The 141,880-nt window shown below is 43.5% G+C and overlaps 8 protein-coding genes, 2 long non-coding RNA genes and 1 pseudogene across 24 annotated transcripts; 5 read left to right on the plus strand and 6 right to left on the minus strand.

The window, feature by feature from the left end:
* Window positions 1-625: 625 nt before the first annotated feature.
* Window positions 626-3,813, minus strand: LOC121582769 (cyclin-dependent kinase 2-associated protein 1-like). 2 transcript variants are annotated; one of them, XM_041898865.2, is made up of 4 exons: window positions 3,373-3,813; window positions 1,943-2,046; window positions 1,647-1,773; window positions 626-1,487 (listed from the first exon to the last, which is right to left on the minus strand). In XM_041898865.2, exons 1-4 carry the CDS (start codon window positions 3,404-3,406, stop codon window positions 1,420-1,422), a joined length of 333 nt encoding a protein of 110 aa, XP_041754799.1. In that variant the 5' UTR covers window positions 3,407-3,813; the 3' UTR covers window positions 626-1,419. The 2 variants fall into 2 exon arrangements, with proteins under 2 accessions (XP_041754799.1, XP_041754798.2); XM_041898864.2 differs by lacking the exon at window positions 3,373-3,813 and adding an exon at window positions 2,655-2,797.
* An 87-nt stretch (window positions 3,814-3,900) lies between these two features.
* LOC121582767 (protein strawberry notch homolog 1) lies at window positions 3,901-29,934 on the minus strand. 4 transcript variants are annotated; one of them, XM_041898861.2, is made up of 33 exons: window positions 29,584-29,934; window positions 27,774-27,890; window positions 27,101-27,187; window positions 26,597-26,833; window positions 26,246-26,372; window positions 25,276-25,314; window positions 24,857-24,957; window positions 23,811-23,907; window positions 22,641-22,801; window positions 22,381-22,514; window positions 22,160-22,250; window positions 21,821-21,982; window positions 21,474-21,609; window positions 21,132-21,237; window positions 20,672-20,825; window positions 20,382-20,564; window positions 20,060-20,157; window positions 18,425-18,570; window positions 14,466-14,666; window positions 14,197-14,382; window positions 13,839-14,008; window positions 13,479-13,610; window positions 12,854-12,989; window positions 12,437-12,549; window positions 12,242-12,313; window positions 12,064-12,163; window positions 8,110-8,184; window positions 7,865-8,011; window positions 7,639-7,733; window positions 7,419-7,505; window positions 6,437-6,651; window positions 6,082-6,275; window positions 3,901-5,839 (listed from the first exon to the last, which is right to left on the minus strand). In XM_041898861.2, the coding sequence occupies exons 2-33, from the start codon at window positions 27,888-27,890 to the stop codon at window positions 5,697-5,699; spliced, it is 4,242 nt and encodes a 1,413-aa protein (XP_041754795.1). In that variant the 5' UTR covers window positions 29,584-29,934; the 3' UTR covers window positions 3,901-5,696. The 4 variants fall into 4 exon arrangements, with proteins under 4 accessions (XP_041754795.1, XP_041754794.1, XP_041754797.1 ...); XM_041898860.2 differs by having other exon boundaries at window positions 14,466-14,669; XM_041898863.2 differs by lacking the exon at window positions 25,276-25,314.
* On the plus strand, window positions 26,305-27,198 carry LOC121582770. The gene is made up of 3 exons (XR_006003400.1): window positions 26,305-26,391; window positions 26,573-26,654; window positions 27,118-27,198. It is a non-coding gene; the product is annotated as an uncharacterized LOC121582770 (long non-coding RNA).
* A 4,410-nt stretch (window positions 29,935-34,344) lies between the features above and the next one.
* LOC121582766 (N-lysine methyltransferase KMT5A-A) lies at window positions 34,345-51,641 on the plus strand. 3 transcript variants are annotated; one of them, XM_041898857.2, is made up of 7 exons: window positions 34,345-34,614; window positions 35,280-35,424; window positions 36,434-36,722; window positions 45,372-45,459; window positions 48,965-49,024; window positions 50,315-50,505; window positions 50,684-51,641. In XM_041898857.2, the coding sequence occupies exons 1-7, from the start codon at window positions 34,606-34,608 to the stop codon at window positions 50,892-50,894; spliced, it is 993 nt and encodes a 330-aa protein (XP_041754791.1). In that variant the 5' UTR covers window positions 34,345-34,605; the 3' UTR covers window positions 50,895-51,641. The 3 variants fall into 3 exon arrangements, with proteins under 3 accessions (XP_041754791.1, XP_041754792.1, XP_041754793.1); XM_041898858.2 differs by having other exon boundaries at window positions 36,437-36,722; XM_041898859.2 differs by lacking the exon at window positions 48,965-49,024.
* A 5,425-nt stretch (window positions 51,642-57,066) lies between these two features.
* Window positions 57,067-64,638, plus strand: LOC121583543 (annotated as a pseudogene).
* A 1,981-nt stretch (window positions 64,639-66,619) lies between these two features.
* LOC121582765 (RILP-like protein 1) lies at window positions 66,620-82,280 on the minus strand. Of its 4 annotated transcripts, XM_045225065.1 has the most exons (11): window positions 81,637-82,280; window positions 77,163-77,310; window positions 72,137-72,255; window positions 71,605-71,703; window positions 70,658-70,801; window positions 69,570-69,737; window positions 68,593-68,643; window positions 68,354-68,508; window positions 68,064-68,174; window positions 67,704-67,791; window positions 67,042-67,129 (listed from the first exon to the last, which is right to left on the minus strand). In XM_045225065.1, the coding sequence occupies exons 1-11, from the start codon at window positions 81,922-81,924 to the stop codon at window positions 67,124-67,126; spliced, it is 1,377 nt and encodes a 458-aa protein (XP_045081000.1). In that variant the 5' UTR covers window positions 81,925-82,280; the 3' UTR covers window positions 67,042-67,123. The 4 variants fall into 4 exon arrangements, with proteins under 4 accessions (XP_045080999.1, XP_045081001.1, XP_045081002.1 ...); XM_045225064.1 differs by lacking the exon at window positions 67,704-67,791 and having other exon boundaries at window positions 66,620-67,129; XM_045225066.1 differs by lacking the exons at window positions 67,704-67,791; window positions 68,593-68,643 and having other exon boundaries at window positions 66,620-67,129.
* Window positions 82,281-102,347: 20,067 nt separating this feature from the next.
* Window positions 102,348-103,287, minus strand: LOC121582764. Its single transcript, XR_006003398.1, has 2 exons — window positions 103,108-103,287; window positions 102,348-102,926 (listed from the first exon to the last, which is right to left on the minus strand). It is a non-coding gene; the product is annotated as an uncharacterized LOC121582764 (long non-coding RNA).
* Window positions 103,288-103,290: 3 nt separating this feature from the next.
* Window positions 103,291-115,223, minus strand: LOC121582761 (huntingtin-interacting protein 1-related protein; the record flags this gene model as incomplete). Its single annotated transcript, XM_041898853.2, has 31 exons — window positions 114,867-115,223; window positions 114,238-114,301; window positions 113,811-113,953; window positions 113,517-113,573; window positions 113,342-113,422; window positions 112,744-112,820; window positions 112,474-112,535; window positions 112,240-112,380; window positions 112,076-112,133; window positions 111,908-111,983; window positions 110,080-110,217; window positions 109,896-109,951; window positions 109,686-109,776; window positions 109,353-109,536; window positions 109,184-109,272; window positions 108,990-109,106; window positions 108,698-108,799; window positions 108,369-108,563; window positions 108,135-108,245; window positions 107,835-108,029; window positions 107,502-107,736; window positions 107,300-107,407; window positions 107,091-107,227; window positions 106,834-106,944; window positions 106,684-106,742; window positions 106,292-106,385; window positions 106,054-106,154; window positions 105,718-105,823; window positions 105,492-105,615; window positions 104,040-104,101; window positions 103,291-103,872 (listed from the first exon to the last, which is right to left on the minus strand). Coding segments are annotated over exons 1-31 (3,843 nt in total), but the record flags the coding sequence as incomplete, so codon positions are not given.
* Window positions 115,224-115,323: 100 nt separating this feature from the next.
* ccdc62 (coiled-coil domain containing 62) lies at window positions 115,324-126,999 on the minus strand. 3 transcript variants are annotated; one of them, XM_041898854.1, is made up of 14 exons: window positions 126,590-126,999; window positions 126,269-126,309; window positions 125,915-126,085; window positions 125,385-125,574; window positions 124,920-125,086; window positions 124,638-124,739; window positions 120,151-120,322; window positions 119,707-119,808; window positions 119,143-119,231; window positions 118,673-118,773; window positions 117,125-118,546; window positions 116,843-117,002; window positions 116,427-116,705; window positions 115,324-116,209 (listed from the first exon to the last, which is right to left on the minus strand). In XM_041898854.1, exons 1-14 carry the CDS (start codon window positions 126,663-126,665, stop codon window positions 116,138-116,140), a joined length of 3,144 nt encoding a protein of 1,047 aa, XP_041754788.1. In that variant the 5' UTR covers window positions 126,666-126,999; the 3' UTR covers window positions 115,324-116,137. The 3 variants fall into 3 exon arrangements, with proteins under 3 accessions (XP_041754788.1, XP_041754790.1, XP_041754789.1); XM_041898856.1 differs by lacking the exon at window positions 117,125-118,546; XM_041898855.2 differs by lacking the exons at window positions 125,915-126,085; window positions 126,269-126,309; window positions 126,590-126,999 and adding an exon at window positions 125,685-125,767.
* A 189-nt stretch (window positions 127,000-127,188) lies between these two features.
* Window positions 127,189-131,362, plus strand: LOC121582760 (density-regulated protein). Of its 4 annotated transcripts, none has more exons than XM_041898850.1 (7): window positions 127,189-127,262; window positions 129,699-129,817; window positions 129,970-130,074; window positions 130,189-130,278; window positions 130,540-130,656; window positions 130,768-130,907; window positions 131,050-131,362. In XM_041898850.1, exons 2-7 carry the CDS (start codon window positions 129,709-129,711, stop codon window positions 131,092-131,094), a joined length of 606 nt encoding a protein of 201 aa, XP_041754784.1. In that variant the 5' UTR covers window positions 127,189-127,262; window positions 129,699-129,708; the 3' UTR covers window positions 131,095-131,362. The 4 variants fall into 4 exon arrangements, with proteins under 4 accessions (XP_041754784.1, XP_041754785.1, XP_041754786.1 ...); XM_041898851.1 differs by having other exon boundaries at window positions 127,201-127,266; XM_041898852.2 differs by having other exon boundaries at window positions 127,219-127,367; window positions 130,198-130,278.
* Window positions 131,363-136,444: 5,082 nt separating this feature from the next.
* LOC121583542 (hydroxycarboxylic acid receptor 2-like) lies at window positions 136,445-137,455 on the plus strand. Its single transcript, XM_041899671.1, has one exon. It carries the CDS (start codon window positions 136,445-136,447, stop codon window positions 137,453-137,455), a length of 1,011 nt encoding a protein of 336 aa, XP_041755605.1.
* Window positions 137,456-141,880: the final 4,425 nt, after the last annotated feature.

Raw genomic sequence — 141,880 nt, forward strand, 5'->3', positions numbered from 1 at the left:
CGAAACAGATTAGTTCGTAAAAAATAAAATTACATGTAATCAGTTACTCCCCAACCCGGTCTGCGATTGTAACATTGATAGCTACTTCTACTGAATGTGCCTTACCTAGTTAAATCCCATATTTTTATGGTAAATATTAAATGTCTCTCTGACCCGGTTCATTCATTACCCTAGACTACATCATGTATTCTGTTCGTCACCAGTTCAAATAGTGCTTGTTGTTTTAGTCTTGCTGTAGGGGTTATGCAATGTTCAAGGAATTAATCACTATTTTCCCCTACATCATAAACCTTGTCAAACAGATCAAGAAGGCGGGCTGCAACGTCCTGCTCATCCAGAAGTCCATCCTCAGAGATGCTCTGAGCGATCTGGCCCTCCACTTCCTGAACAAGATGAAGATTAATGGTCAATGGTTCTGCTGTACTACTATTGCCCAGATATCTCCATCCTATTCCCTCTATTCAACCAAGACAAACTTTGACCTCACACTGACTGTCTAATATCTCAATATTGACCCTCTAATCTATTCAAGTCGGAACATATAACCTTGCTCCTCAGGAGGAAAATATTGATTATGAGACCACTTGGATTATTTTAACACATTTTCACATTCTTTTCCAAACAATGACATTTGTATTGAAAATACATTTTATTACACTGAGTAATAAATACATACAAAGATGCAAGTGTTACAGGGGTCAGTGTGCTGCTAACAGCTTAGCTTCCTCCACTGTCCGACTACCCCATACTGGGCTAGAACCAGTGATCCTCTGCTTCGCAAACGCACCTGACTGCCCTCCTTGTAAACGTGCAAACCTATTGAGCCATACAAAAGGTACCCCTTGGATGGCTCCATCGGCGACATTTCCAGCTAGCTGTGGAGTGAGTTTACGGTATGTTCTTAACTCCGTTACACAAGAGCATGTTCATCATTAATATCAAAAAAGAACCTCAACATGAATGAACCAATGTATTTGGCACTTTTCTGTCCTTCACTTGCTCACCCATGTGTGTTAAAAGGGTCTGGAATTCAGACCAACGTCTATCAAAAAGAGAATCTCCTAGTCTAACCCTGTACAAGCCATGCAATGTCTACAATTAACCAAAGGCCATGGTGGACCCGTACGTTTGCATGCTAAAATCACTATTTGTTATAAATATGAAGACCGGAAACTATGACCCCAAAATGGGGCATGAAGAAAAACCAAATCCTTCTAATTCTGAATTGTATTCTGGTGTCCCCTCTCCCTCCCTTTCTCAAATCTTAACCTGTCAGAAACATTTTCTTGACCTTTTTAACCATCCCTTGGTTTTTTTTATTCCTCTTTTTAGAGGATGTGCCATGCAACAGTCTTTTACATGGTGAGTGAGTGAGAGAGGGTGTTGGTTCTTCTGCAGGAGAGGGTAATGCTTCTGTAGCTAGGACCTAGCATTTCTCTCAGTCTCTGCCAAGCACTCCCGCACCAGTCCCCTGGCATGGATGATACCTTTGGGGAAGAGGACACACCAAAATGAACTGTCATTCACTGACTGATAACTCTCTAACCAAGTTAGGAAGAGGACTATTGTGTAGTCTAGTCTAGAATATGGAGTTCGTTTCAACACACAATAGAAGTATTGTATTACTACAGAGGTTTCCACATTACCTCGTTTTAGTCTTTCCATGGCGCTCTTGCTGCCGGCGTAGGTGGGCCGGATCTCCTTTCCGAGCTCCTCAATGATGGCCAGCAGCTCTGAATACTTACTCTGGGGCACCTGGCTGCCGCTGGATCCCTGCACACACAGGGACAGGAGAGAGACACTTTACCAAAGGAGATACATATGATTTAACAATGCATTTCTAATAACATGTCAATTTTTTTCCTGCATTGTAGAAGTAGCAGACGCAATGTGGGTGTCCGTCTGTCATTCTTTCTGTCTATCGTTTTGTGAATTCCTGTACCTGTGAGAAGCCCAAGGAGGGTGGTGCGTAAACGTCATTCACCAGCGGCCTGTAGGACTGCAAAGTGGCCAAGTTGGCTGCTGACGGAGACTGGATGTTTCCAACTGTTAGGAGACAAATACAAACATATCTAGGGTCAAATATGATATTACAGTTAAGCAGATAGTATAAAAGAGGATGAAAATAAGTTAGTACAAATTCTACATTCTAGATATTGCATGTTCACATTGCCAACAATGCCCACAGTTGTAGTGGGCATGTTTTTCCCAATGCAATAAGCGTCGTCAAACACTAGATGTCCTCGAAGGGTCATAAAATAATACCCTGGCAGATCAATCAACAGCTCCGCGAGAGAATATCATGGAGGAAGCGGAAAAGGGCTGACTTAAGAAGCCAAAGTGATACATTTTTTTGTCACAACGTAACGATACCCTCCAGGATGGAATAGGACACAGAACAACGGGGATTATTTTTCGGAACATATGGAATTCCGCACCTCTGCCCTTGTTTAGCCGATGCAGTTGAGGATGGAGCTTTTTTACATTAGTAATAATGGCGGATATGAATTAGCCTAGCTCTCAGGATCTGACCCTATATATGTAACTGGACAAAAACTACAGACAGTCTTTCTGCAGGTATTCTCCGAAACCCTGATTTTAACACTCGATTTAACGGATGGATGGTTGGATTTTAACCGATATTTTTCCCTTACCCTGGCTCCCGGAAGTTCCTGGAATGTGCTGGTGGACATTGGGTTTGTAAGACATTCCCAGAGACATTGTAAATTAAAGAAATAAATTTGACCCGAAATTCGGTGAAGCGTCTGTCTCTCACTTTTTGTTTACAGCAACGGCACCCGGCAAATATGGCCGTCACTTTATATTGACACCCACAATGCATATATTCTATCACCTCAATAGTCAATTTGGGATATTATGACCGAAAATGCTTCAAAACACAGATTTCAATACTTTAAAATATACTTAAGTTTTATAGTTAAATTACATTAAGTATTAATTCACGTTTGAACCCCCCCTCTTTTTATTGAAATACATGGTAAATCCTACGGCACCACAGAACACATGGGACACTTTGTTGCCATATCTCTGGACCACGTGGAACTTACATTTTGGTCGAATTTCAAGCGTAATGCAACTATTTAATTAACTTCTTGAACATTTATTAATTCGTCTCAATTCCATTACTCAGAAAAACCAAATAAAAGTTTAAAACATTGTAATTTGCCTATAAAAGCTCCATGTGATACTAGTGTGTGTAAAATCTAGCCTATAGACCCATCCAGTTACACTGTTACTCAGATGGTGACTCATGCAACAGTATTGCTTTTGCTCGGCAACACTTCTTTGTAGTAGACCACCATAACAGAACGGAAGAGGAAATTGAACAGAAAACAAAACATTTAAGATTACCCGTCTTTGTCTGGGGACTGGGAGACGCATCCATTGTTGCGCAATTGTTCACACTTTCCCCTCCCAGAATGTCCCTCTGCTCTAAATATTAACAGCAGAAATCTCCACTACAAGGCACGTGCACTGGAAGCCTGTCTTCTGAACGTTCTCCCGTCCTCTTGCCAAAGCTGTTATTGGGCCCATGCTGATACGATGTAACCCCTCTCCAATTCGAGAGGTCGCGGTCAGTCTCTTGACCATTGGTGGACCGGCAGCGGCCACGTTCTATGCCCCAATCATAGCTTTCAGCGTCATTACCCATAGGACATGGTGGGAGAGTACTGACCCCCAAGTGATGGCCTGAGATCTAAACACATAAAAAAGTAGCGGGGACATGATTGCCTCAGAGTGATGTTTTTACAAACATGTCTTCTTGGGCATTTATAAAGATGCTTCTGTCATTAATAGCACATAAAAGAAAAAGTATAACAATGCAAAGTATACATAAAATATAAATCAGGAATTACATTTTTAAACAGTGAAACTGGATTCAAACTTTCTCCTTGGGATTTATTGGTCATATGCAAGAGGTAGAAATCTTGCACTCAGTTAAATCATTTAATACAGATTATTTGTACAACAAATCAGTCCGTAGTGCAACTCGTGCAAGGATGAAACACTGTTCAAGTGTTTAACAAACAGGTATTAAGCAAAAAACTGGTTTCTTATTTCCAGATATGACAATATACACATTGGTATAGCAAAAGAGTATCCTAAACTCAACAGGCCGACCCGTCATAACTTCTTACAGCACTCTAAACCAAGAAAAGCTTTTAGAAAGTATTCAGCCCCTGTGCATCATGTCTCAAGGAAAAAACGAAATCAGATATAAAATTACCAGAGGCCAAGCCGTAATGTTGCTGACTGGTGGAAAATGGAGGTTAGGTTCCCGTTCAGAATCAGTGAGGGAACAAGTGCCCAATCCCAAAAACCCATGGCCCCTGACCCCTAGGTACTTCATGGATATCTAAAGGATCAGATAGATATGAGTGAATATGCTAATGAGATCCACCTCACCCGCCATTGTGCCATCTTTACCACATTGGATACACCTATCAAATCTACACCAGCACCTACAGGAGGTAGAAGCAAGGGGTCCGTTTGGAGTTCAGCAACAAACACTTTCTTGAATACTAACTTTTACTGTAGCGGTATATTAGACAGCTTGTATCAACAAACAAGATCTATGACCTTTCAAGTACAGTTGTATAATACCACTCCAGGAGTGTTATTTGCTGTAGTTTGCCGTAGAGTTTGATAGTACAAGATGTTGAATCTGATGCCACATATTAAACAACCCGTTCCAAAAATCTTTTGAATGCAGAGGAATTAATTTAGGAAAATAAAAACAGGTATTTTACACCACACACGGTCACAGTTCTTAATAGCCAAGCTGTAAACACAACTGTAGGTTTATGGGATACACCCATGTTTGATACACTTCTGTTAGTCAATGAAATTACACCCCATCAGTTATATTGTGCACAACGTAAAGGTAGTGGACTATCTAGGGAATAGGGTGCCATTTTCAATTTAGCAATGGTGAGAGTAGTTGTCATGCCTGAGACTTGAGTCATGAGTAAAAACAAAAGAGGAAAGAAAGCAGTTGGCGTGTGTGTAGTCATGCATCTCAGGTAGACATTTTATAAAATGTCAGTTTGTTTGAAAAAACGGGTCAATGTAAAGCTTAATGAACCCCTGAGCACTGTCCTGTCACCAGTAGAAAACAAAAACCTAGGTGACGCCCCCCCAGCTTTCAGTAGAGAAGGCAGTGGTAGGAACAAGTCACCAACAGAAAGCACAGGGCACGTTTACAGAGCTTAGAGGGGGAGGAAAGAAGGTAACAGAAAAACAGTCAGGCATTTTAATAATGCCCCTCTTCTCCACTCTGACATGCGTCCTCTCCTCTCCCCCCTTTATCACCACAGCCTCTTCTAAATCTTCAGCTCTGAATCTGAGGGATAGTAGTCGTCAAGCCAACTCCTCTTGGTAACAACAGCGAGACAGTCTCTTCTTTGGACATAAACCCTGAAATCTTAACACTGCCACCACAGTTTAGCTACAGGGAGAACCACAACTCAGAGCTCGCAGCACCTCAGGTTCCTCATGAGGAACAGAGAGGGAGCTAGGGAGGAGAAGGGGGTGGGGGGGGTGGTGGTGGTGGTGCAGAGGTGGAGATCCAAATAGAAATATGGTCGTATCCCATCAGGTTGGGTCAAGAACCCAGGGCGGAGGCGGAGATGGGGGTCGAAGCCCATCAGGTCAGACTGGGTGGTGAAGCCATGCTATGTGTTGTGTATGTGGCTGAGGCTCTGAGGGTGCAGCTGCTGCCACTTCTGCTGCTGCTGAACAGCAAGTTGCTGAGACTGGTCAGATGAGGACAGGATGTTGGTCAGAGGAGAGACGCAGTTGGCTGGAATGATCAGGCCTGGACACGAGACGGAAAGAGATAGGAAATAACCACGTTAGGAAAAAAAAGTACATTCGCTCCCGTCCACGTAGTCCAACCTAATTTCAATGACTGTTCATTTAAAATGTCACTTGTTGGGGAGGAGAGGGAGCAGCTTCTACTTTGGTAGAATACTCCTCCGGTAAAATACATTAAAAGGGAACATTTTCAAAAGCGTAGAAAAATGTATTCTGCCCAAAACTCTTCCAGCATCGACTTACCCACGATCCTCTGCCCGTCCTCTGTCCTGAGGCGGACGATCTGCATCTTGACATTGGTTCCGCTGACGGAGGCCAGGACCCCCTCCACCTTGGTCCACACGCTGAGCACAGAGCCACACAGCACATAGTACGTCCTGCAGCGCAGACCCACCTCACACTGCAGACCCACCGACATCTTCTTACAGTTACCACGCCTGAAGGGAGGGAGGAGACGGGGTTAATAAACACATGATTCACCTCTTACCTGACTAGTTCATACAACTATACTAGTAAAGAGTAAGACCTGGTAGTGAACTTGATGACTCCGCCAAAACCACCACTACAACTTTAAAGTCATAGGAGAAACAGCACCTACCAGTAAGCATGAGCGCAGATCTCAGCTGAAGACTTGTACTGGTCGATCCAATGCTGCTTGGCATCATCTGACAGCACCTTTTTACACTTCTTCTTGATGTCAGCGTAGGTCTCCAGTTTAAGCTGTTTGCCCGTGTTCGGTCTGTAGACCAGGAACAGCCTCTTCTTACTGTTCACCTCCTGCACCAAGATGGCCGTCTTCTTGTTGTTCCTTATCTGGGAATCAGCAAAATACAGCAGTGTTACAACTAGAGTTTGTAAAACTAAAAATGTTCTTAGAGAAATGTTATGGCAGTCAAAAATATCCAAACGTATGCAAGGTTTGAAATTATGTTTTAGTCAAATATTATATATGTTTGGGCTTCTTGGTCCAATTTGCAGTCCACAATTTTTATATTTTTATTTATTGTAATTTTCACCCCCTTTTCTCTCTCCAATATCGTGATTTCCATCTTGTCTCGTCGATGCAACTCCCCAACGGGCTCGGGAGAGGCAAAGGTCGAGTCATGCGTCCTCCGAAACATGACCCGCCAAGCTGCGCTTCTTAACACCCGCTCGCTTAACCCAGAAAGCCAGCTGCACCAATGTGTTGGAGGAAACACTGTTCAACTGATGACCGATGTCAGCCTGCAGGCGCCCGGCCCGCCACAAGGAGTCGCTAGAGCGCGATGAGCCAAGTAAAGCCCCCCCGGCCAAACCCTCCCCTAACCTGGATGATGCTGGGCCAATTGTGCACCGCCCTATGGGACTCCCGGTCACGGCCGATTGTGACACAGCCTGGGATCGAACCACAGGCTGTAGTGACGCCACAACACTGTGATGCAGTGCCTTAGACTGCTGCGCCACTCGGGAGGCTCTACAAATGTCTAATTACGTTCCAGCCCCCTGACCATCCGTGGCTGAATCTAGTTGATGATCCACAATGTAGAGTTTGCCAAACTCAGTAGAGAAGACATGAAAACATCTTGTTGGTCTTTTGGTACCTGTACATAGAAGCCATCATCTGGTCCACTCTGCTCGGCCCAGGCGTGGGTGGCATCCTCCCAGGACATGCCTCTCTCCACACTCACCTGACAGACAATACAGAGACAGTATTTACAACATGGAAAATGGCTACCAGTCCACTGGAGACGTAAGATAAGAATTCCTGGTTAAACCAGTTTCTGTTGTCGCCTATTGGGAAAAACAAATGGTTAGCCGTACCGTGTAGAGCTCCACATGTCCTGAGGTGGAGTAGCCTGGGGTCAGGAACTTCTTGGCTTCGATCTTCTTCACCTTCTCATCCCCAGAACCCAGGTCTACAAGACAAGATAAACACAGCTCCAATCAGTTAATACTGCAGGTGTCATGCACAGTATAGTCCCTCATTCACAGTAGCTGTCAATAATCTAATTTAACAACAACAAAAAAGGTTCCTCTCCAATCTTACCCAGGATGCCCATGTCGTAGCGTCCGTTCTTCTTGGCGTTCTGTATGACAGCTGCCAGCGTGTCAGAGAAGTACTGGAACAGAGCGTTCTGCTCCTGCACTGCCATCCCCAGGATACGGTTCAGGAACTTCCCTATGTTGTTGTAGTCTGGGAAGGAGAGGATAGTGTAATGTACCGAAAGAACCGTACAATCTTATACTTTTTAATTGTAATCTGACAAGGCTTAAAGTTACAGCCAGTCTCACCTTTGTCCAGAGACAGAATCCCTGATCGGTCCTCCACATTGATCAGACCCACTCCGATCAACCCATGACGGATCTCTGCCAGAGAATAGGATGAAGAAAGGATCACGTCAGATGAAAGTAAGACCACAGCCACGCACCAGATAGGTTAACTCCGTTTTTGGCCTGAGTCATTCAAGTGTGGATAAGAGACACTATGAAAGAATCCCCAGTATCAAGCAGGAGAATGACATTTCCACTGGCTCAAAATAGGGATGGGCACTTCCACAGTAACAGAATGATGCAGAGACTCAGCATCAAGGACTACTTAAAGTCAAGGACTACTTAACAATTTCCACTGAAAACTTTACAAAAATAAATGTACTTTAAGAAGTGTTGTCACGATACCAACATTTTACTAATGACATGATACCAGGCCAAGTATCACCATACTGAGTAGTATAGCGATCCCCCGGATGCTTGTTCCCGTTTTTTCAACATCCTGTCACTGATATTCACACTTCTACTCAACACAAAATATATAATTAACTTCACACTGTATAATAGAATACTGCATAGAATGGCTGATTTGCTCATATTTGCAAAGGCCGACCTGTGATTTGGCTAGAGGAATGGGAGGAAGGAATGAATATACATGCATAATGATCTGCATGTCATTGTGGCAGTAAGGGGAAAACACTGCATGAACCCTTCTTTACTCTTCAGTTAACACAGACACACTCGGTCTCCCTCCCTCTCAAAACACACACGGCTCTCACTCCCAAATGTAAAAAACAGGCACCAAACAGAATTTAAGGAGCACCAGAAAGGGATAGATATTTTATATACACTGAAGAAAATATAAAAACGCAACATGCAACAATTTCAACGATTTTACATTCAAATTGCCATCAATAAAATGCAATTGTGTTCATTGTCTGTAGTTTATGCCTCAACCCCACCATGGGGCACTCTGTTCACAACGTTGACATCAGCAAACCGCTCGCCCACACGACTGCAGTCAGGTCAAGATCCAGGTAAGGACGACGAGCACACAGATGAGCTTCCCTGAGACAGTTTCTGACAGTTTGTGCAGAAATTATTTTAGTTGTGCAAACCCACAGTTTCATCAGCTGTCCGGGTGGCTGGTCTCAGAAAATCCAGCAGGTGAAGAAGCCAGATGTGGAGGTCCTGGGCTGGCGTGGTTACACGTGGTATGCAGTTGTGAAGCCGGTTGGATGTACGACGTTGGAGGCGACTTATGGTAGAGAAATTAACATTCCTGCCGTCAGCATGCCAAATCCCTCAAAACTTGAGACATCCGTGGCATTGTGTTGTGTGACAAAACCAGCACAGGTGCGGCTGTGTAATGATCGTGCTGTTTAATCAGCTTCTTGACATGCCACACCTGCAGGTGGATGGATTATCTCAGCAAAGGAGAAATCCTCACTAACAGGATGTAAACAAATTTGTGCACAAAAGTTCAGAAATAAGCTTTTTGTGTACATGGAAAATTTCTGGGATCTTTTATTTCAGTTCATGAAATAACAATTTACATGTTGCGTTTATATTTTTGGTCAGTACAGTTTCGGCTTACATTAGGCCTATACTAATCCTACCTTTGAAGCACATCTCATGACTAGCAGACCCTTTTCCTTTATTCCTGTGCCAATCAAATTTACCTAGACATACTGTCAAGTTAGCAGGTTGTTTGCTAGCTAGCCAACATGACTGAATTGTTTATCAAACCAATAATTAGCAACCCGGGATTAGTTTAAAAACTGCCCACAACATACTTTCAGAAATAATATACAGTGGGGAGAACAAGTATTTGATACACTGCGGATTTTGCAGGTTTTCCTACTTACAAAGCATGTAGAGGTCTGTAATTTTTATCATAGGTACACTTCAACTGTGAGAGACGGAATCTAAAACAAAAATCCTGAAAATCACATTGTATGATTTTTAAGTAATTAATTTGCATTTTATTGCATGACATAAGTATTTGATACATCAGAAAAGCAGAACTTAATATTTGGTACAGAAACCTTTGTTTGCAATGATGTTTCCACAACCATGCTTCACGGTTGGGATGGTGTTCTTGGGGTTGTACTCATCCTTCTTCTTCCTCCAAACACGGCGAGTGGAGTTTAGACCAAAAACCTATATTTTTGTCTCATCAGACCACATGACCTTCTCCCATTCCTCCTCTGGATCATCCAGATGGTCATTGGCAAACTTCAGACGGGCCTGGACATGCGCTGGCTTGAGCAGGGGGACCTTGCATGCGCTGCAGGATTTTAATCCATGACGGCGTAGTGTGTTACTAATGGTTTTCTTTGAGACTGTGGTCCCAGTTCTCTTCAGGTCATTGACCAGGTCCTGCCGTGTAGTTCTGGGCTGATCCCTCACCTTCCTCATGATCATTGATGCCCCACGAGGTGAGATCTTGCATGGAGCCCCAGACCGAGGGTGATTGACCGTCATCTTGAACTTCTTCCATTTTCTAATAATTGTGCCAACAGTTGTTGCCTTCTCACCAAGCTGCTTGCCTATTGTCCTGTAGCCCATCCCAGCCTTGTGCAGGTCTACAATTTTATCCCTGATGTCCTTACACAGCTCTCTGGTCTTGGCCATTGTGGAGAGGTTGGAGTCTGTTTGATTGAGTGTGAGGACAGGTGTCTTTTATATAGGTAACGAGTTCAAACAGGTGCAGTTAATACAGGTAATGAGTGGAGAACAGGAGGGCTTCTCAAAGAAAAACTAACAGGTCTGTGAGAGCCGGAATTCTTACTGGTTGGTAGGTGATCAAATACTTATGTCATGCAATAAAATGCAAATTAATTACTTAAAAATCATACAATATGATTTTCTGGATTTTTGTTTTAGATTCCGTCTCTCACAGTTGAAGTGTACCTATGATAAAAATTACAGACCTCTACATGCTTTGTAAGTAGGAAAACCTGCAAAATCGGCAGTGTATCAAATACTTGTTCTCCCCACTGTACAATGCGGGCGAAATCGCACAGGAAGAACAAAAGGTAGGTTCGGTAATATGGGTCATATTTATTTTACAGTTCGGGCTATTTTAAAAACTGATGGAGGAATAGAGGCACAAGAAGTGCGGACGAAGAGAAACAAGCGAGTGACGGCTGGTAGGGGATGTGGCTGGCTCATTACACGTGAGATGTGCATGAACGTGAAGGACATTATTGGACTGGCGCATACAAGAGACTGGTTGCTGTTGCTTAAAATGTATAAACAAAACTGACTTTATAAACATTTTATAACCAGCGCAAGCCGGTTCTTTAGATCGGTAGGGCCGAAAAATGTGGTAGTATCATATGAAACGGTACTACGGTATTCTAAAATGTTGGTATCATTTTCGTTTTGGTATCGTGATATGTGGCATCTATGTACAAAAGTCTCTCTCAATGCAATATTCTCCAGACTAGGTACCTATTGACCAATAAACATTCACGTGGGTGTGGTCTGACAAATAAATGTATATGAAACAGTCAAGGATATTGGTATTGTAACAAAATTTGGTACACATGTTGCAAACACTGTCAAGACTCAACACATGCAGTAACATTCATATCGACCACACAGTGGCGCTATAACGGGCACGTGTTTATGTCGCGATCTGTTTGACTCAGAGTGATGAAATTTGGCACACATGCTCAGGGATGAGTCTCGCTAACCCACACGATCTTAGACAACACTGGCCCGATTTTGACTAAATTTGGGTGAATGATGCGTCTTGCCACAGAAATCCATCAATGACAAAATTATTCTGATTGGCCCAAGTCTGCGTTATTAGTTGGGGACAGCATTTTTACTGTTGCCTTGTTTAACTTTGCAATTATTGGTTTTGTTTGGCATACATTTTAAAGTTAAAATCTGAGTCTTAGCATCATTCTGTTATCAAGGAATTGCCCGGACGATGACTATATTACAAGATCAGTCCAGACTCACCTTTGTAGAAATCCCCTTCGAAGTCCGAGGGAGGATTCACTAACGGAGAGTCCAGGTTGACGATGGACTTCATCACGATCTCCAGTGCGTTTCTACCGTACTGTGGAGTGGCGCAGAAAGGAAGTTAGAAACTGAACCCTACACACACAGCGTATTCCTATGTGGCGTATCTACTTACTTTGTTGTCGAAGTTGAACCTGCTGAGATCTCTCGTCTCTGTTGCTCTTCTGTCTCCATGGGTGAGGGCACCCTGTGGAACACACAGATCACATGTAGCATCAGCAGCAAAACTTCAAGAACTCAAACATGGGGGATAATAACCACATTTTCCACTGGTCAGTTCAATTGAACCACTGACAGGACAGGTTCTTACCAGGCTCTCCAGTCTCTTGGCCACAATGGAGGCAAACCTCTGTTCCCCAGCCAGCTCAGAGATGAGGAACACGTACTCTGGAGCCGTCACCTGGTTAGACCTGTGGGTCCTCCCTGATAGAGAGGGAACGAGATGTCAGACAATGGTAGCATTGAGCAGAACACCCATAATTTCATTATTCTAAATACATCACATAACTAACTCATACCTACTATTCCCATTGTAACAGAGTGGAAAACCCCAGAGACATGCCAGGTAAATTAAGTACAATGAGCCACATTATCGAGAGACAAGTAAATCCCACAAGACTAGAGTGAAGACAGACCGATTGTATTTTTATAGCATTTTCACAAAAGTCTCAGTACTTGAGATTGTATGGGGGTAATGAAACCACAGCCAGAGAAAGAGTTTACTGACCAAACTGCTGTATGGCTCGGTCTGCGCTCCAGGGCAGCTCCAGGGTCATGTGGACCCTCCTCCTCTGGTTCTTCACCCGCCGGTCAGCCTGCAGGGAGATACCGGAGCTAGCCGCCTCCGAGATGATGGCTATGTTCTGGAGAGGGAGGAGAACAAGATTCGGAATAGTTCTGTGCTATGGTTTGTGACCAATATATTCAACTGATTCTATACATTCGTGATTCAAACAAGGAGACTGCCCCACAACATACATTTCTCAAGTTATTGTGCTTGTACCCATCGCCTAAGACAGAATCATGGTGTATTACTGTTCCCTTCTCCCATGTCCTTCTCTCAGGTAAACTAGCAGAGAAGCTGGCTCGGGCTCTGCCTCTCATAGTAATACGGTGTCCCTGGAGCAAATTAGGGTTAAGTGCCTTGCTCAAGGGCACAGACAGATTCTTCACCAGTAACCGAAAGGCCAAAGGTTAAAAAAAAATCTGTTGATGTGCCTTTGAGCAAGGCACTTAACCCTAATTTGCTACAGTGGTGCCAAACTACTAAACACCACATTTCACTGCACCTATCCGGTGTATGTGACAATAAAACATTTGTTTCTCCTCCTCATCTGCCTGTCCTCCCTTACCTTCTCTCCGTCCATGAACCTCTGTTTCTCTGTGAGGTTGAGGATCTCCACAGGAACGTCCAATTCAGAGCGAGACTCGTAGGAGATGCTGCCGTCGTCGTTACTGACTACCCGGCCTTTACGACCCGTCATCTGGAATACAGCAGAGACAATGTGGGATCAAAACAAAGGATTAACAAAAATATTTAAAAAGATAGTCAAAAGGTCCAAATGTTGTTGCTACATATCTAGCCTAAAAAAATTTGCAGTTAACAATGAGTGGAGTCTTAGTTTCTTTAAATTGTTATTTTATTTTGTCCAGCTCCTGTGCCACGTTTGAGCCATTGTTATTCTATCCATATATTTAATTTAACCCATTACCTCAGCCACGTTATCGGGTCCTCCCAGCTCGTCTATGAGTTCATCCAGAGTGTTGGGGGGTAGATCCTGAGCCAGCTTCTCCAGCTGGTCCAACAGATCCCTCTTCATCTGCTGAGCATCTTCCACAGCATCCTGACTGGTCATACAGCTGTCATCTGCTTCTACCTTGGCTGATGGAGGGATTAGAGGGAGAGAGAGCGAGAGAGTGTAAAATGTTGAATATCTTCATCTGCTCATCCTGACTGGTTATACAATCCTAACTCAGACTTTAGAAAATACATTGACGGCAAAAGGTGATTTGCACAGAAGTTCGACACGACACTCACCTATGGCAGGTGCGTTGTTGCTACTAACTCACCTATGGCAGGTGTGCTGGAGGTCTTGACTATGGGGGTGGTGAAAGCAGGCCTGGTGGAGCCCAGACCAGAGGCTAACAAGGCACTGTGGATAGAGTCTGGATCAATGCTCTTCTTCTTCGTCTTCTTTTTATTCTTCTTCTCCTTGCCTTTCTTCGCCTCTTTCCTCTTTCCAGACAGCCAGGGGTCTGAAAGAGGCGGAAAGTATAAGACAATGTTCGGTACTAATCATCAAACATCTTAAACATCATCATCAAACTCCCTCGCTCACCATCCTCCTCATCCTCGCTGGAATCATCCTTGAAGGGATTGAAGTCATCTTCGTCATCTTCTCCCGAGCTGACGGACTTGAAGCTGTTGTCACTCTCCGCATCATCCTTATCCGACTCCTCCGAATCGCTGTCGTCAGAACTGCTCCCCGACAGACCACCAGACTTTCTCTTCCGCTTCTCTGGTTTCTTTATCTCAGCACCTGCTGGGAGAGAGGAGGGAACATTACAATTGGTAAACAGCCAAAACACTATTAGTGTGGGAGACAAAGGCCTTTTTAAAGATTCACGTCTCATATGTGGAACAGTAAGCCAGAACATTATATAAAACATCTAGGATGAGTCACATGTTCACACAAAAAGAACACTGGATAGGCAAGTAGAGATTTTGTTGCTGAAGTAACCAGCTGAACAAAACCAAGATCAAACTCTTTACTGTCCCATCTGACCCATTGACTGTCATTTCCTACAGAGGTTGGCTCCCTGCTAGGGATGGGCATCTTTCCCTTTCAAGACGATTCAATACATATCTAGATACATGGGCTCAGATACAGTGGGGAAAAAAAGTATTTAGTCAGCCACCAATTGTGCAAGTTCTCCCACTTAAAAAGATGAGGCCTGTAATTTTCATCATAGGTACACGTCAACTATGACAGACAAATTGAGAAAAAAATATATCCAGAAAATCACATTGTAGGATTTTTAATGAATTTATTTGCAAATTATGGTGGAAAATAAGTATTTGGTCACCTACAAACAAGCAAGATTTCTGGCTCTCACAGACCTGTAACTTCTTCTTTAAGAGGCTCCTCTGTCCTCCACTCGTTACCTGTATTAATGGCACCTGTTTGAACTTGTTATCAGTATAAAAGACACCTGTCCACAACTGTCCACAACAGTCACACTCCAAACTCCACTTTGGCCAAGACCAAAGAGCTGTCAAAGGACACCAGAAACAAAATTGTAGACCTGCACCAGGCTGGGAAGACTGAATCTGCAATAGGTAAGCAGCTTGGTTTGAAGAAATCAACTGTGGGAGCAATTATTAGGAAATGGTAGACATACAAGACCACTGATAATCTCCCTCGATCTGGGGCTCCACGCAAGATCTCACCCCGTGAGCAAAAATCCCAGAACCACACGGGAGGACCTAGTGAATGACCTGCAGAGAGCTGGGACCAAAGTAACAAAGCCTACCATCAGTAACACACTACGCCGCCAGGGACTCAAATCCTGCAGTGCCAGACGTGTCCCCCTGCTTAAGCCAGTACATGTCCAGGCCCGTCTGAAGTTTGCTAGAGTGCATTTGGATGATCCAGAAGAGGTTTGGGAGAATGTCATATGGTCAGATGAAACCAAAATAGAACTTTTTGGTAAAAACGCAACTCGTCGTGTTTGGAGGACAAAGAATGCTGAGTTGCATCCAAAGAACACAATACCTACTGTGAAGCATGGGGTGGAAACATCATGCTTTGGGGCTGTTTTTCTGCAAAGGGACCAGGACGACTGATCCGTGTAAAGGGAAGAATGAATGGGGCCATGTATCGTGAGATTGAGTGAAAACCTCCTTCCATCAGCAAGGGCATTGAAGATGAAACGTGGCTGGGTCTTTCAGCATGACAATGATCCCAAACACACCGCCCGGGCAACGAAGGAGTGGCTTCGTAAGAAGCATTTCAAGGTCCTGGAGTGGCCTAGCCAGTCTCCAGATCTCAACCCCATAGAAAATCTTTGGAGGGAGTTGAAAGTCCGTGTTGCCCAGCGACAACCCCAAAACATCACTGCTCTAGAGGAGATCTGCATGGAGGAATGGGCCAAAATACCAGCAACAGTGTGTGAAAACCTTGTGAAGACTTACAGAAAACATTTGACCTGTGTCATTGCCAACAAAGGGTATATAACAAAGTATTGAGAAACTTTTGTTATTGACCAAATACTTATTTTCCACCATAATTTGCAAATAAATTCATTAAAAATCCTACAATGTGATTTTCTGGATTTTTTTTCCTCATTTTGTCTGTCACAGTTGACGTGTACCTATGATGAAAATTACAGGCCTCTCTCATCTTTTTAAGTGGGAGAACTTGCACAATTGGTGGCTGACTAAATACTTTTTTCCCCCCACTGTACGATACAGGAATGATAAATTTTTGTTTGAAACGATTCGGTGCGATTAGAGGAATGAATCGATGCAATTCGGTGCCACACACTAACATTTTTCCATTCTAAATTAAAATCTGTTGCTGATGGAGCTCATGAGCTGTGGCTCTCTGAGCAGGATCAGTCTGAGCTGACTTCTGTGTGTGTGTTTGTAAATTATGTATGAAGGCACCTGAGAAGAGCCATAAGGGAACGGGGCATCTACCACCCCACACATACTTTTGATCTGAAAACACTCCAAATGAGCTTCTCTTCTTCTCCCGCGTCAACCATGCAATGCTGGTAGCAAAAGTGATTGCTGTCCTCGTTATGAAATTATCAACTTTACCTTGTATATCTGATTCATTTGAATGCTGAAGGTGACACGCAGATGTGCCAGATCAGGAATAGGCCTACATCTTGTTGGTCAGCGCGAAACTGTACACAGTTTGACAAGGCTACTGACATTGCCAGGGGTTGTTCGGCATGCAAAATTACTGACTGTCAACATAATTACAGTGCCTTCAGAAAGTATTCACACACCTTGACTTTTTCCACATTTTGTTTTGTTACAGACGGAATTTAAAATTGATTTACATTTAGATTTTGTTGTCACTGGCCTACACAGAATACCCCATAATGTCAAAGTGGAATCATGTTTTTAGAAATGTACAGCTGAAATGTCTTGAGTCAATAAGTATTCAACCCCTTTGTTATGGCAAGCCTAAATAAGTTCAGGAGTAAAAACGTGCTTAACAAGTCACATAATAAGTTGCATGGACTCACTGTGTGCATTAATAGTGTTTAACAGGATTTACGAATGACCTTCTCTGTACCCCACACATACAGATAATTGTAATGTCCCTCAGTCGAGCAGTGAATTCAAACCGATTGAATCACAAAGACCAGGGAGGTTTTCGAAGGCCTCAGAGAGAAGGGTGCCTATTGCTAGATAAATATAAATATATATATATATAAAAACGGATATTGAATTTTCAAGCACAGTGGTGGTTACATCATGTTGTGGGTATGCTTGTAATCGTTAAGGACTGGGGAGTTTTTCAGGATAAAAAAAGAAACGGAATGGAGCTAAGCACAGGCAAAATCCTAGAGGAAAACCTGGTTCAGTCTGCTTTCCACCAGACTCGGTGCAATGAATTCACCCTTCAGCAGGAAAATAACCTAAAACAAATCTACACTGCAGTTGCTTACCAAGAAGACATGGAATGTTCCTGAGTGGCCGAGTTACAGTTTTGACTTAAAATCTACGACAAGACCTGAAAACGGTTGTCTAGCAGAGAGCTTGAAGAATTAAAAAAATAAAAAATAAAATAAAAAAGGGCAAATGCTGTACAATCCAGGTGTGGAAAGCTCTTAAAAAATACTTACCCAGAAAGACTCACAGCTGTAATCACTGCCAAAGGTGCTTCTACAAAGTACTGACTCAGGGGTGTGTATACTTATGTAAATTCAATGTGTCTGTATTTCATTTTCAATAAATTTGCTAACATTTCTAAAAACAGGTTTTCACTTTGTCATTATGGGGTATTGTGTGTAGATGGGTGAGAAGCCATTTTGAATTCAGGCTACAACAACAAAATGTGGAATAAGTAAAGGGGTATGAATACTTTCTGAAGGCAGTGTACAAAAAAAATTGTGAACCTGCGATTCGTAACGTTTGAATACATTTTCTGACCGATGCATGCTACATTCGAATCGATTTGGGATCCCACGGACCGATGCACTCATTCCTTAAATATTTGAAACAGGGACCAATGAGTATCGGTGAATCATTACATCCCTACTGCCTGCCCTACAGTACCTTTCCTCTTCTTGCCCTTTTGCTCTGCGGCGGCCTCGCTGGGAGATGGCGTCTTCTTGGCCGACAGGTCGATGCCCAGCAGGCTGAACAGCTTTTGTCTGTCTGGAGCAGGGAAGTGCTTCTCTATCAAGGACTGCAGAACGCCTCTGGGAGGGGAGAGGGCAAACACTTTGTTATAGATAGTACTACCATACACCTGGCATAGGCATGTAGCTAGCTAGCATTACAGCTGTACAATACTAGCCTAAATGTCACCAATAACAAAAGTATCACAATAACAATCCATGTTAAAAGTTAAATATAATTTCCTAATAGATTCCAAGTTGTTTCTCAATATGTTCTCTCCATACAGGGTATCTGCAGGTTCCATGAAGTTGAACGTAATACCTTTAATGGCACATGGACTGCAATTTAATACAAATTATGAAGTCTGCGTGCACCACACACCTGCTTATATTCCCCACCAGAAATTAGCTGAGGAACGCTCAACAAGTTCTCTTTTATATTAGGCAGAGTTGAGTATTGATAACTGCTCGCAACATTGAGTCACCATCAGTCGATACTTGTAAAAATGTCAATTCTAAAAACGCTTACCTGTACCTCTTTGTCCTGTACAACTGCGGTCCTTCCGTGGGGTGATGAAATGCATACTTTTAAGGAAAACCTTTATTGAATACAACCAACTTTTTCCTAATTTGTGTTGCTCAACTGGAGACATAGCGGCCTTGACGTACTACATAAACAGATTAAATTGACAAGCGCATTAGCGCTGAGTGAACATCACAAATGAGGAAAAGGTATGTGGTTGTATTCAATAAAAGTTTATTGAAAGTATGAATTTCAGCACCGCTGTTGTGCAAACATAGGTACAGGTAAGCATGTTCAGAATTGACATTTGTACAAGTATCGACTGATGGTGACTTAATGTTGTTGCTAGGAAATCGTGCGACCAGTTATCAATACCAGCTATAATGATACCACTGAAAAAATGCCTTAAAGTCAAATATACTGTATAAAACATGTAGTTAACTCTCCATCTGGAGGGCTAGGCCACTGGGTGTGCAGGCTTTTGATCCAGCACTGCTCAAACACACCTGAGTCAGCGTAACAAGGTCATGTTGAGTGGTTGATTTGTAGAATCTGGTGTGTTGGAGCGGATTTGGAACACAAGTCTACACACCCTGTAGCTCTCTTGGAGGTAAAGATTAGAACATTAGCCTACAATCAAAAAGTCTAATAAAATAATTCCCTCATTCATTGGATCAGGTATCAAATGGCTATATTTCGAAGGTAGCTAGCTAAGTTGGAGGGCTCTAGACTGACTTTTTCCCCAGTGCAAAGTAAGACATGAAAGAGGTTTGCCATTTCATCTAACATGTTCAGGTAATGCATAATGGAACACGCACATACAGAAGCGCACTAACATCTTCAAAGTGCGCCTCGTATTATGTAATGTTCAATTTCTCTTCTTTTTGTGCCGCGAAGGCAACAATTAAACAGCGGCACAATATAACGGAAACACTGTAGTCCTCTTCTTCACAATTTTTTTAAGACCTTTGAAAACATAAGACCTATAAAGGCCTTTAAATCAGATAAATGGGCCTCTAGTGTCCATAAGCCTGGGTGAAAACTTACTTTGCGGTGGAAACAAAGTCGTTGAGCTCTCCTCCTCCTTCCTCCAGGGCCTCTAGTGTTCTGGCCTCTCCTGTCGACTGAAGACCAATCACGACACACTACAGAGAGACAAACACAGTCTGGGTTCACAGAAAAACATGCGAGAACACCAGTCACCTCTCTTCAAACCAACCGAAGGAACCACAATACACTAAAACCAATATGCAAGAATATGCTATGAATGTGGCAGTATTCCTAATCTTCTGAAATCTGATGTCAGAAAAATCAAGATTCCTGCAATGACACAAGCTCATCTTTTTACATTCTGAAACATCCCACCCACCTTTCCGTTTTTGACCTCCTCCCTGGCGAGCTGCACCACCCTGCGGACCTTGGAGGCGATGCAGAGGTACTTGAAGAACCTCTGGTGGGCTGACCAGAACTGACCCCACATGGACTTCTTCATCCGCTGCTCTGCCTCCATCAAGTTAGCAGCCGCCTGGAACTTCTCCCGCGCAGCCACCCACTGAAACACGGAAAGAAAGGACAAGGTTAAAACACACACAGTTTCTGTTTCAAGCCTACTGAAAAGACCCCAGGGAAAATGGTTGTGTTAAGGTTTGGGATCCTTACCAGGCGTACAGACTTGTTGTACATCTTGATGTAGTGTGTTGTCAGGGGAACCTCCTCGATTTTGAACGTGACGCCTGTGAAGCTCAGCTGCCTGGCGATGTACATGCCCCTCAGCTTCATATCCATGGCAACTATCTCCATGGCACCAACACCTCTGAGGACAAGGCAATACAAGGGAGGAAAATATTTATTTGGAATAGATATCTCTTCAAGTAGAATGTAATTTGTGATATGCTAGACAGTATCAATAGGCATAGCCAAGGGGAGGTATAACAAGACTTCTGCAGGATAAGTTTTCCTACCAACACAGATTTTTTGTTTTGTAGCAGTTCGAGGACATTCTGCCTCAACAGATTCCATCTGTCAAGAGTCATAACTTCTAGATCACTTGCTGTCTCCATTCTGTGGCCGTCCACTCTGCACCACTATGACGAGTTACTAGTGTGTCTGTCTCTCTCACCTGCGCTCCACAGCCTGGATAAAGTTGCTGAACTCTCTGAAAGGTGTCCCCTCTCCCCAGATGCCCAGCCGGTTCATGTAGGCCATGTTACGGGGCTCAGACGCACCTGAAAAAAATAATACATCAAATAATAATAATAATAAAAGACCACACACACACAGATCGAGAACACTTCCGTTAATTTAGGGTATGATATCTTGTACTATATTTCCCACCATCTTTTCCATATAGTGCATATAGTAGGAGCTACACGACAGATGGTTTAGATAGAATATGGACTCTGCTCAACATTTGAAGTATGAAAATGTCAGCAGCCTCCTCTCTAGGTGGTTAGTATCTTACCAGTGGCGCTAGCGTACACCACCCGTGCCTTGGGCAGTTTGTTCTGCAGCTCCAGGACTGCCAGTCCAGTCTTGGTGGGTTTGGATGACCCGATGGGACAGACATTTTTGGCTTTGTGACACTCGTCATACACAATCTAAAAGGGCTTGGGTTAAGGAAAGGTGGAGTTATCGCCACTAAACTACTGCCACTTATCTACCTGTTACTAGAACTCCTACTTCTAAGGGCAGTTACACAGTCCCAGATTACGTACTCAGTATAAATTTGGACTAATTGTGTTACAAAGGCAATTATGCTTTCTATGATTTGTTTTTACAGTAGTCATCTGTTGGTCAGTGAAAGGATACGACTCCGTCGAAGTCCTCTCCACACCAGTGGAGTAGCTGTTTGAAGCGGGTCTTGTACTTCCCTCCAGACTGGCTCTCTCCTATCAGAGAGGAGTACGTAGCGAAGATCACCCCCTTCTTCACACTGCCGTTGTGTTTGGACGAGATCTTACCATACTTAAACTGGGACAGACAAAATAGTTTTTGAGTGAAGGCGAACACCTTTACATGCATGTGAACATGTCATTTTGGAAGGCAGATATGAAAAGCATATCCAGTGTGAAGGATCCTCTTCAATTTATTACCATGTAAGAAACACGCATGGAGAAGTACATCTGCACACAGCGGGCATCCTCTTACCTTGTTTAGTGAATGGACCAGAATGTTCTTTGCTCCTATGTCTTTCAGATCCCTCTCCGCATCATACTTCAGGTCATTAGAAACACTGAACCTGTGAAGGAGATGGAATAGCTTTTATGAAATGTGACAATGAGTGTGAGTATGTGTGTGTGAATATGTGTGTGTAATTTCAACTTGTTTCATTGATGGGATGTATCATGTAACCCTCGTTATAGTTTTACCAGAGTGATCTCTTTCTGCCGAGGAGGTAGTTCTCGTAGATGATCCCAGCAATGGTCCGGCCTTTCCCCACTCCGGCCCCGTCTCCTATCAGATAGGACGCTCGGTCGCCGTTAGGGAGGAATGTTTCATGTTGCTATGGAGACAAGAAACATTTCAGTATGTGAATGCTCATCTACACTAGTACATAAAGCAGTGCCAAGCTGTAGTAGGGTCTTTATCTGGCCAGGTGAGCAGTAGTGTAAAGGTGTAGGATCTTTACCTGGGCAGCATATGTGATGGCCTCCAGCTGCAGGGCAGACAGCCAGCCGCGGTCGACGGTCTCTTCTGGTATAGACATTCTGTACCAAACATTTGGAGGGTTCACACTGGACAGGGAGCTGGTCTCCACCACCGGGTCTGGGTGACGCAGCCCGATCCGCACTGGAACCATCAATCAACATGATCAATCAACCAACTGACCAATCAAATCTTTGTTTTCCATTAACTCTGCTGCTCCCTCAAAGCAAACACTCAGTGTGCACCTCTGCATGGGCTCCACCCATCTTTCATCGGTAAACATTATTTGACTATGATGAGTATTAAGCCTTGTTCACACTTCAGGATTTAAAGCTCAAAATCGGTTTTGTTTTTTAAAATCTGTTTTGGAATACTGACTGTCCAAACAGCAAGTTACAAGTGACCAAATCGGATGTGTGCGTGCTCAGACTGTAGTCATTTTCTGACCTGGCTATGCTAGTTGCCATGGTAATGGTGGATGGGTGCAGTGGCGTAGGCTGATTGGTGGTGTTCGTGCTCCCTCTCAATCCTACACAAGTTGTTGTGTAGCAAGCTAAGGTGACAACAATACATTTACATTTTAGTCATTTAGCAGATGCTCTTATCCAGAGCGACTTACAGTTAGTGAGTGCATACATTTTCAATACCCGCCATGGAGGTCTCCAAATTGCGTTGAATCTTTGGAAATCATAGTGTAAGAACACTTAAAGCCTCAAAGGATAAACGAGATTCTAAATTAGTCCTTTTTGGCTAGCCACAGCAGTCACCTAAGCTAGCTAGCTGTTTAGCTCGCTAACACATTCACTAATTTGTTTGTAAACAATTAACAAGTTAATTAGCTATCACGTATTCTTGTCAAACACTGAGTAGCTACCAAACAACAATATATGCCAAATAACAGTCTAAAAACCACTTGAGGGCAAATAAATCAAATTTGACCGTTCAGACAAGTTTCATGGCCAGGAATTTGTCTCCGATTCCATGTGATTTCTGGTTGTTCATGCTGCAGGAAAAATATCTGATTCGAAATCGGATATGCCCAAAGAATATGGTTTGAGTCACTTCAAACTGCCAGTGTGAACAAGACTTAACTGCTTCAGTAAACATAAAAGGTAACTAAATTGTTGGAGAGCACTCTGCGAGTAAAGCTTACGTTTCATGGGCATGTACTCAGCGTATGTCTCAGCATGACCCAACTCTTCATCCTCCTCTTCCTCAGCCTCCTCTTCCTCCTTCATCCCTGGGAGTTTCTACACAAAGACATAATCACTTGTTATTAAGCTGTCTGAAGCATTTCACAGAAACTCAACAGGCTGTTGAATTAAATTCTCAGAAGGCTTTGTTGAATCCTAAAGAAAATAGTAATTATTAGGGAATCATTGTGTTGTTGCCGTTTATCGATAAGGGGGCTTCAACACCAAATTGGTTTGGAGCTTCTTTTTTTTTTTTACTCCGGTGCTTCTTCCACCTTAGTTTGGACTGGTATGAACACTATCCGCACTCGGGAGCAAACTAAACAGCGCACAGTGGTTCGCTCAAAAAGGGTGGTCTCGGTCCGATTCCATTAGCACCATTGTGCAGATTGCTGCAGGTGAGAACGCAGTCCGGACCAAACACAGGAAAAGAACAAGGAGTATTATTGGTTGTTTGACTGCGAGCATTTGATTAAATGCAGTACCATATCTTGATATCTCTGAAACATTCTGTGAGTAGCAGCGCATTTATGAGCGCATCCGGGGGTCTATACCGGGGACATAGGCTACTGAAGGCTACTGAATATAGCCTATTCATGTCGCAGTTAGAGCAGGTATTGCGCTGTTTCCTCCCACATGTTGTTGGAAGACCAAAGCGAAAGTAATATTAAGTTTGGGACGCACAAGTTACACTTCTTGATAATCATAGATGGATTTAAATGTGAGCATTTTTCTCCAATAAACAAATGACTTGCATGAACGTGGTTTTGTTTAGGCATTTTAGTTTGTTTGACATTTGGCAATGTGAAACCAACTGGACCAAATGAAAAGAATACAATGTAACAAATAATGGAACTCTGATTCGAACTATAGCTCGGAACTGTGTGAAAACACCCTAAGAATACTAGAGTTTCTGTCATTGAACAGGGGAACGGGTAGATTTTAGTAGGACTACTACGACATCTGCCTTTTGGTTAAGAGTCAGTGATTGGATGATACCACTCACTAGTGTAGGTGAGAAGCTCCGCACTTTCATGTCGTCGTTCACCCAGATCCGAGCAACATCTTTACTTGACACCTCCTTCTTTATTCCGTTGTTCAGTTCCGCTGTGAGAAGAGGTACAGAAAGAATACAGAATGTATTACTGGAAGAACAGACACACCAACTGACCATTAGAAACAAAGACTTTTACACACGCAGGCATGATTCACTTGAACAGCCCTTGTGCAAGGTCACTTTAAAGACACCTCACTGCTTTCAGTTTCACATACACTATAGAAGTCTAAACCAACCACATAGAACTGAAATAAAGTGATTGAGGGTGCCTTGTAGGTGGGAAAACTGGACCCATTTATAACAACCCTTTCCTGTGTTACACGATAACACTGGAATCAGATGATATCGGATCTTGATCCTGTCCATACCTGGTTTATGAATCATCTTTGTCGAGACCAGTATCATTTCTGCGAGGATGAGAGCATTGAACACTGATTGAGCATGGACATGTTTGGTACACATTAACGATCCTGTGAGTGAAGTTAATCATTGTACAGGGAAGGGTTTTGAAATGTTATATCCTGATCAGCGCTTTCCAAACCAAACTTAAAGAGCAACAATTTGACAAACAAAAATAGATACAGATAGGAACGGCATGAATGGATTGCACCCTGGGGCTCAAAATAACATGGCCAGAAAACATCTTTGGCTACATGAGACATGTACAACAGTCTCTTCCAGACCTATCTATCTATATAAACACATCTATAGAATAGAGATAGAGAGTGAGCTAGGCCAATGCGGTTGAACGTTCCGAGAGTGCCACTTTTTCCTCCATAGCAGTTGCTAAGTAATAAAATGAACGCTTCTGAGTGGTGCTGTTTATATCTGATAGGTTTTCAAAACCTAGGAAAATGTCCAGTGAAAGCAGACGCTACAATACAGTAAAGACTTGGATACACATTATCCCGAATGCTAATCAGTAAAAACATCTTAAATTTGCTGCTCCGTTTTGCTTGTTTAAAGCGGGTCATTTCATAGGGAACTGTCGGAGGCCCTCTCGTATTGTTACATCACCAACATTTTAAGAATAAAGTTCTATATGGGCGCTAAAATGGCAGCTGTTCTAAAACCTGGTCTAACTCTCTCTATATATATGGCTCTGGTCTCTTCTAACCCAAGATCTGCACCTGTCCATATGAGCAGTTTCAGCCCAATCCTCAAATAGCTTCCTTCCCTCCACAGGGTCACCTCTGATCTTAGAGAATGGTATAGAATAGGTGAGAGCCAAATGGTAGTTACATCAAGTGTCAGACACCAAAAGAAGACTGGGAAAAGAAAATAAACCATTTGGAGTCATTGGAACCCAGCCAGGGTTCCATGAGTACTGTGACTCACTGGTGCCTGTGGCTGTTGCCGTGGCGACCGGCTGGGCGATGTCTGGTGGCGGCTTGAGCCTCATGAGTTCCACCAGACTACTGCTTTTCATGGTGCTGCCCGTCCTCAACAGGTCCTTCAGCTGGATCTGACACAGAAGGAAAGATGTATGTTATAACGAGGAAGGCTTTAACTTAAGTTTTCCCTCAATTTCTTCGCTATTTTGCAGATGGCAGCATAGGAACTGAAGGGCATCTTAGCCCTCATGACCCCTACTAAATCAGAGCACACACACACTTGTTTATTTCATATTTTCTGCTGCATTTTTGTTCCCAATGCCATTCCCAGGGTAAAAGTGTTTCCTCCACTGACCTGCTCTCTGTTGGAAGGAACCACTGTGGAGACTGAGGAGGGGAGAGCCGTGGAGGAGGTAAGTGTGGAAGTGGATCCCCGTAGGGCTGAGGGAGTGGTATGGACCACCTTGGTGACTGTGATGGTGTGTCTGGCCGTGCCTCCAGTTGAGGGCTTGGTCACAACAATTGTTCCCAGCGATGGCAACTGATTCAGTTGATTTAAGACAAATGTGGTGGTTGAGGGCTGCGGCTTGTGCTGGTGGACCAGTGAGGGGAGAGAAAAGAGACAGGGGGAAGAGGTTGAGATGTTACCACACAGAAATTATACTGCAGTACAATAATACAATTCCTTATACGACTAGGTCAAGGCATATGTTTTTTCCGAAATGTGTAGGCACAGCACAAATATTCGGGGTCTTTTTTAAGTGGAAACAAACAGGAGAAAACATTTTCAAACGGTTGACTGACTAAGTTTCTTGTAAGAGCACACTGTAACCCATATTTTGTTGAATAAAGTCCCTACCCTGATTGTGACTGTAGGTGTGGGTGGAGCTGTGGCTCCCATTGCCTCCATCCCCGAGCCAACACCGAGGGCACTGATGGAGATGGACTGGAGGAGAAAAACAAAACTCACATCAGCACCAGAGAACACTACACATCTGAAGCAGCGGCACCCAGGTTTAGAGCTCTATGCTGACCTTTTTTACAAGGAGCACGTGTGTGCCTAAGTTGAAAAATGTAGGAGCGCAAATAAATTTAGGAGCACAATGAAAAATATTTGAGATAACAAGCCATTTTCTTTGAGGTAATGGTGCAAGCATGACAGTCATGAACCTGCACTCAGTGTATTCTCCACAGCACTCAGGGGCTGCAGTACAGGGAAGTAACCATTGCAAAAATTATCATCTGGGTGATTCTTTTCTAGGTGGGCGCAGGTCACAGAGCAAATTATTTAGGCGCATATGCGAGTAAAATGGTTGCATTGTAGAGCCTTTCCCAGGCTGTCCTTTAGTTATGTATTCATGCAGATCAGAGGAGGGAAGGCCACTACTGAGATGCTGGGAGGTCACTAAACTATTGAGACAATAATAAATTAAATTAGTTAAGCGCTTTTCCATTCATTAAACTAAAATGATGCAGAAGAGCTAGAAGCCACTTTGGACTACTGGGAAGATGCCTCCCTGTGTTTCACCTACCTGTGGGGTGGGAGAGGGAAGAGCAGCATCCTGAGGGTCAAAGTCGAACAGGTCGTTAGGGCAGATGCCGCTCTCGCTCAGGGCTGCCAGGAGCAAATCCTGTCCAGGATTCATCATCTGCAAAACAAATTGGTAAGGGACTACAGCAGGGGCCAGATAGGGCAACAGACAATTGTTGGCAACACGTCGCAATCCACTGCTAGTGATCTAACCAAAATTGTGTCTGTAGTTAAGTGTATTTTTCTACACTACTTGGTTTGTTATGCTACACAGACAGTGAGCTCTGTTGAACAGCTTTTATTTAACAGTAACCTGTCTGTAACACACCCTGATACAGCACATCATTTCACACCAACACATAAAAGCACAATAACTCAAAGAGAATTCAAAACTACACTATAAAAATAGTTACGAGTTTTGAATCAACTGCTTTCATGTAAAATAAGTAGCAACAAATATTTTTCTAACATACATTAGGACCTTCTAAAGCACAGCACCATGTGGCAGACATGTGATCACTGACTGTGTTTACCTTGTTAAACTAACAGTTCAGCCAACCATCAGACCAGATATCTTTACTCAGCTACCCAGCTGTGCACCAATAAAGTATGGTGTTGGTTGCTGCTGAAGATGTTAGTCATTTAAAAAATACAACCGTTCCCACCCAGAGGAGATGATAGCAACAGAATCTTGACTGGCATGTGGCACCTGCCGGCAAGCGTCAAGGATGTTTGGAAATGTTCGACAGTGGGTCCCAACTCTTAAAACAAATCGGTCAAGGTAGACTGCAAGAATATTCCGCAGTTACACACTTAAATACAAGGTATACATCCAGGCGTATGATATAGAGAACTTGTATAGTTACAATGTGACCCGGACCCCGGCACGTGTTTGCATTTGACTTGCTCGCTACTCTGACCGTAGTCTTAATTTCCTGGTGTGACGTTGTTGTTCGGTAGACTAGCAAACAGTAGCTAGCTAATGTCAAATCTAACATGTTCTACAGTTGCTAGCTAGTTGGATCAGGCTAAAACATTTAAATGATTAATGTGGCTTGTACAAATACATAGCTAGGAACCCACACACCCTCTAAAGGTAATAGCACTGCAATGTATTAGCTAGCTAACGTTAGCTACTTCAAACTCACCTGACCATTAGCTAGCTAACGTTAACTTGGCTGAGCTGTTCACTGATTTGATAAGTCAAGTTACTAGCTAGCTATGGTATCAATGAACATCGATATTCAACTGTTATTTCTGTGAAAAACAACCTTAATATTCACTCGACAGCAGCGTAAACAAGTCCCATTCACCTTGGCATTTTGTTGTATGCAGCATAACGTTGGCTTGGCTTTTAGCTAGTTAGCTTGCTGGATAACTTCACTTGGTAACTATGCCATTAGGTACTACATTATAACGTTACAGTAACTTGCTAACCCCTGCTACCCGTTATGAACTTGACTCCACTAAGCAAAACAATGTGCTAAAAGACAGCCCAAATAACACATTATCTATCTAGCATTATTAGCCATAGCTAGGTAATTATATCTAAAATAATAGTTGACGTTACAAAAGTATTTAGCTAACGTTACTGTAGTTAGCTTAAGTTACCTGGCTAGCTGTTTTGGTGTTATGCTCTGTCACGCCGTTAGCTAACAGCTAACGTTGCCGCGTTAGTTGTAATGGGAAGAGGACAATAAAATACAATTTCACGAAAACAACATGTCACAGCCTCACTATAAACACTTCACCGTGATCCTGAGGAAATCACCAACCATTTACATATATTTGTGCCTGGCAACAACACTCACTTGGCAGTCAACGGGCGTTCCGTTTATCGCGGCGGTTACAGGGGCTGTTACCCTCTTCGCTCCGCTGTTTTCTAACCACCTTTCGCCATCTTTACCAAACGACCAGAGTCGCGTATTGGTCACGTGACGTTTAGCCCGAGAGCTGTAATTTTCAGGCGCGAATTCCTAGCGCTCCGTCGATAAAAAACGATTTCCAAGTGGTCGCGGGGCGTCCGTTGGCGATCAGCGATCGATAAAGAAAAGAATGTTGGCATTTCAAGCATAATTTTAAACCTTACAGATTCCAGAAACAGAGCGCTAAACCCGTGTCACGTGACCGCGTGAGGTTTTTGAAGGAAGTGACGAACAGTCAACGTTTCCTTATTATGCAAAATATGTCATTGGGAACCCCCATTTTGGTAAGGTCAGCGTAAAACATTAGCAATGTTATTAGAGGTCTGTGTGTCATGATTTCAAATCATGAAGGCATTAAGAAGGTCTAATCCTTTGTGCTGCATGTTTATATTGTGATGGACATTTTTATGTTTGACCTTTTCTAATAACCAATTTCTGTGTTCTATTCATCAAATCAAATCAAATTGACTTTAATGCAGGGAAACTTAAATCAGTTCTACCTAATTTCTACCAGCATGTTAAATGTGCAACCAGAGGGAAAAAAACTCTAGACCACCTTTACTCCACACACAGAGACACATACAAATCTCTCCCTCGCCCTCCATTTGGCAAATCTGACCATAACTCTATCCTCCTGATTCCTGCTTATAAGCAAAAACTAAAGCAGGAAGCACCAGTGACTCGGTTAATTAAAAAGTGGTCAGATGACGCAGATGCTAAGCTACAGGACTGTTTTGCTAGCACAGACTGGAACATGTTCCGGGATTCTTCAGATAGCATTGAGGAGTACACCACATTAGTCACTGGCTTCATCAATAAGTGCATCGATGACGTCGTCCCCACAGTGACCATACGTACATACCCCAACCAGAAGCCATGGATTACAGGCAACATCCGCACTGAGCTAGAGCTGCCGCTTTCAAGGAGCGGGACTCTAACCCGGACGCTTATAAGAAATCCTGCTATGCCCTCCGATGAACCATCAAACAGGCAAAGAGTCAGTACAGGACTAAGATTGAATCGTACTACACCGGCTCTGACGCTCGTCGGATGTGGCAGGGCTTGAAAACTATTACAGACTACAAAGGGAAGCACAGCCGCGAGCTGCCCAGTGACACAAGACTTCCAGACGAGCTAAACCACTTCTATGCTCGCTTCGAGGCAAGCAACACTGAAGCATGCATGAGAGCACCAGCTGTTCCGGATGACTATGTGATCATGCTCTCCGTAGCCAATGTGAGTAAGACTTTTAAGCAGGTCAACATTCACAAGGCTGCAGGGCCAGACAGATTACCAGGACGTGTACTCCGAGCATGTGCTGACCAACTGGCAAGTGTCTTCACTGACATTTTCAACATGTCCCTGACTGAGTCTGTAATACCAACATGTTTCAAGCAGACCACCATAGTCCCCGTGCCCAAGAACACTAAGATAAACTGCCTAAATGACTACCGACCCGTAGCACTGACATCTGTAGCCATGAAGTGCTTTGAAAGGCTGGTCATGGCTCACTGGGGCCAAGCTTCCTGCCATCCAGGACCTCTATACCAGGCGGTGTCAGAGGAAGGTCTAGGTCCAAAAGACTTCTCAACAGCTTCTACCCCCAAGCCATAAGACTCCTGAACAGCTAATCATGGCTACCCGAACTAGTTGCACTGCCCTCCCACCCCCACCCCATATTTTTACGCTGCTGCTACTCTGTTAATTATTTATGCATAGTCACTTTAACTCTACCCACATGTACATATTACCTCAACTACCTCAACTAGCCGGTGCCCCCGCACATTGACTCTGCACCGGTACCCCCCTGTATATATAGCCTCCCTACTGTTATTTTATTTTACTTCTGCTCTTTTTTTCTCAACACTTTTTTGTTGTTGTTTTATTAAAAAATAAATGCATTGTTGGTTAAGGGCTGTAAGTAAGCATTTCACTGTAATGTCTACACCTGTTGTATTCGGCGCATGTGGCCAATAACATTTGATTTAATTTGATTTGAAATTGTATTTGCCACATGAGCCGAATACAACAGATGTAGACCTTACAGTGAAATGCATACTTACAAGCCCTTAACCAACAATGCAGTTTTAAGAAAAAATAAGTGTTAAGTAAAAAACAGATAACTAAAAAAAATAATAAATTAAAGAGCAGCAGTAAAATTAAATAACAGTAGGGAGGCTATATACAGGGGCTATCGGTACAGAGTCAATGTGCGGGGGCACCGGTTAGTCGAGGTAATTGAGGTAAAATGTACATGTGGGTAGAGTTAAAGTGACTCTGCATAGATAATAAACAGAGTAGCAGCAGTGTAAAAGAGGGGATGGGGTGGGGTGGGGGGGACAATGCAAATAGTCCGGGTAGCCATGATTAGCTGTTCAGGAGTCTTATTGCTTGGGGGTTGAAGCTGTTAAGAAGCCTTTTGGACCTAGACTCCAGTACCGCTTGCCGTGTGGTAGCAGAGAGAACAGTCTATGACTATGGTGGCTGGAGTCTTTGAAACATTTTAGGGCCTTCCTCTGACACTGCCTGGTATAGAGGTCTTGGATGGCAGGAAGCTTGGCCCCAGTGATGTACTGGGCCGTACGCACTACCCTCTGTAGTGCCTTGTGGTCGGAGGCCGAGCAGTTGCCATACCAGGCAGTGATGCAATCAGTTAGGATGCTCTCGATGGTGCAGCTGTAGAACTTTTTGAGGATCTGAGGACCCATGCCAAATCTTTTCAGTCTCCTGAGGGGGAATAGGCTTTGTCGTGCCCTCTTCACGACTGTCTTGGTGTGTTTGGACAATGATAGTTTGTTGGTGATTTGGACACCAAGGAACTTGAAGCTCTCAACCTGTTCCACTACAGCCCCATCGATGAGAATGGGGGCGTGCTCAGTCCTCTTTTTTTCCCTGTAGTCCACAATCATCTCTTTTGTCTTGGTCACATTGAGGGAGAGGTTGTTATCCTGGCACCACACGGCCAGGTCTCTGACCTCCTCCCTATAGGCTGTCTCATCGTTGTCGGTGATCAGGCCTACCACTGTTGTGTCGTCTGCAAACTTAATGATGGTGTTGGAGTCGTGCCTGGCCATGCAGTCATGGGTGAACAGGGAGTACAGGAGGGAACTGAGCACGCACCCCTGAGGGGCCCCCGTGTTGAGGATCAGCGTGGCAGATGTGTTGTTATCTACCCTTACCACCTGGGAGCGGCCCGTCAGGAAGTCCAGCATCCAGTTGCAGAGGGAGGTGTTCAGTCCCAGGGTCCTTAGCTTAGTGATGAGCTTTGAGGGCACTATGGTGTTGAACACTGAGCTGTAGTCAATGAATAGCATTCTCACGTAGGTGTTCCTCTTTTCCAGGTGGGAAAGGGCAGTGTGGAGTGCAATAGAGATTGCATCATCTGTGGATATTTTGGGGCGGTATGCAAATTGGAGTGGGTCTAGGGTTTCTGGGATAATGGTGTTGATGTGAGCCATGACCAGCCTTTCAAAGCACTTCATGGCTACAGACGTGAGTGCTACGGGTCGGTAGTCATTTAGGCAGGTTATCTTAGTGTTATTAGTGCTTTTTTAATAACCAATTTCTGTGTTCATGCAAGTGACTGATTGAACGAATCCTCACTATCAGTATCTGCAATTTGGCAGTATGCCCAGAACCTTGTTTTGAGAAAGGGATATCTCAGTTTCAAGGTCTCAGTTTAGAGAGAAGAAGCCTCGTGATGTATTGGTCTGTCACATGCATGACATTGGTCGGTCACATGAAGGAAGCAAACGTTAATGATGAATCAATTATGAATGATGAATAAGCTAAATCATGCAAATATGACTTGTCTGTATATAAGAGAACTAACGGGACTGCCCCGGGTAGAGCTCCTGATCGATATATGTACTTGGTGCATTGAGTTGGTTGGAACCTCTCCAGCGCGCTGATAATAAACAATGATTCCTTTAAGATTGACTTTGAGTGTCCCTGTGTAAGAATTTCCACGACAATATATTGCAGAAATCAGTCAATCAATAGTAACCCAGTCTAGATCATAGAGACCCAAAGAGCAAGCAGCAACACAGAGGCAAGGAAAATCTCCCTGGAAAGTAGAAACCTTGAAAAGAACCACTCAGATGAGGACCCCTCCGGCTGCATTAAGCCATGCTCTTAATAGCAGCAATAATAAACAGATAAATAGATATGATTTATAATAAGTTATAATAAAATAACATTTTACACAACCATTCAATGTTATACCATGCAAGTCAAAAATATTGTAAAAAGAATACAGCGAAACAATGAGGAATACACAGCCATTTTTTGCAAAATCATGAGGTCTAGATACAGTAAAAAGGCAGTGTGAAAAGTTTGTTGACAAACAAAACATAAAAACAAAATATAAAACAGCCACAAACAAAGCATGACACACCAATACCAAAGTACAGAGAGAGAGTTTAGAAAGTTTTTCAATTTGTTGTTTACTCAGATTCTGTGAAATACTTTTCACAAGGTAATTCTTTAATGAGGATGATGATTGATGATAATGATTCATGTTGATTAATTAATCAAATCAAATGCTTTGTCACTGAAGCCAACTCCCCAAAACAATGTTAGACAGCGCCGCCTGCTGGCTTTCCTTTAGAACTACCGCCCCTTTAAATGTTGCATGGCTCCCTCCCTTGAATGAGTTACATTAAAACATGGCGGAGGGGAGGAACTGTGGAAACTGCCTGTGCTGAAAAATTTCAAAGGAAAACATACAAAAGTGACCTTTGTGGAGACGGAGGAGTGTGTACGAAGGCAGAGGAGAGGTGGGATGACTGTTGTATGACGCTGGGGACATACGGGGAGACACGGCTTCTGGATATTGTTTTACTGCAACAGAAGAGTGGACCCGAAGCTTTTTTCGCATAAAAATATAAAAAACAAAACAATCCAGAAATGAACGGGGTAAGTTGACTGTAACAATTCGTCAAATAGGTACTTTTGTTATTTTACAAAAAATAGGTTAGATTAATTTAGGACAATAGAGGGGAGTGGACTGTTATTTATATTGTAGTTAGCTATTTGTTTATTTGATGAATGTCTAACATTACATTATGTTAGCTAGCTAGCTAGAATGGTTAGCTAGCTAGCTATACGTTATTCTCCCTACTCCAGCTAGCTACTCCTATTGGTTGAATAAGCGAACGGTCGAAATAAAAAGTTCGTCGCTTTTAGTGGGCAAGAGGGATTTGTAACTCAAATATACACACACGTTTGCATGTTCTCGAAAACATGGTTGTCACAAATAATGTGATGAGTGAAGCGATTTAGCTAACAACTAGGAGGCCCGTATGTTGTGCGGGTGTGTTTAGTCATAGTTAGCCAAATTATGTTGCTGGATGGCGTCACTGCTAGTGTGTATTGACACAGGTCAACTCTTTTTCATAAGATCAGGTTGGGTGACTGCCAGACATTACCCAACAGTTGTTATGGTCGAATGTCCTCGACATTTCCTTGTGGAATATTAATTTCAACATTCTTATGTGACCTACATTGTTTACTTGATGACGTCTCAACACACAAAACACCAACAACAAATTATTGATGGTTTCCACCTCTTCCTTTGACAGGACATGGTACTAAACAGCCACTCCATCCGTCTCCTGGGCCACAGCAAGTCCAAATCACCTGAAGAGATGACCATCAAACTCATACAGGAAGGAAAGTACGCTGGACGCTGCTCTATACAGAACGAAACACAGAGGCAAGGGGATGGTATGTAGTGTATAGTAGCCTATTCATTGAACTACTGCAGTGCATGTCCTGTTCTTTCTATTCAGCTCTTCTGCTTGATTAATTAGCTTGTTGAATGTGCAACAGATCTTGATTATTATTTATCCACTAAAGTTGCAAGTGTTCGATTGTAGTGTAGCTCAGTTGGTAGAGCATGGCGTTTGCAACGCCAGGGTTGTGGGTTTGTTTCCCACGGGGACCAGTATGAAAAAAAAAAAATGTATGCACTCACTAACTGTAAGTCGCTCTGGATAAGAGCGTCTGCTAAATGACTAAAATGTAAATGTAAAATTAATTTATTGTATAGGCCTAGATCAGGGATGGCCAATGATGATGGGGGTGGGGGCCGCAAAAAAATCTGAACTCATCATGAGGAGCCGCAGTGGCTCGTGGATCTGCGTACACACATCATACCCATACATGCAGTTAGAGCTGACCCTAGCTTTTGGGGGTCCTAAGTTACATTTGGTTGCAGTTTTACAGCTAATTTCCTGCAATTCTACACATTTTGTCATCGGGTGGAGAGAAATGTTTGCAGTTTTTAATATGATATCTCAGTCAGAGTGACTAACAAAATCAATGGGGGCCCCCTAGTCGGTAATTTGACCATGATTAGGCATTGTAGGCCTAGATCAATGTGTACATTTGGTGTATAGACATTATATGGCTTAGTGAATACTGAGTCAAATGTGTGTTTTACATGAAACCTAAAACATAGCTGCATGATGAGGTTGGCTTCATCAGGCTCCATCACTTCACCCCTCCTTCAAAAATAAAATCTTCTCATCACAAGTAAGAAGGAGCTGGGGGTTTAGTCTAAGTGGCATCTCAATAGTCTAAAGTTACTTCCTCTTCTCGTTTCCTCTGTTTTTGACAGCCCATTTTACATGAAATGTACAAAAGCAATATGAACGAGATGAAGCCGCTGTAGACTATTGACATGCACGCTGTTATATCCTTATCTGACTTCCTATTTGCTTGCCCCACCCAGCAGCCAGGAGACTGAACTCTGAGGCGGCATGCGTCCTGAAGCTGGCAGACAGGGAAGAGAGCCACAGCCAGTGGCCCTGCAGGACAGAAGAGAACCAGCACCAGTCCTCTCAGCAGCTTCTCCACTTCTCCCCAGTCTCCTGCCTCCGTTCCCCAGCTGATGTCTCCTCCCCTCCTGCCCCCAGTAACAACATCACCCACACCCTCCTTGCCAACACCGCCGCTCACCTCGCCAACCAGAGGAGGGACATCCGACGCAAGGCCAAAGGGAAGAAGTCAACACTAAGAATGTAAGCTCTCACTGGATGTCACATAAAATCTAATTTTGTCAGGTGTTTTCATACCTAAAAAACACTTGTCACAATAGCTTGGGACTGTCATAAATGCATGCACTAAACTGGATCATGTGGATAATTAAGTAAAAAGGGTGTATTTGAATTGGGATTGGTGAACTGCAGAGTTTGTGCTTCTCCCATGTGCACCTATCAGGAGTGGACTGAACTGAACTTGAGGTAGTGGTGGCTTTTTGTGAGAATTGTTATTGAAATGAAAATACTACTCTTTACATAGCAAGCGGTAAAGCTTCATATGATGCCAATTTTCCCCTTTTGTAGCACATACAGATGAAACATGATGGAGACTTAAAGGAGGCCTGGGTAAGGCCAAAATGTCAAATGTTCCCACTTCTATTAATTATTTCTCAATTATGCTTTAAGATACAAATGTCAAATATATGTAAACAATCCTTCCTTCAAAGGACCCTTCTATGGATTACATTTTGTGAGAATCCCAAAAATCATGGCCCGGTTTTGTTCTAGTTTCGTGAGGAATCACCTCTTTCAACAACACTTACATTGTTGACTTGCCAAACAGAATCCACTTGTCAACTTGTTTGGCAACCAGTAATGGTGCGTGTGTTAAATCACTGGGGAAGCCCCAAATAAAAAATATTATGCCAATCGACCGTGATATATAGGCCTAAAGTCCGAGATAATAAGAAGACAGTGGCAGAATAAATTCAACCACACCTTTGTTTCATCACAAAACCGGAGAGCAACCTCTGTCCGGTGAAGTCCCCAAAACATATTGCATGTAGCAAACAGTTACATGACCTACAGCATGGTCAAGCAAGTTAATGTTTCCGACATTTTCGGACCACTAAACGACTATTGATTTAGAATCACGGAGAGTTACCGCAAGTCGCAAAGAAAACAGGAGCTGCCTCCACTATTCCAGCACCATTTCAACATCATCAAATCACCTATGCTTAGTCTAATACAGTGACAACTAAAAGACACCAAAAACAGTTTAGTCCAATCAACGTAAGTTTAATATGATGTGGCTGTCCATGGTTCTGATGTGTGCGTGCGTGCAAGTAGAAAAAACATGTTGACTCACCCTACCTGTAGAGAAACGCCAATGCCATCTTCCTCTCTTTCATGTTGACGAAATGGTCTATGACTCTTGTCATACATTACACGCTTTTATGTTTTGTTGTCGTAGGTTACCTGGCTAAAGTGCTTGCTCGCTAGCCTAACTTCCTTTCGTTGGTAAAGTTAGCTAGTTAACATTAGCCTTCTACATCTAGCTACATATTCAACTTCCTTCCTCTCAGGCCAGGGACACAATATATGAATTAATAGTTGGATCAGAATCGCCGTTATAATCATTGGCCAGTATGGAGAATTAAGTAAAACCACAAGTCCAAATCCCTATCTCCTTCCATGGCTAATTTAGGAAAGGGCCAATTTTTGCTAGCTAGCCACCGGAGGACAAAGTTGTTTCTGTCAGTGACGTATGCTCTCAATGTGATTTGATAGGAGTGACGCCAAATCCAAAGTGGCTTCCCTTGACATTTTTATTTTTTGGTGCGCCAGGACCATTCACAGTTGAGCTTGCTCAGTTTAGCTCAACGCTGATTGGCTATTATTTTATACTTTTTTTTTGGCCAAATGCTCGATGGCTTCCCTTGCATTCAATACTACAGGCGGTAACAATGTCATACTCTTTTGGACCATACAGCATCAGCTCGATGGCCTACAGAGACAGAGGGGCGCTGTTTCGCTCGCTCGGATGCTTTCTCCGGTGAGGTACATTCAGCCTCTTGTGAATTGAAGGAAAATATGAAACACAGAGACTAAATAATTGATTTCATATTTTTTGGGGGGAAGCCTGGCTTCGCTTCGCATCCATGAATACACGCCACTGTTGGCAACAGTTACAGATTTGCTGAAATAGAAACAGGCTAGCATTCAGATACCAATGGACGAGAGGCCTTACTGTCTTTAAACAGGGGTGTCAAACGCATTTTGCCCCGGGGGCCGCATTCGGCCTTCAACGAGGTCCGGAGGGCTGCTCAGAAAATGTGATATATTTCCACGCCGTCAAAGTTTGCAAAAAATTGTCCTCTATCCATCGTTTTTGAAATGTTCTATGCTCCCTGACTGTCTAGCTTTCATTTCTGTGATTATTAGCGAGCTGGACAGTCAAGAAAATGTATGAATGTAGATCCATTATCAGTTCTACACAGTTTCGATTTGGTTTTAGGAATTGTAAAGTATATAGTTTTTTTAAAAATATATATATATATATATATATATATATATATATATATATATATATATATATATATAATATACACACACACACACACAGTGCATTCGGAAAGTACGTTACAGCGTTATTCAAAAAAAGAATCCTCATCAATCCACACAATACCCCATAATGAGAAAGCAAAAACTAGTTTTTCAAAACTTTTCTTTAAAAAATAAAATAACTGAAGTCACATTTACATAAATATTCAGACCCTTTACTCAGTACTTTGTTGAAGCATTTTTGGCAGCGATTATAGCATCGAGTCTTCTTGGGTATGACGCTACAAGCTTGGCACACCTGTATTTGGGGAGTTTCTCCCATTCTTCTCTGTAGATCCTCTCAAGCTCTGTCAGGTTGGATGGGGAGCGTCGCTGCACAGCTATTTTCAAGGTCTCTCCAGAGATGTTCGATCGGGTTCAAGTCCGGGCTCTGGCTGGGCCACTCAAGGACATTCAAAGACTTGTCCTGAAGCCACTCCTGCATTGTCTTGGCTGTGTGCTTAGGGTCGTTGTCCTGTTGGAAGGTGAACCTTCGCCCCAGTCTGAGGTCCTGAGCGCTCTGGGGCACGGTTTCATGAAGGATCTCTTTGTACTTTGCTCTGTTCATCTTTCCTTCGATCCTGACTAGTCTCCTAGTCCCTGCCACTGAAAAACATCCCCACAGCATGATGATGCTGCCACCACCATGCTTCACCGTAGGGATGGTGCCAGGTTTCCTCCAGATGTGACGCTTGGCATTCAGGCCAAAGAGTTGAATCTTGGTTTCATCAGACCAGAGAATCTTGTTTCTCATGGTCTGAGTCTTTCGGTGCCTTTTGGCAAACTCCAAGCGGGCTGTCATGTGCCTTTTTACTGAGGAGTGGCTTCCGTCTGGCCACTCTACCATAAAGGCCTGATTGGTGGAGTGCTGCAGAGATGGTTGTCCTTCTATAAGGTTCTCCCATCTCCACAAAGGAACTCTGGAGCTCTGTCAGAGTGACCATCGGGTTCTTGGTCATCTCCCTGACCATGGCCCTTCTCCCCCGATTGCTCAGTTTGGCCAGGTGGTCAGCTCTGGGAAGAGTCTTGGTGGTTTCAAACTTCTTCCATTTAAGAATGATGGAGCCCACTGTGTTCTTGGGGACCTTCAATGCTGCAGAAATGTTTTGGTACCCTTCCCCAGATCTGTGCCTCGACACAATCCTGTCTCGGAGCGCTACAGACAATTTTCTGACATGCACTGTAAACTCTGGGACCTTATATAGACAGGTGTGTGGTTTTCTAAATCATGTCCAATCAATTGAATTTAGCACAGGTGGACTCCAATCAAGTTGTAGAAACATCTCAAGGATGATCAATGGAAACAGGATGCACCTGAGCTCAATTTCGAGTCTCATAGCAAATACTTATGTAAATAAGGTATTTCTGTTTTTCATTTATAATACATTTGCAAAAATGTCTAAACCTGTTTTGCTTTTTCATTATGGGGTGTTGTATGTAGACTGAGGAAAAACTATTTAATCCATTTTAGAATAAGGCTGTAATGTAACAAAGTGGAAAAAGTCAAAGGGTCTGAATACTTTCCAAATGCACCGTATGTATACACCTACGTATTCCAGGGTTTTTCTTTATTTTTACTATTTTCTACATTGTAGAATAATAGTGAAGACATTAAAACATATGGAATCATGTAGTAACCAAAAGAAGTGTTAAACAAATCAAAATATATTTGAGTTTCTTCAAATTGCCATCCTTTGCCTTGATGACAGTTTTGCACACTCTTGGCATTCTCTCAACCAGCTTCATGAGGAATGCTTTTCCAACAGTCTTGAAGGAGTTCCCACATATGCTGAGTACTTGTTGGCTGCTTTTCTTTCACTCTGCGTTCCAACTCATCCCAAACCATCTCAATTGGGTTGAGGTCGGGTGATTGTGGAGGCCAGGTCATCTGATGCAGCACTCCATCACTCTCCTTCATGGTCAAATAGACCTTACACAGCCTGCAGGTGTGTTTTGGGTCATTGTCCTGTTGAAAAACAAATTTATAGTCCCACTAAGCGCAAACCAGATGGAATGGCGTATCGCTACAGAATGCTGTGGTAGCCATGCTGGTTAAGTGTGCCTTGAATTCTAAATAAATCACAGACAGTGTCACCAGCAAAGCATCCCCACACCATCACACCTCCTCCTCCATGCTTCACGGTGGGAACTAGACATGCAGAGATCATCCGTTCACCTACTCTGCATCTTACAAAGACATGGCGGTTGGAACCAAAAATCTCAAATTTGGACTCCTCAGACCAAAGGACAGATTTCCACCGGTCTAATGTCCATTGCTCGTGTTTCTTTGCCCAAGCAAGTCTCTTCTTCTTATTGGTGTCCTTTAGTAGTGGTTTCTTTGCAGCAATTTGACCATGAAGGCATGATTCACGCATTCTCCTCTGAACAGTTGATGTTGAAATGTGTCTGTTACTTGAACGCTGTGAAGCATTTATTTGGGCTGAAATTTCTGAGGCTCTAATGAACTTATCCTCTGCAGCAGAGGTGACTCTGGGTCTTCCTTTCCTGTCGCGGTCCTCATGAGAGCCAGTTTCATCATAGCGCTTGATGGTTTTGGTTTTGCGTCTGCACTTTGAAGAAACTTGAAATGTCCTTGAAATGTTCCGTATTGACTGACCTTCATGTCTTTTTAAAGTAATGATGGACTGTCATTTCTCTTTGCTTATTTGAGCTGTTCTTGCCATAATATTGACTTGGTCTTTTACCAAATAGGGCTATCTTCTGTATACCACCCCCCTACCTTGTCACAACACAACTGATTGGCTCAAACACATTAAAAAGGAAAGAAATTCCACAAATTAACTTTTAAGAAGGCACACCTGTTAATTGAAATGCATTCCAGGTGACTACCTCATGAAGCTGGTTGAGAGAATGCCAAGAGTGTGCAAAGCTGTCATCAAGGCAAAGGGTGGCTATTTGAAGAATCTCAAATATAACATATATTTTGATTTGTTGCACCTATATTTGTATATATGTATGTTTGTATGTACACTACCATTCAAACGTTTGGGGTCACTTAGAAATGTCCATGTTTTCGAAAGAAAAGTAATTTTTTTTTGTCCATTAAAATAACATCAAATTGATCAGAAATACAGTGTAGACATTGTTAATGTTGTAAATAGCTATTGTAGCTGGAAACGGCTGATTTTTAACAGCTGAAAACTGTTGTGCTGATTAAAGAAGCAATAAAACTGGCCTTCTTGAGACTAGTTGAGTATCTGGAGCATCAGCAATTGTGGGTTCGATTACAGAATCAAAATGGCCAGAAACAAATGACTTTCTTCTGAAACTCGTCAGTCTATTCTTGTTCTGAGAAATGAAGGCTATTCCATGTGAGAAATTGCCAAGAAACTGAAGATCTCGTACAACGCTGTGTTCTACTCCCTTCACAGAACAGCGCAAACTGTCTCTAACCAGAAAAGAACGAGGAGTGGGAGGCCCCGGTGCACAACTGAGCAAGAGGTCAAATACATTAGTGTCTAGTTTGAGAAACAGACGCCTCACAGGTCCTCAACTGGCAGCTTCATTAAATAGTACCCGCAAAACACCAGTCTCAACATCAACAGTGAAGAGGCGACTCCGGGATGCTGAGTTGCAAAGAAAAAGCCATATCTCAGACTGGCCAATAAAAGATTAAGATGGGCAAAAGAACACAGACACTGGACAGAGGAATATTTGTAAAAAGTGTTATGGACAGACGAATCGAAGTTTGAGGTGTTCGGATCACAAAGAAGAACATTTGTGAGACGCAGACCAAATGAAAAGATGCTGGAGGAGTGCTTGATGCCATCTGTCAAGCATGGTGGAGGCAATGTGATTGTCTGGGGGTGCTTTGGTGGTGGTAAAGTGGGAGATTTGGACAGGGTAAAAGGGATCTTGAAGAAGGAAGGCTATCACTCCATTTTGCAACGCCATGGCATACCCTGTGGACGGCGCTTGATTGGAGCCAATTTACTCCTACAACAGGACAATGACCCAAAGCACAGCTCCAAACTATGCAATAACTATTTAAGGAAGAAGCAGTCAGCTGGTATTCTGTCTATAATGGAGTGGCCAGCACAGTAACCGGATCTCAACCCTGTTGAGCTGTTGTGGGAGCAGCTTGACCGTATGGTACAGAAGAAGTGCCTCTCAAGCCAATCCAACTTGTGGGAGGTGCTTCAGGAAGCATGGGGTGAAATCTCTTCAGATTACCTTAACAAATTGACAACTAGAATGCCAAAGGTCTGCAAGGCTGTAATTGCTGCAAATGGAGGATTCTTTGACGAAAGCAAAGTTTGAAGGACACAATTATTATTTCTATTAAAAATCATTATTTCTAACCTTGTCAATGACTACATTTCCTATGCATTTTGCTATATTTACTATTCAAACTCATTTCATGAATGTTTTCATGGAAAACAAGGAAATTTCTAAGTGACCCCAAACCTTTGAACGGTTGTGTGTGTGTGTGTGTGTGTGTGTGTGTGTATATATATATATACACAGTATCTCACAAAAGTGAGTACAACTCACATCTTTGTAAATATTTGAGTATATCTTTTCATGTGACAACACTGAAGAAATGACACTTTGCTACAATGTAAAGTAGTGAGTGTACAGCTTGTATAACAGTGTACATTTGCTGTCCCCTCAAAATAACACAACACACAGCCATTCATGTCTAAACCGCTGGCAACAAAAGTGAATACACCCCTAAGTGAAAATGTCCAAATTGGGCCCAAAGTGTCAATATTTTGTGTGGCCACCATCATTTTCCAGCACTGCCTTAACCCTCTTGGGCATGGAGTTCACCAGAGCTTACAGGTTGCCACTGGAGTCCTTGACGACATCACGGAGCTGGTGGATGTTAGAGACCTTGCACTCCTCCACCTTCCGTTTGAGGATGCCCCACAGATGTTCAATAGGGTTTAGGTCTGGAGACATGCTTGGCCAGTCCATCACCTTTACCCTCAGCTTCATTAGCAAGGCAGTGGTCGTCTTGGAGGTGTGTTTGGGGTCGTTATCATGTTGGAATACTGCCCTGCTGCCCAGTCTCCGAAGGGAGGGGATCATGCTCTGCTTCAGTATGTCACAGTACATGTTGGCATTCATGGTTCCCTCAATGAACTGTAGCTCCCCAGTGCTGGCAGCACTCATGCAGCCCCAGACCATGACACTCCCACCACCATGCTTGACTGTAGGCAAGACACACTTCTCTTTGTACTCCTCACCTGGTTGCCGTCACACACGCTTCACACCATCTGAACCAAATAAGTTTCTTGGTCTCATCAGACCACAGGACATGGTTCCAGTAATCCATGTCCTTAGTCTGCTTGTCTTCAGCAAACTGTTTGCGGCTTTCTTGTGCATCATCTTTAGAAGAGGCTTCCTTCTGGGACGACAGCCATGCAGACCAATTTGATGCAGTGTGCAGCGTATGGTCTGAGCACTGACAGGCTGATCCCCCACCCCTTCAACCTCTGCAGCAATGCTGGCAGCACTCATACGTCTATTTCCCAAAGACAACCTCTGGATATGACACTGAGCACGTGCACTCAACTTCTTTGGTCGACCATGGCGAGGCCTGTTCTGAGTGGAACCTGTCCTGTTAAACCGCTGTATGGTCTTGGCCACTGTGCTGCAGCTCAGTTTCAGGGTCTTGGCAATCTTCTTATAGCCCAGGCCATCTTTATGTAGAGCAACAATTCTTTTTTTCAGATCCTCAGAGTTCTTTCTCCATGAGGTGCCATGTTGAATTTCCAGTGACCAGTATGAGGGAGTGTGAGAGCGATGACACCAAATTTAACACACCAGCTCCCCATTCACACCTGAGACCTTGTAACACTAACGAGTCACATGACACCGGGGAGGGAAAATGGCTAATATTGACACTTTGGGCCCAATTTGGACATTTTCACTTAGGGGTGTACTCACTTTTGTTGCCAGCGGTTTAGACATGAATGGCTGTGTGTTGTGTTATTTTGAGGGGACAGCAAATTTACACTGTTATACAAGCTGTACACTCACTACTTTACATTGTAGCAAAGTGTCATTTCTTCAGTGTTGTCACATGAAAAGATATACTCAAATATTTACAAAAATGTGAGGGGTACTCACTTTTGTGAGATACTGTATATATCTGTGTGTGTGTGTGTGTGTGTGTATATATAATGATGTACCACAAAGGGCTGCAATGTCTGTTGTGTTTCTGTTGGACACCTTGTGCTTTTTTGTTCACTTTGACAAGAACATGGCTCATGTGTGCCCATATTAAAAAACAATTGGTATTGTTTGTTAATGTCAGTTCATACGTTTCCTTACCAGAGCAGAGAGCAGGAATTCCAAAAACCGCAAAGTAACAGACTACTATCCCATAAGGAGAAGCTCCAGGAAAAGCAAAGAAGAGTTGAAGGTGAGAGCAAAGTGCATTTATTACCTTGTAATACTAAAGCATTGACCACTTCCATGCTGTTATCTACCAAAGATTAAGCAGTGTAATGTACAGACTATTGAAAGATAAACAGACCTAGTGTGAAATGAGGACCATGGGTGCAACTCAATTACATTTACATTACATTTACGTCATTTAGCAGACGCTCTTATCCAGAGCGACTTACAAATTGGTGCATTCACCCTATAGCCAGTGGTATAACCACTTTACAATTTTTATTTTTATTTTTTTATTTTTTTTGGGGGGGGGGGTAGAAGGATTACTTTATATATCAATATTAGCAAGGTGTTCCTAATGTTTGGTATACTCAGTGTATATCCCCTGTCTGATTCCCAGTTCGTCCACTCGATCAGGGTTTCCCAAACTCGGTCCTGGGTTCCCCCCTGGGTGCACGTTTGGGTTTTTGCCCTATTACTACACAGCTGATTCAAATAACCAACTCATCAAGCTTTGATTATTTGATTTAGCTGTGTAGTGCTAGGGCAAAAGCCAAAACGTGCACCCAGGGGGGGCCCCCAGGACCGAGTTTGGGAAACCCTGCACTAGATGGCAGTAGATCACATGACGTCTCTTGGCCACTTGAAACCAGTTTGAGTCTGGTTTGGGTAGTGAGTCACTGTGCCAAAATGGCTGAACGGATGTTCAAGCCTGACATCTTAAGCAATCGTTTTGTTTGCAATAACGCTGGACCAAATCTGAACTAATCATAGAGGTCTGTTTCACAAGTTTGTCCAGCACAGTACAGTACAGTAGAGCAGGGGCTCCCAAACCTATTCTCTCTGGGGGGCCCCGCGCCCCCCATGCACACGCCATGTCTATTTTTATGGCACAAGCACTGTTCATGACACAAACTGTTCACACTCTTCTTGTTGGTGGAGAGAATTTTGCATATTTTTAAAGCTTATTTCCTACAATTCTCTAAATTTTTCCATGTCTAATGTGTATTAATGTGATATTTGAGTGACAGAATTACAACAATATCTATGGGCTAAAAAATAAAAAAATAAAAACCATTAGCTGACATGAGCTAGTTGATCTGGACATTTCTGACAGGTTTTATAAATAGCTCTCTAAGGTATGCAATGACTAACATGACAAGAGGAACTGATGATGCACTACCCAATTTTGAAATTGCAACTTTCAAGAATAAGCTTAACGCCGGACAGAGTTCCTTTAAAAAAGACCCCTCGTGCCCCCCACAGTTTGGGAACCACTGCAGTAGACTACAATATAGAGCTGGGATGATAAACCGGAAATTACAGACACTGACATTGCCTTCCTCTTACCGAAGCATTTCGCTTAGGTCAGTGATTTTGCTACACAACATTCCTGTAGATTGTTATAAAACCATTATTTTGTCAACAGTGATGGCCTATGCCTTATGTTGATTCCTGCTATGTAAGTATCTGCCTGTCCCTGTTTTGCTGCTGACTCAATCCCTCTTCTGACTACACACGGAGGAGGGAGAGCTGCATTCTGAGAAGAACAAGCATATGACCGTTGCTTAAAATGCTATTGTGTGCGAAAATACCGTTTTCAAAGCAACTACTGTTCTGGTTACAGAGAGGAGAATCACAGCTTTCTGTGAGTATAATGTATTTCTCACCTCTTAATATTGAGTTCATGGCACAACTCTACAATCGGAGTAGGCTGTGTAGTATGGTTTTGATGTGCCTAGCACTGGAAAGTTTTTGTAGGACATTAGTCTACATTTACTGGCTATCTAGCAACAATATCATATTTAGAGTTAGCAAACTAGCTTAGTGTTTTGAGTTTCCACTTCCTCAAGTTGTAGATAACAGCCTAAATGCCAATATGCACAAAGATGTCTGCCAATTCTCTTAAGAGCCCCAAATAAATCGGATCGTTCTTGATCGTATTTTGATAGTTTGCACATCAAAATATCAATCATGCATTTCCTGGATATGTTAGATGAATTAGCTTTATTTTTTAAATCATAGGCTACCAGCTGTTTTACTTGGCACTGGAAATAATTGTCTAGAGCCCTGCCGCTAATGTAAAGGAACTGTCCAAACAAATGTTATCGTTGTATTTGTTGTTAATGAGCAAAATGGTTACATTATCACAATATTACTTTTTATCCATATCCCCAAGCTCTAGCAACTCCCCGAAAAATCATTTATTGGATGTTATCGCTGATTTATCATCGTAAAAAAGTCTTTTTTTTTTTTTTTTGTCCATATGGCCCAGCTCTAGTACAGTAAAGTAGTGTAGTTCAGTGTACAGTACTGAGAGTTCAGTACAGTACACAAGAGCACACGAGTTGAGTACATTATACTGTACTGAACTATACTGAACTGTACTGTCCTCTACTGTGTTGTACTTTATATGTCCTAACTTGTGAAACATGGACGTCTATGATTGGTTCAGATTTGGTCTTGTTTGGCGGCGTAGCTCATTAATATATTAGTGTGTAGAATAATACCCAAATATGCGATATTGCATATTTCTATTGTTGTGTATCGCCATGAAGAGAATGACTTTCATATCCATAATTATACATTTCTGTGTAGTACAGATTAGGGACCCAAGATGAAATTCTGTTACCGCAATTCTGTTACCGGGTGTAAATTCACTTCACTTACTGCAGTCAAATAACCAAAATATATGTTTTTCAAAGTCAAGGTGTCATGTCATAGCTGACACCCCATTATTTCTGTAGACGTCTTTTGAATCTTAATCTGGAGCAGATATTTAATTATTTTTTTTAACTGAGGGAGATTTTACCTAAATTCTGTTACCAAACTTTGCATCTGCACAGTTCTTCCAGTAAATGTGTTTTTGTAAAATGTTCAGTGTAAATTGTTAAAAGTAGTCCTTGTGCATAGAGTTGTTTGATTTGTTAAACTTTTGAAATCAATGGTTTTAGTTTGGCATACATTTTAAGTGAAAAATCGGTGGAATTGCCCAATTACAGTATGGGGAGCACAGATAGAACACAGCATAGTGTTAGCTGGCTGTCTGGCTGGCTGGCTGCTATTGCCTGAGCAGAGAATAGATTAGATGATGACTTTAAGGAATGAAAAATAATGGTAATCAAATAAAAACTAAAACTAAGTAATATACACTATTGCAATATTGTATTATTTCATAGTAATTTCCTATTTTTCTATTGATGTCTACCCAATGTGGACCTGACAGAGAATGTTCACTATTTTTGGCTTTGGAATTTCCATGAAAAAGCGGAAATAATTTTGACATTATTTCATTCTTTTAATAACCGAAGAAACTGAAACAACCTCAAAGCACTAATCGCTCAGCACTAGTAACTTTGCAGTGTAACATTGTCCTTTCTAAATAAAAAGGTTAATTAAACGTGAGATTAACTATAATGCCATTAGCAACTGTGAATAAGGACTTGTGTTCCTTCAAATATGTGGAGCCAAATTTTCAATTTCTTATTACATGGTCATTACATGTCCTCTATGCTTGGATTCTCTTACAGTGTGAACAAAAGAAACACATCGATGATCTGATCATAAATGGGATCGAGGAAGGAATGGAGGTACACTCATTGATCACAGTGCTTAGCCAATCAGACTGGGAGGCCCTGTATTTGAAAACCTTGCTGCTATGTTCATACTGTTCATACTGACATATCATGAAATGAATCACACAGTTTTCAGAGGAAAATAGTGTGATACTAAGTTACTTTTATTGCAATACAGTGCATTCGAAAAGTATTCAGACCCCTTGACCTTTTCCACATTTTGTTAAGTTACAGCCTTATTCTAAAATGTATTAATTGTTTTGCATCAATCTACACACAATACCCCATAATGACGAAGTGAAAAGTTTTTTTTTGTGTGTGCAAATCAAATACAAACCTTTGCTCAGATCCTTTGCTATGATACTCGAAATTGAGCTCAGGTGCATCCTGTTTCCATTGATCATCCTTGAGATGTTTCTACAACTTGATTGGAGTCCACCTGTGGTAAATTCAATTGATTGGACATGATTTGGAAAGGCACACACCTGTCTACATAAGGTCCCACAGTTGACAGTGCATGTCAGAGCAAAAACCAAGCCATGAGGTCGAAGGATTTGTCCGTAGAGCTCTGAGACAGGATTGTGTCGAGGCACAGATCTTGGGAATGGTACCAAAAAATGTCTGCAGCATTGAAGGTCCCCAAGAACACAGTGACCTCCATCATTCTTAAATGGAAAAGGTTTGGAACCACCAAGACTTCCTAGAGCTGGCCGCCCGGCCAAACTGGCAGGGACTGGGAGACTAGTCGGGATCGAGGGAAAGATGAACGGAACAAAGTACAGCGAGATCCTTGATGAAAACCTGCTCCAGAGCACTCAGGACCTCAGACTGGGGCGAAGGTTCACCTTACCAACAGGACAATGACCCTAAGCACACAGCCAAGAAAACGCAGGAGTGGCTTCGGGACAAGTCTCTGAATGTCCTTGAGTGGCCCAGCCATAGCCCGGACTTGAACCCGATCTAATATCTCTGGAGAGACATGAAAATAGCTGTGCAGCGACACTCCCCATCCTGACAGAGCTTAAGAGGATCTGCAGAGAAGAATGGGAGAAACTCCCCAAATACTGGTGTGCCTGAGTAAAGGGTCTGAATACTTATGTAAATGTGATATTTCCGTTTTTCTTTTTATAACTTTGCCCACATTTCTAAAAACCTGTTTTTGCATAGTCATTATGGGTGTATTGTGTGTAGATTGAAAAAACGATTTAATCAATTTTAGAATACGGCTGTAACAAAATGTGGAAAAGGTCAAGGGGTCTGAATACTTTCTCAATGCACTGTATATTTCTTCCCCAAATGGTACAGGTGCAGCATATAGAGGGGAAGGGTCGAGGAGTGTTTGCCACCCAGTGTTTCCATAAGGGCCAGTATGTAGTGGAGTACCATGGAGACCTGCTGCAGATCACCGACGCCAAAACGAGGGAGGCCGAGTACGCTCTTAACCCTGCCACCGGCTGCTACATGTACTACTTTCAGTATCTCTGCAAAACATACTGGTAGGTCAAACCACTATCTCTTATTTGTGTGTGGAATCTCTGGTATAGCCGCAAAACAATTTAACTTTTCTCACTGTTTGCTGCTCACTAATGCAGTCTTTGTTTTAGTTTCATGATGTAATAACTTTGTTAGATTAACCTAATATCAGGGGCTTTTTTCAACTGCTTCTCCCTCTAGTGTGGACGCCACGAAAGAAACGGGTCGCATGGGCCGTCTGATCAACCACAGTAAGAACGGCAACTGTCAAACCAAACTCCATGACATCAATGGGATGCCTCACCTCATCCTGGTGGCATCGCGAGACGTCAATGAGGGCGAGGAGCTGCTCTACGACTATGGCGACCGCAGCAAAGCTTCCATCGCAGCCCACCCCTGGCTCAAACAGTGATGGAGACATGATCCAGCTCAAAGAAAAGGGAAAATGCTAACACCTTGGTTTCTTAATAGATCGTTTTTTAAATGTAGAAATTGCCTTAGCAACAGAATGTGTCACCACATATTTTTTTCAAAGGGGAGGGGATAGTTTGTGTGTGTACTTAGGGGGGAGGGAGTTTAAGGAGGGTGGGGTAGGTTACAGTGACTTAAACACATTTAGATTGAGGTACACCTTCTAAATGTCTGGCGACATCAATACTTTTAATATATTTATCAGTCTATATGAAACATGCTAGTTTTCTCCAGCACATTTCTTTTTGTATATTTTGTAATACCGGTAGACCAGTGCTTCCACGGCATGCAGGTTGTAGTTCAGTGTTCTGCATTTTTATACAAAATTTTTCTTAATTGGTTGTATGGTAGTTAGTTGCTAAGCAATAATGATATTTATGGTACCAGAAACCTTTCTGGTTGATGCAGAAAGCAGAACTATTAGATGCAAACTTACGAGCCGTCTTTAAAAGGTTCAGAAAACCGGAATAGGATTCCAACCATTGAAACTCACACTTTATTTGAAATGTTAACTTTATGCCATTTTATGTATAGTTGTAGAGTTGTTTTATGAACTTGAACAAATCTGTACCTCTCTAACATACAAAGCTGTCAATGTCCACAACCAAATGCTCCATGAGGAAGTATTTAAATAAATATGTATGCTGGGGTGGAGGCATCATTGAATAAACAGGTTTTATGCAAATTATACCCCAGCTTGCTTTTGTCATGACTTCAGACTCTTATCTTTGCATTTAAACACCTTGCTGACTACAAAGCTGAATTTGAGGATCATGGATTGATGATTTGTGTAACTACTGTCCTGAGAGTTCAGAGAGCATCAGATCCCCTCTGATATTTAATATGATGATTGCATGAGGTTGGCCCCTGCCCTGAAACACATTGATGTAAAAGGCTTTATAAATGCACGGTTTGATGAAAGTACAGATACAGCTGTTTCTGTTTAAAAGCAACGTGTACGGAAGGACCGGATTTAGTGAGACACATTTCCAAACGGAACATTCTGAATTAAACATTTCCCACACGGACTGTTTTTAGTGATGTGCACTTGTTTGTTTTGAATCCGATCCCGACTTGCAGCAGAAAGGAAGAAGCGAAGCGAGGCCCAACTGAGCCCAAAATCTGTCTTCTCCAGCAGGTGGCGTTGTTTTGTTTCTTTCGTTCACCAAGCGAGTGTTTGTATGAGTTCAATGAGTGTCGAATTTGGTCAAACAAAAAATTGAATGGCTTATTTGCTACGTGAAGTTAATTTGATTGAATAATACTTTGTGAAAAAACATAGGAGTTGTCTCGAGATTGCTATGCATATTCATGACATGAGGCTAGTAGCATAGTGTCTCTCCATTGAATACAGCCTTTTGACGTCAACAACCCTCATCGAATATTCAAAAATTATTAAAATAATGAGATGTATCCACCAATCCAAAGAGAGGAATATGGAGCTTAACAGCCTGCCATGCAGTGGCGACCCCTCATTCAGGGCAGGAGGGGCAGAGCCCCACCTGTTTTGAGCCCCACCATTTTAACTTTATTTTGGGGGGTTGCCTGTTTTGCATGTTATTTTGTCATTAATATGTGTCATATATCAGTTTGCAAACAATGTAAAAATAATAATTATGTTAATAAAGCTGCATACAAACTTGGTCTCTTTTCTGCTTTCTTGAGTAAGGCAGCTCCAAAATGCAGGTGTTTCAGCCTAGCTCAGTGCTTTCTGTGGTGGTGGAGCAGCCAGCGGAAAATACGGAGCGTAGGGGTTGGTAATGTTCTCTAGTTGCACCGTGATTGGCTCAGTGTTCTGTCACTCGTGGGGACACTATGTCACCACCAAATCTAAGGGTAGAGCTTAAATTCTAGCCCCTTGGGTGCTGCCATAGAGTTACATTAGAAGTGCTCATCCAAGCAGGCTCAAGGTCATTGGCCACAGATAAAATGATGTGGTTATATCTATAGTAGCTTTAATTGGACTGATCAGGTCAACATCATACTTTCAAAATCTTAGCTAGCAGTCATCATCATGAATCAAGTCAACAATCTACTGGCAAATCCTTTTTAATCCTTGTCATATGAAGAGAAATAATGAAGTGAAATTATAGATCAAACGTATCGGTGCTCATCGGCCATTGAACATAAACATTACACAACAAGTTGGAAATCGCAAATTCAACAATGATCGGTTTGGAAGAAATCAGTGGCTAACTGCAAGCATTGCAAAGCAATCTCTAGCCTGCTATTCAGTGGAGTGGATGTGTGGTCCAAACTCTGGGTTTAAGGGTCTCTTTTCCAAGTTGAAAAGGATAAACATTCAACATTGGCCATGCTGTCAATCCAGCATTACATTTACATTTACGTCATTTAGCAGACACTCTTATCCAGAGCGACTTACAAATAGGTGCATTCACCTTATAGCCAGTGGGATCACCACTTTACAATGTTTTTTTTTTGGGGGGGTTGGGGGTTTGGGTTGGGGTAAGGGGGGGTAGAAGGATTACTTTATCCTATCCCAGGTATTCCTTAAAGAGGTGGGGTTTCAAATGTCTCCGGAAGGTGGTGAGTGACTCCACTGTCCTGGCGTCGTGAGGGAGCTTGTTCCACCATTGGGGTGCCAGAGCAGCGAACAGTTTTGACTGGGCTGAGCGGGAACTATGCTTCCGCAGAGGTAGGGGAGCCAGCAGGCCAGAGGTGGATGAACGCAATGCCCTCGTTTGGGTGTAGGGACTGATCAGAGCCTGAAGGTACGGAGGTGCCGTTCCCCTCACAGCTCCATAGGCAAGCACCATGGTCTTGTAGCAGATGCGAGCTTCAACTGGAAGCCAGTGGAGTGTGCGGAGGAGCGGGGTGACATGAGAGAACTTGGGAAGGTTGAACACCAGACGGGCTGCGGCATTCTGGATGAGTTGTAGGGGTTTAATGGCACAGGCAGGGAGCCCAGCCAACAGCGAGTTGCAGTAATCCAGACGGGAGATGACAAGTGCCTGGATTAGGACCTGTGCCGCTTCCTGTGTAAGGCAGGGTCGTACTCTCCGAATGTTGTAGAGCATGAACCTACAGGATCGGGTCACCGCCTTGATGTTAGCGGAGAACGACAGGGTGTTGTCCAGGGTCACGCCAAGGCTCTTCGCACTCTGGGAGGAGGACACAACGGAGTTTAAGCATGACTTCTGTCACGCTCAAAACAACTGGAAACTCGGAACTGGGAAATCTGACTTCAGTGAGGTCAAGACAACTGGGAACTCGGGGAAAAAAACAAGCTCAGACTGGGAAAACAAGTTTTGAACAGTCATCCAACTCAGAATTGTAAATCGGGAACTCGGGCCTCTTTCTAGAGCTCCGATCTGAAGATCACTGACATCATGAATCGACCTTGTTTTTTTCAGAGTTCCCAGTTGTCTTTAAAGCACCATAAATCCAGAGAATACCAGACGTTGATGACAAAATTTGCCCACGAAGGACCGCCACACCACCTTCCTGTTCAAGTGAGCACAGTACAACAAGGTGAGTCCAAAAATGTGTTGTATGCTGCTGCATAAATTATGTAATATGCCAGGGAGATATGTACAGTGGGGAAAAAAAGTATTTAGTCAGCCACCAATTGTGCAAGTTCTCCCACTTAAAAAGATGAGAGAGGCCTGTAATTTTCATCATAGGTACACGTCAACTATGACAGACAAATTTAGAAAAAAAATCCAGAAAATCACATTGTAGGATTTTTAATGAATTTATTTGCAAATTATGGTGGAAAATAAGTATTTGGTCACCTACAAACAAGCAAGATTTCTGTCTCTCACAGACCTGTAACTTCTTATTTAAGAGGCTCCTCTGTCCTACACTCGCTACCTGTATTAATGGCACCTGTTTGAACTTGTTATCAGTATAAAAGACACCTGTCCACAACCTCAAACAGTCACACTCCAAACTCCACTATGGCCAAGACCAAATAGCTGTCAAAGGACACCAGAAACAAAGTTGTAGACCTGCACCAGGCTGGGAAGACTGAATCTGCAATAGGTAAGCAGCTTGGTTTGAAGAAATCAACTGTGGGAGCAATTATTAGGAAATGGAAGACATACAAGACCACTGATAATCTCCCTCGATCTGGGACTCCACGCAAGATCTCACCCCGTGGGGTCAAAATGATCACAAGAACGGTGAGCAAAAATCCCAGAACCACACGGGGGACCTAGTGAATGACCTGCAGAGAGCTGGGACCCAAGTAACAAAGCCGACCATCAGTAACACACTACGACGCCAGGGACTCAAATCCTGCAGTGCGAGACGTGTCCCCCTGCTTAAGCCAGTACATGTCCAGGCCTGTCTGAAGTTTGCTAGAGTGCATTTGGATGATCCAGAAGAGGATTGGGAGAATGTCATATGGTCCGATGAAACCAAAATAGAACTTTTTGGTAAAAACTCAACTCGTCGTGTTTGGAGGACAAAGAATGCTGAGTTGCATCCAATGAACACCATACCTACTGTGAAGCATGGGGGTGGAAACATCATGCTTTGGGCCTGTTTTTCTGCAAAGGGACCAGGACGACTGATCCGTGTAAAGGAAAGAATGAATGGGGCCATGTATCGTGAGATTTTGAGTGAAAACCTCCTTCCATCAGCAAGGGCATTGAAGATGAAACGTGGCTGGGTCTTTCAGCATGACAATGATCACAAACACACCGCCTGGGCAACGAAGGAGTGGCTTCGTAAGAAGCATTTCAAGGTCCTGGAGTGACCTAGCCAGTCTCCAGATCTCAACACCATAGAAAATCTTTGGAGGGAGTTGAAAGTCCGTGTTGCCCAGCGACAGCCCCAAAACATCACTGCTATAGAGGAGATCTGCATGGAGGAATGGGCCAAAATACCATCAACAGTGTGTTGAAAACCTTGTGAAGACTTACAGAAAACGTTTGACCAATCATTGCCAACAAAGGGTATATAACAAAGTATTGAGAAACTTTTGTTATTGACCAAATACTTATTTTCCACCATAATTTGCAAATTAATTCATTAAAAATCCTACAATGTGATTTTCTGGATTTTTTTTCCTCATTTTGTCTGTCATAGTTGACGTGTACCTATGATGAAAATTACAGGCCTCTCTCATCTTTTTAAGTGGGAGAACTTGCACAATTGGTGGCTGACTAAATACTTTTTTTCCCCACTGTATACTGTAGCTAAGAAAGTAACACTAAGTGTATGTTGTGTAGTAAGCTGTTAGTAGCCCATGTGCCTCACCCTAATAATTTGGTCCCTTTTCCCCTCTTAATTTCACCTACTGTTCTGACTTTGTGGTGCCTGTTTTAGAGGAATGTAATCATCGAATATTGTAAGAGCTTTCATTGTCTGTTTATATTCCCCCTTTATTATCCTACGGTTCTGACTTGGTGTACAGGGAGAATACTGTAAGAACGGCCCATGTTCTGAGTTCTGTCACTATACATTTCAAAAGTGCTGAACAAATAGTTATATTGACTACGTCCGTCCAAGCTCGCTACTAATGTCTTAATTGAAACTACAGATTGCCTCTTATCCGCTTGTCGTCCCCTTATGCCATAGTTTGTACATCTCAATTGTCAGTAGAAAACACATTTGTTTAAGCAAGTCAGCCATATCAGCTATGTCTTTTTAAAAGGCAGTAAATGAGGCTGAATGAACTGTTTCGCTGCCAGACAAGGCTCCGCTGATAGCCAGGTGTAGCAGTGGTAAGGTGTGAAACTGCTGTTGGGACAGCTTTATGTAGGCCCTAACAGTTTGTGGGCACCGTTTGTCACCATTATAGTGCAATTAATGTATTGTTTAGTGTTGTGGCTTTGCTTGCATGCATCAACCAAAGCATTTTTTTAGTTTGCTCCACCAAGATTTACATGCTAAAATCGCCACTGCCACCGAGACGCTTTGTGGATGACTTCCAATGTTAGGGCGGAGTATCTTGTTAGTATATCCATAATCTTTGCTTGCAGCAACGACTCGTGAGTAATGACCATGGCCCACCTAAAAATAATCTGTATATCTAACAAATATACATTCTCAGATACGTGATTACATTCTGTGAAGGTTATTAATTGTTAATTTTTTATAGCTATTTGTTTCTGTCGCCACATTGATTAGTGTCAGAGAGAGTAATGAATCACTGGAGTCCAGTGCCAAAAGTCTACGACCGTCACCTTCGCAAGGCAGGCAGCATCGATGGCACCGACGTGGAGCCGCATGACCAGGCCATCTGGAGGGTCATGGTCGCCCCCTACAAACCCAACAAAGACTTGGTGTGGGACCTGCTCTGTTCATGGCCTGCTTGAACCCTCAAACAACGGAGGAGAAGCTGAATTAAGTGTTCTCTAAATACGGGGACATGCACCTGGTGAGGGACAGAGTGACTAGGTTCTCAAAGGGCTATGCCTTCGATGAATACAAAGAGGAGCGGTCCGTGGTCAGGGCAAGTCGAGACGCCAACAAACTAGTGGTGGACCAAAGTGAATTGTTTGTGGACTTCGGGCAGGAGAAGACCCCGAAGGGATGGATAGCTCATCGGCTGGGCAGATGGGCAGGGGGGCAAGAAGGAGTCTGGTCAGATGCAGTTCGGTGGGAAGGACAGACCCTTCCGCAAACCCATCATACCTTCCTGCCACCATGAATTAGGAATGGGGTGGGAGAGAGAAGGAGGAGAGAGGGAGGAGCGCTATACAGAGATAGGGACAGAGATAGGTCCTCGAGCTGTGAGAGAGCGCCAGAACTGGACAAGAACCCAACATTCTCAGCTCACAGGGGGACAAACCTACCTGGAGGTAACGGCATTCCCTACCAAATATGCCCCCCTAGGCACAACTACGACAAAACAACTATCAAAAATAGGTCACAACTCTTGCAACTCTGTCGCACGCTGAGTCTGTACAGTCAATGGTAGGCTTCGAGGGGACAGCTCATCCCTTGGCAGTAATACTGTAGATTACATTATCATAGACCTCAACCCAGAGTCTCTCAGAGTATTCACAGTCACTTATAATCAGTGTTATAACACATAAGTGTATTATAAGGCATTATGAAGCTTATTATAATAATTATAATATGTACTTCATAGGAACTGTTACCCTTTATATATTCTAACAACTCATATTTGTTAGATTTATTCCAAATGAAGGGCCCTAACCTAGAAACTAAAATATTTGTCTCCCTCTCCATGTTGAACGCAGTTCTCTCTCTATTACATTTACATTTTTACATTTTAGTCATTTAGCAGACGCTCTTATCCAGAGCGACTTACAGTTAGTGAATACATTTTTTTTTTTTTATACTGGCCCCCCGTGGGAATCGAACCCACAACCCTGGCGTTGCAAACGCCATGCTCTATCAACTGAGCTACATCCCTGTGATCTGACACCCCTATCAGATCACAGCAAAATCACAGGGTACTTGAACAGAGCAATTATCAATCATGAGGCATCAAAGCCGAACAAACTGCATATTATTAAGAACAAAATGCATACTAATAAGAAATGCTATAGATGGAAGGAAACTAGTTTAGAAACATACCAACAACAAATCCAATCCCTTTTAGACAGTTGTTTGATTGGACAGGTGTGTGGACAGGTGTCTTTTATACAGGTAACGAGTTCAAACAGGTGCAGTTAATACAGGTAATGAGTGGAGAACAGGAGGGCTTCTTAAAGAAAAACTAACAGGTCTGTGAGAGACGGAATTCTTACTGGTTGGTAGGTGATCAAATACTTATGTCATGCAATAAAATGCAAATTAATTACATACAATGTGATTTTCTGGATTTTTGTTTTAGATTCCGTCTCTCACAGTTGAAGTGTACCTATGATAAAAATTACAGACCTCTACATGCTTTGTAAGTAGGAAAACCTGCAAAATCGGCAGTGTATCAAATACTTGTTCTCTCCACTGTACATGATCAACTACAAATCTTACAATCAGCTATTGAAGATTACCAGAACCCACTGGATTCTCCAGTTACATTGAATGAACTACAGGACAAAATACAAACCCTTCAACCCAAAAAGGCCTGTGGTGTTGATGGTATGCTAAATTAAATTATAAAACATACAGACCACAAATTCCAATTGGCTATATTTAAACTCTTTAACATCATCCTAAACTCTGGCATCTTCCCCAATATTTGGAACCAAGGACTGATCACCCCAATCCACAAAAGCGGAGACAAATTTGACCCCAATAATTACGGTGGAGTATCCTCTGCAGTATCATCAACAGCAGATTTCCTCATTGAAAACAATGTCCTGAGCAAATGTCAAATTGGCTTCTTACAAAAATACCATACGACAAACCACGTATACACCCTGCACAAACAAACAAAACAAAACAAAACAAAAGCAGTCTTCTCATGCTTCGTTGATTTCAAAAAAGCTTTTGACTCAATTTGCCATTAGGGTCTGCTATACAAATTGATAGAAAGCAGTGTTGGGGGAAAAACATATGACATAAAATCAATGTACACAAACAACAAATGTGCAGTTAAAATTGGCAATAAACACACAGATTTCTTTCCTCAGGGCTGTGGGATGAGAGAGGGATGCAGCTTGAGCCCCACCCTCTTCAACGTATATATCAATTAATTGGTGAGGGCACTAGAACAGTCTGCATCACCTGACTTCACCCTACTGGACTCGGAAATCAAATGTCTACTGTTTGCAGATTATCTGGTGTTTCTGTCCCCAACCAAGGAGGGCCAACAGCAGCACCTAGATCTTCTACACAGATTCTGTCAGACTTGGGCCCTGACAGTGAATCTCTGTAAGACAAAAAATAACGGTGTTCCAAAAAAGGTCACGTAGCCAGGACCACAAATACAAATTCCATCTCGACACCGTTGCCCTAGAGCACACAAAGAACTATACCTACCTCGGCTTAAACATCAACACCACAGGTAACTTCCACAAGACTGTGAACGATCTAAGAGACATGGCAAGAGACATGGCCTTCTATGTCATCAAAAGGAACATAAAACTCAACATCCCAATTAGGATCTGGCTAAAAGTACTTCAATTGGTTATAGAACCCATTGCCCTCTATGGTTTTGAGGTATGTGGTCCACTCACCAACCAACAATTCCCAAAATGGGACAAACACCCAATTGAGACTGCATGCAGAATTATGCAAAAATATACTTAGTGGACAACGCAAATCCCAAAACAATGCATGCAGAGCAGAATTAGGACTATACCCGCTAGTTATCAAAGTCCAGAAAATAGCTATTAAATTCTACAACCACCTAAAAGGAAGCGATGCCCACACATTCCACCACAAAGCCCTCACCTACATAGAGATGAACCTAGAGAAGAGTCCCCTCAGCCAGCTGGTTCTGGGGCTCTTTTCACAAACACAAACAGACCCCACAGAGCCCCAGGACAGCAACACAATTAGACCCAACAAAATTATGAGAAAGCAAAAGAGAACTATTTGACACACTGGAAAGAATCAACCAAAAAACAGAGCAAATTGGAATGCCGTCTAGCCCTAAACAGAGAGTACACAGTGGCAGAATAACTAACCACCGTGACTGACCCAAAATTAAGAAAATCTATGTACAGACTCAGTGAGCATAGCCTTGCTATAGAGAGAGGCCGCCATAGGCAGACCTGGCTCTCGAGAGAAGACAGGCTATATGCCCACTGCCCACAAAATGAGATGGAAACTGAGCTGCACTTCCTAACCTCCTGCTGAATGTATGACCACATTATTTCCCACAGATCACACAGACCCACAAAGAATTTGAAAATTGCTAAAACACTAGCTGATAATATAACATTTGACATGTATCTTTTTTAAACCTTTTTGAGTCCAATATTTACAGTTACATTTGACTATTATTTTGTTGATGTTGTTTCGTGTCCTCTCTATTGTGTTTATTGTTTATTCCACTTGCTTTGGCAATGTAAACGCATGTTTCCCATGCCAATAAATCCCCTCGGAATTGAATTGAGAGACTGAGTGGGGGAGTAGAGGAAGGAGATGACCGAGATGGAGAAAGGGAGTACCACCAAGAGAGGTGGAATAGGAGTTACGAGAGGGAGTGGGCGAGAGAGAGGGAGTCGGCGAGAGAGAGGGAGTCGGCGAGAGAGAGGAACCCCCCCTCCCCCACAAAAAAAAAGGGTGGTTGTCCCACTGGCTATCCTAAGTTGAATGCACCAATTTGTAAGTCGCTCTGGATAAGAGCATCTGCTAAATGACTTAAATGTCAAATGTAAAACATGGTTTAATGTGCCAGTAAATCAGCAATCTACTTTTTTGTTTTTTCAAATTGACGCCGATTTGGAGCTAGATTTGGGATTATTTATACTGCGCTAATGCCGATACAAATTGCCGCCCGGGCGCCAGTATAGGCGTGTTTTTCACCCGGTGAAAGTTGATTGCATTTGTTTTGGAACCGGGCTGCCCCATTCAAAGCCCAGGGCGAAGTCGGCTCAAAACTGTTGTCTTACTTCTACACATACTTTTTTTATAAAATACTGGATAGCATTGATGCAATTAATAAAGTTTATTTTTATGTTTTTGAAGTAACCTCCCGAGTGGCGCAGTGGTCTAAGGCACTGCATCGCAGTGCTAGCTGTGCCACTAGAGATCCTGGTTCGAATCCAGGCTCTGCTGTAGCCGGCCGCAACCGGGAGACCAACGGGGCGGCGCACAATTGGCCCAGCGTCGTCCAGGGTAGGGGAGGGGATGGCCGGCAGGGAGGTAGCTCAGTTGGTAGAGCATGGCGGTTGCAACGCCAGGGTTGTGGGTTCGATTCCCACGGGGGGCCAGTATGAAAATAAAAAAGAATGATGTATGCATTAACTGTAAGTCGCTCTGGATAAGAGCATCTGCTAAATAACGTAAATGTAAAGTACGGGGGGCCAGTATGAAACAAAAAAAATGTATGCACTCACTAAACTGTAAGTCGCTCTGGATAAGAGCGTCTGCTAAAAGACTAAATTGTAAATGTAAGAAAGTTGACATGAAACATTTGGCAATCACAATGTTTATTGACAGGTCATATTTGAATAAAAGGCAACAAGCTGTATGAAGACAATCTGAAATCCTTACAATAGAAATCTACCAGGTGTGAAGGGGGTCCATGAAGTTTGTGGCAAAAGAGGGATGTCTTGGTGACACATCTGCCCATGTTCAAATAAAAATACTGTACTATTTATTTCCCTTTATGTGTAGATGTTGCCACCAGCAGACAATATATAATTTCTCTCGACTATCAATCCCTTTTGTCACAATAAGCGTTGCCCTAGTTTTGCACCTTAATTTAGTCTCTTGCATCATAAAATAAATTATTCAACAGTTCTTCAGTCATAGTAATAGTATCAATGTTCTCATAGTGAGGCTGAAGCATCATGTCTGACTGCCGGAGTCAAAACTACTCCTCAGGATCCAAAACCTCCCTCGTCCACACTGACCATTTTGCTTCTCACAAACCATCTTGCAGCCATAGCACAGAGTTTGGCAAACTGTCCTCCATGTTTGAACCAAATATTCCACAACAACATTGTAATTTGAGTGTTGTTTGTCTTGTGACGTTTGGTTCCAACATGGCACCCATTCAAAAGTTATATATAAATTGTATATATCAAACACAGTTTGCCAAACTTGGATATCTTTGTCACTTTTGCTTCATATGTACACCACTTGGCTAGTCCTGAAAGCAGCATAAAATGCCTGAAAACAAAAAAGCAGCAGCAAGTAGCATTTAGTTAAATTCATTAAAAACTAAAATACTATTTCCATAAGACATTGTAAAACTATAACTTTCTGTGCTTCATTCACCATTTGAAAAATATAAAACCTCTAAATTGGGCATTTTGTTCTAAAAAGGCTTCCCAAACTTCTACCAACAGTATGTATTTGACAGAGCATGTTGTTGGTGAAGCAAAAGGGTTGTATTAAGAATAGGGTTTCAATAACAACCAACCATCTAGTTTGATCATGCAGTCAAGGAATAGGCAGGATGTTCCAGATGTGCAATAAAAAAATCCCACCTCAACACCCAGTAACACATATTTTTAATTTATGTGCAATGTCAATCTGTTAAAAAAAAGCCACCACAAACTGTATGTTCACACATCTTTTAGCCAATGCTGGTGAGGGGCCTAGCCACAGCACACCCTAGCTGCCTCTGAGGTCATGACTGGTCTAGCTCAAGGTCAAGGGGGTAGAAAGATGAATCGGTGTCTAACACATCTGGGTCCGTATTCGGTTTCTTTACTGGACTTAACTCTCCTCCTCCTTCTCTAAAACGTGTGACTCATGATTCTCTATCTGGAGTGTCTCATGTGGTTCCTCCATCTCACTCGCCTCTCACCTCTCAACCATACTTTCTATACTTTCCACAAACCTACCAAGCCTGACTCTGTCTCCCTCACACACCTACTGCCAGTTCTAACACAAAGGGAACCGCTCTGTGCATCTGTCAATTCTCGTGGGTTTCACTTTTGGATAAATAAAGGCTTTACGGAGGTTTTCCGTTTTTTTGTTTGTTTTTCAGAAGTCAAACTGAATCTGCTCCGCTTCACCCTCAACTCTGTCACTTAGAAGCAGCAATGTCATACAATCACACTATACTGCAGCAGGCAGTAATGTTACTGGAATAGTGGAGGCAGCTCCTGTTTTCTTTGCGACTTGCGGTAACTCTCCGTGGTTCTAAATCAATAGTTGTTTAGTAGGCCGAAAATGTCGGAAACATTAACTTGCTTGACCATGCTGTAGGTCATGTAACTGTTTGCTACATGCAATATGTTTTGTGGACTTCACCGGACAGAGGTTGCTCTCTGGTTTTGTGATGAAACAAAGGTGTGGTTGAATTTATTCTGCCACTGTGTCTTCTTATTGTCTCGGCCTTTAGGCCTATATATCACGGTCACAAGGCATATGAACTAACAGGTTATAGAGCAAACAACGCAATTATCACAACACATAGGTTGTAGTATGGGAAATAATTCTGTCTTGGCTTCTGCAGTGATTTTACCCACGCACCGTTACCGCACACTAACCACAGTCCCAAGGCAAGGAGTTTACTGACAAAGGTGGTTATGTTACACTACTCTAGATGCTGGGTGAATGACTGAATTACTCTGTCACTTAGAGCCGATGTGCTGTGCTCAGCTGTACTGTGAAATAAGCTGACCATTGCGATGCCTTTAGGGACAGTTCAAAATGTATTTGCACATCCTCCCCCCTCAGAAAATTAACTAAAAAAGAATGATTACCACCATAAATAACAATAACTGTAGCAACCCTGTGTTTATAAACATGGATATTGACTTGACCACTTCAGCATGGTTTTGTGGCACAGTCGATGCCACGCAGGGCTACAGGCCAGAAGGTTGAGGGTTCACAAGCTCACTCTCCCTGCCTGACTCGATCAGAGCCGGCTGCAGACAATGATCAGCTAGGGGGAATCAGATTTTCAATATTTTGATGCTATATTTATAATTATATATAATATATGCAACAAATTTGCATATGGTTTGCTTTTTCAACACCAAAATCAAATAGAGTATGTAAATCTCGACAAACTGAAAATACATCCCATCCTATTCAGTGTCGGTGGCTTGGCTTGACAATCTCCGAATGTCATGAAACTTTTTGGTGTTTTGTAACAGATCAAATGGCCGGTGCAGTTTGGACGCTGGAATTATATTAGAGTGGAGTGGATGAACATGCGCAGGTAGCCTACAGGAGACTTTTGAAGTAGCCTAATCAGATTAAAACATTGTGACTGGTTGTGTTTATGCCACACATAAAAGGTAATACATTTAAAAAGTTAAATTACAAATATTTAGCCTATATTGAAGCGTTCGAGGAATAGCTGCTCGGATCGGAAAGGAGGCAGAACGCACGTTAAACTTTCCTGAATAAGTGGGCCTGCTGGGAGAATGATGATCGGCAACAGACAGCGCATCAGTATCAGAAGTAATAATACAGTCAGACTGTCCTGTACGGTGCCTTTGTAGACCTTATGATCTGTCGAGAGTAGACCCACAACTGATCCAAATGGAATGAAACATTGAAATAACAGGGCTTTTGCGCCATTATTCAAATGACATTTTCACTGCAGTTTACAGCCTAGAGTAGAATTGTACTCAATTGTACTCACTTGAAAACAATAATGTAATATTCATTGCATTATGGTGTTGTAGGCTAGTCTAGGTAGGATAATAGTATTGTCCCCAAGGCCATACAAATGTAATTACCTGAATAATGGATGTATTAATTTTTTTACGTGACGCGTAAAAAATATAATAAAAGTTTTACCCCTTTAATTAATACAAAAAAAACTTTGTACAAGACCTAGCGGCCTCACCAAGAGATTTTAGCCTCTTGGTATTCCCAATTCTGACACTAATGTAGCAAACAGCAGGACAAGGAAGTGAAACCCGGTCACTAGCGTGAAAAGCAAACACCCTATGCATCAGGCCAATAGGGTTAACCCACTTGGTAGGAATTGTATCATGGCTCATATAGCGAGGATTGTGACAGTAAAATGGTTTTGGAATGACAGTCACAGGGACCAGGGTTTGAGTCCCACTCAGGGTACCCCCCCTAATCCACTATGTTGGTGTCAGGTGTTGGAGAGCATCATTTAAAGCATGTCCCAGCTGAGTTTTACTCACAGTATATTTGTGTTAGGCTAGCGGTGTTTCTGTCAGGTTTGTGTACTGTACATGTGATGGCAGAGCATGCAAAACAGATGTGCACCTGATTGATACAAATCTTCATGATATCATTCTGCCAGGAAGGCCTACTTTGCAGTCAACGTTTAACTGAGAAGTTTTTTGGGGAATAACGTTGAAAATGTCTGTTTCAGCATGCACCGCAGATTTTATAGAGCCGATAGGCTATATATCTTACCTTTAGAAGTGTTTATTGCAGGCTGACTACTAGTATCTATTGAGTTGCAACGTCCCATTAATTGAATGTCCAAATCAACTTAAAGTATCTACAAAATGAGTTTTGCATCGACACAATTCGAAAGGAAGGCTACAGCTAAATTGTTTCCTTTTACTATTTGCGATTCACAAATGATTATTTTGATTCCCATGATTCGATTCACCGCGATTTAACCCCAACTACTACAATGGCAAAGCACATCGTTCAGTTAGTCAAAAATAATCGATTAAAAATAATCGATTCATATGAATAAAATGAATCACTATTTCATTAAATGTTTTACTATTTTTAGAAATGTAAAGAGGGGAATCCGTTGTTTAATAAATAAAATGTGTATGGCCTAAACAAGATGAATAGGAGAGCTTTATGAGCTGTGTATATCATGTCTTGACTGTTCTTTCATGCGCAATGACGCACCTGGCCTCTCCACTACCCATCAGCTATTCCTTTATGTTCTTGTGGATTTATATTGAAAATTGATGCAGATTTGAATGATTTGATGTGTGGTATGATTGCTAGTTAACTTAATGCAGATCCACCTACCACTATTGTCACTATGTATAGAGGGCAGGATAGAGTTGACTGTATAGCAAGCGTGCAGAAAAGTGTAGTGCATAAGGGAAGTACCAAAACACCTTGAGAGAGGCGGTGCACGCAAGCAGATGAGGAAATGTGGCTATATGGAAGAAATTATATAGTAAAACCTGCTAAATGGGGAATGTAAACCAGGGAAAATATACACTACCCTCCCCTGTGCCCAATAAAACAATCACACAACCCTCCCCAAAGCAAAGAAATAAGTTTGACAACCCTCCCCTATTTTGGACCAACTCCCCACCCCAGTAAATTTAGAACTGTCCCTTAAGTGCTGCTGCAGCTCACATGGTGGGCATGGGCGGGGCGTTACAGTGAGATGGTTCTGAGTGACCTCATCATAAAGCGCTGTCCAATCACTACGGTCACTTTCTCCTGCTAAGACGTTGCATGCATCAACCAATGGTTGCGTACCACGTCATTGACTATTTAATCGCCTGACAGATTGCTATAACATATGATGTAGTTAGCTGATACCTAAAATACCTATCCAGGCCTTGTAAGATCTGGCAGGCGTCAACAACGCCTGGTCAGAGGAACGTGCCCTATATGTGCTGCAAAGCCTCCTGGGCCTGTTCTGTGTACACCTCATCCTTCCCCGCCCACGAGCTGAAGCTGTCATCAAACTGTGCATTCCGCTGGGAGATCCGCCTCTTGTCGCGAGAGAAGAAGCTAAACCTGAGAGAGAAGAGGAAGAGAGGATGGAAAAGTAGAGGACAGAGAAAAGAGAGACAAAAAAGTGGACTTCACTACCCAGCATCATTGTTGCCTTATGTCCTCCAGACATATTCCTTAGACTGATGACTTTAGAGTCCTGTGGTTATAACGGTTAAAATGTAGATGCATTTCTACATAGTGAGTTCTGAGATGACACAAAGTGCATCAGGGTTAGTGTTATATGCACAAAGCAACAGGAGCAGAGGAAAAGCAATAGTTATAAAAATCGGTTAGGGAATCGGAAACGGGTCAGGAAGTGAATACACATCCTATTCTGACTGGCTGATTCTAATGATCTACCACCTTTCCATTGGATAGTGATTTAGATAGCCCCACAGTCAGCCAATCAGAATAAAAACATATACAGGGGATGGGAGGGTCCATGCAGGTGCGATAACCAGGGCCCAGAGTTTTTACTGGTCAGATCACAAAGTCAGGAAAAGCTCCTGGCCCCACCAATACCACATACAGGGGGCAGAAGGTGTTAGCTAAGACAGTGAGTGACACAGAGGCCAACCAATGACGGGTGTCGTACAAGGGATATGAGATGTCTGATTGGCTGTAAAGTGGGGTCATCTGAAATCAACCCAGCTGCCACCATCGGCATTATGGCTGTGAAGATCCTGTCACACAGAGGTACACACACACACACAGGTATAGACACACATATACCCACACACACACACACATTCACAGAAAGGCACAGACAAGCAGAGATAGAGAAAAAGGGAGATGGAAGAGAGGGACCACATCAAACACAGCCCATTTGATTTATTTCCATCTGCTGTGAGATGTAGCTATGTTACTGGTGTGTTGCCAGCTGGTGGTTACTCTAAACCACACTTTGTTTAGTGTAGATCAGAATCGAGCATATCTGTGGGTGTGTGGTACGTACAGGCGTTTGATTCCTGACTCAGGCTGTGCATTGAGTCGGGGCTGTGCCCTCAGTTGTTCGGGAGAAGGGGAAGGAGTAAGGGGGCCGGTCTCATCCTCCGCCTCTTCTTCACTGGAGAGAGAGGAAGAAGAGTCATCACTCCACCATCATCATTGTCAAATATTGTTGACTTCAATATTGTTAATTTTTAACTTCTTAAATTTAACCTGACAACTTGTGTTAATCTCATTTTATTGATTATGTTTTTTTTAAACATGTTCTGTTTGTATGGTGAAAATAAAGATGGCTGCCTTTTGTAGTAGGCGATCTCCTCCTGCAGCATGAACACTTTGGCCTTAAGCTCGTTCCTCTCATGCAGAACGTCTCTCAGCTCCTGCAGTGTGAACCGGGGCCTGTTGGGATCCTTCTGGTCCAGGCCTCCCCCCTCCTCATCACATAGCGCCTCCTAGTGGGGTACAGCCACATTACACCATGGGACGAAGGAAGAAAGGAAAGGAAGGAATAGAGGATAGGCAGGAAGGAGGGATACCTTGGTAAAGTGTTGGAACAGAGCAGGTGTGTCCTCATCACACATCGCCTCCTAGTGGCACAGGAAGAGAACTGTAGGTCAGACACTGGGCCCTGTTCCAATACTTAAGAAATGCACCCTTCTCTCCTTCCTTCCTTCATTCCCTACAGCCAGAAGTGCACCTCAAATTGAGATACTTCAGACTAACTCACTGCATGCAACCAACAGAGGTCAGTCATGCAGCAAACAGTCTTAAGTCACTCTGTAGCAAATTACGTGTGAAAAAAGAGGCATTAAGAACAGTCATTCTATAATCGTAACAGGCTGAGCTTGTGTTCCGAGTTCTGTTGGTGCAAACTACATACTCTGCTAAGTGTGTTGCAGGGGAAAGGGAAGGTACTGGACTAGTCCATGTGCTGTTACAGGGGTGTCAGAGCAGTCTATGTTTAGAGGTGACAGCTGCAGTGGTAAGGTCTGACCCAGTGGGTGTAGGGACAGTTGATTCTCACACTCACGCACACACACACAGTCTGACATAGTTGGCACAGGGATACTTAACTCACACATGCTCTGTGCCGTCAAAATCAACAGTCAGGGTGTTCACACTGGGGTAGTAGAACTGCAGGCAGGAGCACACACACACACACTCCCACATACACACTGTGCATGTTTATAAACACACCCCGACACACACACACACTGTATGCATACACAAAACCTCACTCTTCCTCTTTCTCTCAAACACACAATCATGTGGTAAAGTTAGGGAAAAGGGTTCACTGACTCAAGGTTGGCTGAATCAAAAACACAGTCCTTGAAATGCAATCAAGCATCACAATCCCACACGCGTACAGGTGAATGAGGCAGCATCTCAACTCTGTGCTCTAGCGATACCAGCATCAATAGAACACTGTTTAGGGGGACAGTGGCGGAGCAAAGGTTAGAGGTCACGGCAAACACACCATTCTGGGGGCGGCTAGCTAGCACAACGGTGTTACCCATAGCAACACTGCCTCTTCCTCTACATCCTCATCATCGTCATCCAGGGACGGGAGGCGCGGGGCGGGATCGTACCCCCCCAACAGCAGCTCAGGGTGGTAGTGTCTGTCTGGTTCTGGCCAGCCCACACCCTGAGCCCCCACCTCTGAGGAGCAGGGGCTACCAGGCTGTAGGGGGGAGATCAGTTTTTTATTGTACCTTTATTTATCGAGGTTAGTCATTGTAAAAGAAAAGTGACAACATAAATGGTGCTGCAGAGTACTGTGGGTGATATGTGTTACACTTGCTGTATGAAGTCTATGAAAAATCAGTTTGGTGTACAAGTTACTACAAAGGTAATTGCCAGGTCACTTTTAGCTGTCCTGAATTGTCTGGCTACCTCTCTGTCTCTCTCTACATCTCTCTGGCTTGCATGGTGCTTGGCTGGCTAGCTGTGAATTGTCTGGCTACCTCTCTGTCTCTCTCTACATCTCTCTGGCTTGCATGGTGCTTGGCTGGCTAGCTGTGAATTGTCTGGCTACCTCTCTGTCTCTCTCTACATCTCTCTGGCTTGCATGGTGCTTGGCTGGCTAGCTGGCTGTGGAGAGGTAGAGAGGGGGGCTATTTCCGTCCTGCCCCTCCCCTCCCCTCCCCTCCCCTCCACTCCACTCCACTCCACTCCACCTCCCACCCCTCATATGATAGCCAGGTCATGTTTTCCGAGGAGGCTGTGAGTCAGACTGCTGTAAACTGACTTAGGCTGCAAAGATTCTCTCATAGAAAGAAAAGATAATACCAGCACACTGTGTGTGTGACTCTGCCAGCGGCCGCCAGGGTTATAATGGAGCACATAGGGCTGCTGGGGGCAAGTCTACCTGTAATAACTGTGTAGTTACCTGTGCAGGTGTGCCTGGCTGGTTCTGCCGACCTGAGAAGGTGTTGTTATTACCTGTGCAGGGGAGGGGAGCTTGGGAGGTGTTGTTATTACCTGTGCGGGGAAGGGGGGCCTTGGGAGGTGTTGTTATTACCTGTGCGGGGAAGGGGGGCCTTGGGAGGTGTTGTTATTACCTGTGCGGGGAAGGGGGGCCTTGGGAGGTGTTGTTATTACCTGTGCGGGGGAGGGGGGCTGGGGAGGAGGCTCCTCTAGACCCTGAGGCGTGTCTCCTTGCAGGCGCTCCCTTAAACGTGTCACTTCCTGCCGGAGTGCTCCCATTTCCTGTACACGTGCCTGAGCTCCCGCCTCCAGTTCCACCTTAAGATACAAATATAATAATATACTGAACAAAAATATAACGCAACATGTAAAGTGTTGGTCCCATATTGCATGAGCTGAAATAAAAGATCCCAGATATTTTCCATACGCACAAAAAGCTTATTTCTCTCAAATGTTGTGCACAAATATGTTTACATCCCTGTTAGTGAGCATTTCTCCTTTGCCAAGATAATCAATCCACCTGACAGGTGTGGCATATCAAGAAGCTGATTAAACAGCATGATCATTACACAGGTGCACCTTGTGCTGTGGACAATAAAAGGCCACTTTAAAATGTGCAGAGTGTGCAATTCGCATGCTGACTGCAGGAATGTCCACCAGAGCTGTTGCAAGAGAACTGAATGTTAATTTCTCTACCATAAGCCACCTGCAACGTCATTTTAGAGAATTTGGCAGTACGTCCAACCGGTCTCACAACCGCAGACCACGTGTAACCACACCAGCCCTCCACTTCTGGCTTCTTCACCTGCGGGATCATCTGAGACCAGCCACCCGGACAGCTGATGAAACTGAGGAGTATTTCTGTCTGTAATAAAGCTCTTTTGTGGGGAAAAACTCATTCTGATTGGCTGGGCCTGGCTCCCCAATGGGCAGCATGTAATGAATTTATTTCAGTTGACTGATTTCCTTATATGAACTGTAACTCAATGAAATCTTTGAAAATGTTGCATGTTGCGTTTATATTTTTGTTCAGTATACATTGTTGAAGTACTTCTGAACTACTTTGTTTTGCAAATACTGTGGGTAATAAAATATGTATTACACATCCTAAGGCTTCGAACCTTCTGCTCGATGAGGGCTTTCCCCTGAGCTTCCACCACGGAGATCTTATGGCGCAGGTCATGGTTTATCTTCATCAGACGAGACTGCTGCTGCTGGAGCTAGAGAGAGATGGAGGGGTGGAGGGGAAGGGAAATTCAGGGAGGGAAATGGATGGATGGGGTGGAGGTAAAGAGGGGGGTAGAAACAAGAAGAGACGGTGGTAGAGTGAGTCGGAAAGAGAGAAGAGAGAGAGGGACGAAGTACAGGGGGATGAAACAGAGAGGGAAACAGAGAAAGAGAGAGATTCAGGTCATTGATCCATCAAATCAATACACTTGAATAAATAAAACAGATTCCCCCATAGCCTACAAGCAGTCCCTGACCCCTGACCCCTGACCCCTAACCCAGTCTCCCCTTGAAACTGATCTAAGGTCAGCTTTGTGTTCTACCTCCTAATGGTTAAGGTTGGGATTAGGGAAGGGTTAGCTGATCTTAGGTCTGTGCAAAGGGACAAGTTCTACCCCAAGCAAGCACCCATCCTGCTGTCCTTACTGCCTCAACGTCCTCGTTCTTGAGCGTGAGCTCACGGTCTTTGGCTCGGATCTCGTCTCTCTGCTTGTCCACCACCTCCTTCAGCTTCTTCATCACCTGACGCTCCCGCTCCGACATACCTGGCAACGCAACAGAGAAAACATGGCAGAGCAGAGAGTGTTAACTAAGTACGGATGAACAATATAAATACCTGGCAGCCAAGACACAGGAGAAAGGAGCCAAGTTAGAACAACATGAATACTCTGTGTGAGTGTGTGCATTATTTGTACACCTTTTGTACTGCATTAGAGAATAAATCAAGTGATTATGAGCACAGCAACAGAGTTTCTGTCTGTGAGCCCGACTAGCTAGGTTTAAAATAGCAAATAGGCTCACAAGCACACACACATACTTGATATCTCTGACACAGAAACGGCGTACCCGTGGCTGACACACAGCCCTGAATATCAGCAATGGAGGAAGCCAGACTTTAAAACCTCAGTCACAAAATGTGGAAAAGGTCAAGAGGTGTGTTACAGCCTGAATTTAAAATGGATTCAATCAATATTTTTGGTCACTGGCCTACACACAATACCCAATAATGTCAGTGGAATTATGTTTTTCTATAAAAAATCAATTTTTTAATTAAAAATGAGAAGCTGAAATGTCTTGAGTCAATAAGTATTCAACCCCTTTGTTATGGCAAGCCTAACAAGTCACATAATAAATTGCATGGACTCACTCTGTGTCCATTTATAGTGTTTAACATTCTTTTTTTTAATGACTACCTCATCTCTGTACCCCACACATACAATTATCTGTAAGGTCCCTCAGTCGAGCAGTGAATTTCAAATACAGATTCAACCACAAAGACCAGGGAGATTTTCCAATGCCTTGCAAAGAAGGGCCTATTGGTAGATGGGAAGAAAAAAAAAGCAGACATTGAATATCCCTTTGAGCATGGTGAAGTTATTAATTACACTTTGGATGGTGTATCAATACACCCAGTCACTACAAAGATACAGGTGTCCTTCCTAATTCAGTTGCCAGAGAGGAAGGAAACCACTCAGGGATTTCACCATTTGGCCACTGGTGACTTTAAAACAGTTACAGAGTTTAATGGCTGTGATAGGAGAAAACTGAAGATGGACAACAACATTGTAGTTACTCCACAATATTAACCTAATTGACAGAGTGAAAAGAAGGAAGCCTGTACAGAATAAAATAATCCAAAACATGCATCCTGTTTGCAACAAGGCACTAAAATAATACTTCAAAAAATGTGGCAAAGCAATTCACTTTTTGTCCTGAATACAAAGTGTTGTGTTGTATTGGATTTGCCCCAGACATATTACTGAGTACCACTCTCCATATTTTCAAGCATAGTGGTGGCTGCATCATGTTAAGGACTGGGGAGTTTTTCAGGATAAAAAAATTAACGGAATGGAGCTAAGCAAAGGCAAAATCCTACAGGAAAGCCTGGTTCAGTCTGCTTTCCACCAGACACTGGGAGATTAATTCACCTTTCAGCAGGACAATAACCTAAAACACAAGGCCAAATCTACAATGGAGTTGCTTACCAAGAAGACAGTGAATGTTCCTGAGTGGCCAGGTTACAGTCTTGACTTAAATCTGCTTGAAAATCTATGGCAAGACCTGAAAATGGTTGTCTGGCAATGATCAACATCCAATTTGACAGAGCTTGAAGAATTTAGAAAAGAATAAAGGGCAAATGTTGCACAATCCAGGTGTGGAAAGCTCTTAGAGACTTACCCATAATGACTCACAGCTGTAATCACTGCCAAAGGTTATTCTAACATGTATTGATTGACTCAGGGGGTTGAATACTTATCTAATCAAGATAAAGTACTTGTGTTTTATTTGTCAAAAAATATTATAAAAAAAATACTTTGACAATACAGAGTATTTTGTGTAGATCGTTGACCAAAAAATAACAATTAAATCAATTTTAATCGAACTTTGTAACACAACAAAATATGGAAAAAGCCAAGGGGTGTGAATACTTTCTGAAGGCACTGTAACTGCTACATACACAAGCTACATTCCTTGCCAAATGACAACAGTTTTACCACAAATAAAAAATTGAGTTTTTAATTTAAGTAGAATAATTTTTGGAATAATCCCGTCTATTTTCCGCTTAGGCTACCTTGCGAACTGCTAGTGCCATTTAGAATTGGTTAGCCTAGGCCCTAGGCTATAACCCCCCTAAACATAGGCAGGTTCCACACTGAAAATATGATAAAGAAAAAAAGCGTATTTTCATCAAAATCATTAAGCCTATAGGCCTACTCACCAAACAGATGTCATGGCCTCAATTCATCAGCATGCAGTGTTCAATGTGGACTTGTTCATCCATTTAGAAAATTCCAGAGAACAGGCAGAATAAACTAAATCTCACATCTATATCGAAAAAAATATAGATTTTGGTTTGTATACCTGAAAAAAATGGTCTTTCAACACGCCAAATTGAGCCCCCTTTCAAATGATCCCTCTTTGAGAATAACTGTTCCAGATGCGAGATGCGCATCACTATGGCTGACTCTCTAAAACAACACATTTCACTGCACCTATCCGATGTATGTGACAATAAAAACATCATTATCATCATCACCTTGCACTGGCAACTTTTTAAAGATTTTGTTATATTTGATTCTGTTATATTACATCATGTTTTTTTAGTATAAAAGAAGTGTGTCTTGACTGTGATAAGGGCTTGAGAAATAAGTGTCTTGTCTGGTAAATTAACAAAACAAGGCTATGCCATTGCACAGCCATAGGCTTCTACAAGCAAGTGCCACTGCTGAGGTTACTACCTTTTTGAAGATTGTGTTCCACGATAAAGGCTAATATAACCAGTTGATATGGCGGTTTCAAAAATTAATCTTAAAATGGCACTTCTTTTTTTATTGACTGAGTGAAAGTATTCATACCCCTTGACTTATTCCACATTCTGTTGTGTTACAGCCTGAATTCAAAATGTATTAATTATATTTTTTCTCTCACCCATCTACACGCAATGCGCCATAATGACAAAGTGAAAACATGTTTTTAGAAATCTTTGCAAATGTATTGAAAATTAAATACCAAAATATCTGATTTAGATAAGTATTCACACCTGAGTCAATACTTTGTAGAAGCACCTTTGGCAGCGATTACAGCTGTAAGTTGTTCTGGGTAAGTCTCTAAGAGCTTTGCACACCTGGATTGTGCAACATTTGCCCCATTATTCTTCTCAAATTTCTTCAAGCTCTGTCAAATTGGTTGTTGATCATTGTTAGACAACTATTTTCAGGTCTTGCCATAGATTTTCAAGCAGATTTAAGTCAAAACTGTAATCCGGCCACTCAGGAACATTCACTGTCTTCTTGTTAAGCAACTCGAGTGTAGATTTAGCCTTGTGTTTAAGGTTATTGTCCTGTTGAAAGGTGAATTCATCTCCCTGGTTGAAAGCAGACTGAACCAGGTTTTCCTCTAGGAATTTGCCTGTGCATTTTTGCCTCCATTCCGTTTCTTTTTTATCCTGAAAAACGATTACAAGCATACCCATAACATGATGCAGTCACCACTATGCTTGAAAATATGGAGAGTGGTACTCAGTAATGTGTTGTGTTTGCCCCAAACATAACACTTTGTATGCAGGACAAAAGGTTAATTGCTGTGCCACATTTATTGCAGTATTACTTTAGTGCCTTGTTGCAAACAGGCTGCATGTTTTGGAATATGTTTATTCTGTACATGCTTCCTTCTTTTCACTCTGTCAATTAGGTATATATTGTGGAGTAACTACAATGTTGTTGATCCATCTTCAGTTTTCTCCTATCACAGCCATTAAACTCTGTAACTGTTGGCCTCATGGTGAAACCCCTGAGCGGTTTCCTTCCTCTCCGGCAACTGAGTTAGGAAGGACGCCTGTATCTTTGTAGTGACTGAGTGTATTGATACAGCATCCAAAGTGTAATTAATACACCATGCTCAAAGGGATATTCAATGTCTGCATTTTTTTTCTTCCCATCTACCAATAGGCCCTTCTTTGCGAGGCATTGGAAAACCTCCCTGGTCTTTGTGGTTGAATCTGTGTTTGAAATTCACTGCTCGACAGAGGGACCTTACAGATAATTGTATGTGCGGGGTACAGAGATGAGGTAGTTATTCAAAAATCATGTTAAACACTATTATTGCACACAGAGTGAGCCCATGCAACTTATTGTGACTTGTTAGGCACATTTTTACTCCTGAACTTATTTATGCTTGCCATAACAAAGGCGTTGAATACTTATTGACTCAAGACATTTCAGCTTTTCATTTTTTATTAATTTGTAAAAAACGTAATTCCAGTTTGACATTATGGGGTATTGTATGTAGGCCAGTGACACAAAATCCCAATTTAATCAATTTCAAATTCAGGCTGTAACACAACAAAATGTTGAAAAAGTCAAGGGGTGTGAATAGTTTCTGAATTTAGCAATTAGGATTGGTTATCGGTAATGGCTATGATAAATTAGGCATTGTTTCGCACTGATAGCATACAGATAAATGCGCACATATTTGTTTTCCAGTGCGGGCCTTTTGTTCTAAACATTTTATTTTTTTCTATTGGAGTACTCAATTAAAAAACATGCGAGTCCTGAACAGTCAAAAAATGTCAAATGTCCATCCCTAGTCTAGCAGGTGTATGAAACACTGAGGGTGGTCTGTCTCTGTGCTCATCCTCATGTGTGTGTGTGTGTCAGGGGGACTGTAGCCCCTCTGTGACATCACGACAGAGCCACTCATGCAGTGATGAGCCTGGCTCAGCCTCAAACACAAAGAAGGCCTCCTTTGTGTGTGTGTGTGTGTGTGTTGAGAGAGAGAGAGAGCGAGCGACAGCGAGAGAGAGAGAGCGCGAGAGAGTCAGAGTGTATACAGTGTATATGTATGTGTAACATTCTTTCAAAGAGGCAATTAAGTAATATTGTCATTGTGTGTGTGTGTATGGGTTTAGAGTGTATGGTGTAGAGTAAAGGGTTTAGGATTCGGGGTTTAGTACCTTCGTGCCTCTGTAGGTCCTCTTCACTCATGGGGTCTTTGATGGACATGTTAGTGAGGAGTGTCTTGTTCTCTTCCTGAAGCTGAGCGATTTGAGACAAAAGGTCCTGGGCCTCCCCTCTCCATACATCCTCTACCAGCTCCAACTCCTACACACCCAAACACACACACACACACACAGAGTTAAACACTCCATACATCCTGTCTGCACGCACACACTCCAAACACACACTCCTCTCCTCTCCATACATGTCTGCTCACAGCCCCGCCATCAAACACATCCTTAAAATGTGGGGTTTCCACCAGCTTGCTTTAACCAATTCAGCCCTCTCTGGACAATGGTTTTAAAGCACACAAGGAAAAGAAGCCATATGGGCTAATATTAGGACTTGGCCACAGACATACGACTGAGCCATGGTTTGTTTGAGTAAGTACACTCTTAGAAAAAAGGGTTCCAAAAGGCTTCTTCGGCTGTCCCCATAAGAGAACCCTTTTTGGTTCCAGGTATAACCCTTTGTGGTTCCAGGTAGAACCCTTTCCACATAACCAAAAAGGCTTCTTGAAAGGGTTATCCTATGGGGACAGCCGAATAACCCTTTTAGATAGCACCTTTTTTTCTACAACATGTGCATTGGTAGACTATATGAAAGGCATCAGTTTTGTTTTCAACCTGAACTTTTACGATTGCTTTCTCCTGTCTGTCAATGAATGTCTTCATCCTCGTGACGTTGAAAGATAGTTGGTCTTATAGACTATAGTCTGGCTTTACTGTTGTTTGCATAGCCTACACACTAAAAACAAATGGTTCTATATAGTTGAAAATAAGGGTTATTTGGCTTATAACCATAGCAGAACCCTTTTTGGTGCTACAGTTGAAGTCGGAAGTTTACATACACTTAGGTTGGAGTCATTAAAACTTGTTTTTCAACCACTCCACAAATTTCTTGTTAACAAACTATACTTTTGGCAAGTCGGTTAGGACATCTACTTTGTCCATGACACAAGTCATTTTTACAACAATTGTTTACAGACAGATTATTTAACTTATAATTCACTGTATCACAATTCCAGTGGGTCAGAAGTTTACATAAACTAAGTTGACTATGCCTTTAAACAGCTTGGAAAATTCCAGAAAATGATGTCATGGCTTTAGAAGCTTCTGATAATTGACATAATTTGAGTCAATTGGAGGTGTACCTGCGGATGCATTTCAAGGCCTACCTTCAAACTCAGTGCCTCTTTGCTTGACATCATGGGAAAATCAAAAGAAATCAGCCAAGACCTCAGAAAAAAAATTGTAGACCTCCACAAGTCTGGTTCATCCTTGGGAGCAATTTCCAAACGCCTGAAGGTACCACGTTCATCTGTACAAACAATAGTACGCAAGTATAAACACCATGGGACCACGCAGCCGTCATACCGCTCAGGAAGGAGACGCGTTATGTCTCCTAGAGATGAACGTACTTTGGTGCGAAAAGTGCAAATCAATCCCAGAACAACAGCAAAGGACCTTGTGAAGATGCTGGAGGAAACAGGTACAAAAGTATCTATATCCACAGTAAAACGAGTCCTATATCGACATATACTGAAAGGCCGCTCAGCAAGGAAGAAGCCACTGCTCCAAAACCGCCATAAAAAAGCCAGACTACGGTTTCCAACTGCACATGGGGACAAAGATCGTACTTTTTGGAGAAATGTACTCTGGTCTGATGAAACAAAAATAGAACTGTTTGGCCATAATGACCATCGTTATGTTTGGAGGAAAAAGGGGGTTGTTTGCAAGCCGAAGAACACCATCCCAACCGTGAAGCACGGGGGTGGCAGCATCATGCTGTGGGGGTGCTTTGCTGCAGGAGGGACTGGTGCGCTTCACAAAATAGATGGCATCATGAGGAAGGAAAATTATGTGGATATATTGAAGCAATATCTCAAGACATCAGTCAGGAAGTTAAAGCTTGGTCGCAAATGGGTCTTCCAAATCCTATAGAAAATGTGTGGGCAGAACTGAAAAAGTGTGTGCGAGCAAGGAGGCCTACAAACCTGACTCAGTTACACCATCTCTGTCAGGAGGAATGGGCCAAAATTCACCCAATTTATTGTGGGAAGCTTGTGAAAGGCTACCTGAAACGTTTGACCCAAGTTAAACAATTTAAAGGCAATGCTACCAAATACAAATTGAGTGTATGTAAACTTCTGACCCACTGGGAATGTGATGAAAGAAATAAAAGCTGAAATAAATCATTCACTCTACTATTATTCTGACATTTCACATTCTTAAAATAAAGTGGTGATCCTAACTGACCTAAGACAGGGAATTTTTACTAGGATTAAATGTCAGGAATTGTGAAAAACTGAGTTTAAATGTATTTGGCTAAGGTGTATGTAAACTTCCGACTTCAACTGTATATGGAGCCTTTGCTCATAAGGTTCTAAATGGAACCTGTATGGTGCTATAAAGAACCCTTTCCTAAGGTTCTATATAGCACCAAAAAAAGGGTTCTGCTATGTTTACAACCATTTTTGGGGCTATATAAAACCCTTATAAATGGTTCTTTATAGAACCTTTATTGAGAATGGTTCTATAAAGAATCTTTCTAAATCTCAAAGGTTCTTTGTAGAACCATCCAGGGTTTTTTATTCTAGTTTAATAGCCATATTATATTGAAAAATTCCATAGATTTTATTATTGTGTTAATTAACAAGCTGAATCAGGTGTGCTAGCTCTGGAACGGCTGGGGGTCCCTGAGGAAAGAATTGAGAACTACTTACTTATTTGTCAACCGTTCTTAATTGATACAAGGCCATACGAGTCTTTCACGAGACACTGTCACTGGCCATGGTAATATATACACTATATATACAAAAGTATGTGGACACCCCTTCAAATTAGTGGATTCGGCTATTTCAAACACACACGTTGCTGACAGGTGTATAAAATCGAACACACAGCAATGCAATCTCCATAGACAAACATTGGCAGTAGAATGGCCTTACTGAAGAGCTCAGTGACTTTCAACGTGGCACTGTCATAGGATCTCACCTTTCCTCCAACAAGTCAGTTCATCAAATTTCTGCCCTGCTAGAGCTGCCCCGGTCAACTGTAAGTGCTGTTATTGTGAAGTGGAAACGTCTAGGCGCAACAACGGCTCAGCCACAAAGTCGTAGGCCACGCAAACTCACAGAAGGGGAGCGCCGAGTGCTGAAGCTCTTAGTTAGTTTCACACATCCCCATGTGCTACAATAGCGTTAACACAACAGATTAGATAAACTGGAATGACACTCTCACTCTTGGATGCACATCAAGAGCTGTGAACAAACCACGCCCCAAAAAATTATAATGAGCCACCGCCACTACAATTTAATTATCAATAAATGAGGAAAGACCCCTTTTTTGAACTGCAAATAACCGTTGAAGGGCTCAAAGGGTTCTTACATTTTAGTCATTTAGCAGACGCTCTTATCCAGAGCCACTTACAGTTAGTGAGTGCATACATTTTCGTACTGGTCCCCCGTGGGAATCGAACCCACAACCCTGGCGTTGCAAGCGCCATGCTCTACCAACTGAGCTACACTGGACTTTTCTTTGGGTCAGTATGGTTCCACATAGAACTATCACCCTTCCCAAAGAATGCTTGAGGAACCCAATTTATTTTTTGTGTGTACTTTCTCTGGCTTACTTAAACTTTCTACTGAACATTTCCAAAGCATTTATTTGAACTTTAAGTTTAAACATATCATCCTAAGCATTTCCAGGGGCCATAATATAGATGGCTCTCTGGGCCTAAGTGTCATTTATGTCGTTGACACACTTTATTTGAGTCAGGAGACACATCTCAGTCAACCAATGACAGGCCAGTTTAACTCCCCCCATGTCACTGTCACCAGACCAGCAACGAAATTTTTCTTTTTAGTGCACCAACTCTGACTGTCGCGGAGGCACATGCCTTCATGTAAAGACGTTATAGCCCTACTATGCCTTTTTGTGCACTGTAATACACTAGTCAAGTGAACAGTTGTGTTGTGACACCATATATTCAATAAGAGCATTTTTCTATCTCCAAAGCATCTTTAAGTGATTTCTGCTACATTGCACGGGCATAGCAGCGGTACATGGAGGTAGGCCTAATTATAACAATGTAGCCTATCCTCAGTCAATCAAGTGTCATTCATGTCAGAGTCCTATTTTATTTGGGGATATCAGTTATATTTTCAAAATGCCTAGTACACTTTTCAAAGTAATTGTTATAATAATCTCATTGCATTCTTTTCATGATGGCATGGCAAATTAGTTGTCTTCTTATTCTCTTAAACTTTTCTATTTTTGTTACCATTATTGCCATATCTTCACCATACATTATTAGGCTATTAGGCCAATAATAGCCTATTAGGATGCCTATCATTTGGCCTACTGTTATCAATTATGTTTGGTTACAACTAGGCCTATTATTTATCTTATCATGTAAGCTAATTATGACCTTCTTGTGTTTCTTCTCTTTCTCCATCCGGTCCATCCGCTCCAGCCGTAGTTTGTCCAGCTCCAGCCTCAACTCCTCGGTCTCCGGGCTGACGCTGTTCCTACTGACCATCACCTCCAGGATCTCCAGCACCCGCACCACTTTTGGCATGAGCCTGGACAGAGCCTCACATCCATACTGATCAATGATCCGCTCAAACTCCTGACCCACCACCGCGGCTATGTCATACACGTCCATAACTGTTAAATCGGCCACATTCTTCTCCAACGCTGACCCAAACTCCTCCATGGCTGACTGGGTGGGTGGGTTTGTATTCTGACTGTCCCCTGTTCTGGCCGCTTTCCGCAGTCTCTCCCTGCCTTACCGGGCTATTATATTTCCTTCGACACAACAAACTTCCTCCCCTTGGAAAAAGTATTGACTTTTGGGAGTTCTGCAGGTTCTGTGTGTATCGGATCCACTTCAATAAGTCCAGATGCGTATCGATTGGGGGTTTCTACTCGCGTCGGACATCTTGTCAGCGATTTTTGATAGATTTGATAAAATCACCCTCGTCCCATTGCGGTCCTGCCTGCTCTGTAGTTCTCTCCCGATTTTGTGGTCAGATTGCAGTTTGTAATGCGCATGTCTGGAATATCAGACGGATGAGGTCGCTGATAGGGTGAACTTGAAAAATAAATAAAATTAGACATCTCAGTCTGAGTGGTGTGAAAATAAGATATTCAGTTGTGATATGAATTGTACTGACAGATTTGGTGCATGTTTTCTATGGTAATTGAAGAGCCTATAGTTAAACACTCTATTATCGGAATTAATGAGAGGAGAAGGAATAGACATCACATAGGCATCCTAATTAAGACCACAATATTAGAAGTGAGATCAGTGTAATGCCTGGATTGTGTTTATTATACAAAGGATAACATTGACTGTGTGAAGCCACACCGAACTGCAGTATACTGTCAAATAAATAGGCACAATATAATATCAACATTATGTTGAAACAAAAGCCATACAGATGTTGGATTTTAATTTGATCACCCTGTTGCAGGAAAACTTTCTTGCAATGCAGGACATTTAAAACATGTAGTATATTTGAGGTTTAAAAAGGCTTCTGAAGTTTGTAATTTCCACTTTAAAATGTCAGACTTGATTTTCCCTTACGAAAAATGTATCAACCCCTACAAAAATGTCTATTAATTAAAATCCACATAAAAATTCTAATTTCCTGTTGCTGCAAGATTATTTTCCTGCTGTAGCAAACTGGCTCAAATTAAGATCCTACATCGGTAATAATCAATCAAATACATACATTGGTCTAATATGTAAACATACAATTCAAATAGGCTATAAGGCCTAAGACATTCACAGATAAAACTATAAAATATAGACAAACATTCAGAAAATTAGGTTAACAACACTTGTTTTCTTTAATTGAGTGAGTTATGTGGGAGAAGGAGGAGAAAGAGAAGGAGGAGAGGAAAAGGAGGAAGTAGAGAGGAGGAGAATGAGAAAAAAGAGGAGGAGAGAAGGAAACAAAGACACCAAGGTGCAATGGGAGGGGTTATGACATGGCTGTACACTGGAACAAAGTGTTGCTTTCCTCATGACTCTCAAAGCAGCCAGCTTAGTTGCACCAAGTCTCTGATCTGGTTGAGTTTCCTGGCCTCGTGACTGAGTCCCTTCACCTAAAAACAACATACTCAGGTAAGTGGAAAGACAGAATGACCAATGGGCTTTTCCAGTTTTTATGTTACCATTGAGGGATAGTTTAGATGATCTGGTCATAAATCAGTTTGTGAGGATATAGCTCACCACTACATTTCATATTAGTGCATACTTGAATACTGCATGAGAACGTATGACTTGAGGCAATATAATTTGTTGAAGTACAGTAGTTAATGTACTTAGTGTGTAGATATTATTTGCTCTGTAAACTGGAATACCAAGTGTCCAGATTAGATAACATTTCTAGAACTCATCATAGTCTATAAGATATGCACATTGGCGCTGTTACTGTTGCGTTGGAGAAGTTGTTTGAGGCCCTAAAGTACTGTCTGGTGGCATGCACCTCTCTTCCTGCAGCTGTTCCTAACTCAACACATATGAAAAAATACTATAGTATACTATAAAAAGTATTGTAATACTATAGCAATTACTGTTTTTTTTTTTAGTGTTTTTGTTTAAATATATTTGACAATCTACTGGACAAATACTAAAAGAGCAAATTTTCCATAACCTGTAGGCAGGTAGGACTGGAGTGCGAATGGGTAGTTCAGTGCTTCTGCTCTTTTCTATAACCTGTGGGGAGCACAATACAGTGCCTTGCAAAAGTATTCATCCCCCTTGGCATTTTTCCTATTTTGTTGCATTACAACCTGTAATTTAAATGGATTTTTATTTGGATTTCATGTAATGAACATACACAAAATAGTCAAAATTGGTGAAGTGAAATGAAATGAAAAAAATAACTTGTTTCAAAAAATTATACAAAATAAAATAAATAACGGAAAAGTGGTGTGTGCATATGTATTCACCCCCTACGCTATGAAGCCCCTAAATAAGATCTGGTGCAACCAATTATCTTCAGAAGTCACATAATTGGTTAAATAAAGTCCACCTGTGTGCAATCTAAGTGTCACATGATCTGTCACATGATCTCAGTATATATACACCTGTTCTGAATGGCCCCAGAGTCTGCAACACCACTAAGCAAGGGGCACAACCAAGCAAGCGGCACCATGAAGACCAAGGAGCTCTCCAAACAGGTCAGGGACAAAGTTGTGGAGAAGTACAGATCAGGGTTGGGTTATAAAAAAATATCAGAAACCTTGAACATCCCCCGGAGCACCATTAAATCCATTATTAATAAATGGAAAGAATATGGCACCACAACAAACCTGCCAAGAGAGGGCCGCCCACCAAAACTCACGGACCAGGCAAGGAGGGCATTAATCAGAGAGGCAACAAAGAGACCAAAGATAACCCTGAAGGAGCTTCAAAGCTCCACAGTGGAGATTGGAGTATCTGTCCATAGGACCACTTTAAGCTGTACACTCCACAGAGCTGGGCTTTACGAAAGAGTGGCCAGAAAGAAAGCCATTGCTTAAAGAAAAAAATAAGCAAACACGTTTGGTGTTCGCCAAAAGGCATGTGGGGGACTCCCCAAACATATGGAAGAAGGTACTCTGGTCAGATGAGACTAAAATTTAGCTTTTTGGCCATCAAGGAAAACGCTATGTCTGGCGCAAACCCAACACCTCTCATCACCCCGAGAACACCTTGTTTTTCATTGGCAGGGACTGGGAAACTGGTCAGAATTGAAGGAATGATGGATGGCGCTAAATACAGGGAAATTCTTGAGGGAAACCTGTTTCAGTCTTCCAGAGATTTGAGACTGTGACAGAGGTTCACCTTCCAGCAGGACAATGACCCTAAGCATACTGCTAAAGCAACACTCGAGTGGTTTAAGGGGAAACATTTAAATGTCTTGGAATGCCCAGATCTCAATCCAATTGAGAATCTGTGGTATGACTTAAAGATTGCTGTACACCAGTGGAACCCATCCAACTTGAAGGAGCTGGAGCAGTTTTGCCTTGAAGAATGGGCAAAAATCCCAGTGGCTAGATGTGCCAAGCTTATAGAGATATACCCCAAGAGACTTGCAGCTGTAATTGCTGCAAAAGGTGGCTCTACAAAGTATTGACTTTGGGGGGTTGAATAGTTATGCACGCTCAAGAGTTCTGTTTTTTTCTCTTATTTCTTGTTTTGTTTCACGATAAAAAATATTTTGCATCTTCAAAGTGGTAGGCATGTTGTGTACAAACCCCCCCAAAATCAATTTTAATTTCAGGTTGTAAGGCAACAAAAAAGGAAAAATGCCAAGGGGGGTGTATATTTTCACAAGCCACTGTATATGGTCTATACTTGGTATGTAGGTTTCTCACTCATGGGTGGCTGTCACGATCGTCGTAGGAGTGAGTAGACCAAGGCGCAGCGTGTGAAACAAACATGACTTTAATTAGTTAAAGTTATCAAAACAAAACACGACTCGTGAAGTCCACGGTGACAAAGTACCGACACGGAACAAAAACCCACAACACCCAAGGGAAAACATACAGATTAAATATGGCTCCCAATCAGAGACAACCAGCCGACAGCTGACACTCGTTGCCTCTGATTGGGAGTCACACAGGCAAACATAGAAACAGACAACCTAGAACACCCAAACAAAGAAACAGAACACATAGAATGAACACACCCTGGCTCAACATATAGAGTCCCAGAGCCAGGGTGTGACAGTGGCACAAATTGAGACATGGGGGATGGGAATGGATGGAGTACATGCAAACTAAATACTGTAGTATTACTATAGTTTAAAAAACGAGTGTTTTTGCGTACATTACTGTAGTATTTACTACAGTTTTTATTTGCGGATAATACTGTAGTTTTTACTATAGTATTCTACAGTATACTACACAATTCTATAGTAAGTACTACACATGATCGAGGGATACTACAGTGTTTAGTATAGTATTCTACAGTATACTACAACATTCTAAAGTAAGCACTACATAATCGAAGGGTACTACCCTGTCATACCCAATTGATGCCCCTGCTCGTCTTGTGATGATAACGACACTGAGCCTTTTTCTAAAATGTTTTATGAGACTGAACACAGTGGGAGGGATCGTAGACCATTCCTCCATACAGAATCTTTCCAGATCCTTGTTATCCTTCATCTGCGCTTATGGACTGCCCTCTTCAATTCAAACCACAGGTTTTCAATGGGGTTCAAGTTCGGAGACTGAGATGGCCATTGCAAAATGTTGATTTTGTGCTCAATTAACAATTTCTTTGTGGATTTTGATGTGTGCTTGGGGTTATTAGAAAAGTTTGTGGTCATCCGCACATCCTTAAAAACGTACAGTACCAGTCAAAAGTCTGGACACGTACTCATTCAAGGGTCTTTATTTTTACTGTTTTCTACATTGTAGAATAATAGCGAAGACATCAAAACTATGAAATAACACATATGGAATTATGTAGTGACAAAACAAGTGTTAAACAAATCAAATATATATTTTAGATTCTTTAAATAGCCACCCTTTGCCTTGATGACAGCTTTGCACACTCTTGGCATTCTCTCAACCAGCTTCATGATGAATGCTTTTCTAACAGTCTTGAAGGAGTTCCCACATATGCTGAGCACTTGTTGGCTGCTTTTCCTTCACTCTGCGGTCCAACTCATCCCAAACCATCTCAATTGGGTTGAGGTTGGGTGATTGTGGAGGCCAGGTCATCTGATGCAGTACTCCATCACTCTCCTTGGTCAAATAGCCCTTACACAGCCTGGAGGTGTGTTTTGGGTCATTGTCCTGTTGAAAAACAAATGATAGTCCCACTAAGCGCAAACCAGATGGGATGGCGTATCGCTGCAGAATGCTATGGTAGCCATGCTGGTTAAGTGTGCCTTGAATTCCAGGTGAAGCTGGTTGAGAGAATGCCAAGAGTGTGCAAAGCTGTCATCAATGCAAAGGGTGGCTATTTGAAGAATCTCAAATATAAATATATTTTGATTTGTTTAACACTTTTTTGTTTACTACATGATTCCATATGTGTTATTTCATAGTTTTAATGTCTTCACTATTATTCTACAATGAAAAAAATAGTAAAGATAAAGAAAAACCCTTGAATGAGTAGGTGTGTCCAACTTTTTGAATGGTAGTATATAGTATATATATATATATATATATATATATATACACACACACACACACACACACACACACACACATATAAAAAAAATATATATATATATATATACAGCTCTGGAAAAAATTAAGAGACCACTGGAAATGTTTCTTAAATCAGCATCTCTAAATGTATGACAGCCATTCCATTCCAGTGTCTGTTGAATTCCAACACAGGCACACCTCATTCTACTGAATTAGGTACTGATTAGGTGACCTGAAACAAATCTTATTTAACGAGGAAAAGTATAAAAACCACTGCTGTGGTCATCACTACTCTTCTGCAATAGGACCAGTTGGATGGCAAAAACAGTGCTAATAGTACCTCAAAAGTAATATTAATCGAAAAATAACTATTGACCATGCCAAAAGAGTTGAAAAGGAAAGTTTTGAGTGAGGAAAAGAAGGGTTCAATTCTGGCTTTACTGGCAGAGGGATACAGTGAGCGTCAGGTTGCTTCCATCCTTAAAATTTAAATGACGGCGGTTCATAAGAACAAGTTCAAGCAGCAGACATTGGGGACAACAAAGCTTATGACCGGCAGAGGGTGAAAACAACTCTCTACTGACCGGGATGACCGCCAACTCATTCGAATGTCACTCAACAACCGTAGGATGCCATCAAGTGACCTACAAAAAGAATGGCAAACAGCAGCTGGGGTGAAGTGCACAGCGAGGACGGTTCGAAACAGGCTCCTAGGGGCAGGGCTGAAGTCGTGCAAAGCTAGAAAAAAGCCCTTCATCAATGAGAAGCAAAGAAGAGCCAGGCTTGAGGTTTGCAAAATTTGCAGTGGTCTCTTAATTTTTTCCAGAGCTGTATATACACTACCGTTCAAAAGTTTGGGGTCACTTAGAAATGTCCTTGTTTTCCATGAAAACATACTGTGATGTCACGAGAGGCTGTGTCCTGGAGGGACGTTACATCCCCCTGAGATGGCTGCAAACCCAGACAGCTATGGCTCCATCTGCTGGTAGGGTCGGGAACTCCAACCCTCTATGGCCAATCTTCCCACGCAGCTGAAACCAATCCGGAGCTGATGAGCTGAAGGTTTGTTGAAGGGAAGAGACACGGTCTCCAAGCTGGGCTCTCTGGAGGACAAGAGTGCTGCACGTCCACTTCCATGAGGAATATAAGGATTTGGAGATACTTACCTTTGGGAAATACTCACCTTTGGATATATGCACCTGTGGAAATACGTGTGGGACATTTGGAAGGACGTTTTGCTGGGTTGGCCACTAGCTGCAACGTGGAATACAGTAAGACTGGGGAAAAGTTATTTGAGCGAGGGAGAGTTATGATTTTGGATGTGGAAGAGACATCCCTGAACTGTTAACCCTTAAAGAGCCACCAGAGAACAGAATTGTATTATACTTTCGTTAGTTTCCCAAGACCTTTAATAAAATCCTTGTTTTGGTTGAACCTGGTCTCCTTGCACTACTTGAGCAATCCCGCTGAAAGCTGTGTAGCCTCTCGTGACATCACAGATGGTGGAGAATACAGGCACGCTCAAGCGTTAATAGTGCATGTCAGAGGGGGATACCGAAGGTTTGATCACCCAGTTTTCCAAGTTGGCCGTAGGCTCCCCGCCGACTGAAATGGAGGACATATTGAAAGCCCTTGTTGCTGGCCAGCAAGCCCAGATGCAAGCAAACGTGGCTCTCTTGGAGGAGCAAAAGAAAGCCAACCTTCTGAAGGCAGAGGAATTGCAGTTGCAGAGACAGAGGGTGGTCCAAAATACCCGCCCAATAAAGGCAAGTGACTGTATATCTAAGATGGGAGCTACCGATGACATTGAGGCATACCTGCATGCATTTGAGGCCACGGCCACTAGGGAAGCCTGGCCCAAGCAACAGTGGGTTGGTCTGTTAGCCCCCTTTCTAACCGGGGAAGCGCTGAATGCTGTCCGGGACCTGGGCCCTGACCAGGTTACTGACTATGATGCCCTGAAGTCTGAGATCCTCAGCAGATATGGACTCACAAAGTTTGGTATGGCCCAGCGCTTTCACAGTTGGACCTTCCAACCAGACCAACCTCCTCGGGCGCAGATGCATGAACTTGTCCGAATCGCAAGGAAATGGCTGGATCCGCAGAGGAATACAGCAGCGGCGGTGGTGGAGGCCGTTGTGGTGGATCGTTACCTACGCGCCCTGCCTTATGAGGCAAAACGGTTCATCAGTCAACAGGCCTTGACCACGGCTGATCTGACCGTGGAAGCTGTGGAAAAGTACCAGGCCACAGCGGAGATGCTGAATGCTTCCCGAAAAGACCCCAGGAGTGCGGCCCCACCACAAATGGGGAAAACCCGTCCAAAGGACCCCAAGGTCTCGAACCCCGCCGCGTCAGGACTTATCCCGGCTCCAGGGGGAGCCAGAAACCAGGCGGGTCCAAGAAGAGTACACCAGGATGGGGGAACCTCGACAGTGTTACCGGTGTGGGGAGATGGGACATATCTCCTGGCAGTGTGGGAAACCAGCCGATGAACCTATGCCCACTGCGGAGTCCTCCAGCTCAGCACCCACACATCGTTTTGCCTCGCTCTTGGGAGTCGTAGATGGCGGCCCAGATCGACCCCCCACCTGCCCGGTAACTGTGAATCACCATGATGTGGAGGCCTTACTGGATTCTGGTAGCCGGGCCACCCTGGTGCGTAAGGATTTGGTGGGCCCAACGTGTCTGACCCCGGGGAAAGTCCTCCCAGTTTCCTGTGTCCATGGGGACACCAGAGAATACCCCATTACTGAACTTACAATGACCAGCACACGGGGAACCATACACACGACGGCGGGGGTGGTTGAGTCCCTCCCCGTCCCTGTCCTAATTGGACGAGACTGCCCAGCCTTTTACCCACTCTGGAGAGAGTCTCAGGAGAGGATAACCCGAGTACCTCGGAAACGGAGAGGCAAGACTCATCCTGGGAAGGCTCCGGTGCAATCCTCCGAGTTACTCACTCCCGCCCGGGCTCTGATAGGGATGGCAGGTGCCCAGACCGACACCGAGACTGGTCCGGATACAGGAGAAGAGAACGCAGCCCAGGAAAGTGCTCCGTTCTCCAGTGAAGAAGACGTCCCAGGCACCCAAGAGCTTCCCCTCTCACAGGCCAGTATGGTACGGCTCAATTACAAGATCCTACTCTTGCAAATGCCTTAAGAAATGTGCAGGTATTAGAAGGTGTAGTGTTAGGTGATAAGACAACCCTACTTACCCCCATTTCGCAGTAAACCGGGGGTTAGTATATCAGATAGTCAAGAAAAATGAGGAAGTGCATGAACAGCTCCTCGTGCCACAGCCCTATCGGGCCACAGTACTCAACCTAGCCCACACACACCCGCTAGGGGCCCACTTGGGGGTAGAGAAGACTAAGGAAAGAATCATGCAACGTTTCTTTTGGCCAGGAGTACACAAAGAGATAGAGAACTACTGCCGTAGTTGCCCTGAGTGTCAGCAGGTGGCGCCAAAGCCCACATATAGAAACCCGCTCATTCCCTTGCCCATTATCGAAACTCCTTTTGAGAGGATTGGATTAGACATAGTCGGGCCCTTACCGAAAAGTGCCAGGGGACATCAATACATTCTGGTCATTCTGGACTATGCGTCCCGGTACCCGGAGGCCATTCCGCTGAGGAAGGCTACATCCAGACAAATCGCCAAGGAGCTGTTCCGTCTCTCAACTAGTCTGGGAATCCCAAAAGAGATATTGACGGACCAAGGGACTCCATTCATGTCCAGGGTGATGAAAGAACTCTGTGCTTTACTGAAAATCAAACAGCTGAGAACCTCGGTCTACCACCCCCAGACAGATGGCCTAGTCGAACGTTTTAACAAAACACTAAAATCCATGCTGCGGAAAGCGGTAGGGGAAGATGGGCGCAACTGGGATCAGCTGTTACCATACATATTATTTGCGGTGAGAGAGGTACCTCAGTCTTCTACTGGTTTTTCACCCTTTGAGCTCTTGCTTTCCTACAGACCCAGAGGACTGCTCGACATCGCCAAGGAGGCCTGGGAGGAGCAGCCATGCCAACAGCGGACACTGATCGACCATGTAGGGGCTATGAGGGAGAGAATGAAGGCCATCTATCCCATGATGCGGGAACACCTGGAGGCCAGTCAGCGGCAACAGCAAGCCTCCTACAACAGATCTGCTCAACCCAGGGAGTTTAAGCCGGGGGACAGAGTGCTGGTCCTGGTGCCAACCGTTGAGTGCAAATTCCTGGCAACCTGGCAAGGACCATATGAGGTCATTGAACGCATGGGAGAAGTAAACTACAAGGTGAGGCAACCAGATAAAAGGAAAACTGAGCAGATTTATCATGTTAACCTTTTAAAGAAGTGGCACGCCAGAGAGGCGCTGTTCAGCTCTCTACCCCCACAGAGACCCAGGAACCGGCGCGAGAAGAGGTTCAGCTGGGTCCAAATCTGTCCCCACATCAACGACAGATGGCCCTGGAACTCGTGGAGCAGAACCAGGATGTCTTCTCCTCCATTCCCGGTCACACAGAGGTGGTCCAACATGAGATCCGCACCATGCCTGGCCGAACGGTAAACCAGCGCCCGTACCGCGTGCCAGAGGCTCGTAAAGTGGTTATACAGAAGGAGGTAAGGAAGATGCGGGAGTTGGGAGTAATCGAAGAGTCCCACAGTGCCTGGGCAAGTCCCATCGTACTAGTTCCCAAGCCAGACGGTTCAGTACGATTTTGTAATGACTATCGAAAGTTGAATGAAGTGTCTGAATTTGATGCATACCCAATGCCTCGTGTCGATGATTTAATAGACTCCTTGGGGCATGCTCGTTTCCTAACCACTCTTGATCTCACAAAAGGCTACTGGCAGGTGCCCTTGACCCCGGCGTCTAAGGAGAAGACAGCCTTTGCCACCCCCGGAGGGGCTCTACCAGTATACCCGACTTCCGTTTGGTCTCCACGGGGCACCTGCCACGTTCCAACGCCTGATGGATCGAGTCCTTGCGCCCCACAAGAGTGCACGCAGCGGCTTATTTGGATGATGTTGTTATACAAAGTCAGGATTGGGCCAGCCACCTACCCCGGGTACAAGCGGTGCTGGATTCGCTCAGGGAAGCAGGGCTCACGGCAAACCCGAAGAAGTGCAAGGTGGCCTTCAGTGAGACAAACTACCTGGGGTACACCATTGGGCGGGGGTTGGTCAAACCACAGGAAGCCAAACTGCGGGCCATACAGGACTGGCCGCAGCCCATCAACAAGAAGCAAGTAAGGTCATTTTTGGGCCTCGCTGGCTACTATAGACGCTTTATTGCAGATTTTGCTACCATAGCTGCACCGTTGACGGAGCTGACGACCAAACGCCACTCACGAATGGTGAAGTGGAACCCTGCGGCGGAGGCGGCTTTCCTCAACCTGAAGCGAGCACTCTGCTCCAGTCCGATCCTGGTGGCACCAGACTTCAAGAAGGAATTCATTGTCCAAGCGGATGCTTCGGAGGTGGGTCTGGGTGCTGTCCTCACCCAGGCACATGACGGTGAAGAACATCCCATTCTCTACCTAAGCAGAAAGTTACTTCCAAGAGAGAAGAACTATTCAACGGTGGAGAAAGAATGTCTGGCTGTAGTCTGGGCCCTGGAGTCCCTTCGGTTCTATCTCCTGGGCCGACGTTTCATGGTGGTATCTGATCACGCCCCTCTGCAGTGGATGGCCAAGAACAAGGAATCAAACAGTAGAGTAACCAGATGGTTTTTGAGCTTGCAACCGTTTAACTTTTCTGTTGTCCACAGGGCTGGCAAGCACCACGGCAATGCGGACGCCCTCTCCCGGCGTGATGCCTTCTTCGCTGCCTTTACCCCGACGAGGACGTCGGTCCCGAGGAGGGGGATGTGTGATGTCACGAGAGGCTGTGTCCTGGAGGGACGTTACATCCCCCTGAGATGGCTGCAAACCCAGACAGCTATGGCTCCATCTGCTGGTAGGGTCGGGAACTCCAACCCTCTATGGCCAATCTTCCCACGCAGCTGAAACCAATCCGGAGCTGATGAGCTGAAGGTTTGTTGAAGGGAAGAGACACGGTCTCCAAGCTGGGCTCTCTGGAGGACAAGAGTGCTGCACGTCCACTTCCATGAGGAATATAAGGATTTGGAGATACTTACCTTTGGGAAATACTCACCTTTGGATATATGCACCTGTGGAAATACGTGTGGGACATTTGGAAGGACGTTTTGCTGGGTTGGCCACTAGCTGCAACGTGGAATACAGTAAGACTGGGGAAAAGTTATTTGAGCGAGGGAGAGTTATGATTTTGGATGTGGAAGAGACATCCCTGAACTGTTAACCCTTAAAGAGCCACCAGAGAACAGAATTGTGTTATACTTTCGTTAGTTTCCCAAGACCTTTAATAAAATCCTTGTTTTGGTTGAACCTGGTCTCCTTGCACTACTTGAGCAATCCCGCTGAAAGCTGTGTAGCCTCTCGTGACATCACAATACATGAAATTAGTTTGAATAGGAAATATAGCAAAATCATAGGAAATGTAGTCATTGACAAGGTTAGAAATAATGATTTTTAATACAAATAATAATTGTGTCCTTCAAACTTCGCTTTCGTCAAAGAATCCTCCGTTTGCAGCAATTACAGCCTTGCAGACCTTTGGCATTCTAGTTGTCAATTTGTTGAGGTAATCTGAAGAGATTTCACCCAATGCTTCCTGAAGCACCTCCCACAAGTTGGATTGGCTTGAGAGGCACTTCTTCTGTACCATACGGTCAAGCTGCTCCACAACAGCTCAATAGGGTTGAGATCCGGTGACTGTGCTGGCCACTCCATTATAGACAGAATACCAGCTGACTGCTTCTTCCCTAAATAGTTATTGCATAGTTTGGAGCTGTGCTTTGGGTCATTGTCCTGTTGTAGGAGGAAATTGGCTCCAATCAAGCGCCGTCCACAGGGTATGCCATGGCGTTGCAAAATGGAGTGATAGCCTTCCTTCTTCAAGATCCCTTTTGCCCTGTACAAATCTCCCACTTTACCACCACCAAAGCACCCCCAGACCATCACATTGCCTCCACCATGCTTGACAGATGGCATCAAGCACTCCTCCAGCATCTTTCATTTGGTCTGCGTCTCACAAATACAGTGGGGGAAAAAAGTATTTAGTCAGCCACCAATTGTGCAAGTTCTCCCACTTAAAAAGATGAGAGAGGCCTGTAATTTTCATCATAGGTACATGTCAACTATGACAGACAAAATGAGAAAAATAATTCCAGAAAATCACATTGTAGGATTTTTTATGAATTTATTTGCAAATTATAGTGGAAAATAAGTATTTGGTCAATAACAAAAGTTTCTCAATACTTTGTTATATACCCTTTGTTGGCAATGACACAGGTCAAACGTTTTCTGTAAGTCTTCACAAGGTTTTCACACACTGTTGCTGGTATTTTGGCCCATTCCTCCATGCAGATCTCCTCTAGAGCAGTGATGTTTTGGGGCTGTCGCTGGGCAACACGGACTTTCAACTCCCTCCAAAGATTTTCTATGGGGTTGAGATCTGGAGACTGGCTAGGCCACTCCAGGACCTAGAAATGCTTCTTACAAAGCCACTCCTTCGTTGCCCGGGTGGTGTGTTTGGGATCATTGTCATGCTGAAAGACCCAGCCACGTTTCATCTTCAATGCCCTTGCTGATGGAAGGAGGTTTTCACTCAAAATCTCACGATACATGGCCCCATTCATTCTTTCCTTTACACGGATCAGTCGTCCTGGTCCCTTTGCAGAAAAACAGCCCCAAAGCATGATGTTTCCACCCCCATGCTTCACAGTAGGTATGGTGTTCTTTGGATGCAACTCAGCATTCTTTGTCCTCCAAACACGACGAGTTGAGTTTTTACCGAAAAGTTATATTTTGGTTTCATCTGACCATATGACATTCTCCCAATCCTCTTCTGGATCATCCAAATACACTCTAGCAAACTTCAGACGGGCCTGGACATGTACTGGCTTAAGCAGGGGGACACGTCTGGCACTGCAGGATTTGAGTCCCTGGCGGCGTAGTGTGTTACTGATGGTAGGCTTTGTTACTTTGGTCCCAGCTCTCTGCAGGTCATTCACTAGGTCCCCCCGTGTGGTTCTGGGATTTTTGCTCACTGTTCTTGTGATCATTTTGACCCCACGGGGTGAGATCTTGCGTGGAGCCCCAGATCGAGGGAGATTATCAGTGGTTTTGTATATCTTCCATTTCCTAATAATTGCTCCCACAGTTGATTTCTTCAAACCAAGCTGCTTACCTATTGCAGATTCTGTCTTCCCAGCCTGGTGCAGATCTACAATTTTGTTTCTGGTGTCCTTTGACAGCTCTTTGGTCTTGGCCATAGTGGAGTGTGGAGTGTGACTGTTTGAGGTTGTGGACAGGTGTCTTTTATACTGATAACAAGTTCAAACAGGTGCCATTAATACAGGTAACGAGTGGAGGACAGAGGAGCCTCTTAAAGAAGAAGTTACAGGTCTGTGAGAGCCAGAAATCTTGCTTGTTTGTAGGTGACCAAATACTTATTTTCCACCATAATTTGCAAATTAATTAATTAAAAATCCTACAAAGTGATTTTCTGGATAATTTTTTCTCAATTTGTCTGTCATAGTTGACGTGTACCTATGATGAAAATTACAGGCCTCTCTCATCTTTTTAAGTGGGAGAACTTGCACAATTGGTGGCTGACTAAATACTTTTTTTCCCCACTGTATTCTTCTTTGTGATCCGAACACCTCAAACTTTGATTTGTCTGTCCATAACACTTTTTTCCAATCTTCCTCTGTCCAGTGTCTGTGTTCTTTTGCCCATCTTAATCTTTTCTTTTTATTGGCGAGTCTGAGATATGGCTTTTTCTTTGCAACTCTGCCTAGAAGGTCAGCATCCCGGAGTCGCCTCTTCACTGTTGACGTTGAGACGGGTGTTTTGCGGGTACTATTTAATGAAGCTGCCAGTTGAGGACCTGTGAGGTGTCTGTTTCTCAAACTAGACACTTTAATGTATTTGTCCTCTTGCTCAGTAGTGCACCGGGGCCTCCCACTCCTCTTTCTATTCTAGTTAGAGCCAGTTTGCGCTGTTCTGTGAAGGGAGTAGTACACAGCGTTGTACGAGATCTTCAGTTTCTTGGCAATTTCTTGCATGGAATACCCTTCATTCTCAGAACAAGAATAGACTGACGAGTTTCAGTTGCTGATAATGGGCCTCTGTACGCCTATGTAGATATTCCATAAAAAATCAGCCGTTTCCAGCTACAATAGCCATTTACAACATTAGCAATGTCTACACTGTATTTCTGATGAATTTGATGTTCTTTTAATGGACAAAATAATTGCTTTTCTTTCGAAAACAAGGACATTTCTAAGTGACCCCAAACTTTTGAACGGTAGTGTGTGTATATATATACACACTATATATATATATATATATATATATATATATATATAAACATATATATTGTATATATACAGTTGAAGTCAGAAGTTTACATACACTTAGGTTGGAGTCATTAAAACTCGTTTTTCAACCACTCCACAAATGTATGTTTAACAAGCTATAGTTTTGGCAAGTCGGTTAGGACATCTACTTTGTGCATGACACAATTAATTTTTCCAACAATTGTTTACAGACAGACTATTTCACTTATAATTCACTGTATCACAATTCCAGTGGGTCAGAAGTTTACATACACTAAAGTTGACTGTGCCTTTAAACAGCTTGGAAAATTCCAGAAAATGATGTCATGGCTTTAGAAGCTTCTGATTGGCTAATTGACATCATTTGAGTCAATTGGAGGTGTACCTGTGGATGTATTTCAAGGCCTACCTTCAAACTCAGTGCCTCTTTGCTTGACATCATGGGAAAATCAAAAGTAATCAGCCAAGTCTGGTTCATCCTTGGGAGCAATTTCCAAACGCCTGAAGGTACCACGTTCATCTGTACAAACAATAGTACGCAAGTATAAACACCATGGGACCACGCAGTCGTCATACCGCTCAGGAAGGAGACGCGTTCTGTCTCCTAGAGATGAACGTACTTTGGTGCGAAAAGTGCAAATCAATCCCAGAACAACAGCAAAGGACCTTGTGAAGATGCTGGAGGAAACGGGTACAAAAGTATCTGTATCCACAGTAAAACAAGTCCTATATCGACATAACCTGAAAGGCCACTCAGCAAGGAAGAAGCCACTGCTCCAAAACCGCCATAAAAAAGCCTGACTACGGTTTGCAACTACACATGGGGACAAAGATTGTACTTTTTGGAGAAATGTCCTCTAGTCGGATGAAACAAAAATAGAACTGTTTGGCCATAATGACCATTGTTATGTTTGGAGGAAAAAGGGTGTTGCTTGCAAGCCGAAGAACACCATCCCAACCGTGAAGCACGGGGTGGCAGCATCATGCTGTGGGGGTGCTTTGCTGCAGGAGGGACTGGTGCACTTCACAAAATAGATGGCATCATGAGGAAGGAAAATGATGTGGATATATTGAAGCAACATCTCAAGACATCAGTCAAGAAGTTAAAGCTTGGTCGCAAATGGGTCTTCCAAAACGGACAATGACCCCAAGCATACTTCCAAGTTGTGACAAAATGGCTTAAGGACAACAAAGTCAAGGTATTGGAGTGGCCATCACAAAGCCCTGACCTCAATCCTATAGAAAAAGCGTGTGCGAGCAAGGAGGCCTACAAAACCTAACTCAGTTACACCAGCTCTGTCAGGAGGAATGGGCCAAAATTCACCGAACTTATTGTGGGAAGCTTATGGAAGGCTACCTGAAACGTTTGACCCAAGTTAAACAATTTAAAGGCAATGCTACCAAATACAAATTGAGTGTATGTAAACTTCTGACCCACTGGGAATGTGATGAAAGAAATACAAGCTGAAATAAATCATTCTGTCACACCCTGGCTCTGGGGACTCTATATTTTGAGCCAGGGTGTGTAGTTTCTATGTGTTTGTGTTTCTATGTCGTGTTCTAGTATTGTATTTCTATGTTGGCCAGTGTGGTTCTCAATCAGAGGCAACGAGTGTCAGCTGTGGCTGGTTGTCTCTGATTGGGAACCATATTTAAACAGTCTGTTTTCCCATAGTGTTTGTGGGATCTTGTTCCGTTTGGGTTGTGTTTACCGTAGGACGTCACGTTTTCGTTTTGTTGTTTTGTTGTTCTTATTATCACTGAAGATAATAAAGTTAAATATGTTCGTTCATCACGCTGCGCCTTGGTCTACTCCGTATAACGATCGTGACAGAAGCTCCCACCATACCAGGACCAAGCAGCGTGTCCAGGAGCAGGCAGCCTGGACGTGGGAGCAAATATTGGACGGGCAGGGGTCCTGGACCTTGGAGGAAATCCAGGCCGGGATGGATCGCCGTCCATGGAGTGAGACGGTAGAGGCGCGACGGAGAGAGGAGCAACGGCGTCAACAGTGTCGTCGTCGGACGGACGAGAGGCAACCTCAAAAAAAATTTAGGGGGGGGCATACGGGATGGGCGACGGGGCAGCAGGAGGCAGCTACAGGGCGTAGTAGGAGGTTAGGTGAGGAGGCCACCAGGTTAAGGGGGCTATTGGCGCAGAGGGAGCAGGAGTTAGTGGTGCAGAGGGTAGAGTTACTGGAGGCGATAAGGGAGAAGGTGAGAATAGAGGCACGGCGAGAGGAACTAGGTAGGCAGCTGAGGGAGCGGAGGGTTATGACGAAACCCAGTCCCGCTCCTCACACCAAGCAAGTGGTGTGCGTCACCAGTCCGGTCCGGCCCGTTCCTGCTCCCCGCACTAAGTTAATGGTGCGCGTCGCCAGTCCGGCCCGACCTGTTCCTGCCCCTCGCACCAAGCCTAGGGTGCGCGTCGCCAGCCCGGCCCGGCCTGTTCCTGCCACTCGCACCAAAGCTACGGTGCGCGTCGCCAGCCCGGCCCGGCCTGTTCCTGCCACTCGCACCAAAGCTACGGTGCAAGTCGCCAGCCCGGCCCGGCCTGTTCCTGCTCCCCGCACCAAGCCTACGGTGTGCGTCGCCAGCCCGGCCCGGCCTGTTCCTGCCCCTCGCACCAAGCCTACGGTGCGCGTCGCCAGTCCAGCCCGGCCTGTTCCTGCTCCCCGCACCAAGCCTACGGTGTGCGTCGCCAGCCCGGCCCGGCCTGTTCCTGCTCCCCGCACCAAGCCTACGGTGTGCGTCGCCAGCCCGGCCCGGCCTGTTCCTGCCCCTCGCACCAAGTCTACGGTGCGTGTCGCCAGCCCGGCCCGGCCTGTTCCTGCTCCCCGCACCAAGCCTACGGTGTGCGTCACCAGCCCGGCACGGCCTGTTCCTGCCACTCGCACCAAGCCTACGGTGCGCGTCGCCAGCCCGGCCCGGCCTGTTCCTGCCACTCGCACCAAACCTAGGGTGCGCGTCGCCAGCCCGGCCCGGCCTGTTCCTGCCACTCGCACCAAGCCTACGGTGCGCGTCGCCAGCCCGGCCCGGCCTGTTCCTGCCACTCGCACCAAACCTACGGTGCGCGTCGCCAGCCCGGCCCGGCCTGTTCCTGCCACTCGCACCAAGCCTACGGTGCGCGTCGCCAGCCCGGCCCGGCCTGTTCCTGCCACTCGCACCAAACCTACGGTGCGCGCCGCCAGCCCGGCCCGGCCTGTTCCTGCCACTCGCACCAAACCTACGGTGCGCGTCGCCAGCCCGGCCCGGCCTGTTCCTGCCCCTCGCACCAAGCCTACGGTGCGCGTCGCCAGCCCGGCCCGGCCTGTTCCTGCTACTCGCACCAAGCCAGGGGTGCGAGTCGTCAGCCTGGTAAGGCCCGTTCCTGCTCCACGCACCAAGCCAGGGGTGCGTATAGTCAGCCCGGTCCGGCCCATTGCTGCTCCACGCACCAAGCCAGGGGTGCGCATCGTCAGCCCGGTCCGGTCCGTTCCTGCTCCACGCACCAAGCCAGGGGTGCGCGTCGTCAGTCTGGCACAACCCGTGCCTGGGTCACCGGTGCCTGATCAGGTACCGGTCAGCTGCTCCACAACGGAGCTTAAGCAATCCGCTCCTTCGATGTCCAGTCCAGCTCCAGCCAGCGGGGCCAGACCGGACCAGGGGCGTTACGGGGGGATTATTGGAGGGTGGTGGGCAAGCCCGGAGCCGGAACCGCCTCCGAGGAGGAATGCCCACCCAGCCCTCCCCTGTTTGGGTTTTGTTGAGGCGCGGTCGCAGTCCGCGCCTTTGGGGGTACTGTCACACCCTGGCTCTGGGAACTCTATATTTTGAGCCAGGGTGTGTAGTTTCTATGTGTTTGTGTTTCTATGTCGTGTTCTAGTATTGTATTTCTATGTTGGCCAGTGTGGTTCTCAATCAGAGGCAACGAGTGTCAGCTGTGGCTGGTTGTCTCTGATTGGGAACCATATTTAAACAGTCTGTTTTCCCATAGTGTTTGTGGGATCTTGTTCCGTTTGGGTTGTGTTTACCGTAGGACGTCACGTTTTCATTTTGTTGTTCTTATTATCACTGAAGATAATAAAGTTAAATATGTTCGTTCATCACGCTGCGCCTTGGTCTACTCCGTATAACGATCGTGACACATTCTCTCTACTATTATTCTGACATTTCTCATTTTTAAAATAAAGTGGTGATCCTAACTGACCTAAGACAGGGAATTTTTACTAGGATTAAATGTCAGGAATTGTGAAAAACTGAGTTTAAATGTATTTGGCTAAGGTGTATGTAAACTTCCGACTTCAACTGTATATATTGCTTCCAGCAAGACAATAACCCCAAGCCCACATAAAAATCCACAAATACATGGTTAATTGAGCACAAAATCAAGTCTCCGGACTTGAACCCCATTGAAAACCTGTGGTTTGAATTGAAGATGGCAGTCCATATGCGCAGATGAAGGATATCAAGGATCTGGAAAGATTCTGGATGGAGGAATGGTCTACGATCCCTCCCAATGTGTTCAATCTCATAAAACATTTTAGGAAAAAGGCTCAGTGTCGTTATCCTTGCAATGGAAGGGTGCCAGAGTAGCAGAGTAAGTTTGACCCCTATCTTTATTAGATAAAAAATATATATACTTAGCAACTGTATTAGTATAACATAAAATAATATTCTATTTCTTTGAGCATACAATATACAGTACAGCAGCTCAGTATTTGTATTATTTCTTTTATACAGTCTGTTTTGCTCATCTTTATCAAGGGTGCCAATAATTAAATCATTCCGGATCCCACTGTATGTTGTTGTATTTTTCAAAGTGCAGGTACATTCCCACCATGCATACTGTACCTATCCATACTGTACCTAACATACTGTAATGAATAACCAGTACATTACATTCATCACCTCACTGTACGTAACACTACGTACACACTGTATTCAGTACAGTATATACACATTGCTCAGAGGGTAACTCTTTCTTTCTTTATTCTCCACAGTGGATGTGACTCTGGATCCTGATAAAGCTCATCCCTCTCTCCTTCTGTCTGCGGACAGGAAACAAGTGACACGGAGAGACCCGAGAAGAGCAAAGAAATAATATTCCAGACTACTCAGGAAGATTTGTCCTGTCCATCAGTGTCCTGGAAAAGGAGGGCTTCTCCTCAGGGAGGTGTTACTACGAGGTGACGGTGAGGGGAAGACTGACTGGACGTTAGGAGTGGCCACAGAGTCCATCAACAGGAAAGGCAGCGTGCTACTAAACCCTGAGAATGGATACTGGGTGATATGGCTGAGAGATGGGAGCAAATACGAAGTGACTTTCCTGTTCCTCTCTCCTTGACCCACAGACCCTCGAAGGTCGGGGTATACACAGACTACGAACAAGGCCGGGTGTCGTTTTATGACCTGGTAGCTCGATGCCATATCTACTTCTACATGGGCTACAACTTTGCTGACACGCTCTATCCATACTTCAGCCCAGGCGTCAATCACAGTCGCAATAAAGCCCCATTGGTCATCTCTTCTGTCAATCACAAAGACTAAATCTACACTTCAGGACAAATGGAAATGTATATATTAATTTAAAACGTCTGTTTATCTCAATACATGTTACAAATATCCAAATCTATGTAAAGTAAGTAGACTCACATACAAGGAACAATGTAAAGACTAATAGGCGGCTGTATGTTGATTGGTTGTTTACCATGTTGCATATTCAAGCAGTTTTAAGGCATTTGGACAAAGCATTGGTACGTTGGTTTAGACACCATTCTTCATACAAGCACGGCAGTGGTCAGTAAGAGATGACTGCTTTTTCAAATAGAAAGATAATACACATTCTTAAAGAAAGTAAAAGGACATAAGTTAGCACATTTAGGGAATTATGTTAATAATAATAATATTATTAATCGTTATTTACCCAGATGTTTTTTTTGCAATCAAATAGTTTATCAAGACATTAAGAAAAAATCGAATAAAACAATTTTTAATATTACAATAAAGTTGCTATCTTCAAAAAGGGTTGTTCTTCAATCACTGCACCTGAGGAAACTGAGTAAACTGCATATACAGTAGTTCACATGATAAGGTATGCAGACAGGTAGAATCTTCTCATTCTGGATTTAGGATTCCTGTTCCAGCCTCACCTCTTCGGAACTGCAACAGAGAAAAAAACGGATCACCAATGACATCACAATTCAAGCCTTATGGGAAGTTGAACTGGCTCCAATACAACCACTCTCTTCTATCCTTAGGCCCTTGCCCTGTTCGTATACCTATAACCTTAATGCCTGTGACGAGGCTGATTAATACGACAGCAGGTAATAATGATTTGTACCTTACTAAACAGGTTTCCTGTTTTCTGGAAGATGGAAGGTTTCTTTGAAGTGGGTGTTGGCTTGGTAAGTTCTACTGAGTTATTCGGAAGGGGAAAGAACTCGGGCTGGGACAGAGGCAGGGAGAGAGGCTGGGACAGGGGCTGGGACAGAGGCAGGGAGAGAGGCTGGGACAGGGGCTGGGACAGAGGCAGGGAGAGAGGCTGGGACAGGGGCTGGGACAGAGGCAGGGAGAGAGGCTGGGACAGGGGCGGGGGTTGGGAGAAGGGATTGGTGTTTATGTACGGATGGCTTTGAGAGTATGTTTGGGGCTGTGAGTAGGATTGGGTTTGAGAATAAGATTGAGGTGGTAAGTAAGATTGGGTTTGGGACGATGAGTAGGATTGGGGTGGTGAGTAGGAGTGAGTTGTAGGCTGTGAGTAGGATTCAGGTTCAGAGTAAGGTTTTGTTTGTGAATAGGGTTGAGTTTGTGAGTAGGACTTGGGTGGTGAGTAGGACTGAGCTGAAGGTTGTGAGTTGGTTTGTGTCTGTGAGAAGGGCTGTGTGTTTAGGTAGGGCTGTGTCTGGGAGTAGGACTGGGGCAGCAGGGTGGAGGGTGGTAAGAGGGTGGGTGGGGGAGGGGGTGGGAAGCTGTCGTCCCAGTCTCCCCCCTCTACCTCCCCCTCGTGGGGTGTACCAGTCCCAGACAGCTGGTAGTGTTTCTTCCTCAGCTCTCCCAGACGAACTCTCTCCTGTTCCAGCTGATTCTCCAGCTCCAACACCTTCACCTACAGCACCGGGAATAGAGAAGAGGACGTTCACATACACACACACAACCAGTTGGTCACATGGAATAATATGTCCCTGGCCCCACACACACACACACACACACAAAATACACAAACAGCTATAAGTGGCTGTAGGCAGAGCAGTCAGAGCCGCTGCAATGACATACCTGAGACTCAATCTCTTGAGTCTTCACTTTGATCAGGGAGATGCCTGAGAAGTCCATGGGGTCTGGAGAGAAGCGAGGACAAGGGGAATAAACCCACACCTTTATACAACATTTATTTTATACAATACTCCTTCCCATAGCTGTGGGAAGTAGTTCGGGGGTGTAGGTGCTGCAGAGAAAGAAATGCCTGCACTAAAGACGTCTATATCGGTCCGCTAATACAGGACTAGTAGACGCTCTTATCCAGAGCAACTTACAGTAGTGAGTGCATACATTTTCATACTTTTTCGTACTGGTCCTCCGTGGGAATCAAACCCACAACCCTAGCATTGCAAACGCCATGCTCTACCAACTGAACCATATCATCATCACAAACCACTTGATGTCTCAATGTACTCAATTACTGTATTGTGCATTGTTTTTCTTAATGGTGATGGTACAAACCTAGATGACCAGCCTATGTACAATACAGTAATGTACATTTCCATTAAGTGGTTTGTAAGGATGGTAAATTAATACTGCACAAAAAGTGGTTGTTTTCCGTGTTATTTGATCAAGAAAAATATTTAATTTGATGTGGATGTTTTGTGTCTTTGCACCTTTGGATGGAAATGTTTGAGGACAGGGTTTTGTTCTTTCTGGATTCCATTAAAATGACAATTGCAGAGAAAGGATCAGGGCAACAACTCTTACAATTCTAACTATTGAATCCTGCAAGATACTGTTCTTAATTATACAACTACCTTTCTTGCCAAAGCGGAGATGCTGAAAAAATGTTTTGCCAGAGCTACAGACGTCTATATTGGTCCGCTAATAATAGTACTGTGATATTATTATTATTATTATTTTTTTATTATTATTATTAATATAGTCTCAAAAAACGATCCTAGGCAACATTGACTAGGGTCTGCTTTCAATGACAGACTATTTTGGCAACTTCGATTAGAGAAAATAATTGTTCCGGGGTGGGTCCTCTTCAGACAGACAACAGAATGTCGCAATTCGAAATCAAAGTCTGCAGGGAAAACCTTTGCAGTGGCTTTAGGGAAGGTAGTTGATACAAACTAGACATTTGCAAAATGCCCTCATTAAAAATAACCGCTGTGATCTCCATCTTGCTAGCTACTATTTTGTATTTTATTCAAGTGGATAAGGTATTGACGTAGACAGTGACGTAGTTCCTCTATGCCAAAAGAGTCCGACATTGAAACCCGACCCTAGTCACGGTTGCCTAGGGTCAGGTTTTTGAGACAACCTTCCTCCCTTCCCTCTTTTCACTTCTCTCAGTGATCTGCTGACTATTGTCCATGTTTGGTTGTGTTTACCACTATGGTAGCCATGTCACCTCTCGCTTTCAATTCAATTCAAAAGGGCTTTATCTTTCTCTCTCTGCCTCCCACTTTCTCTCACTGTCCTTCCCTCTTCCTCCCTTCTCCTCCTCCTGTCTCTCACCTCTCTCAGTGATCTGCCTCTGTCCGTGATTGGTGGAGGTCACCACTATGGCAGCCATGTCGTTGACGTGTCTCGAGGCCTGCTGCAGCGTCGACAGCTTCTTGTTGTTGCGGTCCGCCTTCACCTGTAGCCATGGCAACACAGGGGGGACGAGGGGTCAAATGTCAAGTTAGAGAACATGAAGACGGAATCAGCTGTGTGTTAAGTGTGTGTGTATGTGTTTTACCTTGGAGGCAGCGACCAGCTGGGCAGTACTAGCAGCGATCTCATGTGAACAGACGATGAGCTCCTCGTATTTACCCCCGCTAGTTACCACCTTATCAGCCGAGTCTCTGCCAGGAGAGAGAGGAAACAAGATATTGCTTTTGACTTTATCCCCCTGCAAGACTGTGCTCAGATATGCATGTTATTTTTCCATTTGTGTGGGCAAAATGTGGGTTTTACACACAAATATCTCAATTTAGGATTCAGCCCTATGACAACATGACTAGTATCACTGCTGTAACAACAATTCGCTGTATATAATACACGTGTGTAATGTGTATATCCAGTCAGTACTTACAGCATCTGAGTGGCACCCCAGCCCACTGACTTGGAGGCAGAGATGAGTCCTTCAGTCCAACAAGAGTTCTTAGCATAGAACTCCTTCACTGATGCTGCCCCCTGTGGAGAAAACATGTCATTGCAGCCCAGTGCCTAATACAGATGTGCTCAACCTTTTGGAGGTCCACTATTTGACTTTGTTGATAAGTATGGAAGTACAGCCTATTCTAAACACAAATGTAATATTTAGAACTCACTCTGCTGCTTTCCGCAATGTCTTTCTGTAGGTCAGTGGCAGCTGTCACCAGCATGTGGATGGCCTTCATTAGGTCTGAACAGGAGCCAAGGATGCTGAGAGGGAGACAGAGAAAAAGCATATTGACACTGTAAACTACAGTGATAGCTCCTCCAGCACATAACGTTAGTTAGTAACTCCAGAGTTATTGGTGAGTTAATCGACTGTGTTCTACTGTGTTCTTTGTTCTACTGTGTTATGTGATCTACTGTGTACTATTGTGTACTACTGTGTTCTACTGTGTACTATTGTGTTCTGGGTTCTACTGTGTACTATTGTGTTCTGTGTTCTACTGTGTACTTCTGGGTTGTACTTTGTACTATTGTGTTCTGTGTTCTACTGTGTTTCACTGACCTCTGGTTGACCTCCAGTTTGACCCCAGACGTGTCTCTCCTGGCCTGGTTCAGGATCTCCTGTTCATAGCATGGGTAGAAAATACATAAGGAATGTCCTCAACAATGATATGCTCTGTGTGTGTGTGTATGCGTCCATTTATGTTCTTACGTCCATGCGGAGTACAGCCTCCTCTATTGCAGTAGAGGTAGCAGTCATCTCTTTCTCCACCATGTCTCCCAGCTCCTCTTTTAGAACATCCTGCCCTTTAAGACGCAGATCCTACACAGGAAATACACTTACATTACATCCTGTCCTATCCTGCACTGACACAAAATGGCTGCCAGTGCACTGACCAACAGAATGTTGCTTTCAATAGGAATGTTTATTCCCCTAGTTGTAGTTCTCTGTGTGTGATGACCCCGTACCTGTCCCATAGTGAGTATACGTTGCATTACGTAGCGTATACTAGTAGGGTCGGCTCTAAGTAGCGTGGCGCTGGATTTCAGCTCGTTTAGGAACTGCAGACAGTGGGTGGAAGCTTCTCTACAACTGTCAGTCAGACCTAGAGGGAGAGATTAAGGGATGAGTATGTGTGTCTGTGAGCATGCTTGCGTGCGTGCAGTGTGTGTCTTACGGTCGGCCTGGTCAGTAGGAGCAGTGTGTGCTGTAGCTCCTCCGTTGACGATGGTGTCCGAAGCCAGATGGGAGAACTGTGTCACAGCCCTCAGAAGACCACTGGCATCTGATACAGACAGGACAGAGACAGGAGATTATATACACACACGCACACACAAACACGCACGCATGCCATACGCGCACACAAGGTGGATACACACCGTCCATATTTCCCAGGTAGACCATGTGACTCTGTTGCATCTTGTCTAAAGAACCCAGGGTGATCTCAGCTCGGTTCACCAGGTACTCTGGAGAGCAGGTGCAGCGTACGTGTATGGGGTCGTCCAGTTTGGACACAGCGTCCAGTATGATGCCTTCAGCCTCCACCACGGCACACTGGAGCAGACAGAACTGTTCCTCCTGCAGCTTCCTGGTCAGCTCACCCTCACGAGACGCCTGGAGTAACACACACACCAGAAAGATTACAGGTTAAAACACACCTATACACACACGCTCGTATGCATGCACAACCGCCTCACACACACAGCCCATACCTGTTGCTGTAGTTGTTGCCTCAGACTGGCCATCTCTCTGGCTGTCCTGTCGTTGACCTGCTCCAGAGAGCTGTGTTGGAGCTGAGCCTGCTGCTTTAAAGAGGACAGCTCAGCATCTTTCTCCCTCACAGAGCGCAGCAACCCCTCTCTCTCTGTCTGGAGACCCATCAGGGCACTGTTCATCTGAGAACCAGTCTGAAGGGGAGACAGATACATAAACATGTCTCTCAACCTTATTTGTACCAAGGACTGACAAGTATTGGTCCTCCATTTGCCAGGGACCAGCAGAAAGGTTCCTACCGTCTCCTTGTTCTGCAGGGCATTGTTAGCGCGTGACACCTCCGCTCGACTCTGCTCCAGCTCTCGCTTCAGTCTGTCAATCTCCACTCTCTGCTCCGCGTTTATAGCCAGCTGTAATCTCACACACACACACACACACACACACACGTCAATTAATCAGAATTTCCTCCAATGTCTTACTATGCAGCACAAGTTCGACTTCAAGTTCAAGTCTAGTGTGTCGACAGCCCGTACCTGTTGATGTAGCTGTTGCTTCAGGCTGGCTATCTCTCTGGCTGATCTGTCCCTGTCCTGCTCTATGGAGCTGTGATGGAGCTGAGCCTGCTGTTGTAGGGAGGACACTTCACCCTCTTTCTCCCTCAAACAGCGCAGCAGTTCCTCCCTCTCTCGCTGGAGGCCCTGCAGAGCACTAGTCATTTGGGAACCAGCCTGTGGAAGCAGAAGGGTTCTGATTGGTTCAAGAAGGACACAAAATAATAAAAGGGTAGAGTCTAGATTGAGAGACGGAAAAACACAGTTTCATGCTTCTACCTTCAAAAGCCTACCATGTCGTTGTTGCCTACCATCTCTTTGTTGTCCAGGGCACTGTGGACTTCACCTAACGCTGCTCTCTGGTCCAACTGCTCTCTGTTCAGCCGATCTATCTCCTGCTTCTGCTGCTCCAGCTACAAGACAGGACAGAGAAAACACACAGAGAGAAGTCAGGAAACACATGGGAAAAGTATAAATAATCCTTTAACATTACAAGAGTAAGGATCATCCTGGAGAAATAAACCCTGAACCTGCTCCATATTTGCTACATACTCTAGGGGTTAGAGATCAGGGTTAGAGGTCAGGGGTTAACAGTTATAGTACCTTGAGTCTATTCTCCTGTCGAAGGTGGTCCACCTCGCTGGCCAGCTGCTGTTTGGCCGTGGCCAGTTCCTCCTGGTTCTGCTGGGTGCTGGACAAGAACCTGACTGTCTCTGCATTCTGAACACACAATATTGTGTCAGCTCACAAGAAGAATATTTAAAGACATAGAAATTCCCAGTGTGCAGTGTCCGTACCTTCTTCAGTAGCTCAGCATGGCTGGTGACCAGTTCAGCGTGTCTCTCTTTGAGCTGAGAGAAACGCAGCTCAGCTGCCAGGGCTCGACCTGTAGGGGGAGGACGGGGTTAACAGGTGTGTGTGTGTGTGTGTCCGTCCGTTTGCGTCTGCGTCTGTGTGTATACTCACCATCAGCCTCCTGGTATCCAGCCTGTACCCCTGGTATGGCTGCGGTGGCCTGTCGTAAGGCCCCTACCTCCATGCGCAGGTGTTCATTGTCCACCAGAGCCATCTGCTTATGGGTCCTCTGGTCCTCCAGCTCTGCTTCCAGCCTGTTCACCTGAGACTTCAGCTGGGTCACACACCTCTGGGCCTAGGGAGAGAGAGGGGAGGAGGGGGAGGGGTCAAACACACACATACATTCTTAGTTACACATACACCTGCTCACAGACAGACAGATAGACAGACAGAGAAACAGACAGACAGACTGAGACACGCATGCAAGCAAACACACACACACACCTCTGTTTTGAGGAGCTGCAGCTCTGGTTTGATGACCTCCAGCTCCTTCCTCAGAGTCTCTGCCTCCGTCAGACCTGGAGATGGAGATCTTCTGAGGGATATCAGAGGCAAACCAGAAACTGGTATTATTTCACATAATCATTTCTCCTTCAAACTTTTGTTAGACAAGTGTTTTGTTAGCTCAGTGAAAAGAGAAGATCTTTCATTTACCTTTGATCAAATCCAGCATCAGGAGCTCCCAGCTGACTGAACATGTAGTACGGTTGCTGTCAAACAAATGGATGCAGACAGTTATGAGGCAATTGATAATTATCATGTAAATAACAATCCTAGGTTCAATAGCATAGTGTAAAATAAAGTAATGGGAGAGTAACAGGAGAGTGTGCAGTCGTACCTGTGGCATCTTGGGTGCTTGGCTATGGTCTGGCTGTGGCTCCGCCTCTTCTTCTTCATAAGACTCCTCATTGGGCATCACCACCACCGGCCGCACGTACTCCGCCAGCGCAGAGGCACGCAGGAAGTTCGGAGGAGACTACAGGTGTCGCGCACACACAACGCACACAAGTGAACATACGGAACACAGAGATAGAAAAGTAAAACAGGTATTGGTGGGAATGGCCAATTCCCCACAGACACACACTACAGTCGTGGTCAAAAGTTTTGAGAATGACACAAGTATTGGTTTCCACAAAGTTTGCTGCCTCAGTGTTGATTATGGAAATTTGCATATACTCCAGAATGTCATGAAGAGTGATCAGATGAATTGCAATTAATTGCAAAGTCCCTCTTGCCATGAAAATTAACTTAATCCCCCAAAAAAACATTTCCACTGCATTTCAGCTCTGCCACAAAAGGACCAGCTGCCATCATGTCAGTGATTGTCTCGTTAACACAGGTGAGAGTGTTGACGAGGACAAGGCTGGAGATCACTCGGTCATGCTGATTGAGTCAGAATAACAGACTGGAAGCTTTGAAAGGAGGGTGGTGCTTGAAATCATTGTTCTTCCTCTGTCAACCATGGTTACCTGCAAGGAAACACGTGCTGTCATCATTGCTTTGCACAAAAAGGGCTTCACAGGCAAGGATATTGCTGCTAGTAAGATTGCACCTAAATCAACCATTTATCGGATCATCAAGAATTTAAAGGAGAGAGGTTCAATTGTTGTGAAGAAGGCGTCAGGGCGCCCAAGAAAGTCCAGCAAGCGCCAGGACTGTCTCCTAAAGTTGATTCAGCTGCGGGATCAGGGCACCACCAGTGCAGAGCTTGCTCAGGAATGGCAGCAGGCAGGTGTGAGTGCATCTGCACGCACAGTGAGGCGAATACTTTTGGAGGATGGCCTGGTGTCAAGAAGGGCAGCAAAGAAGCCACTTCTCTCCAGGAAAAACATCAGGGACAGACTGATATTCTGCAAAAGGTACATGGATTGGACTGCTGAGGACTGGGGTAGAGTCATTTAATCTGATGAATCCCCTTTCCGATTGTTTGGGCCATCCGGAAAACACCTTGTCCGGAGAAGACAAGGTGAGCGCTACCATCAGTCCTGTGTTATGCCAACAGTAAAGCATCCTGAGACCATTCATGTGTGGGGTTGCTTCTCAGCCAAGGGTGTGAGCTCACTCACAATTGTGCCTAAGAACACAGCCATGAATAAAGAATGGTACCAACACATCCTCTGAGAGCAACTTCTCCCAACCATCCAAGAACTGTTTGGTGACGACCAATGCCTTTTCCAGCATGATGGAGCACCTTGCCATAAGGCAAAAGTGATAACTAAGTGGCTCTGGGAACAAAACATCGATATTTTGGGTCCATGGCCAGGAAACTCCCCAGAACTTAATCCCATTGAGAACTTGTGGTCAATCCTCAAGAGGCGGGTGGACAAACAAAAACCCACAAATTCTGACAAACTCCAAGCATTGATTATGCAAGAATGGGCTGCCATCAGTCAGGATGTGGCCTAGAAGTTAATTGACAGCATGCCAGGGCGGATTGCAGAGGTCTTGAAAAAGAAGGGTCAACACTGCAAATATTGACTCTTTGCATAAACTGAATGTCATTGTCAATGAAAGCCTTTGACACTTATGGAATACTTGTAATTATACTTCAGTGTACCATAGTAACTACTGACATAAAGATCTAAGAACACTGAAGCAGCAAACTTTGTGGAGACCAATACTTGTGTCATTCTCAAAACTTTTGACCACGACTGTACATCGCTTACATCTGGCAGGTCAGGGATCTGGATGACCTTTTTGAAGAACTCAGTCTCTCTGGCTCGATCAAAGAACTTAGTGAGGCTGGAAGACAACAGGGCAGAGATCATTCAAACCATACACCATGCATACCGGTACACACACACACACAACAGTTGATAGTTGTGTAGGCCGACCTGTTGAACAGATCACGGAATCTCTCCCGGTGTCCTAGAAGAGAGTCAGCTGATACACCTGGAACACAGAGCAGGACCACACATGTTTATAGACGAGTACAGGTCAGATTTAGAAATCCAGAGGGCTACAGAACTGGGGTTTTGTGTATGTGTGTGTGACTGACGGCTGTGCAGTTTGAACAGTAGTTTGACGGAGAAGTGGTAGAGCCAGCTGCAGTCCAGTATAACAGGAATAAGAGGTCCCAGACGACACTGTCCGGCCGGAGTGGTGGACTTGCCCGCGTTGGCATCCAGCTGCCGCCAAACTGTTAGGAAGACACAGGCACAGATGGTTATGGCTTCATTCAACTGAGAATCAATGTATAAAGGAGAATGAAAGCCTTAGCTAAAAGACCCACCTGTCTCTGACATTTTCAGAGCAGCATCCAGGTAATCTAACAGCTCCTGAGTCATATCAAATCTGTAGAGAAGAGAACCCCTTACAGTGTTACAGAGAACACCTTAACAGAGATCACTGTTACCACCTGCAAATGTAGCTCACCTCAGAAACAGCTCAACAAACCCTGATTTGGTGTTGAGAAAGTCATTTGTACCCATAGTATCATAGGAGTTTTGGGGTACAGTATGGTGCTATTGACTGTGTTTTGGCGGAGGGGACAGAAACTCACATTTTGTTGACGTCAGTTCCTGCCTCTCTCTCCACCGTCTCATCTGTGGCCTCCAGGTTACCTGGAATAACCTTGTGCTGGGGAAGAAAGAATCCATGTACATACCAGAAAGGTTTGTCTACAGGAGAAAGTGTTGACCCCATGACAACTTTTGATGTTACATCTACTATTAATTAACATAATAGCACCTCCCCCGGTACAGAGAATGCAATGGTATCACAAGGATACCCGCAATCCTCCCGAGTGGCGCAGTGGTCTAAGGCACTGCATCGCAGTGCTAGCTGTGTCACTAGAGATCCTGGTTCGAATCCAGGCTCTGTCGTAGCCGGCCGCGACCGGGAGACCCATGGGGTGGCGCACAATTGGCCCAGCGTTGTCCAGGGTAGGGGAGGGAATGGCCGGCAGGGATGTAGCTCAGTTGGTAGAGCATGGCGTTTGCAACGCCAGGGTTGTGGGTTCGATTCCCACGGGGGGTATAAAAAATAATGTATGCACTAACTGTAAGTCGCTCTGGATAAGAGCGTCTGCTAAATGACTTAAATGTAAATGGATACAGTAGATTCTAGGTGGTGTATATATGCAATGCATGGGGTCTCACCTTCACATGGAACTCAATTTTGAGGGACAGGAACTTGGCCGAAAGGGCCACAATATGGCCGTACCGATCATGCAGGTTCCCCTGGAAATACATATGGTCAAAATCCACTGTCATAATACGTCCTAAGTTTCAATGTCATCAACTCATAAAAAGGTAGCATCAACCTAGTACTCACCCAGAGTACGCCCATGTCTTTGACCATCCTGCAGTATCTATGAGAGTCTTTCACAGCCTGAGGAACACACAGGAGAGAGGAGTCACTCACAGGACATTACAGCAAGGAGAGACTTTAAAGATGACACTAGACGTACAGGGAAGTTTGGCAAGAAGAAGAGATAGAAGAGGAGAAGAAGGGAGGAGAGATCTCATGAAGGAAGATAGAAGGGGAAAATAAAGAGAAAGAGGACGTTTATAAAGGAAGAGGAGGAAGAAGAAATGCTATATGAGGGACAGGAATGGGATGACTAACGTTATGGTGTCCATCCCGGAGAACTTTGTGCAGCATGTAGCAGAACTTCCAGCTGATGATGGCGTTGGAGGAGAGCGGCAGGTTGCAGATGTACGACCAGAATGTTGTGGCTCCACCCTCTTTATGGGTCCCCATGATGATGTCAGCACCGTCGTCAAGGAAACGGACAGACCCACTGAACCAATTATGTATATAAACACACCAACAGACAGACACCCTGCAAGACCAAGAAACTAACAAATATTTATACGGTTTACATCTCAAATCATGGGTGTGAATATGAATAGCCCTGGGAGTAATGGTAAATGATGCATATTATCAATACATGGTGGATATACTTAGAGGTAGCCTAACACACACATTTCTCCAGATGGTCTGCTTGGAGTGTGTTTAAAGTGAGTGTCTAAGACATGTTTGGAAAGGATACTGCGTGCATATTTCTCCTTCAGCGGTGTCTCACTGGAGGTGATGCTTTTACTGATGCTGTGGAGCTGAGACGAAGAAAGTAGAGGGGAGGAAAGGGGGGAGGACAGTGGGAGAGGGAGAGAATCAGTCACCACCTGGCTACATCTCCGAGAACAATGAAAGACACAGCACATGACATTGATAGGCGGAATTCGAAGAACAGTTGTTTTCAAAGTGAGGTATGGCATGAGGAAATTATGTCACCATTGAATCTTTTTTATAATTGAACATACATCTAGTCAAAATTAAGTGCACTGCATTGTTATAACTCCAACGTTTTTCCCCAGTTCTTTCTAGAACGAGTCGATGTTAAAAAATATCTGTTGTTGAAATTATATTTATGATACAGATGTTTCTAGAGTATATTTCCTTGTCCGACTAAACTTTACTCATTATAACACTAATACTGAAAGAAAACAGAGATATTATGTATGTTGTCACAGAAATACATTATCTAAAGGCATGTTCACACCCTTACCACCATACAACATTGACACAAACACCATTCAAAATAATCCTTGATTTAAAATAAATCTGTAAATGAGGGAGAGTATTTTAATTTTTTTACAAAAAAGCTTGGTTTAAATGTACCTGTAGTTTTTCAAATTGTTCTTTCTCAGCAGCCAATTGCTTCTCTGTTTTATTCTCGCTTTTGTTTTTCGGTTTACTGGAGTTCATTTTGCCGCTGTAATCCACTGGGATGAAATTACCCGACTAGTTGCTGTCCCAGCCACTCCACACCAACCGTTTGCCAATACCTGTCTGCTCTGGGTAGTCAATCCACAATGGCGAAGGCACGTCAAAAGCACGCGACGCTCAAGGCGGTGTATCAATTCCTTCACGGATTAGTGACAGAGTGAATGATAGTAGGAGCAAATTACAGGTGGAAATACTGTATTAATGAATGGAAATTATGAATTCTCTAAATGATATGCTGAGGTCGCTTATTTTTGGGCACGCACTGTGCATTCTTGTGCGTAATCTTCATTCCATTACGCTTATCTCTCCAACATTTTACGTGACAAAAAAAGAATAATCAAGAAGCAAATATTAATCGTATTTTTCCTTCATCATGTTATCAAAATCACATAATATCTGGAATTTGATGTGGTTATCAAACATTTTACTGCAGTGGTAAATTTTTCTTAGTATTTGCATAGTCTGACTGAATATAAATTATTTTATAAAAAGTAATGATTACAAAAACATTAACTACAAAATGTTGACATAAAAATACAAAATGTTGACATAAAAAATACAAAATGCAATGTGAGAGGTTCAAGTTTCTTTTCAATGGAGCAGTCTCTCAGTCCTCATAAGTAATCAGTCATCTTATTGGAGCCATCCAGCAGGTTTGCAGGCAGTGAAACCGGAATGACAATAACCCAAAGCACCATTCAACAGGCCTGAATGACTGGTTTCACATCTCACCTGCATATTACTAAATGGTTCCTAAATAGCTTATGACCAGGTCTGAGAGGGGCAGGACATTGGACATATAACACTAAACATGTTTTAAAAGTTGTTAAAACAATAATTTTAAAAGTTTAATGTATCGTATAACGTAACATAAGTTTTCACATAAAGAAATGTAAGTCCTTCTTTGGTTTCCTAAAAAAGCCGTTTAATTCATTCATTGGCTGGCTATCGCTGTGTCCCTGGTTCTGATTGGAGGAGATTTCACCTTTGACCCCAAGTGTCACTTCCTGCTACTTGTGACTAGGCTGATATCGGTTTGGGACTGGGGTTAAAGCCATACCAATGTGACTCCAGACTCAATGTCTACAGTAGAAAACAGAGTAGTCTTCAGCCTCCACCATCACCCCTCCTAGACATTCCAGGCCAGGTGTGTAAAGGTGTGTTTAGGTAGACGCCCCTGGTTCCTTGTTCCTCTGGAAGGGCTGAGTGTTCCTGGGTGGAGTATCACCATCCAGCTGGGTGAAAACAGGAGAGATGGGAGGAGCACTGTAAATCACTACCAGTTCACACCCTTGACTACGCCACACTCCAAGGTTTCACCCCACACTTCCATAGTATTATGGGATGTCTTAATGGTCATAGGCCCAACAATATGAAATTATCTGTGGTATTTTCGTATTTTGTTCTGAATAATGATTGTATCTATAGTATAAAACACAAAAAAGCACGTACCCGGCTTGTTTGACTGGGTCTTGTGGTGTGGGTGGAGCTCTGGTTGGGGTGATGATCGGGATCGCTGTGATTACGTCTGTCACAGCTATGACTGTGGTTTCCATGGCTACTGTTGCCACTGTTTTGGCCGATGCTGAGACTGATGATAGCGTCACAGTTAGAGGCCGGGCTGTGGGAGGGGCATAACGGTTGTAGGGTTGTGCGTTCCAGGCTAGCCACCATCTGACGAGACTCAGCTAGCAGCCTCTGTAGATGATTGGTTGAGGAACGCTGGTCCTCCTGGGGGAATGGACAAAATATAAAGAAGTTTAAACTTTAAGACTGAATCCTGGCCAATTACTTTTCTTTATCTCCACAGTAGGAATTTATTATGAAAATCAGGAGTTTTTTCCTGTCAGGTAACATGGTTCACTCACATCTTCTAAAGCTGTAAAAAGGCCTCCCAGGTTGCCATTGACAACACCTCGTTCATTGGTGGTTGTTGGAGAGGTGGAGTCATTTGCAGGACCAAGGCTCCTCCTACTCCGGGAGGAAGGGGAGGGGCTATCCAGGTACACACAGGTGAGATCACCTTGGCTGGGAAAGCAGTCAGTCAGTCAATCAATCAATCCAATCAATCAAACCTTACTATCTGTGAGACAAATTTGGGGTCAATATAAAAGAGTGTACCATTCTTTCTCTGTATATTCTGTCCCTACCAGGTGTTACAAGGGCTGATGTCCACCAGCAGTATGGAGGAGTCCTCGGTCTCTGGTCCTCCATTAAACACAGCTAGGAGCTCCATCCCTGCACCTGGCCCTGCCTCTGTCCCTGTCTCAGAGCTGCCTGCTTCAGACGGGCTAGGTTCACTCTGTTCCTGGCCTTCAGATGTATATCTACACCTACAGCTGGGCCCTGTCTGTCCGTCAACCATACTACCAAAGCCACAGCTCTGCCCTGCCTGTACTTCAGTCATACTACCACAACTAGCTGTCTTATAGGAGCTAGGTCCTGTCTGTCCCTCAACCATACTGCTACACCCACATTCAGGGGACTCAGTCCTCTCCACCAGGGAACCGGCATTCGTACCGATTCCATCCTCACACAATGACTCCCTGCATTCTTTTCCTGATGTTCCCTGGTGGCTGTAGTTCGAGACTCCGTCGCTAACTTTACCAGAAGTGTGACCCACATTCCCGCTGTTATTCTTGCTGAAATTCCCGCTTACTCCACTCTGACTCCGTGTCCCTCTGCCTTCTTTTCCTGAAGCTCCCTGGCGGCTGTAGTTCGAGACTCTGTCGCTAATGCTAACTTGATCGGGAGTGCGGTTTAACGAACCCTCATTCCCACTATTATTCCCACTAACTCCAATCTGACTCTGTATGCCTCTGCCTTCTCTCCCTGCTGATTTCTGTTGGCTGCGATAGCTAGCAATGCGGTCGCTCAGCGACAGTGTGGTGGTTCCAGCGGCTAGGCTACTACGGGTTGCCATGGTTTCCTTGCTAGCTCTCCCTAGTGTTTCCTGGCTGCTGTAGTTTGATTCATGTTCGCTGAGTTTGGTGAGTTGTTGTTGTTCTTGTTGCCTAAGAGACGTGCTTTGGGTTCCTGAAACAGTAGACAGGTAGTCGCTGAAGTTGACGCTAGCTTGATCTGGCGATCGAGTTCGACTAAGCGTTCCTGTGGCGCCGGCTATGCTAGGTGTATCCATGGTTTCTCTACTCTCTCTCCCTGCCATTGTTTCCTGGTGACTTGACTCTCGCTTGGTGTAGGAACTGTGAGTACGGGGGTTTGATATGTTCTGGTTCTCTCTCTCCGTTGATGACAAACGGTCACTAACGCTGCTAGCTTGGACCGTTGAGTGACTCAGCAACTCTCTGGGGACAGCAGCAGTGAGGTCCCGGGTTGCCACTGTACCGTCAGTGAGGTCAGAGGTCAAACCTGAAACACTACTTTCCTCCTCCTGCTGGGGTGCCTGTCTCTCTCCTGTGACGAGGAGGGGGAAGGGGGGTTCTGGTTGGTTTGGGTGGGGGTCTATACTCCTGCTTAAAGCCTGTCTGTAGACTGACCCTGCTGCTCGTCTCTCTGTTCCTTCTCCTCTCTCTGTTCCCTGACTGGTCATAGACACCATTTCAGCACCTCCTCTAAAGCCACAGAAACAACAGCAACATATCTGAGACCTACAGCAACACTAAAACTGCACTGCTGTGCAAAACATCACTGTTCAACTGAGTTGAATAAATATACACATGCACGCACACCCAGCTCACCTTCCATTTGGCCCCTGTCCCTCAGCCTGTTTCAGGGCCTCCCGGGTGCTCTCCAGGTTCAGCTGAAGCAGCTGCAGGTCATTCTGCTGGTTCTCACACACCTGGAGCACACACAGACACACACTTAGGATTGTGGACACTTCAACATAGATTTCATGCATATCATGTCAGGGTAAATTATACTTTCATTGGTTGACCCAGTGTAAATGATTATTAATTTACATCAATATTTCATCTTAGTCTGGGTAACTTTGGCCAAATACAGCTCCTTAGCCTCTTCAGGTTAACTGTGTCAGGGCTGAGTCAAGGCCCAGGTATGTGACACACCACCAACACAGACAGCGCCAAACAGCCAAGGTAGAGAACATTCCTGAAGTTCCACAGGTATGCTGTAGAACCTGACCGACAGCCCAGCCCAATGCGCTGTGGGTAAAAGTGTGGAGGTAGAGATAAGGTAAGAGGTGACACACCTGGCGTAGACAGTGCAGCTCTGACTCTGTGCGCTCCTGCTTGGAACGAGCCAATCCCAGCAGCTCATCCTTCCAGCTCTCCCCCTCACCTGGCAGACAGGAACCATGTCAAAAGCAGTCACAATAGTTTCTTATTAATAGTTTGGTAGAAATGTATAATTTATTTTCTTAGTGAGCTGTCTAAAATAATGCACTATGAGACGAGAGAAGCTGGAGTGGTTCAATCAGTCAGTCTATCTATGTTAATACAGTCAATAAAGACTGTTAGGGCAGAGAATAACAGCGATTAGCAAGAGGAACTAGATGTTCCTGTTGAGGGAAACAATGACCTGGAACTATAGCACTACAGGCACCCTCCCTACTGTTCCAGAGGAGGCCCTACATGCACCATATACAATGTTCACAGGCTTCTCCTGTCATTACATTGGAAAACCTTGCCTCTAGAGGTCGGTACCAGACAAGACAGGGGTTTAGGCAGCTGTAAATAACATTGTGACAAATATATTTGTGAAAACGTTTCACTCAAAAGTCCTATATAAATAAACTTGGTTGAATGCGAGGTACCCGAGAGAGCCAGCTCCCTGCGCAGCAGCTGTCCTTCCTGTTTCAGACGGATGATGTCCTCTCTCTGGGCACTGCCCTCTGTCACCTGCTGCTGTAACTCTTCTAGAACCACAACACGGGGGATGGAGAGAGAGAGGGAGGGAGAGGGAGGGAGAAGAAGGAGAGTGAGAGCGCATAATTTAAGAGTGCACAGGTATATGACAACTAGCTTTTTCAGTCTTACTGAAAACTACAAAACTTTTGTAGTGTACTGTATCTAATCATAATATGCCATTTAGCAGACGCTTTTATCCAAAGCGACTTACAGTCATGCATGCATAAAACATTTTTTTGTATGGGTGGTCCCGGGGATCGAACCCACTACCTTAGCGTTACAAGCGCCGTGCTCTACCAGCTGAGCTACAGAGGACCACATCTCTGAGCCATGTACTCAGGCACCTGTACCTTTGAGCCGTGTGTTCTCGTGCCGGGCCTCTCTGTATCGCCGTTTGTGCTCCTCGAACTCCCTGAGCACCCTGGCTTCCTGTGATCGACTCTCCTTCAGCAAACCCTCCATCTCCCGCAGGCGCCCAGACAGATCTACGATGTGATTGGTTGCCTCCGTCACATCCTTGTCCTGGTGGGGGAAGAAGAGGTTATATACAGTGGGTACCATATGTATTCACACCTTTTGGAATTTTCCACATTTTGTTGTGTTATAAAGTGGGATTGAAATTAATTGAATTGTGATTTTTTTGTATCATTGATCTACGTGGAAGAACAAATCTAAAAAATAAGTTAAATATATGAAAAATAAAACAGTAATATACCTTGATTAGAGTGTCTTCAGAAAGTATTTATACCCCTTGACTTCTTCAACATTTTGTTGTGTTACAAAGTGGGATTAAAATGTATTTAATTGTAATTTTTTGCCAACGATCTACACAAAATACTCTGTAATGTCAAAGTAGAAGAAAAATTATAATATTTGTAAAGAAATTATGAAAAATAAAACACTAATATATTGCGACCGTCGTCTGGGTTAGGGGAAGGTTTGGCCGGCTGGGATGTCCTTGTCCCATCGCACTCTAGCGACTCCTTGTGGCGTCCGGGCGCATGCACGCTGACTTCTGTCGCCAGCTATACAGTACTTTCCTCCGACACATTGGTGCGGCTAGCTTCCGGGTTAAGCGAGCAGTGTGTCAAGAAGCAGTGTGGCTTGGCGGGGGACGCATGCCTCTTCCGAGTCCGTACGGGAGTTGCAGCGATGGGACAAGACTGTAACTACCAATTGGATATCACGAAATTGGGGAGAAAAAGGGGTAAAAAATATATATACACTACCGGTCAAAAGTTTTAGAACACCTACTCATTCAAGGGTTTTTCTTTATTTTTACTATTTTCTACATTGTAGAATAATACACTTTATATTTGAGATTCTTCAAATAGCCACCCTTTGCCTTGATGACAGCTCTGCACACTCTTTGCATTCTCTCAACCAGCTTCATGAGGGAGTCACCTGGAATGCATTTCAATTAACAGGTGTGTCTTCTTAAAAGTTAATTTGTGGAATTTCTTTCCTTCTTAATGCATTTGAGCCAATCAGTTGTGTTGTGACAATGTAGTGGGGTATACAGAAGATAGCCCTATTTTGTAAAAGTCCAAGTCCATATTATTGCAAGAACAGCTCAAATAAGCAAAGAGAAACGACAGTCCATCATTACTAAGACATGAAGGTCAGTCAATACTGAAAATGTCAAGAACTTTAAACGTTTCTTCATGTGCAGTCGCAAAAACCATCAAGCGCTATGATGAAACTGGCTCTTATGAGGACCGCCACATGAATGGAAGACCCAGAGTTATAAGTTCATTATAGTTACCAGCCTCAGAAATTGCAGCCCAAATAAATGCTTTACAGAGTTCAAGTAACAGACACATCTCAACATCAACTGTTCAGATGAGACTGTGTGAATCAGGCCTTCGTGGTTGAATTGCTGCAAAGAATCCACTACTAAAGGACACCAATAAGAAGAGACTTGCTTGGGCCAAGAAACACGAGCAATGGACATTAGACCGCTGGAAATTTGTCCTTTGGTCTGGAGTCCAAATTGGAGATTTTTGGTTTCAACAGCTGTGTCTTTGTGAGACGCGGTGTAGGTGAACGGATGATCTCCGCATGTGTAGTTCCCACCGTAAAGCATGGAGGTGTTATGGTGTGGCGCAGTGGTCCCGAGTGGCGCAGTGGTCTAAGGCACTGCATCGCAGTGTTAGCTGTGCCACTAGAGATCCTGGTTCGAATCCAGGCTCTGTCGTAGCCGGCCGCGACCGGGAGACCCATGGGGCGGCGCATAATTGGCCCAGCGTTGTCCAGGGTAGGGGAGGGAATGGCCGGCAGGGATGTAGCTCAGTTGGTAGAGCATGGCGTTTGCAACGCCAGGGTTGTGGGTTCGATTCCCACGGGGGGCCAGTATGATAAATATAGAATAATGTATGCACTAACTGTAAGTCGCTCTGGATAAGAGCGTCTGCTAAATGACTAAAATGTAATGTAAATGTAATGGTGTGGGGGTGCTTTGCTGGTGACACTGTCTGTGATTTATTTAGAATTCAAGACACACTTAACCAGCATGGCTACCACAGCATTCTGCAGCGATACACCATCCCATCTGGTTTGGGCTTAGTGGGACTATCATTTGTTTTTCAACAGGACAATGACCCAACACACCTCCAGGCTGTGTAAGGGCTATTTTACCAAGAAGGAGAGTGATGGAGTGCTGAATCAGATGACCTGGCCTCCACAATCCCCTGACCTCAACCAAATTGAGATGATTTGGGATGAGTTGGACCGCAGAGTGAAGGCAAAGCAGCCAACAAGGGCTCAGCATATGTGGGAACTCCTTCAAGACTGTTGGAAAGCATTCCAGATGAAGCTGGTTGAGAGAATGCCAAGAGTGTGCAAAGCTGTCATCAAGGCAAAGGGTGGCTATTTGAAGAATCTCAAATACAAAATATATTTTGATTTGTTTAACAATCTTTTTAGTTTTGATGTCTTCACTATTATTCTACAATGTAGAAAATAGTAAAAATGAAGAAAAACCCTTGATTGAGTAGGTGTTCTAATACTTTTGATCGGTAGTGTATATGAATAAATAAATACAAAACATTAAAAAGAACTGGGGAGTTTTTCAGGATAAAAAATAAACGGAATGGAGCTAAGCACAGGCAAAATCCTAGAGGAAAACCTGGTTGAGTCTGCTTTCCACCAGGCACTGGGAAATGAACTCACCTTTCAGCAGGACAATAACCTAAAACACAAGGTCAAATCTACACTGGAGTTGCTTACCAGGAAGACAGTGAGTGGCCGAGATACAGTTTTGACTTAAATCTACTTGAAAATCTATGGCAAGAAATGAAAATGTTAGAATTTTTCTAACATGTATTGATTGACTCAGGGGGTTGAATACTTATCTAATCAAGATAAAGTATGTGTTTTATTTGTCAAAAATAATATTTAAAAAATACTTTGACAATACAGAGTATTTTGTGTAGATTGTTGACAAAAAAATGACAATTAAATCAATTTTATTCCCACTTTTTAACATAACAAAATGTGGAAAAAGTCAAGGGGTGTGAATACTTTCTGAAGGCACTGTATATTATTATTATTATTTTCACTCTGTCATTTAGTAGTCCTGTGTAGCTCAGTTGGTAGAGCATGGCGCTTGCAACGCCAGGGTTGTGGGTTCGATTCCCACGGGGGACCAGTATGAAAATGTATGCACTCACTAACTGTAAGTCGCTCTGGATAAGAGCATCTGCTAAAATGACTAAAACATTTTTACTAAAATATTGTGGAGTAACTACAATGGTGTTGATCCATCATCAATTTTCTCCCTTCACAACCATTGAACTCTGTAGCTGTTTTAAAATCACCAATGGCCTCATGGTGACATCCCTGAGCAGTTTCCTTCCTGTCCTGCACCTCAGTTCAGAAGGACGACTGTATCTCCGTTGTGTCTGGGTGGTTTAATACATATTCAATGTTTGATTTGTTATTGTTACCTAACTGTGGTCCTCTGTAGCTCAGCTGGTAGAGCACGGCGCTTGTAACGCCAAGGTAGTGGGTTCGATCCCCGGGACCACCCATACACAAAAAAAAATTATGCACGCATTACTGTAAGTCGCTTTGGATAAAAGCGTCTGCTAAATGGCATATTATTTATTATTTTACAAATCACTGCCCTTCTTTGAGGCTTTTGAAAAGCTCCCCGGTCTTTGTAGTTGAATCTGTGCTTGAAATTCAATACTTGACTGAGGGACCTTACAGATGTGTGTATGGGGGACAGACAAATGGGTAGTCATTCAAAAATCATGTAACTTATTATGCAATTTGTTAAGCCAAATTTGACTCCTGAACTAATTTAGTCTTGCCTAAACAAAACAAGTGAATAATTTTGCAACAACTATATTTTGTGTAGATCAATGACAAAAAAACTAAATCCATTTCAATCTCACTTTGTCATGCAACAAAATGTGAAAAAAATCCAAGGGGGGTGAGTACTTATGATAACCACTGTACAATTTACAGTCTGCATGTCTGTAATCTCAGCAGGGGTGCAAATTTCACTGGGGACGGGGGGGACATGAAATTGCATTTTTGTCCCCCCCAGTTTTATAATTGGAATGTGATACAAAACGAGGCATTGGTGTGCTTTAGGACCATGCGGACGCCTCCGAGTGGTCGGCTAGGCTGTTTGGAGTGTTTATCCGACTGGATAAAAAACAAACAAATAATGTTCCCCCCACTTCTAAAACCTGAATCTCGGCACCCAGAACCAAATCAGCTAGGCTGTCGTGAGAGACTAGCAGGTCTGTAACTGCACGGCTTTACTACTCTATTACAGGGTCATCAGAGTTAGAGACGAAGGTTTAAGAAAGCAAGTGAAGCGTACCTTGAGTCTGAGCATGGCGCTGAGCTCCTCCCCTCTGACTTGCAGAGAGCCCAGCTGGGCTGACAGAGACATCACTGTGGAGTTCAGACTTTGGTTCTTCTCCTGGTGGGGGAGACAAAACAACATGACACCAGAAACCCTTTGTTTCACAGTCCTGTTTAACAACAACACCGGAAACACTTTCTTTCACGGACTGCAAATAATCACATCAGTACAACACAAAATTGGACTGCAAATAATTACATCAGTACAACACCAAATTGGCTGTGTGTGTGTTTGTACCTTCAGGTCGTGACAGTGTTGGCTGGCGTGCTGCTGTTTCTGCACCAGCTCGAGCAGCTGTTGCTGGGTAGAGTTGAGCTCCCTGTGGCCTTCCTTCTCCCGGGCCTCCACGACGTGAACCCTCTTAGTCACAGCTCTGATCACCTCATTACGCTTCTGAAGCTCATCTAAGACAAGCAAACACACATTATGACACACAGATTGATACACATACAAGCAAAAACACACACACACACAACATGCATGCATGCACACGCACAAACACCAGAGATCTTATCAATGCTATTCCCAGACCCATCATATGCAAAGCAAACATCATAAAATAATACAGAGGATACAATTCACCATCTAGGTCTGGATGTAACTACCCATCATTAAGGTTATTTTGGGAATGTACACACACACAGATGATGGATGGAATATTTCGTGTTAATTTGGGATTGAGGCCTATGTCCCCTCTCTCACCCTCCAGGCGAGCACACCTCTGCTCCAGGGTCAGGACTCTTTGGCGGTCTTGTTCCCAGGAAGTGAGCTGCTTGTGGTGGGCAGCAGCCATGGTGTTGAGCTCCTGGTCCCGGTCCTTCAGTTCAGAAATAAGCAGCTGCAGCTCCCGCCTCTGCCTTTGGATGGTGGCACTCTCCATCTCACCAAGAGACTATTATAACACACACAGAACAGACACACACATACACAAATGTAAATACAGGAGTGAGTAGGCATGCGCACACACACACGTACAAACATGTAGAGAGTACCAGTACTGACCTGCTACCTATAATGGTAGCCTTGCTAGCCCATAGTAATAGTTTCACATTTTATCAACCAGCCGTTAGCTACCATGGGCACACCTTACTGTCATTAACATTCTATTTTGCATTCTGTGATTCTATCAAGGATGCAATGATGTAACAAAGGAGAACATGAGCAGTGTGTTCCACAATGTTTGAAAAATGAGGCATCTGGCTCTGTGTTGTGTAAACAGCAGCACCTCCCACCTTTCTGTCCTGTAGGAGGGGTAGAGACAGGGAGGGGGTTTGGGTGTAGAGGCTGCCTGTAGGACTAAGGCCTGGGGGACTTCTGGCTGACTGGCTGGCCATCTTCTGTCCCTCATTCTGAGCTGAGGTGGACACTAGGGAGGGCTCCTCGATAAACGCTCCCACATTCTTCTGCAAAAATGGAGCCATTGTCATTCATGTTAGAATTTCTCATTTTATTAGACTAGTAGCCTAACCAAGGCAATAAGACAAAATAAAAACGTATCAAATGAGTTTTCAAAATGTATGGTCAAATAACATTTTTATTTGGATGAAATATAACAGGTCCAATAACATTGATTTGCTCACTATTACCTTTTTCACAGGTGTGCTGTGCCAGGGATCACATGGAGTAACTGAAAACACAAATACACGTTTTTGTATTACAGCTTTCTCAGACATAGCCGACTAAACTCAACGATTTACAATGGAGTTGAGTGGCGACTAGTGTGGGCAAACTAGAGACATTGTCCATGCTATTCTTTGGGTGCTGAAATCCGTCGTTTTTAATAAAAACGTCATTTTATGTGATGTTGGAACTCCAGTCCGCCCACACTAGTCGCCGCTCAACTCCCTCGTAAATCGTTGAACCGGCTATCTCGACACCAGAATAACTGTGAGATCAGAAGGACACACCATAATAGCTGTGCGATGATGATGAGTGTCCAGAGCCTCCATTTGGATTGATTGTTCTTCTACTGCCTTGGTCCATCTCCACTCAGTCATGGCGTTTTTTTGTAATTTATGAAATGTTACAGTTTTGATTAACTTTAACGCTAGCTAGTTACATCACGACTTGCCTAACAGCTAACGTTAATCAGATGTAGATGGGCATCTCATGATCATTGTCTATTATTCAAATCATGGTACCATTTACATAAATACATTGACAGCAAAATACAGAGCATAATCAAATAAAATGGATTACTCCACAATTATCTAACACTAAGTTAATTTGGAAATGGAAATAACCAGCTAGCCTAGCATAAAATCCCTGTTGAAAGTTTGCAAATTTTCAAATCACTTGTTGTGATGGCCGCGGAGGAGTGGACGTCAAGGCATACTCGTGAATGCCTATCGTATAACGTCAAACTTAAATCATAATAGGGGTTACATATGAGGTGTGTTTTACTTTATTTTCCAATAGATCGGAATGTTGTTATAAAATGTCATTCATAGCATATTTTTTTTAAACAAAATGTTTATTTTTATAGAAGTCATAATGCAGGCAACTAAGTGAACACCTATTATTTCTTAGACGTGCGTGCGTTCCAAGAGGTATTGACGGGACCCCTAGCCAAATCAGGCAGTAGGTGTGCTCAAGCTGTAATAATTGAGCATTAATCTGTTTCAACTTTACTTAATAATGCTTGTTTTGTTAAACAGTCAACAATATTAAGGTCGTTTTCGAGGGGTATGTATCATGTTGTTGTCTTTCCATTGATTGACTTGGAGGTGATGCTAGCTCAATGTGCTATCTAACGTTAGCTGCGCCGTTAGTTAGCATATCTAGCTAACTAGCTATGAATTAAGTCTCAGCCAAGAAACCAGTTGTCAAAAATATTATCTAGCTGGCTGGCCTGCTGTTGAAGCTTGCTAGCTCTCACATTAACATACTACCACGAGTTTTGCTTATCTAACTTGTAGTCTTGGATATATCCTAATTGTGTCTGGCAAAGGCACCAACAACACATAGGCAGCATGCAAGTTTGCAAGCTAATGGTTGCTGGCTAATTATGTCTGACAGCCTGATTTGAGTTTTAACAGCAGCTGTAAGGAAAGCTGTCATACAATTCTACCTCTGAATTAATAACAATAATCTTCTTTGTTGTCAAGCTAGATATTGCTCCTCTGCCTGTTAACTAGCTAAGGCCAAGGTATGACATGCCAAATGTCCCAGTTTAGAACCTCACGTTGCCCAATAATTGACTAAAGGAGCCTAACGTTACTCCTTATAGTCCAAGGACCTTGCATGTTCTATTTAGAGTCGAATTTGCTCTGGCAGCCAAAACAGCCAAATACTCCATCTAAACGTGAATCGATTCTCAATTGCGGTACGGTTCTAGTAGAAACATATAGCCCTCTAGCTTTGGAACACAACATAGGGAGTCTGTTTATTGGTTGGACTCGCTGAGTTGTGCATCTTTCTGGTGGCTGGCGACAGAAAATAACCCTACCGGCTTCACCATAAAACGTTTCCAGTCAACAAAGGCATATGTATAATCTTTAGGAACTCTATTTACCAGATGTAAAGTGAAATGTGTCCTTCGCTATCAAATAAACGTCTGAATCCAACTTTTGTCCGAACAACACCATCTGAATCCAACTTTTGTCCGAACAACACCATTTTCCTGTTGTTAAACGGCGGGCTGCCATTAAATCAAATCACATTTTATTGGTTGTATACTCATATTTAGCAGATGTTATTGCGGGTGTAGCGAAATGCTTGTGTTCCTAGCTCCAGCAGTGCAGTAATATCTAACAATTCACAAGAATACACACAGATCTAAAAGTAAAATATTGGAATTATAAAATATATAAATATTAGGACGAGCAATGTCGGAGTCTGGTGTGTGTGATGGGATGTATAGACATTATGGACAGTGTGGATAGAATATTTAGTATATCTGTAGAATACATAGGATAGAATAGTGTGTATATATATATACAGCAATAGTTGAATATGATGGCATTGAATAGAATACACTATATACATATGAAATGAGTAAAACAGTATGTAAACATTATTAAAGTGACCAGTGATTCCATGTCTATGTACATAGGGCAGCAGCCTCTAGGGTGCAGGGTTGAGTAACCGGGTGGTAGCTGGCTAGTGACAGTGACTAAATTCAGGGCAGGGTACTGGGTGGAGGCTGCTAGTGATGGCTATTTAACAGTCTGATGGCCTTGAGACAGAAGCTGTTTTTTTTAGTCACTCCGTCCCAGCTTTGATGCACCTGTACTGACATTAGACCCCGCACGTCACGCGATACTTCCTACCTCAAAATCTACCACTGTCTACACAGCAGGTGGTGCAGTTCTGACAAAAGTTGGATTCAGACGTTTATTTCATAGTGAGGGTCACATTTCACTTTACGTCTTCCATCTGTTTTCTGTAAACAAGCGCTCTAAAATTGAAATATGGCCGTGTGGGAACCCTATCTCTAAAATGGTGTGTAGTAATTTAACCTTTTTGTTTTTTGGAGAGAAAACAATTCTAGCTGATATGAAAGATATGTTACTTATGTTTCCAAAACTGGCTGAGAGAACATTTTAGTTTTAAAGCTAATTTCCTGAAATTTTACATGTTTTGCCATTGGGCTGAGAGAGAATTTGCAGTTTTATAGCTAATTTCCTGCAATTCTACACTTTGCCATGGCTTATGCTGTGTTCTTATGCTATCTGAATGACTCAAACATTATAACAAAATCAATGGGGGCCACCATGCCATGATATATTTGGAATTTTAGATTGATTGTCTAGTTTTTATTATGGTGGTTGTTAGTTCTCAAAGATGATCTTATAAAAAAATATATAGCTCCATTATCTTTTTATCTCCAGCATCTGTTTTCAGTGCTTTGACAATGTATGTTTGCTGTCGTCAGACCAATCCATTGTCCAGGGTCCAGGATCTTGACTAAGCCAAGTTGTCTATGGTGAAAGACTGATTGTCTATGATTCTCACTTTTCGTTCGATTTGAAGGCATACTTTACCCAATTAACCTTTTTTCACCTATGTGTTCAGATAATCTGTCATGGCTACTACTGAGAATGCAGAGACGTGTTCACCAGAAAACAAGAGAGACCATCATGGGAGTGCTGACCCGGACACAAAGTACCCAATGAAAGTCCAGTATTGTGGAGGTAAGTACTACGTAGTAGAAGGTAGTATCCGGGCAGCGTCCAAAATGGCACCCTATTCTAGTGATCTATACATGATCATGGCCAATTCCTAAAACATTGTTTTGCAATGTCACATGATTGTCAAGGTCTAACACTTCATGTCTTTTTTCCAGTGTGCTCCTTGCCAACAGAGTACTGTGAGTACATGCCTGAGCCGTCCAAATGCAGACAGTGGCTGGAGAAGAACTTCCCAGATGTGTTTGCCAGGATGAGTGTAGGTGAGTTCCATCAGACAGTCTCTTGTTCTTTCTCTCTCTCTGTTTCCTATCAGGAAGATGGGCAATAATGAATGCTGTCGTATTAAAATACACTTTTTTTCTTCTGCCTTACTGGTCCGGTAGGAAATGCTCCCAAGCAGGACACCGGCGGTGTAGAGGCGCCCCCTGTTGGAGAGGAGGATGAGAAGAAGAAGCAGAAGAGAGGTCCGAGTTCCTCTTCATTTTCAGTTTTGAATTCTTAAATGCATCCTTCCTCCTCAAATCCTAACCCAGTGTTTCCCAGCACAACCTTCAGGGACCCCCCAGCCTTTGTACATACTTGCTCTATTCCAGACTAAATCACCAAGATTAATTGGTTGAATCAGGTGTGTTTAGTGCTGAAATAGAACAAATGTGCAACGGCTAGTGGGTGTCTGAGGACTGGCATTGGAGACCCCTGTTCTAACCTGTCTGTGCCGACTCTAGGTGGCAGAGGACAGATCAAACAGAAAAAGAAGACTGTCCCTCAGAAAATAACGATAGCTAAAATCCCCCGTGCCAAGAAGAAATATGTCACACGAGTCTGTGGAATGAACACCTTTGGTAAGACTGCTGACTGTGTCACACACTGTTACTGTAACCACCTTGTTAAATACATGGACAGACCCATAACCTTGTTTTTCTATCTTGTGACTGTGGACTTCCTCCCTGCAGAAATTGACCTTAAAGAGGCTCAGAGATTCTTTGCCCAGAAGTTCTCCTGCGGAGCCTCGGTGACTGCAGAGGATGAAATCATCATTCAGGGAGATTTTACAGATGACATCATCGATGTCATTCAGGAAAAGTGGCCTGAGGTAAGACGGCTGCGTTTACTCTTCCACACCAAATAGATGGCTGAAAAAAGTTAGTTACAGGAAATAGACGAGTAGTCTGTGTGTACCTCAATGAGACATTATACACACACACTCTAACCATCTGTGTGTCTCTCCATTGTAGGTGGATGACGACAGCATTGATGATCTTGGAGAAGTCAAGAAGTGAAGACCCGACGTGCACTTTTACTGAAAATGGATGCAACATGTAACAACAACCTGGCCAAATGTACACATTAACATTAAAAAGGAGTCGTTTTATATCTATTTTATTTACTGTATAGAAACTGTGGACTCGGCCATCCTCCTTGGCATTTTTCAGTTCTTGATAGCTGCTCTCTCTCTCGGTTGCCAAAGGTCTGGTCTGATGAAGTGAATCCTTCCAAAACGCTTTTCACTCAGCAACATTTTAGGGTAATAAATGTCGGTCTCATTCACTTGTTCATTCTTTAGTCCTTCTTTCAAACCGCTCTTCATCATCCCACTCTGTAAGTACCTGTCTCACTGTACTGTCTGCAATGGACAGTGCATTCGGAAAGTATTCAGACCCCTTGACTTTTTCCACATTTTGTTACGTTACAGCCTTATTCTGAAATGGATTAAATAAAGCATGTTCCTCATCGATCTACACACAATACCCCATAATTACACAGTGAAAACAAGTTTTTAGAGATTTTTGCAAATGTATTAAAAATAAACATACCTTGTGTAAATAAGTATTCAGACCCTTTGCTATGAGACTCGAAATTAAGCTCAGGTGCATCCTGTTTCCATTGATCATCCTTGAGATGTTTCTACAACTTGATTGGAGTCCACCTGTGGGAAATACAATTGATTAGACATGATTTGGAAAGGCACACACCTGTCTATATAAAAAGGTCCCACAGTTGACAGTGCATGTCAGAGAAAATACCAAGCCATGAGGTCAAAGCAATTGTCCGCAGAGCTCTGAGACAAGATTGTGTGGAGGTAGAGATCTGGGGAAGGGTACCAAAGAATGTCTGCAGCATTGAAGGTCCCCAAGAACACAGTGGCCTCAATTCTTAATGGAAGAGGTTTGGAACCACCAAGACTCTTCCTAGAGCTGGCTGTCCGGCCAAACGGAGCAATCGGGGGAGAAGGGCCTTGGTCAGGGAGGTGACCACGAACCTGATGGCCACTCTGACAGAGCTCCAGAGTTCCTCTGTGGAGATGGGAGAACCTTATAGAAGGACAACCATCTCTGCAGTACTCTACCAATCAGGCCTTTATGGTAGAGTGGCCAGACGGAAGCCACTCCTCAGTAAAAGGCACATGACAGCCCGCTTGGAGTTTGCCAAAAGGCACCTACAGGACTCTCAGACCATGACAAAAAATATTCTCTGATCTGATGAAACCAAGATTGAACTCTTTGGCCTGAATGCCAAGCGTCCTGTCTGGAGGAAACCTGGCACCATCCTTACGGTGAAGCGTGGTGACAGCATCATGCTGTGGGGATGTTTTTAAGCGGCAGGGACTGGGAGACTAGTCAGGATCGAGGGAAAGATGAACGGAGCAAAGTACAGAGAGGTCCTTGATGAAAACTTGCTTCAGAGCGCTCAGGACCTCAGACTGGGGCGAAGGTTCACCTTCTAACAGGACAACGACCCATAGGACACAGCCAAGACAACGCAGGAGTGGCTTCGGGACAAGTCTCTGAATGTCCTTGAGTGGCACAGCCAGAGCCCGGACTTGAACCAGATCTAACATCTCTAGAGAGACCTGAAAATAGCTGTGCAGCGACGCTCCCCTTCCAACCTGACAGTGCTTGAGAGGATCTGCAGAGAAGAAGGGGAGGAACTCTCTCTTTTAAGGCCCTTCTCGAGAAGACTCAAGCTGTAATCGCTGCCCAAGGTGCTTCAACAAAGTACTGAGTAAAGGGTCTGAATACTTATGTAAATTTAATATTTCCGTTTTTTTAAAATATATATACATTTGCAAAAATGTCAAAATACCTATTTTTGCTTTGTCATTATGGGGTATTGTGTGTAGATTTATGAGAAAAAAACTAATTTAATCAATTTTAGAATAATGCTGTAACTTAAGAAAATGTGGAAAAAGTCAAGGGGTCTGAATACTTTCCGAATACACTATGTTCATGCTGCCATTGTTTTATTTCATTTAATGAGACGCATTTAAGGGATTCTATTCTGTGGGCAAGGGGCAGGGCCAGTGGAACTCAATGACATACTTAAGTGATAATGCCTGAGAAGCCGGTGTTTGGAGGATATACTGGCACAGGTGTTGTTAGGCAAACCGTGCCATATATCCTCCGAACACCGGCTTCGAGGGCATTATCACTTTTATACAACCGGTTACCAACATATTCAAATAATTATTTACATATTTAATTTTAAAATGTTATTTTGATGAATGAATGGATAATATTTCATCCTTCCACAAGCTATAGTCCCGAAACAAATCTAGGGTTGCTAACCAAGCCGGCTGATCGTTCGTTCTATTGCTTCGGTTGCCAGAGACGCGACCCAGTCTTTCAGTCTTTTTATTCTGTACAGTGCCTTGCAAAATTATTCATCCCCCTTGGCGTTTATCCTATTTTGTTGCATTACAACCTGTAATTTAAATTGATTTTTATTTGGATTTCATGTAATGGACATACACAAAATAGTCAAAATTGGTGAAGTGAAATGAAAAAAATAACTTGTTTCAAAAAATTATAAAAAATAAATAACGGAAGAGTGGTGCGTGCATATGTATTCACCCCCTTTGCTATGAAGCCCCTAAATAAGATCTGTGCAACCAATTACCTTCAGAAGTCACATAATTAGTTAAATAAAGTCCACCTGTGTGCAATCTAACTGTCACATGATCGGTCACATGATCTCAGTATACATACACCTGTTCTGAAAGGCCCCAGAGTCTGCAACACCACTAAGCAAGGGGCACCACCAAGCAAGCGGCACCATGAAGACCAAGGAGCTCTCCAAACTGGTCAGGGACAAAGTTGTGGAGAAGTACAGATCTGGGCTGGGTTATAAAAAAATATCAGAAACTTTTAACATCCCACGGAGCACCATTAAATCCATTATTTAAAAAATGGAAAGAATATGGCACCACAACAAACCTGCCAAGAGAGGGCCACCCACCAAAACCCACGGACCAGGCAAGGAGGGCATTAATCAGAGGCAACAAAGAGACAAAAGATAACCCTGAAGGAGCTGCAAAGCTCCACAGCGGAGATTGGAGTATCTGTCCATAGGACCACTTTAAGCTGTACACTCCACAGAGCTGGGCTTTACGGAAGAGTGGCCAGAAAAAAAGCCATTGCTTAAAGAAAAAAATAAGCTAACACGTTTGGTGTTCGCCAAAAGGCATGTGGGAGACTCCCCAAACATTTTGAAGAAGGTACTCTGGTCAGATGAGACTAAAATTGAGCTTTTTGGCTATCAAGGAGAACGCTATGTCTGGTGCAAACCCAACACCTCTCATCACCCCGAGAACACCAGGGAACAGGGAAACCTGTTTCAGTCTTCCAGAGATTCGAGACTGGGACGGAGGTTCACCTTCCAGCAGGACAATGACCCTAAGCATACTGCTAAAGCAACACTCGAGTGGTTTAAGGGGAAACATTGAAATGTCTTGGAATGGCCTAGTCAAAGCCCAGACCTCAATCCAATTGAGAAACTGTGGTATGACTTAAAGATTGCTGTACACCAGTGGAACCCATCCAACTTAAAGGAGCTGGAGCAGTTTTGCCTTGAAGAATGGTCAAAAATCCCAGTGGCTAGATGTGCCAAGCTTATAGAGACATACCCCAAGAGACTTGCAGCTGTAATTGCTGCAAAAGGTGGCTCTACAAAGTATTGACTTTGGGGGGGGTGAATAGTTATGCACACTCAAGTTTTCTATTTTTTTGTCTTATTTCTTGTTTTGTTTCACAATAAAAAATATTTTGCATCTTCAAAGTGGTAGGCATGTTGTGTAAATGATACAACCCCCCCCCAAAAAAAAATATATATATTTTAATTCCAGGTTGTAAGGCAACAAAATAGGAAAAATGCCAAGGGGGGTGAATACTTTCGCTAGCCACTGTATCTATGGACGCGATCCAGTTGTTGGTTCTAAATGTTCCATTGACATACTGGCTGGCGACGTTCTTGTCCTTTGCTTCCTAGCTAGCCAACTACGGCTAACTTACAGTCTCATCAAACAGTGCAGACAGAATTACAACAGTAGCTGCATTTGTTGAAGCTGTTTTCTTGTGACATTTATTTGGATACATCCATAACAATTAGCTAATTAGGCGCGATTTCGCCTGGCATAAAAAATGTGCTCACTCCTCAGGACACTGTTGTTCAGAGGAGCTAGCCAACAACACAGGTAACACAATAACTTCAAACTGAAGCTGGAAAGACTGCAAACTAGCTGCACTTCGTTTCACCTTTTTTCAATGAACATTTCTTTGTGTATATCCATAAAAATGATGCCAGTTGATTCATGATTTCGACTGGCTGAGAAACGCTGCCTGCCTCGCTCTCTCGTCCCGACTCTGGACCCATACACGTTTATTACTATTAGACAGTTAGAGATCGAATTTGAATATTGAAACAATGTTGCAAAAGTCGGAGAGACAGACAGTAAGGTTTATACAAATCTCAGCTGTTGAAAACTAAATGTTAGTTTAAAAGAAATGTGAGATAATGTCTAGATGCTTTTTATAGTGGAGATCAAGTTTATAACTTCCCTGCCTGGGATGATGAGACAGTGGATTGCGCAGTCAGATGGAACAGAGTAAATAGGCATTTTAACGTCATAGATTTAGCCAGTGGTAACTTGTGGAATAGACACCAATCAGCATTCAGGATTAGACCCACCCATTGTATAATGGGAAATATGTATTATGGTGACATTATTTAGGAATTTGGGCGGCACATAATCAGGGGGATAATTTGCAGAAAGGATTTGAAATCACATCTACCAGGATCTATTTGTCTAACTATTGGATAAGGCTAACTGGCATCTCAGGATGAAAAAGATGGATGGTGTTTCCCCCAAACTGCCAAATCTCCTAAAACAATTATAAAAGAATAGATAAGGGTCAAGGTCAGAGAGTACCTCCCTTTGAAACCGCTTCTTTAGGAGCATTTTCTTCCATTTTGTGCCTACTGAACAGGACCAGGTGGTGTGACCTTTAAATTAGTTGTATTCTGGGAAACCTTGGGGTCCCTTATATACCCATGAGTATAATCTTTCCACCAGCATAATAGTTTTATAATGAACCCATAATCCCTGGGCTGTTGGTGTACACACTCAGAGCCATCTGCCTATAGAACAAGAGATACAAGAGATAACACACTGTACACCCACACACACTCTCCACATTGTTGGCACCGGAAAGATCGTTTGCATGTCCGCAAATAGTAAAATCCCCGGTCCCATGCAGCAGGTGCCAAGACAACCCTATCTATATTGACTTTCTTTAGAGAGGAGCAAAGCCGCACACAGACGGTCTCTCCAGTCCGTAGCGTATCGTTTGACCCATGGAAAACTTCACTACTACGGAAGACGACTGCTGTGCCTTTGAGTCTCCCATCCTGGACCGGGTCCTGCCTCCCATCCTGGTGCTGGAGTTCATGTTTGGGCTGATGGGGAATGTTGTGGCTCTGTGGATGTTTATTTTCCACATGGACACCTGGAACCCCAACTCTGTCTACCTCACACACCTGGCCATGGCCGACTCCATCGTCCTGTTCTGTCTTCCATTCAGAGCCGACTACTACCGACGTGGCAAGCACTGGATCCATGGTGATATCCTGTGCCGGATTATGCTGTTCCTGTTGATGGCCAACCGCGCCGCTAGCATCTTCTTCCTCACTGCGGTGGCTGTCGACCGTTACTTCAAGATCGTTCACCCCATGAACAAGATCAACCAGATGGGCCTGAACTACGCTCTGTGGGTGTCTCTGGGCCTGTGGGGCCTGATCATTGCTGCAACCGGGTACCTGCTGGCCAACGAACACTTCTTCATCCGCAACAACCGGACGCAGTGCGAGAGCTTCAACATCTGCATGGGCTTCAGCCCGCTGTCTACGTGGCACAACACCTTCTACGTGATCCAGTTCTTCTTGCCCACCGCCATTGTCACCTTCTGCACCTTCTGCATCACCTGGCAGCTGAAGAACAAGACGATCGACACCGGGGGGAAGATCAAACGCGCGGTGCAGTTTGTCATGGCCGTGGCACTCATCTTCATCATTTGCTTCTTCCCTAGTACGGTGTCTCGGATCGCTGTGTGGATCCTAAAGGCCTGGTACAACGAGTGCCGGTATTTCAAAGAGGCCAATTTGGCATTCTACACCTCTGTGTGTTTCACCTACTTCAACAGCGTGCTGAACCCCATTGTGTACTACTTCTCCAGCCCTGTCTTCAGCCAGACCTTCCTGAAGCTGTTCAACAGACTGCTGGGGAGGAAAGAGGAGGAGGGACAGCCAGCCTCGCCTGAGACTGGAACTGGGACCGGCAGTCCGAACACAGTGTCAGGGAGGATCTGATGAAGTAGTAACTTCTAACCACTGATCCAGGGTCAGGGCCTGTACTCGCAAAGTGTCTCAGACTAAGTCTTATTCATTGTGATCTAAAATACAAAACTGATCCTAGATCAGCACTCCTAGGCCTACTCTGAGACGCTTTGGTGTGTTCTGTCAATGAAGAATATCAACCAGACGTGAAGGAATCCAATGAGGGTGGAGATAGGTGTCTGTTAGATAAGAATGCCTTTTTTTTAATCATTGCTGTATAGCCAACACCTAAATGTTATGTTAATGTTCTATAGCTAAAATTAGAAATGAATTAATAGGTTTGATCAATTAAGAATGTGTATGCAGTATAACAGTGGCATCTTTAATGTAATATTTCATATTTACAATACTTTGTCTTTGATGAGTTTTATGTATTTGCTGGTGATTCAAGTAAATTCATCGTGAACTAGAAAAGTACATTTCCTAAAGAAAATGTGTGTGCTTGCTAGCTTGTCTTAAAGTATTTATGGTTGTGAAATACTGTAAGTTATAGTAGTAATAGTGACTGCAGTAGTAATGATAGTGACTGGTTATAGTTGAAAAAGTAGGTAGATGGACAAATTGATTATTTGATAGGATAGGATAGCCTGAACATGTGAAAGTTGGTTTAGTGTCTCTAGCTTGAACAGTTCAAGAGTTACTATTACTGTTGGTGGGTTGTTTTATGCTAATTTAGTTGTTTTAATATTTGTAGCTGAAATGGTCAAAGAGCAGTAGCATTTAAATTGTCTACCACTGTGTTCTTATGGTTGGCATTGAATCCATGAAGTTTTATGCTAATTTATGCCAATCAAAATAGTTTATAGTTCATGAAGGTTTTAGATAATTTGACGTTAGGATAGCCTGAATGTTTTAAAGTTGTTTTTGTAGCTTAATTGGCCAAGGAGCAGGACCGTTTTGAATAGCTACCACTTTATTCCTATGTTTCTCATTCAAACCCATGTTCATTTATGCATATTTTTCATTGTTATAGTTCAAAAAGTATAGATAGGTGGAAAGATTGATTGATTGATAGGATAGCCTTAACATGAGAATGTTGGTTTGGTGTCTCTAGCTTTAACAGTTTAAGAGTTACTATTACTGTTGGTGGGTTGTTTTATGATAATTTAAAATGATTTAAATAGTTATAATGTATAAAGTTAAAAAATGTTTTAAAGTTGTTTTAATGTTTGTAGCTGAAATGGTGAAAGAGCAGTAGCATTTAAAATGTATATCACTGTGTTGTTGTTTGGCTTTGAAAACATTAAGTTGTATGCTAATTTATACAAATTAAAATAATGTATATTTGCTTAAAGTTTTAGAGAGCAATTCTTCCACTGTCGGGAGAAATGGTAATGCATATTAATATAAGTTAATTGCATGCAAATAAAGGTTGCTTCGCTACCACACCCACAATGGAAGCACAATCATGGCCTCGGATTCGCAGGTGGACGCATAGAACAGAGCCAGGGTCTGTTTCTGTGGCGGTTGAAATGATAAAAGGCTCATGGTTTTTGACATTTTTTGTGCTCTTTGAAACCAGCAACTGACGGTAAAAACACAACTTCTCAACAGAGGTTGAAACATTCATAACCAATGGGCACTACATCAACATACACATTGTTTTGTGGGAGAAAATAGAATGTCTACGTTGCACAGTAATATCACAATCTCTAACATATCTCATGGTGTATTTTAGGGATGAGGAGACTGCGATTCCTTAGTAAAAGGGAGTTATGAAATCTGAAGACAAGTTACATTAGCCAAGACACATTAAACCGATCATAATCACTGTTTGAAACATTAACTTCAGCATTGCACAGGTGTGTGAATCGTCTTTATTTCCTTTTTACGCTATTTCGCTGTTATGCCTGAATTCGACCCAAAACCAACTAGGAAGCCTGCAGTGTTGAGGAGTGGTTGGATGAGACCAATCCTATGTCAAGAAAAACCCTTAACCTTGCCAGCCTGCTCATAATTTTTATTCAGTTTGACTTGCCATAAGTTCTGTGTCTAAACTGTGCATAAGAAAACTAAAGTGTTCTTGCCTTCAGCAAGCACATTAATTAATTGTGATTTCCACAAAGGAATGATTCAAATATATTATTTCCAGAGAGATTATTTTCATTGAAAGTCTTATTTGTCAAATACAATGACTTTCCAAGTGATACAAGTGTGTTTTGTGAGGTTGTAATAATAATAATAATATGCCATTTAGCAGACGCTTTTATCCAAAGCGACTTACAGTCATGCGTGCATACATTTTTGTGTATGGGTGGTCCCGGGGATCGAACCCACTACCTTGGCGTTACAAGCGCCGTGCTCTACCAGCTGAGCTACAGAGGACCAGAGGAGCTTGTCTATGGTTTAATAGGTACACTGGCAATGTGTTTGCATAAAAGCAAATGTAATTATATCAGTTGTTATATAACATGTACAATATGCTTTTAATGATCACTGTACATATATAAAACTATTTTATTATATTTGGCCAATGTTTAGTTATGCCAATAACACAGTTGGTGGATGGAGGGAGAACCGATGCTTCGCAGGTGACGTCACAGTCTGGCGCTGGGAAGGGCTGGCTGCTAGAGAAAACTAGCTGGGCAGCGTAGCTCCGTGAAATTAGCGTATTTTAGCGGCATTAAGCGGCATTAACAGTTCCAAATCGCGCAAAAAGTTTCAAAATAAAAGTCTTACCTTTACTTGAACACAATACCACACATTTTAGTATATTTTTGATGAGCAGCTAGCAAATAAAATAAAATTGTTTTTGTCACATGCTTTGTAAGCAACAGGTGTGGACTAACAGTGAAATGCTTACTTATGGGCCCTTCCCAACAATTTTACATTTACATTTACGTCATTTAGCAGACGCTCTTATCCAGAGCGACTTACAAATTGATGCATTCACCTTATAGCCAGTGGGATAACCACTTTAGGAGCGGGGTGACGTGAGAGAACTTGGGAAGGTTGAACACCAGATGGGCTGCGGCATTCTGGATGAGTTGTAGGGGTTTAATGGCACAGGCAGGGAGCCCAGCCAACAGCGAGTTGCAGTAATCCAGACGGGAGATGACAAGTGCCTGGATTAGGACCTGTGCCGCTTCCTGTGTAAGGCAGGGTCGTACTCTCCGAATGTTGTAGAGCATGAACCTACAGGATCGGGTCACCGCCTTGATGTAAGCAGAGAACGACAGGGTGTTGTCCAGGGTCACGCCAAGGCTCTTCGCACTCTGGGAGGAGGACACAACAGAGTTGTCAACCGTGATGGCGAGATCATGGAACGGGCAGTCCTTCCCCGGGAGGAAGAGCAGCTCCGTCTTGCCGAGGTTCAGCTTGAGGTGGTGATCCGTCATCCACACTGATATGTCTGCCAGACATGCAGAGATGCGATTCGCCACCTGGTTATCAGAAGGGGGAAAGGAGAAGATTAGTTGTGTGTCGTCTGCGTAGCAATGATAGGAGAGGCCATGTGAGGATATGACAGAGCCAAGTGACTTGGTGTATAGCGAGAATAGGAGAGGGCCTAGAACTGAGCCCTGGGGGACACCAGTGGTGAGAGCACGTGGTGCGGAGACAGATTCTCGCCATGCCACTTGGTAGGAGTGACCGGTCAGGTAGGACGCAATCCAAGAGTGCGCCGCGCCGGAGATGCCCAACTCGGAGAGGGTGGAGAGGAGGATCTGATGGTTCACAGTATCAAAGGCAGCAGACAGGTCTAGAAGGACAAGAGCAGAGGTCCGGGAGAGCGAGACACAATGTAGGGAGAAATAAAATAGAGCAATAATAGAAAAGCAAAACACATAATAATACAAGTAATAATAGGTACGCAATGAGTAATGATAACTTGGGTATATACAAAGGGTACCAGTACCAAGTGGATGTGCAGGGGTACGAGGTAATTGAGGTAAATATGTACATATAACTAGGCTTAAAGTGATAGATAGTCAACAGTAGCAGCAGCATATATGATAAGTAAAAAAAGGGTAAATGCAGATAGTCTGGGTAGCTATTTGGTTAACTAGTTAACTAACTATTTATGGCCTGGGGGTAGAAGCTGGCTTGGGGCCTTTCTCTGACACCACCTGGTATAGAGGTCATAGTCTCGGGAAGTAAGGTTGCTGAGGGTGCTGCAGCACCCCCTGAAAAATCAGAAGAAAAAAACAAATATATATAAAAAAAATGTTTTAATAAATTTCATATTTAAGTTAAAATCCTCTTAAGTGTGTACAATTATGCTAGTTTAATCTCAATCACCCACAGAGCTATGGCTAATTTAGGCTCCACATTTTCACCATAAGGTTCCACCTTGTTAGTATTATGCAATAACTGTACGGGATTATGCACCTAAAATTGATTTAAGTGCCTGAGCTTGACCAATATATTTTTCTGAAAGTCAAATGTCCTTTTTGTGAA

The sequence above is a fragment of the Coregonus clupeaformis genome, chromosome 15, assembly GCF_020615455.1.
Source record: "Coregonus clupeaformis isolate EN_2021a chromosome 15, ASM2061545v1, whole genome shotgun sequence".
Classification (NCBI taxonomy): domain Eukaryota; kingdom Metazoa; phylum Chordata; class Actinopteri; order Salmoniformes; family Salmonidae; genus Coregonus; species Coregonus clupeaformis.

Bases quoted from the DNA above. Each gene is read 5' to 3' on its own strand.
- LOC121582769 (XM_041898864.2), bottom strand. From the start codon at position 2,721: ATGTCTCTGGGAATGTCTTACAAACCCAATGTCCACCAGCACATTCCA. The intron at 2,047-2,654 runs GTAAGGGAAAAA...GTCTCCTAACAG, and splicing joins AGGAACTTCCGGGAGCCAGG to TTGGAAACATCCAGTCTCCG. The intron at 1,774-1,942 runs GTACAGGAATTC...CTGTGTGTGCAG, and splicing joins CCTCCTTGGGCTTCTCACAG to GGATCCAGCGGCAGCCAGGT.
- LOC121582760 (XM_041898850.1), top strand. From the start codon at position 129,709: ATGGCTACTACTGAGAATGCAGAGACGTGTTCACCAGAAAACAAGAGA. The intron at 129,818-129,969 runs GTAAGTACTACG...TCTTTTTTCCAG, and splicing joins GAAAGTCCAGTATTGTGGAG to TGTGCTCCTTGCCAACAGAG. The intron at 130,075-130,188 runs GTGAGTTCCATC...TCTGCCTTACTG, and splicing joins GTTTGCCAGGATGAGTGTAG to GTCCGGTAGGAAATGCTCCC.
- ccdc62 (XM_041898854.1), bottom strand. From the start codon at position 126,665: ATGGACCAAGGCAGTAGAAGAACAATCAATCCAAATGGAGGCTCTGGA. The intron at 126,310-126,589 runs GTGTGTCCTTCT...TTGTGTTTTCAG, and splicing joins ATCATCGCACAGCTATTATG to TTACTCCATGTGATCCCTGG. The intron at 117,003-117,124 runs GTAGGGACAGAA...CTGCTTTCCCAG, and splicing joins ATCAGCCCTTGTAACACCTG to CCAAGGTGATCTCACCTGTG.
- LOC121582765 (XM_045225064.1), bottom strand. From the start codon at position 81,924: ATGGAGGAGTTTGGGTCAGCGTTGGAGAAGAATGTGGCCGATTTAACA. The intron at 77,311-81,636 runs GTCATAATTAGC...TTGGGTGTGTAG, and splicing joins AAGAGAAGAAACACAAGAAG to GAGTTGGAGCTGGTAGAGGA. The intron at 68,509-68,592 runs GTATCCCTCCTT...GTACCCCACTAG, and splicing joins TGTTCCAACACTTTACCAAG to GAGGCGCTATGTGATGAGGA.
- LOC121583542 (XM_041899671.1), top strand. From the start codon at position 136,445: ATGGAAAACTTCACTACTACGGAAGACGACTGCTGTGCCTTTGAGTCT.
- LOC121582766 (XM_041898857.2), top strand. The intron at 35,425-36,433 runs GTATGTAGTGTA...TGCCCCACCCAG, and splicing joins AACACAGAGGCAAGGGGATG to CAGCCAGGAGACTGAACTCT. The intron at 36,723-45,371 runs GTAAGCTCTCAC...TTTCCTTACCAG, and splicing joins AAGAAGTCAACACTAAGAAT to AGCAGAGAGCAGGAATTCCA.
- LOC121582767 (XM_041898860.2), bottom strand. From the start codon at position 27,890: ATGATGAATCCTGGACAGGATTTGCTCCTGGCAGCCCTGAGCGAGAGC. The intron at 23,908-24,856 runs GTGAGTGGTATC...GTCTTTGTGTAG, and splicing joins GGAGCTTCTCACCTACACTA to AAACTCCCAGGGATGAAGGA. The intron at 12,990-13,478 runs GTAAGGGAGGAC...CTCCCTCTCCAG, and splicing joins GGTTCATGGACGGAGAGAAG to AACATAGCCATCATCTCGGA.